This window comes from Acomys minous (genome assembly GCF_964271855.1).
Source record: "Acomys minous genome assembly, chromosome: 16".
Taxonomy (NCBI): Eukaryota; Metazoa; Chordata; class Mammalia; order Rodentia; family Muridae; genus Acomys; species Acomys minous.
The window spans coordinates 46,427,356-46,532,924 of record NC_140498.1 but is presented as its reverse complement, the minus strand read 5'-3'; the positions used below and the strand labels follow the sequence as shown (position 1 = coordinate 46,532,924).

General features: G+C 47.9%; 1 protein-coding gene across 1 annotated transcript; it reads right to left on the bottom strand.

Moving 5' to 3' along the window:
• Nucleotides 1-9,302: 9,302 nt before the first annotated feature.
• Nucleotides 9,303-92,422, bottom strand: ABAT (4-aminobutyrate aminotransferase). The gene is made up of 16 exons (XM_084764749.1): nucleotides 92,268-92,422; nucleotides 48,939-49,053; nucleotides 48,329-48,426; nucleotides 47,337-47,366; nucleotides 46,636-46,753; nucleotides 40,400-40,449; nucleotides 30,943-31,023; nucleotides 29,542-29,634; nucleotides 28,700-28,762; nucleotides 27,642-27,705; nucleotides 25,111-25,259; nucleotides 23,493-23,630; nucleotides 20,909-21,076; nucleotides 12,839-12,985; nucleotides 11,732-11,843; nucleotides 9,303-9,534 (listed from the first exon to the last, which is right to left on the bottom strand). The coding sequence occupies exons 2-16, from the start codon at nucleotides 49,006-49,008 to the stop codon at nucleotides 9,413-9,415; spliced, it is 1,503 nt and encodes a 500-aa protein (XP_084620875.1). The 5' UTR covers nucleotides 49,009-49,053; nucleotides 92,268-92,422; the 3' UTR covers nucleotides 9,303-9,412.
• Between the last annotated feature and the right edge of the window lie 13,147 nt (nucleotides 92,423-105,569).

Sequence of the window (105,569 nt, the reverse complement as noted above, 5' to 3'; positions counted from 1 at the left end):
CTTCAACCTCCACATGCTAGGTGTGGCACCTGCACACTCACACACATGGACTCACCCACTGAACTAAATATATAAAAAGGTAATGCTTTGGGGAGGCTGGGCATGCTGGGGGCGTACTCCTGAGATGGAGGTAGGGAGATCTGGTTTAAGGATAGCCTGGGCTACATGAGACCGCCGTCTCAAAGGAAAATAATAAAATATAGAAAATAGAACTTATCTCAGAGTCTGATGCAGGCTGATTTTGGAGGACGAGGGCATGTTGCTGAGGTATATGCACAGCGCCTGAGTGACAGCACAGGCCCCCCTTGTGCCTCTGACAGGACATGAAGGGCAGCCTGCTCTCCTAGGATGGCTAGCCCTATCCTTTGTTGTTGTTATTGTTGCTGTTGATGATTTTTTGAGATAGAGTTTCACATACCCAGGGTAGCCTCAAATTTATTATGTAGTCAAGAGTGACCAGACATCGGACTTCTCCTGCCGTCCAGGTATGTGGCACCACATGCCACTTCACCCTTGAGTTGAGCGCATTGTTCACCAGTTACACTAGGCCAGCTGGCCGTGGAGCCCTGAGATGGGATTACAAGTGCACGTCACCCCATCTAGCTTTTATGTAGGTCTTGGGGATCGAACTCACAGCCTCATGCTTGCTCAGCAAGGATTTTACTGACCGAATGATCTCTCCCCAGCCTCCCTCAGTCTGATTTTTTTTTTTTTTTTTTTTAGGCAGAGAAAGCTTGCCAAGTCTGTGCTCCCATTCTGGACCCATGCTGGGTGCGCATCAGAAGCACACAGTTGTTGGAAAGCATTTTGGATGGACTCCTGTTTGCTTCTCATAGCATGGCTTTCCTTTCTGTCCACTAAGAACTGGCTGGGCTGTGTGGCTCTGCATCAACTCCACTGGGGACAGAGTGGCCTGTGGCCCGTCAGGTTCTGTTCAGCTGAGATCTGCTCTGACTGAAAAGACTCCTGCTTTGAAATGAGCAGCACCTGTGCTGCACAGCCCCTGCCAAGCTGCTGTCCCTTCTGTTTTCCCAAGGCAAGCTCACCTTGTCTTTCAGATGGTGTTTATCCCCCCTCCCAGGCCATTGTCAAAACACTTCATCTAATGTAGTTCGTGGGTTTCACTGCTTTGGGAGGACAGCCTGGCTGTGACTTTCAGTTCATTGCTATCCAATGGCTTCCCGGCTCCTGAGTTCTTTACTGGAAAGCAACAAGGTCCCTCTGAGCCTCAGACAGGGTCAATGTTTATGGCCTTGTTTTGATGCCACAGCATTCAACTATAAAATCTGCCTGCTTAGACTTAATCAGGCAGGCCCGATACCATCTGGCCTTGTTTGTGCCTGCACCAGAGACAAAACATGGTTTCACTGATTAATGGTTGAAACACTCCAGCAACAGCCAGGCTTGTCCCTGCACTGGCAAATGGGCAATGTTTATTTGTGGGAATGTGGCTTTTTTGGAAATACAGTGTTTGGTGGTGTTGGACTTCTGAGACACTTGGCTTCTCACACAGAAGTAGTGTTTTGTTTCATCATTGTTCTGAGCTTTTTTGAGACAGAGTCTCCATATATAGCCATGGCTGGCCTGGAACTTGCTCTGTATGCCAAGGTGCCCTCAAACTTGAAGTGATCCTCTTGCCTCTGCCTCCCAAGTGCTAGGTTTAGGACTACAATACCAAGCCCAGCAAAGAGCAAAGCAGAGCTGAAAGATACCAGATGCCTCCCACTCAACAGGCAATTGTACATGACTTTATTTTTTAAATTTAAATGTTAAGGACTGGACAGTGATGGTGCAGGCTTTAATCCCAGCACTTGAGAGGCAGAAGCAGACAGATCTCTGTGAGTTCAAGTCCAGCCTGGTCTACAGAGTGAGTTCCAGGACAGCCAAGGCTACTCAGAGAAACATTTTCTTGGAAAAAAAAACTTTAAAAAATATTTTATTAAATTTTATTTTTAATTATGTGTATGTATATCTGGGTTTGTACATGAGTGAAGTGCTTAAGGAGGTCAAAGAGAGCATTGGATCCCCTGCATCTGGAGTTATAGGCATTTGTAAGTCATACTATCTGGGTTTTGGGACCCAAACCCAGGTCCTCTTAGCCAATGAGCCACCTCTATACTCCCTTGATTTTAGTTTTAGAGGTGAGATTTGCTATGTAGCCCAGGTTATCCTTAAACTCTCAATCCTCCTATCTCAGCCTCCTGCACTGATGAGATTTCACATGTGAGCCACCACATCCAACTTACATGAGTTTTAGAAAGCTTTAGTCAGTGTTCTAGCTTTTGTTGCTGTGACAAAAGAGTCCTGACAAAGAAGCAATTTTGGGGAAAAGGAGTTTATTTTTCCCTTGCAATCTCAGGTTATAAATTCTTGCGCTTGGAAAGCCACAGTGGCAGGAACTTGAAGCAGCTGATGACATCACATCCACAGTCAAGAGCAGAGATACACGATGTATGTGTGTTCTGTTATTGCCTCTGCCCAGCTCAGTTTCCCCCTTTATGCAGTGCAGACAGTCTGCGTAGGGAATGGTGCTGCCCACAGTGGGCTGGCTCCTCTGTATCAATTACCAGGCTCGCACAGGTGTACCTATGGGCTGATTCTGTGTGCACAGTTTGTCATAGACTCTTCCTAGGTGGTTCTTGATTGTGTCAAATTGATAACTAAAGCTAACCAGAGACTGGAGAGATGGCTTGAAGTTAAAAGCACTCATTGCTGTTTCGGAGGATCTGGGTTCAGTTCCTGGCATTCACATGACATCTCACAGCTGTCTGTAACTCCAGCCCCAGGGCATCCAACACCCTCTTCTGGCCTCTGTGATCAATGGATGGTGCACGGACATACATATATGTAAAGCCTCATACACATGAAATAAAAAAAAAAACAACAAAAAAGAACTAAGCTAAGCCTCACAGCCAGCTACAGTGCATGGTGAACACAGGGCTGTCTTCACTCCATTCCCTGGCACTACCTACCCAGAAGCGTGGCCCATTTGTACAACCCGAGCCGTGGGCTCTTTAGTTGTGAAGGTAACAACAGTATCTTCTGTTGGGGCAACTAATGGCAGCTTACAGGGACCACTCTTAGGATAGTGAGTGTTAGCAAGTGTTTACTGTCTTGTTCACAGTGAGGCCGAGAGGTCAAGTGGCTTGTGCAAGGTCACCCATCTTGAAAGCCGATGAGCTGGGTCATTCTGCTGGCAGGGTCTGTCGCACCAGTAAGGACAATGGACAGGATGTGAGGAGCAGTGAGTTTTTAGGAGCTGTGTGGGCTGGGGCTGGGGTTCAGCTGGTTGAGGGCTTGTCTAGCATGCAGAGTCTCAGGTCACACTCCAGCATGGCATACAGCCATTCCTGGTGGAGAGGCTGTCCCGGCACCTGTTTTCCCGGCACCTGATCTGTAGAGGCAGGTGGATTAAAGCTCAAGGTATCTTCAGCTATACAACAGGGTTGAGATCAGTCTGGGGCCACGAAATTCTTTTTAAAAAGGCACTGACCTTGAAATTGGGGCGTCTTCAACCCAGCTGCCTCAGGCTGCGTGCTCACCCTGATGGTGAGGAGGTCACATTGGCTTTACAAGGTTGGCTGCCAGATAGCTCATCCTCAAGCTACCCTGAATTGGCTACATGTGTGTGTTTTTCCACACTGTCTTCTGTCATACATGGTATCTATCAGGTCTAGGATCCCAGGCTGTCGGGTGCTGGGCGTGGTATGGCGAATATACTCAGAACCACAGAGTTTGAGAGTTGTAGGCAGAACCGTTATCAGGGCAAGACCAGTCTGAGACACATGACTAGACCTGGTCAGCCTGGGCTACATAATGATACTGTGCCTCAACTTCTTCATTTGTCAAAAAATAACCACACAAAGACATATACCTTATAAGGTTGTTAGGAAAATGTCAAAACACCAAGAGTCTTCTTGTCATAGTGAATATTCAAAAATGATCATTAGAATATTATAATTAATGATTATTTAAAATAATTAATATAAAGGTAAACATGGGCTAGAGAGATGGCTCAGCAGTTAGGAGCACTGGCTGCTATTCCAGAGGACCCAGGCTCAATTTCCACCACCCACATGGTGACTCTTAAAGGTCTATAACTCCAGTTCCCAGGGATGAGGCACCCTCTTCTGGCCTCCACAGACACCACATGTGTCCGGGGATGGTGGCGCACGCCTTTAATCCCAGCCCTCTTGAAGCAGAGGCAGGAGGATCTCTGTGAGTTTGAGGTCAGCTGGTCTACAAAGCAGGTTCCAGAATAGCCAGGGCTACAGAGAGAAACTGTCTCCAAAACAAAAAAGAAAGGAAGGAAGGAAGGAGGATATATATATATATATATATATATATATATATATATATATATATATAGAGAGAGAGAGAGAGAGAGAGAGAGAGAGAGAAAGAAAGATGTGTTAATATTAAGATAAAAATTGCCTTCGGGCCATACACCATTAATCCTAGAAATGGGAGGCAGAGGCAGGCAGATGTGAATTTGAGGGCTGCCTGGCCTACTTAATCAGTTACAGGCCAGCTAGGGCTGCATAGTGAGATACTGTTGCAAAAATAAATAAAAAGTAAATAAATAAACAAATTAAATCTGCCTTCTGAGCCAATCATTTCTTCCTTGTGCTGGATGTCATATGCAGGCTATAGGCCATTGTGACACTGTTGGTCACGAAGGACTCTCCAAGTACCTCTATTCTTCACGCTCTCATGGATTTTTAAAAGTTATTTGTGTTTTTAAAAATATTTTATTTAATTTTAATTTATGTGCATTGGTGTAGGGGTGTCAGATCTTGGAGTTACAGACAGTTGTGAGCTGCCATGTGGGTGCTGGGAATTGAACCTGGGTCCTTCGGAAGAGCAGGCAGTGCTCTTAACCACTGAGCCATCTCTCTAGCCCCTATTTGTGTTTTTTTTTAAATGTGCGTGTTTTGCCTGACGTGTGTATGTGTGCACTGTGTGCATGCATGGTGTCCTAGGAGGCCAGCTGAGAAGTTACAGGTGATTGTGAGCTGGGAGCTGAACCTGGATCCTCTGCAAGAGCATGAAGTGCTCCTAACCCCTGAGCCATTGCTCCAGCCCCAGGAATTCTTTGTAAAGAGTTTATTTTAAATTATGCATATACATGTTGCATCAGCATGGGTGCTGGGAACTGAACTTGGGTCCTCTGCAAGAGCAGGGAGCACGCTTAACTGCTGCGCTATTTCTCCATCCCCAACCCACTCAGGAATTTTTCCTAAATGCATCTTGGATAATTCTACTGGCCCAAACCTTCAGCCCCTCCCTTGCCCTGCCCCTCAGTGTGCCACACGGGACCCTTGAGGGTGTGAGCTGGGCTGCCTCTTTGCCGTATTTCCCCTGTCATCTCCTCTCAGTTTCCTTGTGATCTAGCAGTATTGACTTTAGAGACATCAACACTATCTTTATCCTGTCTTTACTATGCTCACTTCTTTCCTCCGCTCAGCCACTGTAGCAGCCCCTACAAAGTCTTGAAAATCAAACTCTGGGCTTGACTTCTCACCTGCCTGATCCCCCATATCATGTGGCTTTTCTGCTGGGTTGGAGTAGTCCCTTATAGAAGGGAAGCTCGGAGGCCCAGGAAACTGACACAGAAACTTAGAATGTCAGAGATTTACGATCGTGAGCCCCCTCCCCCACATTCATGGCGTTCCCAGCTGGTGGCACTATTTTGGAAAGCCATGGGAACTTTAGAAGGAAGTGAGTTCTTTGGGGTTGGCCTTGAGCTTCTCTTGCCTAGCCCCACTTCTGTCTGCTCTCTGCTTCCTGACTGAGGAAACAGTGTGACCAGCTGCCTCACGCCCTTGTGACCATGCCTTCCACACAGTGATGGACTGTGTCCTTTTTTTTTTTACACTTCCAGCTGAACTAGACCCTTTTCCCATAAGTTGCGTCTTGTCAGCTACCTGGTCACAGGAGGCAAGTAAGGAATATGGAAGCCGACAAGATTCACAGAACCCACTTGTGTAGTGGATGTAAACATGTTTTTGATTTTGTTCCCAAGTGTGGGATGGGGAACAGACTTGGGCAACTTTGGTGGAATTGCTGCGCTGCTAAAATCCTGCTGGCTACACCAGAGGAATTGCTCCCAGGAACTGAATTCAACAACATCTTCTTCTCCAGTTCCCATAAACCTCTTTTCTCTCCTATTTAGTATAGGTGGGTTGGAAGGGAGGTATAAGCATTTAAAGAACCCCAAATAAAGTCAGTTTGGGAAAGATGACGCCTACACACCTGAGAGTACACAAACCCTTGCTTAGGGAGAATACACTTCAATGACACTTGAGTGACAGACACAGCCTTTCTGATTGCCACCCATGCTTGACTGGGCTTTACGAATGCAGCTGTGTGAGTCCTCATAAGTAACATAAGTAACTGATAAGTTCACTGGTTCCCCAGGCTGGCCTCAGGTGGGCTCATTACTCAGTCTGCCATTGCCCCATCTGGGGTGACAAGGCACCTCTGAGAAGTAATGCTACCCCCAGAAAAAGCCCACATCCACTCTGATATTTCCATTATAAACATTTTCTTTTAATTTAAGAATACTGATTAACACAGGAAACAGTTTGAATTGGTGGAGTTGTGCACATGGTCACCAGTTACACTGTGACACGTTCATTTCCCTATCACTTATTGGCACTGTTGACAATTACTGTAAACAAGATCACTTGGTTTGCGTGGGTCTGCGATGCTCGCTAGCTGTGGTTTCTACAGTGAGCTGATATTTATATGTATATAGATAGATACGTATAGGTCTATTAGGACATTAATGTGCACAGTTTTCCATGGTTACTGAGCATCAGTAAAAATTATAAAAAAACCACCCATTTATAATAAAAAGGGAGGATATGCTAAGACTTGCTAGTACTGGGCCTTGTTTTCTGCAAAAGTGACAAGACTGGCTAGGGACATTTACTAAACTCTACTGCACTAATGCATGATGGGTGTTCATCCTGACCTGCACAGACACGCTTGTTTGTGGGTTCTGCCCTAGGCAGAAGCCTGCCAGCCAGGCTTCCTGGGTTTTCACCAACCTTTTCTGAGTTGCTACAATCTTGAGTTTTGTGGAAAATTCTTTTCCTTGGAATTCTTCCAGCTAACCTCCCATACCCCCAAAGATGGTGTCTCAGGAACACACTGTGCCCGCATCAAGGACTTGTGGATAAACAGCTTAAATTTCTTTTGTTTTCTTGTTTAAAATGAGAAGAGCTGTCCCCAGGCAAGGCGTGAACAATGCACTTGGAGACAACTTTCTAGAAACGATTTCATTTTTCTGTCAACATGTCCCATGGCCACTCCCTCTGCTGAAGAGAGCAATTTCTGCTTGTGTCCTGGCTTAAAACCCTTTGAACTCCAAGGACTTGCCTGGGTGTCTCATGAGATGCTATAGCTCTTAGGAGGGAGCATGCTTAAACCAATAAGATGAAGTAGGGTTTGGCCTGCACATTCCTTGTTGGTTAAATAAGACCTTGACTCTTGGCATATTCTGGGTGGGGTCTGGCTCCCCAGGGAAAGGGCAGAGACAATGAACAAATGTGCCTCTGCTTCTCCCTTTCTTCTCCTCTCCTTGCTCTTTCTGCTTGACTAACTTTTATTCTTTCTGGAGAGTTCTGCTCCAGCGGCCTTTTTCCTTGAAGGCTCCTTGCACTTACTCATGGTCAGAAACCCTTGCTGGTGCACTTGCTGCTCTGACTTCAACCTTAAGGGTCTGTGGTTCCCAAGAGAGTGGGAGTCCCCAGGAGTGGGGACTGGCTCTTCATGTTTGTGTCCCTGGTGTTTAGCACAGGGCCCGGAACAACACAAATGTTTCATGGAAGTCTGATGAGTGAATTAATGATTGATGTAGAAGTGGACACACTGGTGAATGAAACCTCACAGGGAGGGAGGGAGGCAGACCCCATCAGCTGCATGGTGGTGACAATGACCTTAAACAGAGCTCTGAAGAGGTGGTGGGATCTCAGACTGTGGGGCTGTGACGAGAACCGGTATTCTTCATGGATCTGCTGTTTCTGTTAAGTAGGCCAGCGCCTTTCATTTCAAAGGCAAATACATTGGCAGCCATGTCTAAGAAGCAAGAAAGGTAGATCTCTGGATGATGCATTATTAAGAGAGCAAAGGGCTCAATTGGGAACGCTGGTATACTCATCCTCCAAGACAATCAAACGAGGGCACCGGGATGCAAAGAGGCTTCTGGAAGAAGACAACACGGTCCCCTGCAGTCTACATGCTACACACTGCCTCTCTGAAGGGTGAGGAGTTTGTTCAGGAGCCTCTCAGGTCAAGCCAGTTCTAAGAAAATCTTACCTGTGGCCAAAGCGCTGGCTGCTGGCTGCCGGGCAAGCCCCATATTCAGGAAAGCCCAGGCTCTGAGAAACCATCACGAGCCAGCAAGCTGCTTTTCCGTGTGGTGTACTTAACACCTTGTCAGTAAACACATTTTCCTTAACAAGAAGTCTAGCAGTGGCCCTCTGGGATGGACTAGCCTTGCTCGGGAATGGAAGGAATGAATGGACGAGTGACAGCTGGACCATGACGTTCCCAGAATGAGGGCTCACAAGTTAGAGGCCCCTGGAGAGGATGAAAGGGGCTCTGCTGCCCATGTTCCTCAGTGTAGGCTCCAGAGGCAGCTTCAGGTCCCATTGCTCCCCCTGGATGCTCAGGTTGCAGTTTCCTTCCCTTGAGTCAAGATTGACACGGGGTGGAGAACGGTGACTAATCTACCACTGATACCACCAAGATCCTCCAGGTCAGTCAAGGGCAGAATTCACAGGCCAAGGCCATCACCAAGGGCACGGGGCTGAGTGGATCTTGGTGTTTAGGATACCAGAAGCCTTTCCACACTCCCAAACACAGCTCATCTCCCTACTTTGTCATCTTCCTGACAGACATCTAGATCCTTGGTAAGTGATGAGTAGGGTTTGTAGCTAGGGGTTTGGTGAGAAGAGACAGAGTTTGTTTGTAAAGGACAAGAAGACGCCAGCATCTCTGATCCCAAGACAGGGCACTTGAGATGGACGGAGACTCAAACATCCCGCCCACCCACCTCAGAGCAGGTGTAACACCCTTGAGTGGCTTCTGAGAAACTGGTTGGCCCAGGGACGGCAGAAATATGGCCTCATGGCCTTTCCTAAGACTGTGTCCAAGGCTTACACACAGAACTTCTGGGCTTTAACCAACGGGGCACCATGAATTCTCAAGAGAGGAGACTCAAACCCAGGTCCTCCCAACGTGCTCCTCCACAACCACTGACCAACGAGCCTGCCCCACAAATGACCCCTCAGTTTATGCATTCGCCTCTGAGAAACGTTTAAGTGAAATATGAATTAGGCAAACTAATCAAGTTGACACCGCGGAGACCAGGCTTTGTCTGAATGTCATGGAAACGGCTTCTTTACTTGAAGTCGGCTAAGATGCCACTGAAAATATTGAGGAACAGGTGAGCGTGGTGATCCCTGAAGACCAGTGTGGGACGGAAACGGATGGATTTGTCACCGCAGCCCCCCAATACCACACCTGGAAGAAGAGGAGGAGTAGATTAGAAGTGTGAGTTTCTAGAGGCACATTGAGGACACTTGGCAGGCACGTGGCCACTGTCACCCACTCTGGATTACACTCTCTCACGCGGGCTCCTCTGACCTCCTTTCCATCCATTAAGCCATCCTCCGTTCTACTCTTTCTCTCTCCCCTCACCCACCCTCTTCTTCTTTCCTTCCCTCCTAATTTTGATTTTTTTCTTCTTTTCTTAAAAATAACATTACTGAAGACGCGTGGACTCTGCTGACGTTCAAAGGGAGATTTCATCATGTGTCCTGGGTATACTTGCCTGGGTTGCTCACTATGTTTGGGACTGCTTTCGTACTCTAAAAAAGGAGGCTAAGCCAGGCACGGTGGCACATGTCTGTAATCCCAGCACTTGAGAGGTGGAGGCAGAAGGACTCCAAGTTCTAGGCCTAGGCTATACAATGGGGCTCCATCTCAAAACAGAATTAGTAAATAATAAATAAATAAATAATAAAATAAGTAAATTAAAGTGCAAAATCTAGGCGTGCTGGGACATGGCTATTATCCTAGCTGCTCAGGAGGCTTGTGAAGGAGACAGGCAAATCCAAGGCCAGTCTCAGTTATAAGGTGGGTTCAAGGCTGCTCTGGCCAGTTTAATGGGACTCTTGACTCCAAATTAAAAGGGGAAGGGGATCGTCTCGAGAGAAAAAAAATGACGGGGGATGAGGTGGGTCAACAGACAAAGCATTCATGCAAGCCAAATAGCCTGAATTCAATCCCTGGCACCCACATACATGTAGGAGAGAACCAGCTGCATGAAGTTGTCTTCCTACCTCTACATATTCACCATGACACAGACACACATCATACACATACAGATGTCATAGATATAATAAAAGATAGTTAAAAGAAAACTAGGGGTGGCGGGCGGGCTGCAGTGGTAGCTAAGTGAGTGGTATAATACATGTCTATTACAACACATGTAAGGTTGCAGGTCTGACCTCCAGCTCTACAATAAATGAAAACAAACAAACAAACAAAAAAACCCCAAACCCAGCTAATCGTCCCTGCCCTTTGGGGTCACTGTAGGGGACTCCATAAGAAGGCAGAAGGAGAGACTGGGGGAGGAACTCAGTGGTTGGGCTTGCCTGGTACACAGGCCTTTTGCTCAGTCCCCAATACTAAAGTAGAAAAAAAATAAAAATAAAAACAGAAACAAAAGAAGAGCCAAGAAGAAAGTCTGACTGTGTGCATGACCCAGAGTGGGTACTCACAGCTTAGCTCAGTAAGGAAACTCTCAATGGTTTCCCAGAGCTCTTTAGAAAACTCCAGAGCACTGGAGTTGTCCCACAGGCCAGTGTGAGGCAGCCTGGCATCTGTTCCCCAGCATCACCCCTTCCAACTGTCTGTCCCAATTTAATCTTCTATTTCTCTACCTTTCCTAGTGCCATCCTGCCTCAGGTCATCACACATGCCCCTCCCTCTGCCGGGTACTTTTCCTTTCCTTACCTAGCCCATCCTTGTCCTTGCTCATCCCTTACACCTTCAGGCAAATACCAACACCTCAAGGAAGCCTTCCTAGACATCTGGGGCCTCTCCCTCCCGACCCTTACCCCCTGCTCTCCACTCTCTTCCCTGGTCCCCAGGATGAGGCAATGACTGCTTGCCAAATGCTGGGTTTGCTATCTGCTTTCCTGATAAACCATGACTTCCTTACTGTGCCTGTTTTCACCATTAGTACAGCGTGGCTTCCCTGCGGCAGCCTATGGCACTCGAGGGGATGAAGAAATCTCTGGTGGGCTGTGGCTCAGTGGTAGGCTCGCCTAGCCTACATGAGGCCCTGGCTTTCTTTGATCCTCAGCACTGAATAAAATGGGCGTGGTAGTATATGCCTCTAATCCCAATGCTGGGGAAGTGGAGGCGGCAGGACCAGAAGCTTAAAGCCATCCTCAATCAGCCACCTAGCAAGTCTGTAGTGAGCCTGGGACACATGACAGCTGCCTCAAAAATACAGGAAAAAGAAATAAAGTCAGGCAAGAAGAAAGAGAGAGAATGAATCCCACAGTCACCTTTCTCCTTTGGGGAAAGAACATTGAGTGTGTTTATCTTATATTATCTTCCGTACCTCCTGTACCTAGCAAAGCTCGGCACCACACCAGGTAGAGTTTAGACACTGATGACACGATTAAGCTCAGTGTCCACCCCTTACCTTTGTTCCTGGCCATTAGAATGAGTTTATTCCGTATGGATTCATCTGGAGTGTCGAAGGAACAGAAGGTGCCTCGTCCTCTCGCTCTGCTGATGAACTGGGGGTACCGGGCCTGCAACAGGAGGAAAACTTGAGATCAAAGCTTGTTACCTGGGGGCCGGCTCGTGCTGCCAAGCCCACACAGGTTTTATGCAGATGCTGGGAATCTGAACTACCTCCCCAGCCTTCTTGTTTATGAGAGGGTCTCAGTCTACAGTCCTTGCTGGCCTACAACTTGCTACGTGGACCAGAAGGCTCTCCACCGTGCCATAACCGGCCTTTCTCCCTGTCTTTCACATACTGAGCTCCTTGGAGTGTGACACAGGCTTGGCCCATTACTTATTTTCTATGTTGATGACTTGTAGGAGTAATAGTGTTTTGCACATCAGGTAGCCTAAGTAAAACATATCATTAAAAGTAACTTTACCAGCTGGGCACTGTGGCGCACGCCTGTAATCCCAGCACTCGGGAGGCAGAGGCAGGTGAATCTCTTTGAGCTCCAGGCCAGCCTGGTCTACAAAGCGAGTCCAGGACAGCCAAGGCTACACAAAGAACCTCTGTCTCAAAAAACAGAAACAAAAACAAAAAGTCACTTTATGTATTCTGACTTGCTTTTCACCTGGCTTCTAAGATACTGAAATGATACCTGTGAGACAGGTGTGGTACCATGCATCTGTAATCCTAGGACTTGGGGGTAGAGGCTGGAGGATGGGGGGTTCAAAGTCAGCCTTGATACGTATCAAGTTCAAGGCCAGCCTGGGCTACTTGATACCTTGTTTCGATTAAAAAATAAAACAAGACAAACAAACAAACAAACAAACAAAAAAACTACACATGGCTTGCAACAGACCCCATTGGACAGTACAGAGGAGGGGATTATGGCCACAAGAGTATTACGGGGAATCATCTTAAAGGAATGTTTGAATTTGATGTCAAGAGATAATGAGGTTGAGATGGAAGAATGGGCCTACCTGTTTCTACACATGCAAAGGCCTGAGAACCTGAAAGCAACATAACTAGGTGAAAATTGCTGGGCAGCAAGCACAGTGCCCAGGCTGGCACAGGTACCTGGAGGTCCAGCAGCCCCGTGAGTAGGGTCTGGCCGGCGTGGGCCACGTTGTTGAGCAGGTCCTCTCGCTTGATGATGTTGATAACTTCAGCTAGCAGCAAGTTCTTGGATGGGTCCCCCAGCCAAGTGTTGAAGATCCGATAAGGCTGGAACGAGACGGGGATCCATCAGAGGGTTCCCGTATCAGAACGCTTGAAAGGGCACACCCTAACCCTGCCTGTCTCCTTTTGAGTCCACACGCCTCTGTGCAGGCCTCTACAGCCCAGGAGAGAAACCCAATTACATGGCAGCCTGGTTTACTCTAGAGAGATGATTCCTCTCCCGACAACGCTTCATGTGGGCAAGCCAGTCCTGCTGCTGGCACCGCCTGACAGCACCCACAGACACCAAACTCTGTCCGGAAGCTACTTCTCGGTCACCGTGCAGGGAAGGTGATGGCGTTCAGGAGTTACAGGGATTCTCCTCCACCACATCCCGCAGCTGGCATTAAAGTGCTGGGTCACACTCAGGATGGGGGGGGGGGGGGAGCTGCTCGTCTCTGGGGACCACAGGAAGCTGCTGGATGGCCAGCTAGCGTAAGCTTTGCTCTGTTGTTATTGGAGGTCTCTTCAGCTTTGGGCTTTGAGTCCCTCAGCAGCAACTGTAGGTTATCCAGGCAAAGGACCTCCGTCACGGTGTTGAGATGCTCCACCTGGAACCAGTGGGCTGTGCCTCCTCTGTGCGGTTCCCACAGCAGCTCACGGAGAAGCCTGCTCAAGTCCCTTCTATTCTTTGGTGAAGGAAGGCACCGTTCCCACCAGCATCTGCTTGCATTTGAGCCTCACGGGTAGCCCACCAGCAGCAGGATTGCCTTGCTCATTTATCAGTGAATATTTGGTCTTCCCAGCCACCCAGCCAGAGCTGCATGATGCCCAATTTGAAGTTAGTCATGATCTAGCCTGCACTGATGATGGTGCTTCTCCTTTGAGATGCGCCTAGCCTAATGGCGTGCTCGGGGGCTAGCCAGCCAGCCAAATCAGCACGCTTCAGCCTTAGGGAAAGACCCTGTCTCAGAAAAGGTGGGCAGCTCCTGAGGAACAACACTGTCCCTCAGGTGGGTTGACCCCAGGTAGATGACAGATGACCTGGCTTGAGCCACCTTAAACTGAACCCCAACCCCTCTTTTCATATATATATATATGTGTGTGTGTGTGTGTGTGTGTGTGTGTGTGTGTGTGTGTGTGTGTACATGGACATGTGTGTATTGCTGAGGGTATAGGTGCACATTTGTGCACATGTTTGTGGACGCCAGAGCTCAACTTGACTGAGGAATTGTGCTGTTCCTCAGGAGATGTCTATCTTTGTTTTTGTTTGTTTTTTTGAGACAGAGTTTTTCTGTGTAGCCTTGGCTGCAGTGGAATTCACAGAGAGCTGCCTGCTTCTTCTGTCTCCCGAGTGCTGGGATTAGAGGTGCGCGCCACCACAGCCTGGCTCTGTCCACCTTATTTTTGTGACAGGGTGTTTCCGTAGAGGTGAAGCTTATTGACTTGGCCACCTGGCTAGCCAGCACGCTGGAGGAAGCTTCCTGTTCTTGCCTTCCCAGCCATGCTGGGGATACAAGCCTGCACCACCACGCGCAGCTTTTTACCAGGGCATTGGCCTGAACGCATGCCCTCACACTTGCATGGCAGTCAGTTCCCTGACTATGCCATCTCTGTAATGTCTACACCTTCTCATCTTAAAAAAAAAAAAAAAAGGAGAAGGGTAACACCGAGTACGTTACTGAAGTCCTCCAAAGACAACCCTTCAGGTTGGCACTATTGAGAGAGACCTGGTTGTCACATAGCCTGGGAAGTCCTCCGGGCTCAGAAAACCCAAGATGATTGTTCCTGAACTGCAGCCACGCATTGCTTAACAAAGAGACGCAATGTTGAGCGATTTCACACTGTGTGGACGTCATAATGTTCTTAGACAAACTAAGATATCGTTACAATGTCTCTAGACAATATGATCTTGGGGGGGGCAGTGTGACATGTGCACCCTCTGTTGATTGAAACCTTGCTATGTGGTGCGCAACCACCCTACAATGTTCATTTTATCTAGCAGAAATCTGGGGGACAGAAAAGTTAGAAGGGCCTTGCGGTAGCAGATGTGGCTCATCGGTGGTGGCCCTGGCATTGCACTCTCTTACAGTGAGGACAAGCAATACGCTCAGGTTTAAGTCACATGACAGAAATAAAAGAACTAGGGCTACAGAGATGGCTCAGCAGTTAAAAGCATTTGTTGCTCCTAGTGGGCCAGCGTTCTTCCATAGCCAGCGCCCACACTGTGCGGCACACTAGCAGCAGAGACGCCACCTCCAGGCTTCAAGCTCTCTTCTGGCCTCTGCTGGTAGGAGCATGCACAGACACAACAAATAAATAACAAATAGAAAGAAAGAACGGTGTGGGACTTCTGTGAAGGCTGTTAAAGATAAAAGGAGACCATTTTTCTCCTCTTCCTTTTCCTTCCCACAGACTAGAATTCAGGTATGAAATCTGGAATTGCAGTAGCCATTTTGGATGATGGGGCAACCTTGAGAGTAGAAACTACACATAGGAACAATGAAAGGATTTTGGATCCTTGATGGATGTGTGTGTGTGTGTGTGTGTGTGTGTGTGTGTGTGTGTGTGTGTGTGTACATGCACAATTATATGCAATTTGTAATATATATTAACTATATATATAATATATACTAGCTATAGTATAGAATTTTGGTTTCTTTAAAAGCCTAGTTATATTATGTGAACGTTTTTGTTTTGATCTCAGGGGTGGGATATGGGGCTGCTACAGATTGTCCACAGCAGCTAACTGTAATGTGTCTCATGCTCTGGCAGAGGTGTGATTTGTGTCAGCTGCAGATAGTTTAATTCTTGGAACTCTTGAGAGGGTGTAAATGGGAGAGCCCCGAGAGGGCCTGTGGCAGCTGCTGTTGCCCCTGCTGATGTCCCCACTGTCTCTGGTCCTTGCTCTTGTATTTGCTATTGTTAGATTACTGGATTGCTGGACATTCTGGTGAAGAAAGTTGGTCTCGCCTCTAGGAGCCTAATCAGCAGGGAGTAGTCTAAAGAGGTCTAGGTCCCATTTTCACTCTAACCTACCTAGTGTTAGGGAGTTGGAAGTGTTAGAGAGAAGGGAGGTTGATATAAGAACCCAATAAAATAGCTAAAAATTACGCCCACAGGTGGCACCCTCCGTGACTAGGCATAATGGGAAATGTTGTTTCTAATGCTATGGAGGAGAAGGCAAGTTATGAGGAAATGGATACTCTGTTTCAGGATGTCAGCAAAAAGTTTACTGCAGCCGCCATGGCTGGGTTCTCTCTTGCTTTGCTCCCAGAGGGGATTTTCTATTTCTTCTTCATCTTCCTGTATTCTGTTTCAAAAAAAGGCTGGGAGAATGGCTGAGTAATGGGAAAAGTTGCAAGTGGATATGGAGGGGTCTGAGAAACAAAAAACAAAACAAAACAAAAAAGGATAAAAATGGAAAGGCAAAAGGGTCACTCTATTTTCTCATTTTTGAAAGGGTCGCAGAGTTGGCTGTGCGACTAGAGAGGTTATGGGTGGAGATGGAAGCACTTAGGAAGCAAACAGTGGCAGAAAGTGGAGAACAAAGGGTTCAGACCTGGTGACTGAAAGTGGGAGCTTCCTGAAAGATGAAAGAAGGAAGCAAACTAGGCTAGAAGATTTCAAGTCCCCGAAGCCTAGAGAGCTAGGAGGAGGAGGAGGAAGAGGAGGAAGAGGAGGAGGAGGCTGTGCAAGGAAACAGGGTTAAAGAGAAAGAGCCCATTTTGAGAGAAAGGATTAATTTTCAGCTAAATGTACCATCATAGGAGTGGCCTGCGATTATGACGTCACCATCAGTTTTCCTAGTAATTGTACAGCACATGCCTGCTGATGGTGCTGACTATAGTTATGATGAGATAGCGTGGTGTCCTATAGAAATGACAGATCTGAGGCTTTTTAGGGCCAGTGTGGTGACACACACCTTTAACTCCAGCACTCAGGAAGCAGAGGCAGGTGGATCTCTGTGAGTTTGAGACAAGCCTGGTCTACAAAGCAAGTCTAGGACAGCCAGGACTACAAGAGAAACCCTGTCTTAGAAAACCAGAAGACGAAGAAGAAGAAGAAGAAGAAGAAGAAGAAGAAGAAGAAGAAGAAGAAGAAGAAAGAAAGATAGATCTGAGGCCATTTAAAGAGTCTATTGTTTCCTATAGGGTGCATTCTCTGTTTAACAAATATCAAGTAACTGGGTTACCCAAAATAGAAGTATTCCCCAAGATTGGAAAGGACTGGTGACTGCTGCGCTACAGGCCAGTCAGCAGTTACAATTTTTAATGTGGTGGAGGGAGGAAGCTTTGAATATAGAACAACAACATAGAGTAAGGGGAATAAATATCGTTAAAGATCAATTGCTTGGTGAAGGGCATTATTCTGACCTACAAGAACAAATTTGATCATTTGATGATGCTGTTATAGAACAGTGTCACTTGGCAGCTTTAACCACTTGGGATGAGGTTGGTGAGCCTGGGAAAAGGTTCACCTCACTTACTAAGGTAATACAAGGATCTGGAGAAGCCTTCACAGACTTCTTGAAGAGATTGGCTTCAGCTGTATACAAAGGCCATATCAAACCCTGATGCCAGAGAGGTGTTGATAGAGACCTTGATGTTTGACAATTTGAATATTGAATGTAAGAGAGTAATTAGACTATTAGAAGCCTGAGCAGCACTAATGGCCAAATGGATAAGAGAAACAACTGATACTGGCTCTCACAGGCACCATGCCAGTATCATATGACAATAGCTAGGGGTCTCAGATATCAAGCACCCAGTGCTTTAGTTGTGGTGAGTTCAATCATTTATTTATAAAGAAATTGTAAGGCTAAAAGCCTCAGAGCTCAAAATGGCAGGCGTGTTGCCTCTGGGGAATACGGTACTTTGCCACAAGTGGCAACGGAATGCCTAGGCTTCCCAGGGTTTGCAGATAATGTGGTAAAAGACATCATTGGACTAATGAGTGCAGGCCCAGGAGGGACCTACAAGGTAATCTCTTGCCTTCACCATTGGGAAAAGAAATGTTGAGGCCCCACAGAAAAAAACAAACAAACAAACAAAAAACAAAACAAAAAAACTGAGCCGTTGTCCTTTGGTCAGCCAGGAGGTAAGAAGTAGGCAGAGAAACTGCAACTAAATGTTACTGATCTCATGCACGTTACTGGAGGCAATGTGGCTCTAGATATGATCACAGATAAACTTCTTATCCTTATCCCCCCAAAATTCAACATTACAAAATAACCATCAATGAAGACAAAGCAAGCAATTCAGGTGATCGCGCCTCACAGACTGGCTCAGTCATTTTCAAAACAGCTAGCTCAGATGGCTCAGCCTCACACACTATTTCAGCCTGGACTCCAGATAAGCCTTGCACTTTTCTATCCCACAGAAACTGGACAACAAGAGATGCAGCTAGCTCTCCCAGGACTTGGCCAATATCTCAGTTTTCTCATTTAAAAATGTAACGTTCTAGTTTTAGGAAAACTGCTACTGCAAATTGTTTAGGATAATTAGGAATCCAAGTTAGTATTTAGTTACCTATAAATACTCTTACTTGTGGTATTGTTATATACTAGTTTAGGTAATTACAGAAATAAGCTTTATTTAGCCCCTTGTATATGTTTTTAAAGCTAATCAGATAGTAAGCAGCTAGAAACAAGGAACATTTTCTATTCAAATGTAATATAGATGGTCTTCAAACACTTCAGAGATCTACAGAATATGACATTTAAAGATGTTTTAATGTAAAAGGATTTCTGACAGAGAGACAGGTCTGCTCCTGGCAGTATCCCTGACCTACTTCAAAGAAGGTGATGGGCACCAAAGAACCTCCATGTGGAGTTTGCTTCAATTGTGGCAAAGCTAGCCACTGTGCAAAAACCTGCTTCATCTTGACTGCTGATGGCATGCTCTCTAAACTGTGGACAAAGAAGGACACTGGAAATTGGCTGGTCCACTTTGCAGAGACAAAATTGGCCAATCTTTCAAAATTTCTGTTTCACAGATGAGTCTGTCAGATATTCTGGGCTTATCAGCTGAAGATTGAATGCCCCAGTATTACAAAGGAAACTTGGGTGACTGTCTGCAGCCATCAGTGTCTATCGTTTCTGTAATTTTGGAAGCTGGTTGCTCTGCACTTCCTGTTTACTTAGGTAATATTTAACCTTCTCAGGTCTCTGACTAGATAGTTATAATATTACAGGTTTCTTTAGGATCTAAGAAGGTTTTTTTCTAAAAAGATGTTTTTAAATTGATAAATGCAAGTTATGATAAGAAAGTAATTTAGGTACAGAACTTTGGACTCACCAAGATAGGATAGATAGTGGAATACTATCTCCAAGGTTACCAAATACAAATGGATTGGACGTTGTGAATGCAATTCTTACCTGATAATTCTTATAATTTTTCTTAATGTATATAGTTTATTAATGTTTGAGGAAAAGCCATGTTTTAGACTAAAAGGGGGAAATGGGTTAAAAAAAAAGTCCAGTTATGGGGGCTTGGAGAGATGGCTCAGAGGTTAAGAATGCTGTGTGTTCTTCCAAAGGTCCTGAGTTCAAATCCCAGTAACCACATGGTGGCTTACAACCACCTATAATGAGATTTGGTATCCTCTTCTGGCCTGCAGCATACATGTGGGCAGAATACTGTATAAATAAATAATAAATAAATAAATATTTTAAAAACCCAGTTATGTTATGTTACTATGTTTTTGTTTTAATCCCAAGTGTGGGATCTGGGGCTGCTTCAGATTGCCCACAGAAGCTAACTATAATATATCTCATGCTCTGGAAGGGGCATGGTTTGTGCCAGATGTAGATAGTTTAATTCTGAGAACTTTTTTTTTTTTGGTTTTGCAAGACAGAATTTCTCTGTTATACAGAGCTCTGGCTGCCCTGGACCCTCTTTGTTGAACAGGTTTCAGTCTATAGCCTTGGCTGTCCTGGACTCAACTTCACAGAGATCCACCTGCCTCTGCCTCCTGAGTGCTGGGATTAAAGGTGTGCGTCACCACACCCAGCTTAATTCTGAGACCTCTTAAGGGGGTATAAATTGGAGAGCCCTGAGAGGGCCTGTGGAGGTTCTGTTCCCCCTGCTGTAGCTGGTCCCTGCTGCTGTTGGTTCTTGCTGCTGCATTTGGTATTGCTGGGTTGCTGGATTGCTGGGTTGCTGGATTGCTGGATAGTCTGACAAAGAAGAATGGGCTTGCCCCTAGGAACCCAACAACCCCGATCAGGAAGAAGTAGTCTAAAGAAGTCTAGCTTCTGTTTCCCCTCTAACCTTCTTTCTCAACTACCTAGTATTGGGGTATTGGAAGGGATTGGAGTGGAAAAAGGTGTAGATATAAGAACCCAACAAAATGGCTTTAAAAATCCCCACAGCAAACAGATGGGATCTGTGAGACTCCTGATCTGTCACTAGCATGCTTGGTGACCTTGGAGAGTATTGTAGTTTAAGTATAAAAATGTCCCCCACAGACTCTAATATTTGAAAATTTAGTCCCAGATGCTGGTTGACCTTAAAGGATCCTTGCTGTAGGAAGTAGGCAGTGGGGACCCAACTCCATTTCCTATTTCTGTTCTCTAACTACAGGTGCAATGTGGCTAGTTATCTGCTGCTCCCAACACCATGTCTCCTGTCCTGGTGGATTGTATCCCTTCAAACTGTAAGCCCAACGGACTCTTCCTTAAGATGTTCTGGGTCACAGCAATGAGAAAAGTCAGCATGGCGGAGGCTTATTTAACTTGTACGCCTCGCCTGCCATTAGTAAAGCATTACAAGGATAGTACAAGGCTCCTTGGTTAGATTGTTGTGCGAATTAAGGGACTGTGAGGTATAGACAGGCACAGATCAGGTGTTCATTCTACAGTAGCTACTGCCGTTATTACTACACGTGACACCTCAGGAAACTTCTGTGTCCCCCGAGAGGCACCTTGGTTCTTCAGGTATAAAAGGGGGACAGTCACGTGCTACGAACAAAGCTGGGAACACTCACAGCGCTTGGCCGGAACTCTTCCTTGTGGAAGAAGCCCCCGGTCATCATCTTCTTGCTGAACGACATTACGTCGGCTGGGTCATCCAAGCCCCAGTGCTCGTGGGCCCAGAACTTGCCTGTACAGCCTCCGCCGGTCTGTACTTCGTCCACCAAGAAGGCACAGCCATGCTGTTCCAAGAACAGAGGAGGGAGGAACAAAAACACTTGTAAGCCTGGATCCTGGGACCCCTCCCCCTTTCCCTCCCTCCAAGCTGGAACCCAGCTGTGTGCTTCACCCTTGTGTTCTAAACTGTAAAGTCAGGCCCCATTCCTCAGCTATGCAGAGAAAACAGAACAGTTTGGATCACAGCCCTAGAACTGCCCAGAGAGAGCATTAGCAGAGACACCTAATACTCCTGCACACCATCTCAGGGCTCCACCTCCTGTGGCTGCAGTCCCGGGCGTGACTGCATCAGAAGGCAGTGTGTGCAAGCTTGAAGCCAAGCAGTCCCTCCCACTGTGTCTGCTGCCATGTTCTCTGCACTACCCAGATTCACGAGTTCCACATGTGTGTGTAAACTGGCTCATGTCTCATGTTTCTTATCTGTGAACTGACTGGTTTGATATGTCTGCTGCACACAACACACCTATTACCATAGGAATACAATCTCCTCCCCTTCTCCCATGGGCTCTCTGTTGAGCCTTTGGTCTCCTGCCACGGTGGAAACTTTGGAGGGGAGGATCTAGCTGGAGGAAGCCGGTCCCTGGGAGGTGGGTCTTTGGAGGGTCAGAATATCTCCTGGTCACTTCCTGTTTCAGTCTCTAGTCAGGTTTTGTGGGACATGATGGCTCAAGCCTATAACCCTGGCAGTCAGAGCCTGAGGCAGGAAGATTACTCCAGGTTCAAGGCTATCCTGAGTTATGAGTTATGTAGAGCGTTTAAGACCAGACTGGGTTATAGAGTGAGAACCTTAACTAAACAAACAAACAAACAAACAAACAAACCCAGCCTCCAAACTACTGAGGTTTTGGGGTTTTTTTGGTTTTCAAGTAATTTGTTTGTTTTATTTCACGTATTTGAGTGTTTTGTTTGCATGTATGTCTGTGCAGCATTTGCATGCAGACTCCAGGAGAAGGTATCAGATGCCCTGGAGTTGGAGTCACAGACAGTTGTGAGCTGCCATGTGGGTTCTGGGAGTCAAACCAGGGTTCTATAGGAGAGCAACCAATGCTCTTAATCACTGAGCCAACTCTCCAGCCCCCAAACTACTGTTTCAATCAGGTGTCTTAGTTAGGGTTTTTATTGCTGTGGCAAAACATCATGACCAAATAGCAAGCTGGGGAGGAAAGAAGTTATTTGGCGTATATTTCCATATTGCTGTTTATCATCAAAATAAGCCAGGAAAAGGACTTGCACAGAGCAGAAAATTGGAGGCAGGAGCTGATGCAAAGGCCACGGAGGAGTGCTGCTTACTAGCTTGCTCTGCATGACTTGCTCAGCCTGCTGTCTTGTAGAACCCAGGGCAACCTTCCCAGGGAAGGCACCGCCCAGTGGGCTTGGCCCTCCCCATCAATCATTAATTAAGAAAACGTCCTGCAGTCAGATCTTATGGAGGCATTTTTCTCACTTAAGGGTCCGTCCTTTCATATAACTCTAGCTTGTGTGTCAAGTCGACATAAGACCAACCAGGACCCTGGGACTTGTTCAATTAGGAGATCTCTGAAACGGCCTCAGCCTCCCTTCTTTTTCAGTCCTCTGAGGTCTGTAATCGCAGGTGTAGAACGAACATTGTCAACATCAGCTCTTTAGTCTAGAGACTGGCTGTTGCATGCATTAGCTTTTTATCACTATAACTTGACTTAAACAAAGCAAGCCTCCGAGGGAAGATTTCACTTTGCACCATTTCAGAGGGCCCCCACATGCGTGGGTGGGTCACCATGGCGGCAGAAACGTGTGACAGAGGGGAACTAGTCACTTCATAGCTGACAGGAAACAGAGCCTGAAACAGGAAGTGACCGGGAGACAATCTAATCCTCCAGGGACCCACTTCTTCCCCGCTAGATCCTCCCCACTAAAGTTTCTACAATTTCCTACTAGTGCCCTGGCAGGAGACCAAAGGCTCAACAGAGGAGCCCATGGGGGATGGGGGAGGAGTGTATATTCACACGGTAACAGCTGTGTGTACAGCAGACACACCAAACCCATCAGTTCATTTTTACTTACTTTTCTTCAGCACTGAGGCCTGAAGCCAGAACCTTGTGCGTGCTGTACAAGTGCTTTACCGGGGAAACCACAACTCCAGCCCAAGAGGCTGATTCAACAGAAAGTATTTTTAAATAAGAATCGCTCAAGCCTCCCATAATTCGAGCCTGCCCATAACCCAAATGGAGCCCAGGCTCCTGTACAAACTAGGCGAAGCTCTACCATTGAGCTCCACACCTAATACCCGTCCCAACATCTCTGCTCCCAGGAAGGCCGGTCAGTTTCTGCACATCTGCACACGTTCCATGGACCCCAGTGCAGAAGTGGAGCCAAGCTTTTGCTCTGGCGACCCAACCCGGAAATGCTCGTGGTCCTGTCCAGCCTCACGGCGGGCACTCTAACCTTCCTGGCGATGTCTCTCAGCTTGCGGAAGAAGTCATCTGACGCGTGATTGTCTCCACCCTCTGACTGGATGGGTTCCACAATGATTCCAGCCACCGTCCTCTTCTTTTTCCGATATTTCACAATCAGATCTTCCACCTAGAACCCAGACAGGAAAGAGATGCTCACAGAGGCTCCAGAACAGGAGTAGAGTCCACGGATGGGCGCTCAGGGTCGGGGTGGGCGGGGGTGGGGGGTGGGAGGGTGGTGTTCTTCGAATCCTTTGAAAACATATTGTCCGTGGTATTTCCCCTGGCAAGCGTGGGACCTGTTAGGAGTCACATTATATACAGGCATGTTTTCCTCCGTTATTGGGGCTAGCACCCATGGAACAAGTAATTCAGCCTTCTGAAGCTTCCCTTCCTTGATCTGCAAGTGCTGCACATTATAGCCCAGGCTAGCTTCATATTTGTTATGTAGTGCCTGTTCTGATGGCCAGCACTCAGGAGACAGAGTCCAAGGACTGCCTGGTCTGCAGAGGAAATTCCAGACCAGCCAGGGATACATAATGAAATCTTTTTTGTTGTTGTTGTTTCTTTCTTTCTTTCTTTTTTTCTTTCTTTCTTTCTTTCTTTTTTTTTTTTCCCAAGACAGGGTAGCCTTGGCTGTCCTGGAACTCACTTTGTAGACCAGGCTGGCTTTGAACTCACCAAGATCTGCTTGCCTCCGTCTCCCCAGTGTTGGGATTAGAGGTGTGTACCATCACTGCCTGTCTGGAAAACCAAGTGGGGACATGTATTCTAGATTATCCTGCCTCGACCTCCAAATTCTGGGATTGTAAGCACGTAAGTGGACATATTAGGATAATCAGCTGGGAAGGCGGTGGCCACTACTCTAAGCACAGCGCAACTGTTGCCCCTGCTATGTTGTTACTGTTCTTCCTGCTTGGTGTGCGGGGGCTCTTGGGCACACTGAGATAGAGGCTGGTCAGAGAAGCTGCTGCAGAGCCTATCCGCAGTGAAAGCAGCCTCACTGCGGCTGCGTGTTATGGGCCTGGTGACTGTGTGGAGGCAACACCTGGACTGACTTGAGAAGATGGCCAGGGTGATAAATATTGGCTGGAAATGGTGACAAGCTTAAGAGGAAAGCCAATAGGGTTATTTGAGCATCGATCCAATAATAATCCAAGATAGAAGATACAGTTATTGTTGTTCTAACAGTAAAACTCTTCCTACACTTTTCCATTTCCTATATGGGGCAGATTAGAAGAGGATGTTCCTGGAGACATGGAGATGTGAAGACAAAGGACTGCAGGTCCTCATTCTTTCCCCGGAAACATGAAGAAGCTCTAGAAATCAGCGAAAGATGCCAACCACAGAACTAGACAAAGGGCCTTTTTCATTACCAGACATCCGTATTATTTAAATAGACCTATTTAAGTCTATTTAATTTGCCCCCAAAGAAATGGTGGAGAAGTTGCTACCAGAAGTGGGGGTGAGTGCTAGGCAGTAAAACAATGCCTCTTGTCCCTTCCTGTGCAGCGTGAGGTCGCCGTGTCCTGCACTTGTCCTCTTCTGGGCTCAGACTCAGGATACTGAGAGAAACAGAGATGGAAGGAAGCTGTGGGGATGCAGATTACCTCTTCTAAGCAGCGGGCCTCCTCCTGCTGGTTGTCCTTCACGAACTCCTCCAGTGGGTACTTCAGCCGTGGAAATGGAGCAATGGGCCAGTCAAAGGAAGGGATGTCAATCTTGTGAATCGCTTTGGAATGTGTGGTCGCTAAGCAACCTGAGCCCAGCAAAACAGAAAAGCAGATACGTGGCTCGAGGCGGTAGCATAGAATGTCTTTAAAGAGGGTATGATGAGCTCTTCAGACCAGTGCATGTAGAGCCCTTGGATGGTGTGTGTGTGTGTGTGTGTGTGTGTGTGTGTGTGTGTGTGGTGTGTGTGTGTGTGTGTGTGTGTGTGTGTGTGTGTGTGTGTGTCAGGGCACACATGTGTGGTGGTCAGAGCACAGCTGCTACCCTGTCAGTCCAGGCATTGACCTCAGATCATCAGGCTCGGCAGCAAGGATGTGTGTGTGTGTGTGTGTGTGTGTGTGTGTGTGTGTGTGTGTGTGATGATTAATTGTAGATTAAACCCAGTTTCTGAAGAGGAGAGACAAGGGTTCAAATCCTTGCTCTTTCATTAAGTGGCCTTGGAAAGTTCCTGCCATTGCTGGCCCATAATCCATACTTGCAAACAGCACAATCATTCCCTCTCTATAGGGACCTGGATGGAATTGATTCATCCCTACAGGAGGGATGGATGGGGCATGTTTATATTCTATGCTATGGTTCTTATTTAATCAATGTGTATGTTTATGTCTGTGTGAATGTAATGCCTGAGGAGGCCAGGAGAGGGCGTGATACCTCCCGGACCTGAACTTGCAGGTGGATGCTGGGGATCAAAACTTAGGTCCCCTGAAGAACGCTGAGCACTCTCAGCCTCTGCACTGTCTTTCTAGCCCTTTATACTCTATATTGTAAGAGAACATTTGTGTTTCATATTGTAGAGAGGAGTCTACAGGCACACAATGTGCTTTCGAAACTATCTTAAAATATTTTATTTTACATGTATGAGTGTTTTGCGTGTGTGTGTGTGTGTGTGTGTGTGTGTGTATGTGTGTGCGTACGCGCGCGTGTGGACTGTGGGCTGGAGAAGGCTGTCAGATTCCCTGGACCTAGAGTCACAGATGGTTATAGGCTGCCATGTGGGGGCTGGGAACTGAATCCTCCTCTGCAAGAGCAACAAATTTTCTTAACCACTGAGCCATCTTTCCAGCAACATGTCTTTTCAAGATTAAAAAAAAAAAATTACATTTATTTATTTATTTGGCGAGTGAGTATGCCAGAGTGCATGGGAGGGTAGGGTGACAACCAATGGGAGTCCCAAGTAGGTTCTGGGGATCAAATCAGGACAAGTTTGGTGACAAGCACCATTACCCGCTGAGCCATTTCAGCTGCCCTATGGGTTCACATTGCCCATTGTGTACACTGCTAACGGTTTATTTGTTCTGAGTTAACCTTTGGCCCAGGTGGTGTCTTGGAAGGATTGTGAGGCTCAGAGGCTTGAGAAATATGAACGTTGCTGCAGAGGGAGATATAGCAATGAGGGGAAAGTTCAGGAGGTGACGCAGAGAGATACACAGACACCAGAATCTCAGAGAGGAGGTTAACTCTGATCAGAAGACAACACTGACCTTCAGAATGACTGATACCTTCGTTCTTACTCCTTGTAAAACGTGCAGGCTGGAGATGGGGTGGGGTGGGAGAGGCGGGCACACACGCACCCTTTAACCCTCTGCCTTCTCAGTCTGATGCATTATTTCCAGAAACAAGGCAGCTTAAAGATTCAACTTCTGTCTTTGCTCATTAGTGTGATAAGCTGCTTAACCTGCTTAAACTCTGTAGGCCCTCCATTGAGACCTACTCTAGTTCCCAGCACAGCTGCAGCGCCTCTGTTAACACCTGTTGTCGCCTTTAGCCTATCAGAAGCCATTTTTCCTCCAAGTCTCCATTTTGATCATAAGGTGAAATTAATTTCAAGTTCTCAGGCCCTATGTTCCTGAGACCAGGATAGTTCAACACTTGCTGCTTAGAATAAAATAACAGATGGTAAATGCATGCTCTGCTTGAGTTAAAGATAAATGTATGCTCTATTAGAGTTAAGACTGCAACGATATGCTATGTTTCCTTTTCTCCAGTCCCTAAGCCTGTATCCTAGCCAATCATCTTGAAATGTTTTGTCTAGCTACCCAGATTCAATGTCCTTGGAAATGCTTTGTTTAACTGGTAAAAATGATGTAATGCTGCCCCCTGCCCCCTCACTTCCTATACCTGGATAACTGGTTGTTACCTGGTTATGTTTATATATATACATATTTATATACATATATATAAAGCATACATAAATATATACATATTTATATATATATAAAGCCTGCCTTAGAAGCAGACCAGCATCATAGTCTGTCTCCTGAGCCCAGATTATGTCCCTGACTCATGCGTTTTTTGTTCATCGTTCAATAAACTTCCACCAGAGTCTGGTGTTGGGCTATTCCTGGAACCCAAAACAATTAGCATCTGTGGTGACAGGCAGCATTCTGGGATCATAATGGTCCATCCTTACCCATGGTCCTCCCGTGGAAAGCACCCATGAAGGAGAGGATGCTGTAGTCTGGACATCCAGGACTCTGGAATGAAAAAAGTACAGGTACCAGCCATCATTGTGAGCACTGAGGAATGTGTGCTACTCAGTAGACCAAGAAGAAGCTAGGCATCCGTCAGAACGAGGATCCTTCTTAGGGCGGGGGTGGGATGGGGGTGGGGCGGGGGCGGGGCTGTAAACTAGATCTTAGCTGTCTATACCCAGACTGCAGGTGTCTTGTTTTGTTTGCGCTTTCCCTCCACACATCCCAGAATACTCTCATCACTACTTCCTGTTTGTCTCCAGATTATAAAGGGAACAGATAAACCAAGCCGGGTTGGTGGCACAGGGTGGTAATGCCATGGGCCTCTGCTACTTTGAGGCTACAGGCTTCAGGTCAGCCTGGGCTATGTGGAAACTGTGCCATAAAACACAGCACAGCACGACACGATGCAATGGCCACAGACACGCATTATTAGGTACACTTCGATGCAGCTACTAAGGTCTAAAAATGTTGATAGACCAAGCTGTCCTCGGATATCAAGTGAGGATGGACCCCATCCTGTCGCATGAACCTCATGATCTCTCAGTTGGGAAGCCCCACACTGAACTGAGCTTTCTGCATTCTTGGTCAGACGAGGTGATGCCCAACCGTTTCTGGTTGCGATGACTACAAGCACCAGTGGGGGGAACACTAGTGCAGACGTTGGTGCCGGTGGTTTGGGCGGTTCGAGACTTGAGCAGACATTCATGGCTTCTGTACACTGTCAATTTCAGGAAGCTGTTCTGGTAACTAGTGGCCAATTAGGAAGCAAGCTACTCAGACTTTGGACCAGGAAGTAAACTCCAGGTGGCAAGACCTGGGGACTCCTCCTCATTCAGAAGTCTAAGGGTCAACCAACTAGTGTCAGCACGAGGTGGCTAGGGCAGGTCCCCAAATGGGTGAGGCAGTAGGTGTGCATGTTTCCAGGACTGAACTCAGGCTCTCAGGCTTGGAACTAGCCACCTTTACTGAGCCACCTCTCCAGCTTTGCACCTACCTGGTTGACCATGCAGGTTTCCAGCTCCTCTTTTGAGAAACCTCTCTGGCCCCGTTCTTTACTCTGCCAAAACAGAACAGAGGCATGCTGGGGTCAAAGAGGCATCCCCTCCCCCACCAAGGTGATGCGTATTCCAGACAACTAGAGTAGTTTTTAAGAGTTAATGTTCTATCACACACGACACGTCTAGGTAGACACGAGACACTAACTGAGCTTGCGATGAAATAAATGCAAGTGTTGCTATATGATCTATTAAGATTTTATCAGCAGCGACCGGGGTTTGTTGAGGGGTGACTTACAGCAAGAATGAAGAGATTTGACTGTCGGGTTGCTGAAATGATTGGCCACCCAAGAAATTGAAATCCCCCCCCTCACCCCCCGCCCTGAGTCTCACAAACTGAACTGAAGCCCAAGGGTCAATTGTCTCCTTGGGACAAAAGAGGGGGGACTTGCGTCCATGAGAAGGATTCGCAGGTTGTCAGAATCTTTCAGGAGAGACTGGAGCTAACACAATGGTGAGTCAGGACCACACCCTGACCAGGACCGCTTACTTGTGTAGGTCTCTGGACCTGGAAGACAGACTTGGGGTGTGACTAGACCTCTTTACTTGTCCCCCCTCCCAGTGGGGCCACATTGGATCAATCCCCATAGAGACTATGAATCTGTCTCGCTGGCTTCTTGAGGGCAGGTGGCTCGGTAGACTCTGTCCTGATAGCTCCAGTAATTAACTGCACCAACAGCAGAACGGGGTGCTGGGGAAGCTCCAGCCAAGTTCTCTGTGGGTTATACCCAAGCTGAACACACTGGGGTGTCGGTGTGGGTGCTCCCGCCCCACAGCTCACCCGGTACCACATGAAGACGGTCTTGAACGCGTTCTCGTTGGAGCAGGAGCCACAGGCCATGGTGATGAGCTGGGACATGCCCTTGGGTGCCACCTGCAGAGAGAGCCCACTGTGAGTAACTTGGACCCCATTTCTGTTTCTAGAGCCGAATCTTCCAGCCTGGGTGGAAGGCTGTGGGAGGGAACCAGGGACGTATCAGAAACAGCAGGTGGGAAGGGTGGCCTCCGATGTTTCCAGGGTGTCGAAGAAGCTTAGGGAGATCCTTGAGGTCAGCAGAGAGGAAAGAAGACTAGAGAATTCCAGGGGAGGCCAGCCTAGTGTGGCTGTGTACACCTGCCCACCTCAGCACTGGCTGGGACCACACAGTGAGACTGTCTCAAATTTTTAAAAACTGTGTGTGTGTGTGTGTGTGTGTGTGTGTGTGTGTGTAAATAGCAGTCCTCTCTGGGACTCCTGAGGAATCCCACTTCCAAGATGGTAAGCTGGGGTTCTCAGTGACTTTAGTGTCTTCAACAAGGAGGACTGAAGAGGAGTCCAACGAGGACCAAATCCCTCATGCCAAATTCTCATCACAGGACACATACAAATTTCCCCAGGATGCCCCTTGTCCTGCACCCAAAAACCTTTCTTTTCTTCACAAGAAAAATTAAATATCTTCCTCTTGAGGGCTGGAGATGTGGTAGAGCACTTGTCTAGCATGTACAAAGCATGGCTTCAGATTCCCAGGCCCGTACAAAATGGGTGTGGTGGCACACTCCTGTGATCCAAGTAGATCCAAGAAGATCAGAAGTTCAAGGCTATCCCCATAGTGGGCTAGCCTCGGTTATATAGGCCATTCATTTGAGGCCATTCTGGGCTACATGAGACCCTGTTTACACACACACACACACACACCCACACACCCACACACACACACACACAATTTATGAAAGAATCAAGTAAAAAGTTGAGCATCTCTCTCTCTCTCTCTCTCTCTCTCTCTCTCTCTCTCTCTCTCTCTCTCTCTCGACAGGGTTTCTCTGTCTAGCCTTGGCTGTCCTGCACTTGCTTTGTGGACCAGGCTGGCCTCGAACTCACAGAGCTCTTCCCACCTCTGCTTCCCAGAGTGTTGGGATCACAGGCATGCGCTATCGAGCGTGGCAGCAAGGCTGTCTCTTATCCCCTTATTTCAATGCATTTTCCTTACTCCCCCCATCCCCCGCCCTTTTAGATAGGGCCCACGTAGCCAGGTAGCTGCTGCTGCTGCTGCTGCTGCTGCTGCTGCCACCCGCCCGCCTGTCCTTCTTGGTTATGAATCTCATCCTTTCCTGTCCCTGCCAGGGCTGCCTCTGAGGACAGACAGACAGGCTAGAAAGCGGAGGTGGCACTACAGACATGCAAGGGGTCACCCCCCAAACTCACCGACATCAGGGACTCACGGAGCTTATCCACAAAGTTCTCCGGAGGCAGGATGCCCAGGGCAGGCCTGTTGATGAATGTGCTCTGCAAAAGAACAGCAGGCAAACGTGTCAGTCTTGGGGGCCAACCCAGGTCCTCCTCCGCCACATGGTGGTGCCTTACACAGTGAGAGGTCAAATAGACTCCTCCCTGGCACTGTGAGCTCACTGGTGTTGTTTTAGCATTTTTGTTTTTCTTTTGGGGGGAGATGAAGTCTCACATAGCACATGCTGGCCTGGAATTCACTAGTGTATTTTCATATTTTTTAATAAATTTTTTTCTTTTTTTCTTTTCTCTCTCTTTCTCTTCCTTCCTTCCTTCCTTTCTTTCTTTTTTAAAGAGGCACCTTAAGGCCATAGCAGGGGCTGGAGAGCTGGCTTGGTGGGTAAAGCTCCATGTACATGTGAGGACCTTAGTTTTGATCCCCAGAACTCACGGAAAGTCGGATGTGGTAGTGAGTGTCTGCCTATAAAACCCCTATGTCCCTATGTCAAGATGGAGGGCAGAGACAGGAGAATCCTCGGAAGCTTGGGCCAGCCAGCCTGCAGTGCTCGCTGGGGAATGAGAGTCTATGTCTCAAACAAGGCGGAAAACAAGACGGGGACTAACACTCGAGATTGCCCTCTGCCCCCCACATGCAGTGTGGCCATGCATATGCATGGGGCACTGGGGCATGTGCGCGTGCGTGCACACACACACACACACACACACGTGCACACATACACGTGCACACCCACGCATGCACATACTACAGTTGTGGAACTTCTAAATAGAATGCAGGTGTGTGGGTGAAGCTGGGTAAATAACTACAGATAAAAGCCATAGCATCTTTTCATCAGTCTATCTTCCCGCCTCCCACCACTGCCGTCACCGCCCACTCTGATAATTGTGGGTCTAGAGAATTACTTCCCTCTGCAAGAAAATCGACAGTGTGGGTCAAAGCGGTGGCTCACGCCTGTAATCCCAGTACTCAGGAAGGCAGAGGCAGGCAGATCTCTGTGAGTTCCAGGACAGCCAAGGCTACAGAGAGAAACCCTGTGTGGGAAAAAAAAAAGCCTTACTGATGTTTGCTTCTCACACCTGAGAGTGAGAGGTTCGGTGAGGACAGTCTGTCCCAAGATGAGTCCACCCCACCCTGTTGCTGCTGGGCTGGACCTCAAGTTGAGGAAAACAGCACAAACACACTTCCAAAGAAAGAGGAAATGTGCATTGACTTTCTAATTTTAATAAAGTTTTAGCTTCAAATGGCCTCTGGCTGAGGGATAGTAGTTTGAGCCCCTAAGCCAGGCAGGTGCCATTGAGGGTAAAATCCCATACTGACACACACCCTCAGGGGCTGGACTAAGGCTTAGGTGGGAGAGCGCTTGTCTAGAGTGACAGGGTTTCTCTGTGTAGCCTTGGCTGTCCTGGACTCCTTTTGTAGACCAGGCTGGCCTGGAACTAATGGAGATCTGCCTGCCTCTGTCCCCTTGAGTGCTGTATAGGAAGCTCTGGGTTCCATCCTTTATACCAAATACATCAGGTATGCTGGCACACATCTTTAAGCCCAGAACTGGGGAGGTGGAGACAGGAGGATCAGACATTCAAGGTTCAAGCTTGAAGCCTGGCTGCACAAGACCCTGTCTCAAAAATATCCAAACAAAATAAAGTTAAAGTTATTACAGGCAAATCACTTAAAATGAAGCCTCAATGACTGTCTCTTTAAAACAGAGAGAGCAAGCAGTGCCCATCTTTGCTTACTGGGGTACTAGGAAGACTCTAGGAAATGCTAACTTCCTACCTGTGGCCTTCCTCCTTGCCTCACCCCACCCGGAGGGGATGATCCTAGAGAGCCTGGGACAGTGAGACCAGGGAGGAAGCGTGGTCCTTCTGGTCACCTACTCCCTGGTGGTCACTGGACAGGCCCTTTGCACGTCCTTAGGATAACACGTAGTAGGTCAGGCAAGCAGCTAGAGTGGTGGTTCTCAACCCGTAGGTCGCCTAAGGCACAGATATTTGGAAGGCACAGATATTTACGTTACAATTAGTAACGGTAGCAAAATTATGGAAAACATTATTGATTCGTAACATTAGCAAAATTATGATGTAGCAACAAAAAATAATTTTAAGGTTGGGAGGGGGGCGGTTCACCACAACGTGAGAAACTGTATTAAGGGGTTGCAGCGTCAGGCAGGTTGAGAACCGCTGAGCTGGAGGCTGGGTGCTGGTTAGTAGCACATTGTACAAAGCCAGGAATTCAGGATAGGTCAGGTTTTCAAGAGTGATGAAAGGGGCACTCTGGCCTCTCAGAATGGGAAGTCAAGGACACAGCTGGACCTTGGCCTGGATCCCAAATCCCTTGTCTTGTGATGGAGTTGGCTCTCATGATAATGACCAGACACCTCTGCAGTGGGCTAAGAGCCCTGGGGATTCCACCCCCCCCCCCCCCCCCCCGTGACACACACCAGCCAGCGGGACTGGGGAGGTGACATAGGGAAGCTGTTCAAGGGATAAGAGACGTGAGAATGGACCTGGGTTATGAGAAGGATCACACCAAATGCAGCCTGGCACCTTGGCTTGGATTCTAGGCCACATCACAAAAGGAAAGGCCTGGGAAGATTGGCAAGTTCCAAGTGATGTCTGTGGCTCTGCCCCGAGCAGCACTCTAACTTGCACACAGCGTTTGGTAAATGGCCTTGACTTCAGGGGCAGCTGGAGAAAGGAGGCAGGAACTATCTTTGCAGTTTGTCTGAAAATCAAAAAGTATTCTCTTGCTATGAATAAGAACATTTATTATAAAAAGTAGGATTTGGGCAGGGTGTGGCATAGCTTCTCGTCCAGTCCAAGGCCAGCCTGGTGTACACAGCAAGCTGTAGTCTGTGGAGATCTCTCCCTTGGTAGAGAGCTCGCCTATGGCCTATGATGCACAAAGCCCTGGGCCCCCTTCGCAGAACTGTAGACACCTAGTACGGAGCAATTATGCCAGCAATTATGAGCACTCAGGAAGTGGAGGCAGAGAGCTCAGAAGCTCGTTTGTCCGTAGCTCTGCCTGGAGGTTGAGGCCAGTCTAGATCACAGGAGAGGCTGTCTCAGAAACAGCCAAGCAACCCAAACCAAACAAGTGGAGACTCCCTGGCATGTGGGGACTTCTCAGTCATGCCCCTCTGCTCAGATAAGGTCAATGCAAATCCGAACAGTGCCGTTGCTTCACAGTGGGAGATTCAGGACAGGGGGTCCCTGGCTCCTGATGGCTTTAGGATGTGTCTGGGACCAGAAGAAAGGGGGGACAGTTTCATACCGTTGTCACTTTCCCTGCTTTGTGAGCCCTCCTTGGTGGGCCTAGGAGACGCAGAGGGGCCAGGAAGGTTGAGAAGTACGGACTATGAACTTTGTTCATTGCTCAGGACCAGAGAGGTCAGGCAATTTGTCCCAAGACACACAGACTTGCCTCTAGGGTGGGTTTTCTGGATTCTAATAGCATTCTGGGACCGGAACTCTAAGGTACCTCTGCTCAGAAATGCTAATGCTGGGCACACATTTGCTTGACACAACCGGAGCTCTGCCCTGCTCCTGAGGCTTGTGAGAAATCAGGGACATGGTAAGATCAGCGTAGGGGCAAACTGCTGCCATGGGCTGCAGAGAAAAGGCCCCCAGAGGGAGACAGGCAGGCTGGCAGCTTGATTGCCTATCTGGGCCCAGAGAAGATGTGGGGGCGGTGTTCTTGCTCGACAAAGCGTGGCGTTAAGAACAGAAAATATCTGGGACATGTGGCCGCAGCATCAAATGAGGACAGGTTTCCAGAAGGCTTGCCGGTCTTGAAGTGCAGCAGAGGGAGAATTGGCTTTGGCTGTGCAGCCCTACAAATGAGCACTTAACATCTCTGAAGTTCAGGGTCTTTATCTGCCAGTGTGTGAACCTCTTGCCAGGTATTGAAAGAGAGCCTCGGGGAGGGAAGGCACAGGGGCAGTTCAGAACTCAGTCTTGAAGAATGGCACAACAGCCTGGAGGTCACAGACAGGTGAGTGTCTTCCTTGGCCCACTGTGTGCAGCCATCCCAGGTGCAGGGAGGCCAGACTGTAGCTGTTAACTCATGTCAATGTGACCATGCACAGGCAAGGCCCAAATACAGTGCACAGTATAGAGGAAATGTATTGAAATGGCCCTGGAGACATTAGATCTGGAACCAAGATAGGTTCAAGGGACAGTACCCATTTTTGCAGTGGCTTGAAATCACCAGGCTGGAGTGTCACAGTGGGATGAGTGTGGCCCGAGAGGGTTGACAGGAGGCCAGGTGTGGCTGGGGGGAGAGGTCTTAGTGGGCAAAGCTCCTGTTAAAGCAAGCATAAGGACCATAAGGCTTGGTGGCCCACCTGGAATTCCAGGCTTGCAAGGTGAGACAGAAAACAGGGGGGCCCTTAGCAATGGGACCATGTCTCCCAGTGGGAGGTGCAGGTGTGTGGGGAAGCAGGGAAGGTTTCCGTGAGAACAGGGAGCTGTCAGCGCAAGAATCGGACTCCACGGGTCCTTCCCGTCACGTGTTGCTGGGAAGACTGCCTCCGCAGGCAGCTGACACTGCAAATATGTGTGACATGTTTGTTGACACGTTCTTTCAGCACCAGCTGCCAAGGCATCTGGGATCTGCACAAGTTTCGAAACAAAACAGCTTTGACCGTAAACACAGCCCCCCACCCCGAGCCTCTGGCTTCACTGGCCCTCTTCTCAGGATCCCCTTCGCACCTGCTTTAGCTTAACTGGCATCAAGATTGTTCCTCCTAGGCAGGCAGTCCTTCTCCTGCCCACTGATCATGGCTCCTGCAGGAGAGTTTCACTTCTGAGTTCAAAAGGACTTAAAATACTTTTTGGGTCAGGGTCTTCTGTAGCCCAGGCTAGCTTTGAACTTGTCAGCTAGCTTAGGACGGCCTGTAACTTCTGATATCATGGCACCTACCGCTTAAGGGGCGGAATTAGAGTCATGCACAACCACAGGCAGCAAACACAGTGCTAAGGATGAAACCTAGGGCTTCGTGCCGGCTAGGTGAACACTCTACCAAGAGCCACGTCCCCAGAACAGGTAAGAGAGGAGTTCAGTTCTTGACTAGGTCTGGGCTTTTTTTTCCGGTCCCCTGCTTTCCTTTAGGGATCAAGTCTCCCATCATGAGTGGATAAAATGTTCTCCTCTGAGATATACAGAAACTCACACACACTAAGAGTCGGACAGGGCATGAAGTGATGGAGACCCTACCCCCACCCCGATGCTGGTGGGAAAGTTTGTCGGTAAGTTTGTCAACTGGCAGGATCTGAAGAAAGAGACCATGAAGGCCCGCCGTGGTCACAGTTCTGCCGCTAGCTCTGGATCCAGCGTGGAAACACACAGGCGGACCTCATGGAGGACACAGGCTCCATTGTCTACAGCCGCTGTCTTCCCGAGAGCTCCAAAGTGGAACTCTCCTCAGCACAAAGATAAGCTGGCCACAGTATATTCACACAGGCAATGCCATGAACCCACCAGAATGGATGGTCTCCTGCTCACAGGGGACGAACGGCTACATGATTTATTTATTTATTTATTTATTTTTTGAGACAGGGTCTCTCTGTGTAGCCTTGGCTGCCCTGGACTCGCTTTGTAGACCAGGCTGGCCTCGAACTCACAGCGATCCGCCTGCCTCTGCCTCCCGAGTGCTGGGATGAAAGGCGTGCGCCACCACTGCCCGGCACATGATTTTTTTTTTTGAGAAAAATAATCAAAGACAAGAAATGATTCCATTCATGGGGCAGGGAAGAGGAGAGACACAGGTGTCTTTTAGGAGAAAGGGGCAGGCTCTGTCTCGTTTGGATGGGAGAAATCATATCTGGCTGACCTGTTTTGATCCCTGTCCCTACTCACACAGTCTCAGTGCGAGGTGAAGTATTTCATATTTCATACAGCATTGCTGTGCCTGCTCAGCATATCCGCATTGCAGGAGGAACCACAAGATGCTAGGTCTCTGGATCTGTCTGCCATCTCTAGGCCCATGCCTGGTGTCACCAGGAAGATATCACGGAGGCTCCTAATGGGCTCACTTGGGGGATGGATCTGTATTTCCCTAGGGGCCCAGTGTGACCACGTGAGCAGAAGTAGAAGAGGATAAAATTTCAGGTGGTGACGTAGGCTGCAAGGAGACCAGGAAGAAAGGAATCTGCCAATAGGCTTAATGAGCCTCAGGCACTTACCCCAGAGCCTCCAGATGGGAGCTGGGGAGACCTGCCCAGGAGCAGAGAGGTGGTGCACAGAGATTGCTCTGAGTTTATTGTTGTTTTGAGACAGGGTCTCCTGTAGCCCAGGCTGGATTTAAATGTGCTATGTAACTGAGGTTGACCCTGAACTCTTGATCCTCCTGCCTCAGCCTCCAGAGGCTATGCCATTATAGGCATGTGCAGCTATGTGTAGCTCTTGGGTATTGTTTTAAATCAAATTTGTGGCCATCTGTTAGTATAGTAATTGAAATTGAATATATATATTGAATATATATTGAAAAAATATATATACATATATATGAATCAAAATTGCATGGTGGGGGGAACAAATAGGAAAGTAAAATTTCTATGATGATGATGATGATTTAATTTTTATATAAGATCTCATGTAACCCATTCTGGTCTCAAATACATTTATGCACCTGAAGGGGGCCCTGAATTCTGATCCTCCTGCTTCCATTCCTTGAGTACTGGAATTGTTGATACTTGCCATCCTGCCCCCCCACCCCACCCTTTCATTAACTGGTATGCATAGAACCGTATGGGCTTACTGCGTACTTGGGCATGTCGACACCTGAGTGACATCCCCCCACCCCAGGAAAATGACATCTAAAAAGGATCCTTAAAAGGACAAACATGGGCAACCATGGCTTCTGGGACAGACTCACTGAGCATACCAAGGAGGGGCACTGAGGGCAGACACAGTCTCCTCCCCTGTTGAAGCTTAGAGCCATGGCTTCCCACCACGCCTGGGACAGCTCTTCTATCAGGGCGCCTCTCAAGCAAGGTTACTGTACCCACCAGAGGAAACGCAGGCATTTCTAAGGCTTTTTGCCTTGACAAGAGGCCCCCAGAACATGAAATGATCTAGATCTACACACCATCTGTGCCAAGACTGAGACAACCTACTGAAGGCTGAGCTGGATTGTTTCTGGCAGCTGGACACAAAGCCACACGTATCTGGAAAGAGGGACTCTCAGTTGAGAGTATAGATCGGACTGGTACTATTGTTTTTGTTGTTGTTTTGTTTTTTAAGATTTACTTATGTATACAGTGCTCTGCCTGCATGTCCACCTGCAGGCCAGAAGAGGGCATCAGATCACATTATAGATGCTTGTGAGCCACCATGTGGTTGCTGAGAATTGAACTCAGGACCTCTGGAAGAGCAGGCGGTGCTCTTAGCCGCTGAGCCATCTCTCCAGCCTCCAGACTTTGGTAGTGTTAAGTGTCACCTGTCCCAATGTTTTGTAAACACTGTTCTCCATCACCTTCTGAATGGCCTATAGCAAAGGCAGGAGAGAAAGGCAGGACTTCCGGGAGACATAGGAACGCTGGGAAAAGAAAGAGGTGCGAGAATATTTGGAGATGTGGAAGAAGGGGAAATGAAGGAAGCCGGAGGTAGGAAGCAGAGGAGAGCTAAAGAATTACACGGCAGAACATAGAATAACATAATGTGTTAATTTACATGATAAGAGCTAGTTGGGAACAAGAGTAAGCTAAGGCCTAAAGCTATTATAAATAACTATAAGTCTCCATGTCATTACTCAGAGCCGGGGTGGACACAGAAAGTCCACCCTTTCCTGGGAAGTCTTGCCTGACCTCTGACTGCTCCGTCACAGATGAACGCAGTCCCCTGGATTTAGTCCAAGCACTGCTACTGGCCCCTGTGGCCTTGTGCAGCACGACGGTTAATACTGTCAATTTGGTAGGACCTAGAATCACCTGTGATGAGCTTGCTAGATTGCACTGTGCTGGGAAGACCCACTCTAAGTGTGTGGGCCACTGCCATGTGGGCCGGAGTTCTGAGTAAAACGGAGGAAGCGAGATGCAAACTGCTGTTCATCTCTCTCTGCTTCCTGACTTTCAGGTGCAACGTGACAAGCTGCCTCTTGCCCCTGCTACTGAGTCTCCCCAACCATGATGGCGTATTCCCCAAATTATGAGCCAAAATAGCTTCCCCCTCCCCTTACGTTGCTTATGTTACAGCGAATGAGAAAACGAATCCAGGCAGATATGTAATCTTTCTGTTCCTCGGTTTCTTCATCTATTAAACACTCCTGAGTCACAGAATGTTACAGTTGATAAATATAGACCATATAGGCAGTTATTTGGTGGGGGGGGAGAGAATATGCTCAACATACAGTATATACATGTATTAGAGTTTGACAGTAGTACATGTAAAAGGGAGGCTAACGAGATGGCTCAGGGTCAAGAGCATGTGCAGCTCTTGCAGAAGGCCTGGCTTTCGTTCCCAGCATCCACATCAGGCTGCTCACAGCAGTCTGTAACTCCTGTTCGTGGGGATCTGATGCCCTTTTCTGGCCTCTGAGGGGGCTGCATACACACAGCTCACTTTCAGACATGCAAATTAAAAAAAAAAACCTTAAAGAGCAGAACGCAGTACCTGGCCCACACTACACTGTCCATACATCTTAACCATTATCATTGTCTTTTGCCTACATGGCACTGTGTCCTTTACTCTGTAGCCTAAATGTGGTTACAATTATCAGGGTTAGGTGATTGGGGGTCCTGAGTTTTTCTCACTGTCCCAGTTACGTTGTGTCACTGTGATAAATACCATAACCAAACAGCTTGGTGGGGGGAGGAAGGCTTATTTGGCTTACAGGTTACAATCCATCACTGAGGGGGAGCCAGGGCAGGAGCTCAAGGCAGGAACCCAGAGGCAGGAACTGAGGCAGGAACTGAAGCAGAGGCCACAGAGGAACTGCTGCTCACTGGCATGCTGCCCATGGCTTGTTCAGAGCTTCCCCCCCACCAATAAAATGTATTTTATTTTATGTGGGTGCCTGAGTGTATGTATGTGTACCATAATTATTAAGCCATCTCTCCAGGTCCTCAGCTTGCTTTCTTATCTAACCCAGGAACACTGGCCAGGCGTGGCACTGCCCAGAGGGAACTGAGCCCTCCTGTACCTACCACTAATCAGGAAAATGTCCCACAGACACGTCCACAGAACAATCAGATGAAGGCATTTCCTATGCTGGGGTTTCCTGTTTCTCAGGTGACTCCAGTTTACGCCACTTGGAACAAGAGAAACCAGCACCCCACCAAGGCATCTGAGCGCCAGAATGGGGCACAAGCTCAGCGAATAATATCTGAGTACTGCGAATGAACCACACCTACAGATACCCAGCAAGTCCAGCCATGAGCAGGGTCTGGCCTTAGTCCGCACATCCGGGGGACCTACCGCGTTCTGAGGCTGTTGGACGAGTTTCGCCAGAGCCGGGTGGTTGTAACCTGCGGAGAGGATGGTACAGCAAGGTTAGAGAGTGTTACTGCATCTGCGGTTTCCTCCTGCATCAATTCCCTCCCTGCCCATTCATTCCCATCTCTGAAACTCCCTGTATGTGCTAAAGGCTCTGACCCCTGACTGGAAGTCTCTCTCTGTGCAGCTTGGAGAGCTCCAAGTTCCCTGCCGTCTCTTGGATGTTTGTTCAGGTTTGAGTCCTGTTGGACCAGAGACACTTAGGAGGGAGGTAAGTGCAAGGACAATGCCTGTATTAACAGGCCCATGTGATGGACTGCATATGGTCCTGCCTCATTTCCCAGTGTCCACAAGCTGAGGTGAAGCCCAATAAATGTTTCTTCAAGGACCAAGGGGGGGGGGTTGCCACCTGCAGAGTGACCACCATGTCACATGGCACATCCTGCCTTCATAGACACATGCGTGTCCCAGGGTCCCAGTGCATTTGCTTCCCAGAAGAGAAGTAACGCTCCTGATGTTACAGGACTAGGCTCAGGATACTGTGGGACTCAGCCACAGTTCTCCCGTGCAGCCATCCTATCCACAGGGCCTTAATGGCAACACTCAACACCTCCAGATTTGAAAGCATCTTACAGCCACCAACAGCATACAGGTAAATACACTGTGATTCAAGCCCACGATGAACTCCCTGCAGTATCACCGTGCAGCTGGAGAAAGGGCGAGAGACGTTCATTTGTACTGTTCAAATCGGTGGTGTGATTTCCTGCCACGCGGAAAGGGGGCAGATGGAAAGTAGATATGCTCAGGTGTGCACTGACCAGCTTGCTAGAAGAAGCCCGTTAGTAACAGCCACTTCTGGATCATCTCAATAGATGCAGAAAAAGCATTTGGCATAATGCAATGTGGTTTCATGATAAAAAACACTCAACAGGCTAGGTATGGAAGTTAGAGATGGGGGTCCATGCCTGGAATCTAGGAGTTCAAGGTCAGTTTTGGCTATAAGTAAGTTTGAGATGCGCCTGGGCTACGTAAGATCTGTCTCAAAACCAAGGAACAAACAAGAAACAAAGAGGGCTGGTGAGATGGTGCAGGAGGAAAAGTGCTGATGACCCAAGTTAAATCCCTAGAATCCACATAAAGGTAGAAGGCAGAGATTGACTTGTTGGCTGTCCTGTGACCTCCCTCCATGCACATACCATGGCCATGAACATGTGTGCACATTCACACAATAACAATAGAAAAAAATATCCTCAAAGCAAAATCCAAAACCGAAAGCAACCAAAAAGTTAAGAATTAAGAGGCACCTCAACTTGTTAAAGGACATTTGTGCAAAACCTCCGTGGGCTAGGGATGTAGGTGAAGTCGGCAGAGTGCTTGCAGGCAGGAGGCCCTGGGTTCAAATCCCAGCACTGGATAAACTGGGCTTGGTGGTGCACGCCTGCAATCTCAGCCGTCCAGAGGTGGAGGAAGAAGTATTAGAAGTTCAAGGTCACCTTCAACTATGTAGAGAGTTTTAGTCTAGCTACAGGAAACCCTGATTCAGAACAGGAAGGAAAGGGAGGGAGGGAGGAAGAAAGGGAAGGACAAGGGGGGGGGGAGATGAGAGGGTAGGAAGAAGAGAAGCGCATTGCTCAACAGTGAAAACGACTTGATGCTTCCCTGTAAAGTCACTGCTGCTAACTGTGTGGCCCTAGATTTCAGTCAGTGTGACCAGATAAGAAAGAAGAAATACAGCTGGGCGGTGAATCCCAGCACTCAGGAAGCAGAGGCGGGCCCATCTCTGTGTGTTCGAGGCCAGCCTGGTTTAGAGATGGAGTTCAGGGACGGTCAGGGCTACAACTTGATAGTACTTAAAATCATGTGGAAACCAGCCTTTTAGGTTTGTCTTTGTGAGATTTTCTTGAGTAGGTTAATTGGGGGTAGGAAGACTCACTCTGAAAATGGGACTACCATATTGAGTTCTCGGCCAGCCAGGGCTATACAATGAGACTCCCCCGACCCCCATCTCTGAGATAAATGGATATATGTGTGTGTGTGTATATATATATATATATCCATTTATATATAATATATATATATATGATAGATAGATAGATAGATAGATAGATGTAGAATGAGCCGAGCACCAGCATTCATCTCGTTATGCTTGACAGTGCATGCAGTGTGACTAGCCATTTTACTGTCCTGCCACTACTCCTTCCCTGACGTCACGGATTGTACCTTTAAACTGTGAGGCAGAATAGATGGAGCCTTTCACCTTTAAATTGCCTTTGTCAGGGTATTTTATGACAGCAACAGGGCAAGTAATGAACACACCTGGCAGTAACCCTGGCAGGAAGGCCAAAGGTCTGGAGACTGATCTTGAGATGCCTCTCTGCCCACCCTGCCAAGGGCTCGCTCCGATCAATACATTTTAATCGAATGACTGACTAGCACAGTAAAACAGTGATGTGGGCAAGAACTCAGAAGCTTGTAAGATCTACAAGGCAAGAACGAACAGGGGAGCTTAGAGCAGGAAGTAGGTTTTTTGACACTTAATTGCGATGTTTGCTCCCTAGGACTAATCTGCTGAGGTCTCTGCAGTGATACTATTTAGAGCTTGTTGCAGCCTCTTCCAGGCCTCTGGAAGGTGATTAGGTCTTAAGAGTGGAGCCACCGTGAAGGGTGTTAGTGCGTTTATAAAAACCCCAAGGGCGTTTTCACCTCCCATCTTGTGAGGACACCGTGGAAAGGCAGCACCAGGTTCTAGAAAGAAAATACTCTTAGACACTGAATTGGAGCCCCCTGGATCCTGTACCCCCAGCTTTGAAAGCTGGGAGACCCTTTTGTTGTCTAATAAGCTACCCAGGCTCCAGCATTCTGTCTTAGCAGCTTCCCTGGAGGAAGACTTACTTTTTAATTGAAATACATTTACTTTGAAAAGGCTACTTTGGATCGCTGAGGTTAGAGGCTGATTGCAGTGGAAACAATCTTGATGTTGTCTGCCTGAGGCCCTGAACCCTGGGCCTGTTCTCCTCCCTAAAAGACTTCAGCTCAGACAAGTATTAAACCCCCAAGCATTAACCAGGGGAGCCTTTCTCTTGGGAGCATAAAAGGCTTAAAGAGAAAGGAAATCTCCTTGGTTTCACCCTGCAGGCTGTGGAAGCTGCCGCAGAAGACCATGGGGAGAGAGTTAACATATTCTGGTTCCTCCCCTAGCCCACGCAAGGCTTGCAGGGCCCGGGACAACAGCTCATCACTCAAGGACAGAACATTCTCTGGGTTTTTCCAAACGATTTCTGGCCAGAGTTCTGGCTTATCACGCCGCCTGGGTGTTTATGACTTTTCTGCCTCAGTAGATAAGCCTGGGCCTGGTAAACCTCATTAAACTGGAGAGGCAGCTCGACTCATTGGTTTCCGAAGGAGAGAGATGAAACTGGAACTCCGATTAGGGGGGGTTTTCAACCTGGCTTTGAGTTGTGAGACTCCCCCTCTCTCACCCCACCCCCCTAGCTGGACAGGTGTCTACAAGATTGCTCTGTAGGAACATAGGAGGTGGACTCACTGGTCCGCGTCCCGGCAGGACCTCAGAGTCTGCACCACCACCAGGCAGATCTTTGACCTCTTGGAATCTGATGTAAGGTCAGTTGGAGGCACTATCAAAAGACCCTGCACTGGGCCAGTCAAGGCCATTTATTAATGTATGAAGTCCTTGGCAATGGCCAGGTGTCTGGTAAATTCTCAGTGAGTATCAGCTTAAAAAAATTATCTGTGAGCCGGCTTGGTGGTGCATGTCTATGCTAGCCCCTGGGGGTGAGCTCAGAACCAGCCTGGGGGCCATAGAGATGACTGAGCGGGCAAAGGTGCTTGCTGCCAAGTCTGACGACCTGAGTTCAATCCCTGGAACCTACATGGAGGGAGGAGAGCACTGACTCCTGCAAGCTGTCCTCTGTTCTCCACACCCGCATGAAAGCATGCACACACACACACACACACACACACACACACACACACACACACACACAAATAAATAAATAATAAATTAAATAAAAAAACCAACCAACGACCAATGAAAACCAAGGGGAGAAGGGGTTTGTGCGCCTTGAAATCCTTGGTGCCTCTAGAGGCTGAGGCATGCCTGAAGGATGAGTCGTCCTTGCTGGCTGGTCATTTCTCAGCAGGACACTAGTAGGTCTGAGGACAAGTGCTAGGGAGGTAGAGGAGGAACAGGCACCCAAGGCTGGAGGGCTAGGGGAGAAGATCCCAGGGTCCCAGGAGGTGGGAGAGGGAGCTGTTAACACAGAGAGCACCACAACCAGCTCCCCCATGCCTGTCTCCTCTGCAGCAGACAAGCAGTATCATCTGCAAAGGGACAGGCACAGCCCACAGGCCACTGAGCACAGCTGGGCATCCATCAACCAAAGGGACATTAGCCACCCAAGCTGCAAATAACAGCTACCTCATTTCCAAATTAACCCTGTCTGTCCCATTGTCTGTGTCGTGCTCTGTGTGGCTGGCAGGTGAGCCCAGGGGAGGCAGGTGATGCTAGTGTCCATGGAGGTCATGTTTTCTGGGCAGAAATAGGATGTATTCCAGCTGCTGCCTGTGTTGGCTGGTAATGGCTCCAGCTGCCTCCTCCTCTGAAAACTGCCTTCCATGCATGGAGGCTGCTTTGCTGGGCCTCCCCCTGGCAGTGAGTAGGCAATAAATGGCCAGCTCAGGGGTGCAAAAAAGGCCAGCGATCTGTTTCAGTCTAGCATGCAGAGTCTCCTGTGAGAGCAGGCTGTGGCTTTAGTAGAAACCTCAGTGTGTGTGTGTGTGTGTGTGTGTGTGTGTGTGTGTGTGTGTAGCCTTGGCTGAGCTGGACTCACTTTGTAGACCAGCCTGGCCTCGAACTCACAGAGATCCACATGCCTCTGCCTCCCGAGTGCTGGGATTACAGGCGTGCGCCACCACATCCACACCCGGCTGACCTCATCCTTTTGATCTTCTCTTGTTGGGTGCTATTTCCCTGCCTTCCCTTCCAATTGAGGGCGTTCCCTCAATAGATTACCAGAGGAATCCTCGCCTCAGGCTCGGCTCGGAAACCCAACCTAGGCAAGCACCATTGAGCTATGGCTGCTCTGCAAGCTAACCTCTTCACGCTGTTTCTTCACCTGGCTGTAAAATAGGGAAAGGGCTGCATACCCACCTGATGGCATCTGGAGGAAGACAGGGGAGAAGAAGGCCCCAGTATGTGTTAGATCACAGGGGTACACCTGTTGGGTACCATAGCAACCAGCATCTAACAGCCAAAGTTGGCAGGGAAAGAGGACCGGCTTCCTAAATCAGAGGCCATTCCCCGCTTAAGCTCAGCGACTCCTAGCCTAAAGTCTATCGATGTAAGGGTTTCCTTCACTCTGTGAGCTACTGTTGGATCTCCTCTTCCAGTGCCCCTCACTTCGAGCAACGGAGCTAAAGGAGCTGATCACCTGAAACTGACTGCAATCACAATCTGTCTACCAAACCGGGAAAGAATCTTTATTACTTCATACAATGTCTAAGCCGGGCGCCGTGGCACAAGCCTGTAATCCCAGCACTCCGGGAGGCAGAGGCAGGTAGATCTTTGTGAGTTCGAGGCCAGCCTGTTCTACAAAGCAAGTCCAGGACAGGCAAGGCTACACAGAGAGACCCTGTCTCAAGAACAAAGGCCTGCAGCTGTGTCTCAGTCATTACAAGCACTTCCTGGTCTTACAGAAGATCCAAGTTCAGTTTCCAGCACCCAGATTAGACAGTTCATAATCATCTGAGACTCCTTCTCCAGGGATTCCGTGGGCACATGCATTCACATACACGTATGTACATATAAACATCTATACAATTAAAAATAGCACAAACAATGTCTAGGGACTGGAAAGAAGGCTCAGCAGTTAAGAACACTAGTGACTCTAGAGGCTGGTTTAATTTCCCAGCGCCCACATGGAGGCTCACAACCATCTGTAACTCAGGTTCCAGGGGACGCAATGCCCTCTTCAGGCCTCTGTAGGTACTGCACACAGGTCATACACATACACACACGCAAGCAAAACACCCACCTACTTAAAATTAAGAAAAACTCCTTGTCTAATCGTACTCCCTCGACCATTACTTATTTGTTCACTTGCCCTTGGGAGAGAGGCTGGTAAAACACTGAGGACAAACCTCTAAATTCCTGATGGCCATGACAAAGAGAAGCGAGGGGGTGACTGTCTGACTCTTACCTATGGGTACGGAGGAGATCTGAGAATACAGGTCCAACATGCGGTTGCCATCCACATCCACTAGGTAATTGCCTCGGCTCTCTTCATAGTTGCAGAAAAAGTGCACAGCCTCTGCATTCTTGGGAAAGAGGAAACTGGTTCAGGCTGGCTACTAGTCCCCAGATTCCTAGTCTCTTAGGGATAAGCTTGAACTGTGGAAACAGTCGGCATCCGGTTTGTTCTACAGCACATGGGAATCTGTGGGTGCTGGCAAGCTTCTACATCTTTCTCGGGGAAAAATGACACAAGTGGCTTGCTTTAAATCGGTTCAAGGAGCTACGGTCTTGTATTTTGTGAAAATTTATGTCTGGTTTGTTTATCACAAGAAATAAGGCTGAGAAGTAACTCAGAAGCATGTTTTTGACAAGCTAAAGAATCTGTGGTAAGCCTCAGAGAAGCCACCAAGAAATAAAAATGAGGAAATAAAAACATGGGCTGGAGAGATGGGTCAGTGGGTAAGAGCTTGTATTGCTCATGCAAAGGACCGCATTTGGTTCGGAGCAGCCATGTGAGATAACTCATATCTGCCTGCAACTCCAGCTCCAGGAGGGATCTGACCCCCCCTTCTGGCCTCCATGGGCAACTACACATATACAATACACATACAGACATGCACACATAAGTAAAATCATTTCAGAAGGAATCGCCTTGCACTCACTCACCTGGATTGTGTTCAGCTGCTTCATTAGCTCCTGCAGGCAAGAACAAAAGCATCAGCCACAGGTGACATGCTCCTGTCAGAGCTCAAAAGCCCCAGTTCTTGAGGCTTTGCTTTCCACTCTGATGCCAAGTACTTCATAGACTGTTAGTCAATATCATAAATAAATATTTTTAAAAAATACTTAATATAAATAATTGATAGAAATGTACTCCGCAACACAGTAGGTGGCAATCATAATAAGCATATTAGAGACCCAGGATCTTGTCCATGCTGGCCAAGTGCCCTACATTACTAGCCCTTGTTTCATTTTACATTTAAAATTTTTAATTTTATTTGTTTGTGGGTGGGTATATATCCATGACACTGCACATGTGAAGGGGAAGGGACAATTTACAGGAGTTAGTTCTTTCCTCCCACCATATGGGTTACTGAGAATTAATCCCAGGTCACCGGGCTTAGTGGCTGGTGCTTGTATCAGCCAAATGTGCTAGCCCATGTCCTGCCCTCACGCCTGTGGCTCCTTCCCCCCATCCCCAGGTTAGTCACCTGTTCTGCACCATTATCACTTTGTACATGTTGCCTTCTTTATGTTAGATTTATCTTAGTCTTTTGAGATCAGAGTCAGTCAGAGATCTTTGATGCCCATGCCGTACACTGTGACTTCCAGTATTGTTTGTAAGTTCAAGGCAAGCCACTGTAGTCATGAGCTGTATGTACCAGCCGATAGCCAGCCACCCCTCAGGCCTGCAGATGGCTCCAGCAAGGCCATCTACCTACCCCACTGCTGGTTAGCCCTAAATGCATGAGCAATCTCAATGTCACATGTCCCAGACTGTGACTGGCTGTGAGGCAACATCCTTGTGACAGCAGACATGAGACACTCTTGAAGCCTTCACAACGGCCCGGTTTGTTTCACGCATATCTCACACATATGTCTCTAAGCTGCCTGTGCACCCACGTCCTGGGTCTTTGTCTCAGGTGTGGTTGGCTCACCTGAGATCTGGGCCCTGGGACTTCTGTCTTCATCAGTGGGCCATCATAATCGAATTCAACGTCAACTTTGGCAGCAGCTTGACTGATGTATCTGGATCCTGTAATACAAAGGATAAATGAGACCCCTGGTGACAAGATACAAGGAGGTTTAGGCCTAACAGATGCCCTCAGTCCTTAGTGGGTGGTCTCCAAGTGATCCCAGGACCTCAGCTTTGCTCTGACAAAGCTGCCCCAAAACACTGCATCTGAACAAATCTAGACACTGTGAGAATGATGATTCCAGAACAGAAAAGCCGGGACCAATGTAGAAAAGCAGGCATGCTCCCATCAAAAGCAGCAAAGGAGCTGACCCAGCTTCCGTTCCATATAGCACAGACATTTCTCCCTCCCTCCCTCCCTGCCCCCCCCCTCTTTCAATTTTTTGAGACAGGGTTTCTCTGTGTAGCTTTGGCTATCCTGGACTCACTTTGTAGACCAGGCTGGCCTCAAACTCACAGTGATCCACCTGCCTCTGCCTCCTGAGTGCTGGGATTAAAGGTGTGCACTACCATCGCCCGGCTGCACTGTGTCTCTTGAGGAGCAGGTCATGCCAAGGCCTTGGGGGACTTACCAGGTGCAAAGAGGCAGAGGCTTTTCTGGGAGCTGCAGGTCAGCCTTCGGGTGACCAACAAGAAGGCCATGACCTCCTCCTGCAGGAAGAGGAACCCCCTTCACTTGCTGCTGTCCTGAAAGACACCAAAAACACAGACTTAGACCCATAGGGAACACACCGCTGCAGTCTGACCGGCCCCCTCCCCCTGACTGCCCACTTTGTGGAAAAGACTCTTAGGATACATAAAGTCATTTGTTGTATGCAGAATACTCTGTTAAATCAAGTTCATTTTGTGCTGAATACTTTATTTTACATACTTTTTCCTTCTGTCTTCCACACTCCAGAAAGGATGAGCATACCCACTTTCTAGATGGAGAAACAGAGGCCCAGAGAAATTGGTAAAGTGCTTGCTAAGTAACACGAGGACCTGAGGTTTAGCCTGAAAACCATGAAGAAAGTTGGATGTAGTGGCAAAATCTACACCCCTTCTCCTGTAAATGAAGAGAGCCAGTGGTGTTGCATTCATGGATGTCCCCTTGTGCAAAAGGAAACATAAGCAATAACAGGAAGGAGTTCCTACCAGAACAATACTCTTGTAAAGAAGTGTGGAAGTTTCCTGACCACTTTTGTTTTACTTGCCAGCCCTATGGCTGGAGTAGTTTCTGATGTTTGTGGGCAGAGTTCTTGATGGACACTGGACAGTATTGACTCTATGCAATCTTATCTTTTGTCCTTGGGAGGATCCATCCCAGAGCTAGCTGTGCTCTGTTCTAGAGACTTAACACTTGGAAAGACAGTCATGTGAGTGTAGGTTGAAATGCTCCAACGAGTACATTGTCTGGGGCCAGATGTCTGTTCAGTTGTCCAGCAAATAATGTTCCCCCCCTTTCAGATCTGAGGGGCACTCTCAGGAGTGACTGCATTCGTTGTGGGACTGTGACAAATTACTTGTAAGAGACTAATTAATTTGGTTAGCCTAGCCACAGTAGATACCGAACTTGAAGAATAAAAAAGCCATTGTTGTTTAAGGCTGAGCATTGTAGCTCATGACTTTAACCCCAGGCCTTAGGAGGAAGAGGCAGGCAGACATCTGTGAGCTGGAGCCTCCTCTCCGTAGTGAATTCCAGGCAGGCAGAGGCCACACAATGAGATCCTGTCTCAGAAAGGAAGTAATTCAGAGACTCTGTTTTATTTCTTCTCATAAGACAAAAGGTAGGGGAAAAAACAGTAAGCTTTAAAACTATGTGTGATCATAAATTAACTTGGAAACAATACTCTCTTCTTGATGACGTAATGGATTTTTAAAATGTTGATTGTAATATATCCAACTCAAGGGCAGCCTGGTCATTCAGCAGCGGGGTAACCATGTAGAAAAGGCCGTCCTCCCCGCTCACTTAAGGCCGCTTTTCTCAGTGCATGGAGACTTCACATAGCTCAAGTGGCCTCCATTAGGTATGTTCCTGAAGGGCTGGAGAGATGGCTCAGCAAGATCCTCTGGCAGAGGACCCGAGTTCAATTCCCAGCACCCGCATCGTGGTTCACGACCATTGGTACCTCCAGTTCCAGGGGGGTCCACTGCCATCTTCTGACCTCCTCAGGCACCAAGCACATATGTGCTGGGCATACGTATATATATGCAGGCAACACGCTCACAGATAATATAAAAATGAATAAATTTAAATATAAACAAACAAACAAATTAATTAATTAATTAATGTGCTTTTGAGAACGCAAGAGTGCTGAAGGACTTGAGCACCAGTGTTTGAATAGCCCATAAAAGTCACACCCATGCACTCTCAATGACAAGCCACTTTGGAAAAACATGTCCTAGTGACTGTGGTGTGACATTTTGGTGCCCTGCAGCCGAAGCTCACCTTATGTCAAAACAATCTCCGTCAGCCGCTCACTCTCCACAGTATATTTCAAATAATCAGAAGAGTCCCTGCTCTTCATTCACTTTCTTGCCCATTAATTCAACCAACGAGAGTTAATTTAGCAGCTGCTATAGGCAAACACTAAATCACTTAGGCAGAGGAGGGAGAAAAAATGGGTAACACATGGTTCTAATTCTTTGGCAGAGGGCCATGATCCGAGAAAGGATGGGAGAAGTCAATGTACTAGTCTGCTTTATTCATCCTGTCATTAATTTCTTAAAATATGCCGGCAAGGTACACATATAAAAAGTCTCCAGTTCCCACATCCCCTGGATGGGGAGGACTTGTGAGACTCAGAGGAAGGACAGCAGGCTACCAAGAAGAGACTTGATACCCTATGAGCATATACAGGGGGAGGAGGTCCCCCTCAGTCACAGTCATAGGGGAGGGGAGTAAGGGGAAAGTTGGAGGGAGTGAGGAATGGGAGGATACAAGGGATGGGATAACAATTGAGATGTAATATGAATAAATAAAATATATTATTAAAAAAAGTCTCCAGTTCACTGTCAACTTCACATAATACAAAAGCTGAAGGCCAGGAATGGCAGTGTGCCTGCAACCTCAGCTTCTGGGAGGCTGATTAAGGAGGACCCCGAGTTCAAGGCCAGTCTAGGCTACATAGCAAGGTCAAAGTCCACCAGTGATACATTGTAAAGCCCACAAAACCCAGCAAGGCAAACAGCTCCACAACAGAATCAGGATTGACTGCTATGTGCAACGTGCTATGGGAAGGTGGGGTGCTTCCTTCTAGCTTCGGCCAGGGGATTGTCACCGGAACTGCAAAGTTAAGCAGATTCCAAAAGCCAAAGAAGAAAAGGGAGCTGAGACAGAGTGGTGCTCAGTGGTGTCTGATGTGCGGGGGCGGTAGAGGGAGCATCCAGATAGAAGGCCGGAGCTGGATGGGGTGGGAGGGCTAGGCTTTGCTGGAGTCGACCCCAAGCACAGCGCCTGTTCTGGTTTCTGCAGAGACAAATCTCCAGGATACGAGGCCACCCAGCCGCTGTCAGAGGACTTGGGTTCAGGCTAGGGTCACCATGAGCACATAATAGGCTTGTTGTGGGACACTCATGTGGGAGAGAGGACAGAGCAGGCCAGGGAATAACACCACAATCCTGAGTCTTGATGTTGGTGTGGATGCTTGGATATTCGGGTTCTGCCCTTATATGACACACACATCTGGACAGAGAGTAGAGGAGGATGTTCCCCCATAGGTTCATGCATTTGAATATTCACTTGCGGGTTGGCGGCGCTGTTTTGGGGAGGTTTAGGAGGTTAAACACCCTCACCATTTCCAGTTGCCCTCTGTTTCATCCTTGTGCCTCAAGCTACGAGCTTGCTTGTCTCAGCCACCATGTCTGCCTGCTGCCATGCCTCCACAACTGGACGGTGACAGACTCTAACCCTCTGGGCTTGGGGCTTCAAACAAACCCTGCCTTCCATAAACTGCCACAGTCATGGTGCTTTATCATTGCAACGGGAAGGTAACTAAGACACCGTGCAGGAGGTGGGGGCCAGCAAGGGCTGCTGTATAGCAGGACCCTATTTCAATAAACAAATGAATCAAAGAAGTTATGGCTCCTTTTAAAAAAGTTACAACACTCCCCCCCCCACCCCCACCCCCGGTGCCCCTGTGTGGCATGCACATGTAGAAAGGTCGAGGTCAGAGCACAGACTCTCAAAGTCAATTCTCTCCTTCTACCACGTGGATCTCAGCAACCGAGTTTAGACTCCAGGTTTGGTTGCAAGTGCCTTTGCTGGCTAAGCCAGTCCCAGAATTATAGTTCCTGTGAGAGCCAAGGTTATGTTTTATGTTTTAATCACTGTGCCTAAGAGATGCACAAAGCAAGAATGTCTCTAACCTGTAAGCCACTTGCCGAGGACAGACGCTCCGAGAACGCTGGAGGTTGTCTGTGTTGAAGATAATAAGCCACATGCTTTTCCGCTCCCCTAAACGAGTTTGTTTGACCCAATTACACAAGATATGCTTGGTCACGTGTAGGCCAGAGGTCTATAGGCAGGAAATATGTCGGATTGGATGCTTGCCCCTGATTGGAGGTAGGTGGGAGGTCTGCAGCAGAGAGTACGTCAGGATGCATGCTTGCACCTGATTTGGCCCGATCTTTATAAGCTTCTGTAAAAAGTGACCTGTCATCATTTTTGGGGGGAACCCCAGAATGGACCTGGCCAGAGTCCATCATCCTGGCCACTATTCATTTAAAGTTTGCTTCGGCTTTGGCTCTAAAGTCGCGGTCTTATTCTCGGCTCGTGAGATTAACAGTTCCTAAACCGGCTGTGGCGGTTCACTCCTCCTGTCATCCCAGCACTAAGGGAGACCAAGTCCAGCTTGGGCTACATAGAGAGACTCTAACTAAAAACAACAAAAGCCTGTGAGTTCTTCAAGACATTAAACAGAATTGCCAAGTAACCGACTCCACTCAGACACTGTGTAATAAGAAGACTGAAAACGGGACCTAAATAAGACCACACCACGTGCTCACTGCACCACTGTTCACCATAGGCAAGAGGCTGGCGCAAGCCAAGGGTTCATCAGTGGATGAAGAGACAAACATAGAAACGGGCTATGTCACAGATGAAGCTGCTTGTTAGATGTTCCACTGATGTGGAACTTGACGAATGGGAAAATCCAAGGCTGTCCAGGTAGTTGGGTTGGTAGAGTGCTTGCCTAGTATTCAGGAAGCTGTGGGTTCTATTCCTGGTACTGCATAAACTAGGCTTGCGAGTGCTGGGTGGAACTAAGGTGGAAGCAGGAAGAAGTTCTAGGCCATTCTTAGATATGTATTGAGTTCTAGGTTGGCCTGCTCTACGCCAGACCTTGTCACAAAACAACATGCATCCTCCCCTGCCTTTCCCAACCAACCAACCAACCAACCAACCAACCAAATGATAGACTGGAAAACTAGCCGAGAGCAGACAGGTGAACACCCGGTAAGGCCTTTTCCTATGGTGTGATCAGAAATGAGAGAGAAATTTGAAATCAATTAAACAGCATGGTGATTATCAGAGAGCCTGGCGAACCAAAAGAACTTTTGCTCCGGCTGTGCGGTAGCTCCGGAGTACCAGCTGAAACCTCTGCTCTACCTCCACCAAGCCACGCTGAAAACGCTGGTCTACCCAGATAGCTAAGGCCTGAGGCCAGCCCACTTCTCCATTCCCTTTCCTTTAATTAAAATGCTAATTGGTCCCTGAGCCTCCTCTTCCCACTGCCCTGTGCAGTGGGAGGGTGGGCTGGAGTAGGACTGGCACGGAGCCCTAGCCCAGTGCTCTGATCCACAAAGTGAGAAGAACTCAGGTAAAATGGCAAGGAAGAAAACCAGAACCACCTCTTCCAATCAAAACCCTTCTAATCTGCTCTGGGGGAGGTCACTTGGCCTTGCTTGTGCTTGTCCTTGTGCCTGAGTCACCCAAAACCAAACAATACCCAAGCCCCAAATAACAAAGCCCTCCCAGGGCATTCCCTCTGCAGGGACGGTGACAGGAGCAGAAAGCCTCCACTCACAGCTATTACCTACCCATGACATTCAAATCTTGCCTTTTTCTCTTTTTAAGACAGGGTGCTCGGTGGCCAAGGATGACCTTGAACTTCTGATCCTCCTGAAGCCATCTCCTGAGTGCTGGGATTACAGGCATGCACCACCAGACTGCTTTGCTGGAGCTCCGACCCAAGGCCTGCTAGGCAAATACTTGGTGCACTAGGTGATATCCCCAGCCTCTGATGTACTTTATAGCTAACTTGATTTGTCAGCAGGATCTGTCTGCCTTGGCTGACAGGCTTGTGTAAGTTCCTAGAGATGACAGGCCAGAGACTGGTGGCCTTGGTTGTACCAGACTGTGTCAAGGCCCCACTCAAACCAATAAGCCTGCACCTCACTTGTACCACCAGGACAGCGGAGGAGCTCTGGACACAAGTGCATCACTTCTCCTAACCACCGTAGGGTAGACATGACCACAGATCCTGGGCACACGGATTCTGACCCCGAAGATCATGACACGAGAGAACGAATCATGTGGTGGCCACTGCAAAGGAGGTATGTGGTGTTTACAAGAAAATCAGATTCTTTTTCATTAATTCCAACCACATCTCCCAATTCTTTGCGCCCTTCAAAAAAAAGAATGACACCTCAGGGGCTGGAGAGATGGTTCAGTTCATAAAGGGCTTGCATCATAAGCTGGAGGACCCTGACGCTAAGCCACAGCACACATACTAAAAGTCACACACTTTGGAGCAAGTCAGTAATTCCAGCATTGGGAGGCAGAGATGGAAGCATCCCCAGGACTCACTGGGCATCTGGTCCAATTGGAGAACTACAGATTCTGTGAGAGAGAAGGTCTCAAAAGCTAGGTTGAGCCACGCTGGCGAGCATGCCTTCAATCCTAGTACTAGGAGGCAGAGGCACGTGGCTCTTTCTGAGTTTGAGGCCAGCTCAGTCTACACAGCCTGGACTACACAATGAGATCATGTCTCAAAACAAACAAATGAACAAACAAACATAGGGTGAGGAGGGACAAATGTAAACTCTGGCATGTGCACATTCTGGCAAGCACACACACACACACACACACACACACACACACACACACACACACACCTCTCCTCGTCTCTGATTCTATTTCTTTAATTTTCCTGTGCTGTGACTTCAGGCATGTTAAGTAACCGCTCTATGCCTCAGTTTCTTCCTCTGTAAAATGGGGGTCATATCAAATATACCTCCTTTGTGGACAGGGCAGAGTGTAAACTGAGGCCTGGGACACCGGTCCCTGCTATCTGCATTGAATAAATACTAACTGCTTGACAAAGCCCTTGAAGATGGTGTCTGACATGTCTTCGGTGCGCAGACCCTTTACACAGGAAATCTTTGCATGAACTGTTGATTAGCAAACAACACACCTCCTCCCCTGCAGCCTCTTGGGGGGCTCCAGAATGTTCTTTTTCATTCCCCTATCTCACTCAGCCTAAAACAAAGTCCTGGCAGGATCTTGGGACATTCCTTTCTCGCACTGCAGCTGGCAGCTTTCCTGCAGACTCAATGGGACACAATGGCACACAATGGCCAAGTGTCTCTCTAGGCCAGGGGGTCGCCACGGCAACCAATAAAGCCAGAGCCCTGGGTCCTCGCAGATGGTTAGCAGGGCCTCATTCACAAAGAAATGATGGGTGGCCTGCAACGCAGGTTTCAGTTCAAATCGCTTTCCTTCTTCCAGAAGTCGCCTGGAAACATTACCCTTGGTTTTGCTAAAGCAGGGGCACCCCCTCCCTCTATAAATGAGAGCGAGTTCCCTCAGCCTGCCTCATGGTGTTTTATAATCTCACGGTGACTTGTGTAAAGACAGAGGAATGGTGTTCTAGAAATGAGCAAGGGTGGGCACCTAAGAGAACCAGAGGGGAGAGAGAGAGAGAGAGAGAGAGAGAGAGAGAGAGAGAGAGAGAGAGAGAGAGAGAGAGAGAGGGATGCCTCAGGGGTCAAGAGCACTGTCTGCTATCCCAGGCATCCTGAGTTCCATCCCCAGCGACTGCATGGTGACTCAGGGCCATCTATACTGGGATCGGATGCTCTCTTCTGGCAAAATCAAGGCTGCTCTGTCTATGTGAGTGTGTGAGTATGTGTGGTGTGTGCATATGCATTCCAGCCTTGTGTTTGTTTCTATTTCTGAGGAAACACCTTTCAACTCTTGCTAGGGATTGCACTTTCTCTGCAGACCACTTCAGGTAGTGAGGCTGTTTTAACACTATTGTTTTTATCTAATTCACGAGCGTCGACTCTTTCCAGTTGTGTGTCCTTTTCAGTTTCTTTCATCAGTGTTTTATAGTGTGCATTAGGGATCATCTGACTTTTGATTCAACTTATTCATAGGCATTTTGTCTTTGTAGCTATCAGGAAAAGGGCTGCTTCCTTGATTTGTTGTTTTTTTCAGATAATTTGGTATTGGGTTATGAAGCATTAATGCAGGAAGGAATACAGTGAAAATTGCTATATTAACAAAGAGGATCAATGCAATCCCATATCTTTTCCAATGACGTTCTAGCAGACCTAGAAAAAACAATCCTAAAATTTACACAAAAGCAAAAAGGCCCCAGACAGCAAAGCAATCCTGAGAACAAAGAAAAACGCTGGAGGCATTAAAATACTATATTTCAGTTGCTATAGACTTGGCAGTAACAAACAGGGTTCCTGGCAGAAAACCAGAAACCCGGGGCACTGGAGTAGAGCACGGGACGTAGAACTGAGTCCAATCCTAGGCCTGAACCCGCACAGTTGTCTGATTGTTCAAAAATGCCAGAAGAATCCACTGGAGAAAAGACAGCCTCTTCCACACGCAGTGCTGGGTGTAGCGAACATCCGCACAGAGGAGAGCAGAGCCAGATCTCTCCCTCTCACCCCGGGTGAAATTGAATTCAAAACAGACGGACCTCTATTCTATTAAACACCCGGGAACTCTGAGGTTGGGAAAGGAAAGCACAGAGAAAATTCCAGATGCAGGCTCCCAAAAAAGGACTTTTCCAAAAAGGTCTCTCAGAGTGCACAAAACAAAACCAAGAACTGACAAACGAGAGTGCAGGAAATGGAAAAGCTTCTCCACATCACTGGAGACGATCAGCACAGCGAAGAGAGCTCGCACACGGGAGAAACCGCGAGGTGCGCATCTGACGGAGGACTAAAACCTGAAGAAGAACTTGAGGACTAATGAGGAATAACACCCTTGGCACCGGAAACGCAAACTTCATCTCACTCTTAATCAGACCGGCTACCACTGAGAAAACAAAGAGCAGCAGACACCGCAAGGTTTCAGGGAGGGGAACCCACGTACCCACGTACCCTGCTGGCGGGAATAGAAAACTGATCAGTTGCTATGGGAGTCAGTACGGAAGTTCCTCAGAGAACTAGTACTAGAACTATCTTTAGACCCAGCACACCATTCCTGAGTGTTTACCTGAGGGGGGGGGTCTACGTCAACATACCGCGGAACACTTAGACATCCGTACTGACTGCAGCACCATTCACAACAGCCACGCTGGAGCCGGCCAGTGGAGGAGTGGGTAAAGGAAACAAAGCACACATGCGCAACGGAGCTTTATTCCGCTCCAAAGAATGAAACGATATCATTCGCAAGAAAATTGAAGGAACTAGAGATCACCATGTTAAACAACATACGATTTTTTTCAGAGAGGAGAGAGAGAGAGAGAGAGAGAGAGAGAGAGAGAGAGAGAGAGAGAGAGAGAGAGAGTTAAACATTTGTTTTAAGAATCTTCTACTTTAATCCCAGCACTCGGGAGGCAGAGGCAGGCGGATCGCTGTGAGTTCAAGGCCAGTCTGGTCTACAAAGTGAGTCCAGGATGGCCAAGGCTACACAGAGAAACCCTGTCTCGAGAAAACAAAACAAAACAAAACAAAAAAAACAAAAAAGAATCTTCCACTATAGGGTACCACACAGCTAGAATCACAACTGTCCGGGTTCCTTTTGGATTCTCCCTCCTGGCACTCAGTGTCAAGGCTGAGCGTCACATCTCACTGCGGCAGAGCAGAACGCAGTGGACACTCCAGTTGCTGTGAGGTTACAGCTTGTACATGTGAGCGGTTTGCTCTGAGATAGCACAGTCCAGAAGAGAAGACATCCTGAGTTCATTACTTCTTTGCTCTTCCACTTGAAGAGTTTATATATATTTTTTGAACTATTTGTGGACATAAGTAAAACCAGGGTATTTTATGAGAGAGAGAGAGGGAAGGAGAGAGACAGTTTATGACTTTTTCTTTATCGAGACAGGCTTTCTCTGTGTGGCCTTGGCTGTCCTGGAACTTGCTCTGTAGACCAGGCTGGCCTTGAACTCACAGAGATCTGCCCATCTCTGCCCCCAGAATGCTGGGATTAAAGATGTGCACCGCCCCCTCTAAGCTGAGTTTATGACATTTAACAACAACAACAAAAAAGCAGAAACAATTACTACTTTATAAAAGTGAAAACAAAAATATCTTAACTTTAAAAACAAAAACAAAAACAAAGCACCTGGGCTGGACAGCTGCCTAGGTGGTTAGGAACATTTGCTGCTCTTAGAGAACCAGAGTTCAGTTCCCAGCACCCACATCAGGCACCTCACAACCGCTTGTAACTCCAGCTCCAGGAGGTCTGATGGCCTCGTTTGGCCTCCTCTCGTACCTTCACTAATACATGCGCACATGTGTGCACTAAAATTTAAGAAGTCATTAAGTTCGAAGAGAGACTAGTCACATTTTAAAAGAACATGACGGAAGGCATCTATAGCAGACTAGATCAAACAGGAACCTCAGCGCTCCCCATGATAGACTACTCGAGAATACACAACTTGATAGGGGAAGAGCAGACATGAATAAAGAAGGCTTTGAGGGCTTTGGGACAGCATTGAAAGTGCACGTATCCAAGTTGTTGGGGTCCAAAGGGGACTGGGAATGCCAAAAAGGTATCTTTATAAAGAGATAATAGCAAAACAACTCCCCAGGTTTAGAGAGATTATAGATACCTAGGTAGGACCATCGCGTGGCACACACATGAACTCACCCACGCCTACTGCTCTGGTGGTAAAACACTACGACCAAAAGCAAATTAGGTAGGGAAAGGTTTACTGGTCTCCTGTTTCCGCCTGACAGCGGAACTCAAGTACTGAGGCAGAAACTGGAGGAATGCGGCCAGCTCACTCCCTGGGTTCGATTAGCTTTCCATACAGCCCTGGAGAACTGAGGCTTGGTGGTGCTTTACACGGGCAGTCGTACCGCCAGACCTCCCCGGAAGCTATGTTTGTTTTGTTGTTGGTTTTGAGACAGGGTCTCTCATTACACAGCCAGCCTGGCTATTCGCCCTGGCCTCATTTGTTTCAGTCCCGACATTCTAGGCGTGCTGCATATCCATCTGCAGTTCCTGCGGGGACTTTAGCCTAGACAGTAAGCGCTTGAGCCCAGGACTGATGGGAGTCTGTAGTTGCTGTGATGTTATTGTTTCAGTGTTAAGAGGCTCCGTGTCCAAGTGGACCCCAAATCTTAGCTGAGGTGCTATTACAGGCAGATACTTTCTAAAGAGATTCTTCTAACTTCACACATCCATCTGAGGCCAGGATGGGCTCCATGGCTTAGCCACCATCATCAGCCAGGGCTCAGACACTGAGCACCACAGAGGAATGGGCTCACTTGATGTCCACTTCCCTTTTCTCTTCCCAGGTGGATACTGGTGCTGTCTGTGTTGTGTTGGAGTTAGATGAGGAGAGATGGGTGAGGAATCCCATGGCCAGCAGTCCCACAATGCTTCACTGTACCCAGAGTCCACTGAAGGGATGAAGGTCCAGGGTTGCTGTAGCCTGCCTGCTGCAGCGGGCTGAAGGTAACGCTCATTGAAATTGCAGTCCACCTCCGCAGGTGAATCTAGAGGCTCTGTCAACAGGCATAGGCCTGGCTCATTAGGTTCTGCTCAGTGTTGGGTTTTAGGGCAATCGTAGGTTCTGGGATAAAGCCCTATGCTTACTTCCCTGCCTCACACCAGGGGAGTCTAGTCTGTGTTGCTGGAGGCTGGGGAAGAGACAGAACCCACGGTCCCTTAGCTGAGCGGCCGACACGGCTCAGCCTGTGGTACCAGCCTGGCAGATAGGACTGTGGGGTTCTAGTCATAACTGAGGTTCACCACCAGCAGCCTTGTAGTCATCTGAAATCTGAGACCTACATGTAGTTCCTTCCCTCCAAAGCAAGAGTGTGTACCTCATGGTGTGTGCCTCGAAGCCGGAGGAGTGATGGAACCAGCCCTTTCCTTTTGTTTTCGGTGTGTGCACATACAGAGACATGTGTGTGCGTGTGTGGGTTAAGGGGTGCATGCCAGAGGTCTGTGTTAGGTCACTCTGCACCTTATTTTTTTTGAAGTAGTTTCTCCTGGTGCCTGGAGCCCACTAGTTCATCTAGACTAGCTGGCCAGCAGACTCCAGAAAAATCTTCCAAGTGTACAAGGCACAATGCCCATCCCCCCATGCTGAGTTTTGGGGAGTGAAGCCTGAGTCCCCATGCTTGCATGGCATTTTACGAATTTTTCCCAGGCTTAGATTTTTTTTTTTTACAATGATTTCTTTAGCTCTTGAGAAGGTAGTGCCATGTGTGGAAAAACTGTTCAGATGTTCCCTAGTCTTTTTCAATTTTTTATTTTTGGATAAGGTCTCATTTATCCCAGGCTAGCTCACTATGAATTCACTATGTGTCCAAGGATGATCTTTAACTTCTGATCTTTCTGTCTTCTCTTCCCTAGTCTGATACAGATGTGGCCCATCACTCCTGGCTTTATGTGATCCGGGCATCAGGCCTAGGGCAAGCTCTCTACCCACCGGGCTACATTCCGGCCACAGCAGGAGGGTCTGATTCTGGAGCTGTGCAGTGTGCTTGCTTTTGGTGTGGCCATAACAGCTATCTGGTACCCACCAAACACCCGGGCCACCTGGATGGTACCTGGGTCTCTCTTTAGAAAATCCTCCAGCCTGGACCTACCTCCCTGTGGCTATCTACATGAGATATAAAATTCAATCCACCCACTCAGAGGTTGCTTGGAGCCTTCACATAGGCTTAGCAGAAAGCAGTTAGCGGGAGCCATTCAGGGGTATAACTGGGCCCCCCACAATGTCTTTTGAGTTGTTTAGGTTTGCTTAGTGAAGAGAACGGGAATTGATGAAGTGCGGGGGGGGGGGGGGTGGTGGTGGGGACACGGGGACTGAGAGCTGAGCCATGAAGCTGCCTCCGGGGGAGGCTGGGTCACAGGTGGCTCCTGGTTATCAGTGCTCAAGGCCGGCCACTGTTACTTTGTCTCTCTTAAAAAGAATCAGCTTTTCTCCACAGGGAGCTAAGAATCTAGACAAGCAAAACTGGGACTGGGACCGAATTTATGCTATGTAGCATTCTTTCCAGGATGGGGGAGGCTGTCAATGTGCCCACAGCTACAGCTACTCCCGAGGTGCCTAGCTCCCAACTTTCTTTGGAGAGAAGTGCCCCTTCCTTATTTCTGATTGACACTTGCCAGTTGAAGCAAAGCAGACCTTGTTGTTGTTTGGTTTTGTTGGTTTTTTGTTTTTCTTGAGACAGGGCTTCTCTGTGTAGCCCTGGCTGCCCTGGAGCTCTCTTTGTAAACCAGCCTGGCCTCGAACTCACAGAGATCTGCCTGCCTCGGCCTCCCAAGTGCTGTGATTACAGGGGTGCACCACCATGCCCTGCTCCAGACCTGTAAACCAATCATAGGGAAATGTTTGAAATCCCTAGCGGTCCACCAGGTGGAGGGAGAAAGGCTACACGGGCTAGCTTCAGGCTTTTCATTAAACCTTTTTACTTTCATGTGTAGCAAAACTAACGTAGCTGTTCTCTTGCTTGGATATGACCTACCCCAAGGATAAAGCTACAGTCTTGGGGGATACAATGTACTCCTCACCTCCCTTAGCTGGGTGTCTCACCTGAGCTGGGCAGACACTGCCTTTCTGTCACTCAACCAGTTGTTAGCGGTGATGCCTTTTCTATCCACGTCCCTTGCTGGATAGAAGGCACAGAGCCCCAGGCATCTTTTGTCTCTTCTCTTTGCATACAGCTCTGTGTGTGTGTGTGTGTGTGTGTGTGTGTGCCATGTGCATTTGGATGCACCTGCATGTGGAGCTAGAAGGTAATGGTGACAGTTTTCCTCCATCACTTTCCACCTTACTGTTTTGAGATGGTTGGCTGCTCGCAGAACCTGGAGCTCACTGATCAGGTAGCCAGTGAGCTTCGGATCCTTCTGTCTCTGTACCCCAAACCTTGGGGTTCCAGGCATGGCAGGTTTTTCTTGAGCGCCAGGTGTCTGAACTCAGATCTTCATGTTATGAGGCAGGAGCTTAACCAACATAACCACCTTCCGGTATGCATCTTCTGTGGTGTACTCAGCTTGCCTCCTCTAGGAAGCTTTTCTTTTTTACCTTCAGTATCAGGTTAGATGCCACTCATCTGCATTTTCTGTCTTCCTCCCTCCCTCCCTTCCTTTCTCCCTCCCTCTCTGTTTTTTTTGTGTTTGCTGTTGTTTGTTTTTGTAATGTTTTGTTTTGTTTTGAGACAGTCTCTCACTCTGTATTCTGTGAATTAAAATTCACTCTGTAGCCCAGGCTACATGGTGATCTTCCTGCCTCAGCCTTCAAGTGTTATAACTATAGGTATGGGCCAGGGTGCCTGGCTTTGTTACGAAAGCTTTCAATTACAAGGCAGGCCTGACTAGCCTTGCCTGTGGTCACCCTCCGCCCACCAGTTTTAACAGTTGCTAATATCTACCATGCTCAGGTCACCTACAAACTTAAATGACACGGCCTTTATTTTTTGAGACACTGTCTGATGTAGCTAACTTGGCCTTGAGGTTGTTCTGTCACTGGGTATGACCTTGAACCTTTGATCCTCTTGTCTCTACGTCCTGAGTGCTGGGATTACAGATGTACATAACTATGTGCAGCTTAGGTGGTGCTGATAACCAAAGCCAAGGCTTTGTGCATGTTAGGCAAGCACTTTGCCACTGAGCTACAGTTTCACGCCGGCAGAGCATGGACTATTTCACTGTTTACTTAAAATATTTTTATATTGATCTTTCCCTTTAGTCTGTTGATTCACTCATCCATCCATCCACCTACCCACGCACCCATGCACCCATTCATTCATCCATCCATGCATCCATCCATCCACACATCCATCCATCCATCCATATACACATCCATCCATCCATCTACCTGTCCATCTGTCCATCCATTCGCCCATCCATCCATCCATCCATCCATCCATCCATCCATCCATTGTTAGATACTGGTATTTCCTGACTACCTACTACCATGAGATACAATACTCAGCTTTAAGGACCTGAGTGGGGGTGGTAGAAGCAGGCAGGAAAACCTCTGCATTCCATTCCATGGCAGACCATAAGCCAAGGAAACACATCTGACTTCACAGAGTGACATTCTTTGCGCTCCAGATCTTGGAGGATCTCAGATGACTGACAGGAGTCTACCCACGCCTGCTCCAAATGGCTGCTCCTCCTCCTCCTCCTTCATCTCTCCTTGGAAGAGCCCGAAGATCCAGGAGCACAATTACAAATACTCCAGTTTCTGGTCCCTCTAAGGAGCGATCATATTCAGGTAGGGAAGTAACACAAAACAAAAACAATTCAGGGCCTCATTTCCAGAGCTTCAGGGCCCAACTTCAGAGGCTTTGGTGTGCCTGTCTGTAAAGCTCCTACTGAACAGCTGTGTATACCTGGAGTTCTTTATAGAACTCCAGAGTCAGTCTTAGGCCTGCAACCCAGAGGCTGAGAGCATCTGTTTGGCAGGTAAGCCTGAGAAACTCATCAGGGTATGTGGAAGACTTGTAACACTCTGTGCTATAAACGAGACACTAAAGGCCACCACTGGGACTCACCCTCTGTGATATATATATAATCTCGATGTCAAACTTGACTCGATGTCAACCTTGACTGTATTTAGGTCATCATTCATCTCTTCCCCACCTCACGACTGTACATGAAATGTGACAGGCAAGCCAGAGTCCATGACATATGAGACCCAGTGCCAAAGACAGTCATCAAATTTTCAGGTAAAAAAAGCCCCCCAAGACTCATTGTTTTAAGCTACTGACATCAGAACCATACAGCAACTATTTGTGTTGAAAGTGGGCACGGTGTCACACAGCCACAGTGGTCACAAAAACCGCCAAGCAGTTGGGAGGCTGAGGCTAGCCTGGGCTACAGAATGATTTAAGGACCAGTCATTGTGAGTAACTTAATGAGATCTTGTCTCAAAATAAACATTAAGAAATATAAAGGCTGGGTGTGTCGCTCACTGGAGGAATTACTCCTTAGCAGCATGCGCAAAACCCTGGGTCCCACTTCCAGTACGCCTAGAAGACAGTAACCGAACCAAACAAAAACAAAACAGAACTAGTCACTACTCACTACAGAACCCTCAACTGTTAGATGAACACTTTTCTACACACTCTGTTTATTTCTTCTTTCATGTCTGGTGTATGCACACAGAGGCCAGGGAAGGATGCTGGGTGGCCTGCTCTCTCAGGGTCTCTCTCTGGTCCTGGACCTAGACTGGAATCCAGCAAGCCCCAGAGATCCTCCATTTTCCATCCTCCACAGCTCTGGGGTTACAGGTATGTGGGTACAATGCTTGGCTTCTTACATGGGTTCTGGGATCTGGACTCAGGTTCTTTAATTTTAATTTTAATTTTTTGGTTTTTTTTTGTTTTTTGAGACAGGGTTTCCCTGTGTAGCCTTGGCTGTCCTGGACTCACTTTATGGACTAGGCTGGTCTTGAACTCACAGTGATTCGCCTTCCTCTGCCTCCTGGGTGCTGGGATTAAAAGTGTGCGCCATGGCTTTGCACGGCTCTGAACTCAGGTTCTTATATTTTATGTTTTACAGAAAGCTCTAAAATATACTGAACCCCTATCCCATCTCTCTGTTAAATCTGCCTTCTAAGCTGAGTCGCCGCCATTGCAATATTTCATCCCTTTATCCCCAGCCTGTACCTTCTAAGAACCAGACTTCTTCCTGTGGAACTTCGGGGTAAATGACTCCCGGGCGGAGAAAATGAACTGTACCATTGAGAAATACTATTATTGAATATGCAGTCTGTGCTCAGACTTCCCCATTTCTCTCCAAGAGGTCTCTGTGGCTAATCTTAGGATCCCCCGATCCAGCTCCACCCCAGGTTACACGCTGCATTTCAATTTGTTGCTTTTTATCTCATTTAACCTGAAGCACACCCCCCACCCCTTTAGCCATTTTGCCTTTGAAGACACGGGCATTTTAAGAGCTGAAGGCGCATAGTCTTTCTTAGTTGATCAGTAGTTTTCTCCAGTTCTCTGCAAAATAGACTGGAGTTCTTGGGCAAATGTAAGGACAGAGGTCAGGATGGATGATGTGAGGGGCCCATAGGTTTGGGGCTTGTGTGTGGAGGACAGAGGCTTCCCTGAAGTGCTGTGGGGTAGTGACCGCCTGTAATCATAATTTGGGGAATGGGTGTGGGAGGAGCAAGGGCTGACGGCCAGGGGTGGGGCTCCTGGAAAATCATGATTAAAAGGGAGCCATGCTGGGCGTGGTGGCGCATGTCTTTAATCCCAGCATTCAGGAGGCAGGCGGACCGCTGTGAGTTCGAGGCCAGCCTGGTCTACAAAGCCAGTCTAGGACAGCCAAGGCTACACAGAGAAACCCGGTCTCGAGAAACCAAATAATAATAATAATAATAATAATAATAATAATAATAATAATAATAACAACAATAATAAAATAAAAAGGAGAGCCATTTTCTTCAGTGCTGTAGCCACTAGTAAGCTGCTCGTATTCCTCTACATAACACCTCGTCCATTTGTGCAGGTCACACTAAGGTAACGCAGTGGGTCACAGGCACTCCAAAAGATGAAGGGAGAGAAAGGGGTTCAATGAAGCGGCAGGGAAACAAGAGGGGACAACGAGGATACATATACGTACAAAACATCTTTTAACGTCATCGGCAATTAACAAATGATATCGCTGGCAAAATAAAATCCTCCTTTAAATTGGGAGAAAAGAATTCCAGGCTAGACGCAGCAGCTCAGGGATAGCCTGGGTTACACAAAGCCTGTCACAAACAGTTTCCTGCAAAGCAACGGACAGGGAAGTTTACAGATGGCTCTATCTCCACAGGATGAGAGGTGGCCTTGACAGAGAGACTCCACTAAGAAGCAGATCAGAGCAAAGGAAGAGGGAAGGCGGGGCTGGAGAGAGGAGGAGCTCTGAGGCGGGGGATGGGGGGTGGGGGGGTAGGGGTGGGGGTTAGGGGGTGAGGGGTGGGGGTAGGGGGGTGGGGGTGGGGGGTAGGGGGTGAGGGGTGGCTTAAGGTGGGTCTGGAGCCATCTGATCTGCTCTGGTTTGAAGTAGAAGCTTGCAGAGGTTGAAGTCCGGCTATCCCCTCTCTCTCAGGGTCCCTGGGACACTTTGCATGTCACAGTCAGCATTCACGAAGCCTGCTGTCTGCCCGTTGCCTGCCAAGTCTCCCAGGTACTCAGGGCCAGGCTGAGCACAAAGGATTCCCTGCCACGGTGACTTGCTGCCAGTTTGCAGACACTGGCTGCGGGATCTTAGCAGGCAAGCTGCCAGGGTTCCCACATCTCGCCCTGCAAATGAAATTTCATTTTCTGAAATCACTTCCCCCGGCTGCCTCTTGGGGCCTGGGCTGTTTCGGAGAAAAATGAAAAATGAACTTCTAATTGAGCACAAAGCGTGCGAGGAGCTGGCCTCCAAAGCTGCCCCACGCCTGCTCTTGGCAACAGCTTTCCGGGTTGTACCCGTGATTCTCAGCACAAATTTTCTGTCTTGTGGAAGCAAGTAACGTGCTGTAGGTTGTACCCCTGGGTCCCCTGTTCGGTGGCTTCAGAAACAAAGAGATACAGGTACAATGTCAATCCTGAATAGGTGAGGGAAGGGTTTATTTTGTGGCTCCAATAAGATGCCTTTTCAAGGTGACCCTTACCTCACTTGCAAAGAACAAATGCCCACAGCATTTCTCCATCTTCTCCAGGAGAGGACACTCCTTAGCTATTGGTTTTACAATTGTCTTGATTTTGATCCCACTTTAAAGGGGCCCAACCTGCTGTGTTCTCCCCATAAAGCACCCTCCAAAATTTTTTTATGTACATTGCTTTCTCTGCACAAAAAGCCACACAAAAGGCCACATGCAATACAGTATAGGGTTGCATGCGCACAATTACATATTGTGACATCACATTGAGACACACCTGCATATATACCAGGAGAAAGGTATAAATGGGAGACAGGCATGTACACACGCGAACTTGCACTCATGTGCTTGGTGAGCAGCGTTCTGAAACCAGCCCATCTCTCCTGTTTTAAAACATTCCCTCTGTGTCATTCTGTAGGAGCCAGAGAAGCCAGCTGGGCTCGTCCTCAGAACATGAGGGCCTCTGGATGTCCAGGGAGTGCCCCCAAAGCCAACTGAGGGCAAAAGGGGTTCTCTGGAAGGAAAGCAGTCCTGGGGAAAGGATGTACCAAGTTCGTAGCCAGGCCGTGCATGAGGGAAAGGGATGGAAAGAAGGCGAAATAATCAGAAAGAAACAAAGAAAAAAAAAAAAAGAAAGAAACAAAGAAAAATGGGCAGAGAAAAGGGTATGCAGAGAGGGGAAACAGAACGCTGCTGTTTAAAAAAGATCCGTTAAGGCCAGTTTGGTTCAAGCCAGAAAGAGGAAACACAGCACCTGGGACCTCCTGAAATGGGCTCCTTCTCCTCTTCCTCACTCCAGGGGCTTCAAGGCTGAGGCATCCCTGAGGAGTGTGCTGACAGGCAAAGCCTCAGGTCTCTAAATGACTCCCCTGCACTCAGGTGTCTGGCTGATGCTAAGCAGATGCCGCCCCTGCCACTCAGGAGTGATGTCGTCACACCAGGCTCTCCAGGGGTCAGGGGCTTCTCTGGCTCTGTGGTCCACTTGCCCCCACCCTCCTGCTCAGGGTGGGAGGTGACCTTGGAAATCAAGTACTTCCTCCCATAGCCCATGCCAGGATCATTGCCTCTGGGGTCCAGAAGAGGAAGAGGGAGCAGTGAGGGGTGTGATACAGAGCATTTGGTCATGTGCTGCTCATCAGTTGCCATGACGACAACAGCAAGAGAGTGGGGGGCACCCAGACGGGAGGCTGAGATTCGTTGCTTCTAAATCACGGTGACAGCACTTCAGTTGAGCTATTACGCTGTTGCCAGGACAACCAATGGGATCAAATCGCAGAGGAAATCTATAATTATTACAAGCCAGATACTGGTGTGTTCAGCAGAGTAATCAGCACGTCAGGGTGATTCAACCTGAACCCCAGGAAGGAGAAACGCCAAACTCTGGCCCCCCCAAATCTGGGAAGAATAGGCCAAAGGAGGCCCCCTGTGAAGTAGAAATGGTGATTTTGCGGATGGCAAACTCAGAGGGATCATTTAGCTGAGGGACAAATGAATATTAGGTCAAGCTACACAAAATTGCCCATTTAACTGTCACTGAAATGTTTCCTATAAATTTACCTTGGGAATTTTTAAATGCACAGCAAAGTTGAGACAAATTCTAAAATGAATATGTGTGTGTGTGTGTTCACCTCGCAATTGCAGGCATTAACCATGTCACCACGACAGCTTCACCTGAATGGTTTTTTGTTGTTGTTGTTGTTTTTTGTTTTTGTTTTTTCGAGACAGGGTTCCTCTGTGTAGCCTTGGCTGTCCTGAACTTACTTTGTAGACCAGGCTGGCCTTGAACTCACAGTGATCCGCCTGCCTCTGCCTCCCAAGTGCTGGGATTAAAGGCATGCGCCATCACACCTGGCTCTGACTGGTTTTTTAAATGAATTTTAAACTAAACTGCAGATATGTGCCTTTCCCTAAAGTACGTCAGCCCATATAAAATGAAGTATTTGATCATCTTAAAAGAACAACACCAATTACTTGTGGTTCAGCACAAACAGAAAAAGCCTCTAACAGAGGCTAACAGGTTTCTCTGTTCACTCATCCATCTTCTCTCTTGTGTCCTATTTCCCAGCCATCCTATTTATCTGTCCATCCTAGCAGCTCCTACATCTTTGAGATTACAAAGTGTATGCTTTTCCCTTTGTGGAATCACCTCTATTTTTGTTTGTCTGCTTGCTTTTTTTTTTTTTCCAGACAACGTTTCTCTGTGTAGCTTTTGGCTGCCCTGGACTCGTTTTGTAGACCAGGCTGGCCTCGAACTCACAGAGATCTGCCCACCTCTGCCTCCCGAGTGCTGGAATTACAGTGTGCAATGGGTTGGGAGTGCTTCCGTAGCATGCACGGAGTCCTAGGGTTCATCCCCGGCACCACATAAACCATGTGTAGTGGTGTGCATCTGTAATCCCACCACAGAGCCAGGAGGATCAGAAGTGCAAAGTCACCCTTGGTCACATAGAGAATTTAAGGCCAGCCTGGGCTACCTAAGACCTCAAAAATCAACCAGACAATAAACAAAACAAAACAAAACAAAAGTAGATGGTGAACTCTGAACTTCTTAACTGAGAGGTATTAAAAAGTAAACCCAGTAGTTAGGTTCCCCCCACTAGTGTGCCATCTGTCTCAGTGGGCTGTGAACTAGACAGAAGGTCAAGTTTTCACTTCTTTAGAGTGGATCCCATCCCGGGAAGGCTGGGGCCCCAGCTCTCCCCTACTCAGGCCAAGTCCAGCCCACATTTTAACAATAATATCCACATGCTGACTATGTGGTTGTGGAAATGGGTTTATGTTTGGGGTCTGGCATGATCTTGTACCAATACATGACCTGGCAGCCACTATCCCTGGGCTGGTATATTCAGGGTGAAGCCCAACGAGGTTTTTTTTGTTGTTGTTGTTGTTGTTTTTGTTGTTGTTGTTCTAGAGTGTGGCTGCTGCATTGGAAATGTGGGCAATTCTCTTGTTTCTTGAAACCATGGCTTAGCTTTGATGTTGCCAACTGGACTAGACTGACCTGGTCATGAATTTGAAGGAAAAAAAAACAAGGAGGGGAGAAGAGACTTTAATTTCACTCTAGAATGTCTCAAGTTCACTTTCTTCATCTCCTTCCTCTGGATGACCACTCACAAGGACAAACGTAGAGACAGCCATCGTCCTGCATCTCAGCTTAGTTGTCATTCTTTGGCTCCGCATTAGCATCCAGGCTTTTGGAGACCCACTGAGCTGTCTCATTGGCCTCTGTTGAGTAACGATTCCAGTTCAGAGGTGAAAGAGACAAGGGCTCAGAAGAAATGTAGCTTCTGCAAATGGCAGAACTGCCCTGAATGCCTACTGTGTACAAGGTCCAATTTTGAGAGCATAGATGCTCTACTGAGAATTATGAGAAAATGGCTAGTACTTAAACTTTGGCCATGGTATCATTAGCTGCTAGGACTGGGAACTCTGTCCTCTTAATTGCTTAAAACAAACAACAACAACAACAAAAACCCCTGAGGGTGTATGTTCACCATGTAGAATCAGTTAAGAAATCATCCAGGCAGGGCTGGAGAGATGGCTCAATGGTTAAGAGCGCCGCCTGCTCTTCCAGAGGTCCTGAGTTCAATTCCCAGCAACCACATGGTGGCTCACAACCATCTATAATGTGATCTGATGCCCTCTTCTGCAGATAAAGCACTCATATACAATAAATAAATAAATAAATAAATTAAAAAAAAAAAAAAAAGAAACCATCCAGGCATTGATGCTACCTGCACAGCCCATGTCAGAGTTGGAACATTCCTAGGACTGCCTGAGTCCAACACATTTGGAAAACAATAGCTAAAGAGAGGTGCTTTGTTCGTTTGTTTTTCCAAGACAGGGTTTCTTTGCATGGCCTTAGCTGTCCTGGAATTCACTCTGTAAACCAGGCTGGTATCAAACGCACACAGATCCTCCTGCCTCTCCCTCCCAAATGCTGGGATTGAAGGCTTGTGCCACCACTGCCTGGCTTTTTTTTTTCTTTTCTTTTTTTCTTTTAATTCTGAATGCACACGAGTGTAAGTGCATGCAGAGGCTGGAAGACATTGGGTGTCCTTTATCAATTTCTACCCTTATCCCCTTAGACTCGATTTCTCTGTGAACAGGAGACTTGATATTTTTCAATTAGCCTGCCTGGCCAGTGAGCGCCGCCGGGGACTCTGTTGCTCACCTATTTTCGTTGTTTGTAGAAGGAATCTCCTGTGACTGTATGGGAGCATCAGCTGTCAATAAAAAGCTAATAGCCTATTAGCTGAGGCAGGAAATAAGAGGGTGGGAGTTCAGCAGAGAGAGATGAGCTCTGGGACAAATAGAGGTGGTGGAGTCACCTTGGACTCTGAGAAAGATGGACACACAAAGCTGAGGAGAGGTAACCAGCCACAAGACACACATAGAATAGAATAAACAGGCGAAATAAGTTATGAGCTAGTCGGGGAGCAAGCCAAAACATATAGCCTAGGCATTTATTCATAAGTAAATAAAGTCTCGGGGTTGTGATTTTGGGAACTGGCGCTCTGGGAACATCCCACAGTTACGTTTGTTTTTCTGTGGGTGCTGGGACCAGAACTCAGGTCCTCAGGCGTGCAAAGCAAGCATTCTTAGCTACTGAGCCATTTCTCCAGTCCAAGATCTTAAATATCCGACCCTAAATAATCTCAACTCCAGGGATTTAGCTAACTGCGGTGGTCAGCAGTGGAAGAAGAGCTCTGCAGCACAGCATGATTTGAAAGAGGATGGAAGCTGCCCACACTGGTTTGCTCAGAGAAGGCAGCCATGTGAGGGCTTGACACTCCTGACAGTTGCCAGGAATGAGGCAAAAAGCCAGAATATGACATCTGAAGCCATGTCATGAGAGAGAGAAAAGAAACCTGTAGAACCATTATTTTTATTATTATTTTTTTTTGAGACAGGGTCTCTCTGCAAAGCCCTAGCTGGTTTGGAACTTGCTCTGCAGACCAGGCTGGCTTCAAACTCAGAAATCCACCTGCCTCTGCCTCCTGAGCATGGAGACTAAAGGGGTGTGGCTCCACAGCTGGCCTAGAAACCCATCAAATTTTACATACAGTCAGAGTGTAATTTGTAGAGACGTAAGTCAAACCCACAGCAAAGAGGAGAGCTTGTTTCACACTGTGTGGTTTGGGATTCTGGAGTAGAAGCTACTTTCTCTACCCTTTCTCCTTCCTCCCTCCCTCCCTCCTCCTCCTCCTCTTCCTCCTCTTCATCCTCATCTTCCTCATGTTTGCTCAGTTTTATTTATTTTTATTTTTATTTTGGCAGATTGACATAGGGCTTTATTTAAGCTGTCTATATGAAGAAAGTAATCTGTGCCCCTAATAGATGCGTGTGAGATACTAAGTGTACAAAACCAGATTTTTTTGTAGTTATGTCATACAGTTTTATTTTTGATACAGAGACATCTGTACCCCAGACTGAACCTGAACTATGTAGCTGAAGGTGACTTTGAACTTCTCATCTTCCTGCTTCTACCTCTTAGGAGACTGCAGGCGTGTGCCACACTATAACTGGCTTCCATTGTGCTGGGATTGAACCGAACACCTTGGGCAAGGCAGGCAGGTGCCTTAGCCACATCCCAGGTGCATATTCTGGTCGCTTGTTAGTGGACTGTACAGTTAATCTTACCGAATGGGTAAAAGAGCACACCTGGTTTCCTCAACAAACTGGGCAACTGTCAAGGGTTAGAGAGAAACCGGAACAGATAGCATCCAAATGTTTCTAGGCGTTTAATTATGGACGAACGCTATTGAGTTACATGACATGGTATGAGCAGAGAGCCCAAAGGCGCTTGGACATTGATCTGGACTCAGTTTGGTTCTGAGAAGTGTGAAAAGAGATGAGCTTCCAAATGGATGGAAGTGGACATCAGCGTTCTGGCATCGAACCAGGTCAAAATGGCTCCCAACCCCCAGGGAAAGTACTTAAAAGCTGAAAGTAGGTCAGCACAATCAGGGAGTTTAGCACATTCACAGCATAAAGTGAAACTTTATCATCTCACATCAGTGGAGGAAGCTTGGAGGAAATACCCAGAATTCCTAGAGAGCCAGGCTACTCTGGCCCATTCAGTTCTGGACTAGGCGCCTACAAGCCATGGCCACGGCCTTTGAAAATAGACCTTACTGCAACACAGCTATACCCTCTGCCAGTGGTTTGCACTATAGAGCAGAGTTTAGTAGCTGGGGAAAATGGCTCCTGGCCTAGGAATTCCAAGCTTAGCTGTGTAGCCAAAACCAGCCAGTCTGCTCCCTGGAAGAAATGGTGATGCTCTGCCCTAGGTTACCAGGAGTTCAAGTATAGAGAATGAACCCAGATTGTGGCTCCCTCTGCTATCAGAAATCATCTCCTGTTTTCCCTAAGGTGTCAGGAAGACACAAAGTACATCTCTCCCCAGGTCCACATTAGCATATCTAGCATTGTTTACAACATTTCTTCTTGGACTGGGAATGTAGGTCAGAGGGAAAGGAGGGGATTGAGAGAGAAGGGGAGGGGGGGAGGGGGGGAGGGGGGGAGGAGCTAATGAAAACAGAAGGCTGGAGAGACTGCTCAGTGTGTACGGGTGCCTACTGCCAAGACTGAGGACCTGAGTTCAATCCCTGCAACCCACATGGTGGAAGGAGAAAACTGACTCCAATATGTTGCCCTCTTTCACATGCTCACTGAGGCACAACCCCCCCCCACACACACCACAGACACACAAGATAAAACATGTACATCTGGATTACAAGGAGATGGAACAGAAGATGCTTTCTTGAAATCATCCTAAGTTTTTTCCCCCCACAGAATAGATAACTTTTCAAATTTTTATTTTTATTTTTTTTATTTTATGTATGTTGAACTCAGGCCTCCAGAAGAGCAGCCAGTGCTCTTAGCCACTGAACCATCACTCTAGTCCTGCACCCTAACTTTTAACAGCAATAAGTTTATGTGGACAGTTATATCTTTGTTGACTCTAGGAAACCTATACAGTTTCATATAAATAAACAGCTCCTGTAAAAAAGACTGTTTTCAACTTCCCTTGAACACTGGTGCCTGGGATTAGGTGCACTTTCAGAGCAGCTCCTCAATTGCCTTGCTCTCGCCATCTGTTTCCATCTTCTCTATCACCTCCAGGTCTGAGCTGAGGCCCCCGCGCATGCGCGCGCGCGCGCACACACACACACACACACACACACACACACACACACACACACACACGGGCTTGCTCAGTTTTCCATGGCCTTGAACCTGTGGTTCTCCCTCGGCTTCTGCAGTAGCTGAGGTAACAGGCCTGCATTGTCACATTGGGCTTCTGGTCCCTGCTAGTTGTCACTTTTGACTAGACTAGCTGACCGCCAACTCCTGGGATCTGTCTGTCTGTCTGCTATCTCTCCTTGGCACCAGTGTTATAGGTGCAGGGTGCCTACTATGGCTTTTTATGTGGGTGCTACAGCTCTTTACCTTGGTCTTTATGCTGTCACAGCAAGTGCTCTAACCACTGAGCCCTCCCTCCAGCCCAATGACAGTCCTAGGCATGTGACATAGGATGGTGCTATTTTGTAAGGGGGGGGGGAGACTAAATCTCAGAGAGCCTGCCTCTGTTCTTTGCAGGTGATTTTTCTGCAGAGTCACAAGCCAGAGCGTAGGGGTGCTCTGCAGAGGCTAGGGATGGTAATCTTCGTGATCACTAGGCTCCTGTGGGAAACTAAAACCACAGCAAGTGCCAGCCTCTTATCACAAGCCCTGGGAGCCATCTGCTTCTCTCTCCGTCTTTAAACAGAAGAAGCCTCTGAGGAGCTCTCCTCTCTGCCACAGCGCCAGCTCCTCAACTGGGGCGATGTCCTGTCAAGTCAGCAACTTTCCCCCAAAGCTATGTTGTGTCAGCAGGACACTCTTATTCCCAGAGGACATCCCAAGACAAGGCTGGGACTTGCCATCTCAGACTCGAGGAGACCCAGCAAAGATGGCACTTACACAGATGTCGGCACTGGTCAGACAAGGACAGGCAGGCTCCATGGCTCGATGCACCAGGACCCTGGGGGCTCCCATACTGAAATGGAGTTAATGGGATGCGGCAGCCTATTGGGTTTCCCTTCTTTCCTTTTTGCATTTCTTTCCTTTTCCAGGGTCTCCTGGTCCAACTTCATCCAGGACACAAACTGCACCGAGTGCAAGCCCTTCACACACACACACACACACACACACACACACACACACACACATACAGAGAGAGAGAGAGAGGGAGAGAGAGAGAGAGAGCGTGTGTATGTGTGTACGTGTACTATATAATGTAATTTGAAAACCTCAATGAGATCATGTCTAAGTATTCTATTTCCAAGGCCCAAAGAAGACAACGCGATGCTTCAGGATGCATGTTCCAGGAAGAAGGGAAATTTCTAGAAGGTCTAGTATGTGCTGCACCAACCCAAATCTGATACATTCTGCAAGGCAGACCACATTTTCCACATGAAGAAACTGAGGCTCAGAGTCACGTGACCTGACCAACACATGCTAGAAAACATTCACCAGGGTCCCAGAGTCTTGAAATGCATTTTCCAATTTCCAGTGACAATAATAGATGACATTTATCTTTGTTGTTGTTGCTGTTGTTTTTGAGATGGTTTCTCTGTGTGGTCCTGGCTGTCCTGGAACTCGCTCTGTAGACCAGGCTGGACTCAAACTCAAGAGATCTGCCTGTCTCTTCTCACATGCCTCCCGCCCTACTCACCTCCTGAGTGCTGAAATTAAAGGGCTGTACCATCACCACCTGGCTCAATGACCTCTTAATGGTAACATTTTTTATTTAATGTGCATTAAGAATAAAAAGGGGGTGGATGCTGGGCAGTTCGTAAAGTGCTTGCTATGCAAACATGAGGATTTGAGTTTGGATCTCTAGTATCCACTTAAAAAACCCAGGCCAGTGGCATGCACCTGTAAGCTCAGGGTTGGGAAGGCAGAGACAGCGATCAGATAATCTCGCTCAATCAATGAGCTTCAGCTTCAGTGAGAGACCCTGCCTCAAAACACAGGGTGGAGACTGACTGAGGAAGACATCCTACATAAACTTCCGACTTCCCCATGAAGACACACACACAGACAGAGACACACAGAGATGGAAGGAGCCAAGCATGGTGGAGGCACATGCTTGGGAGGTAGAGGCAGGAGGATCAAGACTTCAAGGATAGCTGGGCAGTGGTGGCACACCCCTTCAATCCCAGCACTCGGGAGGCAGAGGCAGGCAGATCTCTGTGAGTTCGAGGCCAGCCTGGTCTACAAAGCGAATCCAGGAAAGTCAAGGCTACACAGAGAAACCTTGTCTCAAAAAAAAAAAAAAAAAAAGACTTCAAGGATTAGCCCAGGCCACACAAGACCTTGTCTCAAAGAAAGAAAAGGAAGCAAGCAAATAAATAAACAGAGAAGACTCGTGACCACACACCTAAATCTGAAGGTCATAATTAAGGAGACCAATTTAATTAAAAGAAATAATGGGTAATAAAAACAGTCGTCTTATTCTCTGAGCATTGCCCAGACTCAGGCCTGCTCCTGTTCCCGAGGCCTTCCTGTAAATCCCCCTTTTGCCCCCAAAACACTCCTGCATCCGCATGACTGTTGCCCCATTTTGCTAAGGAGGCATGCAGAGGCTCACTAACTTGCCCAAGCTTTCGCTGCAGGGAAGCAACTAAGCTGGGATTCGAACCCGTAGACTGGATTTAGGTGGTGCTCAGCAAAGACAAAACCCCTGGGTGAGCAGCAAAGATGACAGAGCTGCAGAAACAAAACCGCGCGGTGCTCCATGCTGCCCTTTCCTGTCCCAAGGAGGCAGATTTTAGGGTGTCTCGTGGCGCATGCTTACTCCTTGCCTCATAATAGCTCAGCCTCACTCTCCACAGCCTCCCCCTGCAGACTCAAACTCTGGGTGGTCCTGAGATGGTGCTGCCATCCATGTCGGGTGGGGGCTGAGAGAGTGGTAGGTCCTGTCCAGTGTCTTGAGTTTGATTCCAGTACCACTCAAAAAAAAAAAATCCAAAGAATAAATATAAAACCAAAAAACCTAAATGTGCCCAGTGACTGTGTGGGAAGCAGAGGAAATCTAAGTGAAGGGAAGCTGTATCAGCATCACTTTCCTAGTTGAACTGTTGTGTTATCCTTGGGTTACACGTGGGGAGCATTTGGTGGAGGGTGCACAGGGTCTCTGTGCATCTTTTACACTTCGATAGCCATCTCAATGTAAAAAAGTTTATTTATAAGAAAGGCAAAAAAGGGGCTGGAGAGGTGGCTCAGAGGTTAAGGGCACTGACTGCTCCTCCAGAGGTCCTGAGTTCAATTCCCAGCAACAGCTCACAACCATCTATAGTGAGATCTGATGCCCTCTTCTGGCGTGCAAGTGAACATGCAGGCAGAATACTGTATACATAATAACAAATAAATAAATATTTTAAAAAAAGAAATGAAAAAAAACCCAAAAAATTAAAAAATTAAAAAGAAAGGCAAGATCCCGAATGTAGCGCCCATGCCTTGTAACCCCATCTGTCGCTTGGGAAGCCGAGACAACAAGACCCAGGAATCCAGAGCCAGCTTGTGTGAGGCCACTGTGCACTACATGACACCCTGGCTCAAAACAACAAGAAAAGAAGGGAAGAGGAGAAAAGGATGGGCAAGGCAAAAGAAAACAAGCCCTTCTGAGCAAATCAGGACAGCAAACACTCCACAAGCGTTGCCTCACACTCATTTAGCTAACGGTGATACGTTTATTTTGATGCTGATCCTAGAATGACGCTAGAGACATAGAAAAGATCTTTTTTTTGTTTTGTTTTTTTGGTTTGTTTGTTTCTTGAAACATGTTTTCTCTGTGTAGCCTTGGCTGTCCTGGACTCACTTTGTAGACCAGGCTGGCCTCGAACTCGCAGCGATCCGCCAGCCTCTGCCTGAGTACTGGGATTACGGGTATGCGCCACCAATGCCTGGCTGACATGTTGAGTTTTAACGGAAGAGATCTGTGGCTTAGTGCGAGGGACAGAGAAATGAATGAAGGATTCCAATCGAGTGGTAAACTCACGGGAAAGGGGGCCTGGGAAAATTACTTCCCCGAAGAGTAACCCAACCCTTGCAACTGGATGGCTTTTTCTATGAATGACAGAGACCCGCCCTGCACCAGTGGTGGCTGCCTCTCTGGACTGACTTCCTGTTAACAATGCATGCTTGGTCTCTCCTTGAATCCCTTGTGCTGAAGGATCAGTCAACCCAGAGCCTCTCACATGCCAGCTAAGGCCTCTACTACTGAGCTACAGGCCCCGCCCCGCCTTGGGTACAACTCTAATCAAATAGTTTGGAAGTTCAGGCTCATTTTCTTCTTTTCTACGTGCCTCACTTTCCTTGCTGGTAAAGTGCTGATGAGAGCTGTGAGGATTGCTTCAGGGTTCAATGATTAATAGGTACAAGGCCTCAAGTGCCCTTTTGCTCCCTATTAAAAGCACGTCCCGGCGCTACCTACACATCCTGGGTGTAGCTCCCGAAGTCAGCCCATGGCTGCGATAAGTTCCCATGTGAGGGGCCTCCTGACTCCTCCTGTCAGTCCAGTGGAAAGGGCTGGGCCCCCATTGTATGCTTCCCCAAGTTAAAGATTAGCAGTCTTGGTGAACCCCAGATGTAACCCACTATCACTTACGATAAAGTATCTTTGGCCTGGGGCGAAATAGCCTTTGGCTCCTGAGCGATTCTCTTCCCATTCACTGGGGGAAGTGCTCATTCACAGAGCAGGTAGCAAACACCAACTAGAAAAATTGTAATACAAAAGGCCAGAAGTGTGCTTGCCTGGCCCCAGAGGACACACATGCAGGGAGCTGACCCCTTGAGCCATGACTAGCAGGTTCTAAGCCTGTTTTATTTCAAGAAGGAATGTTTCAACATGGCGGCTGCAAGAGTTTCCAGTTTCCCTAGGAAAGATGTTCCTCTCAGCCACCAACCAATCCGCCAGTAGTGGAAAGGTTCTGGAAGGCAGCATGCAGGAGCCAACCTCCCCCAGCCCACTGCTTCCTGCCAAGTGTTTGTTTGTGTGAGCATGTGTTTTGTTTGAGATACGGTCTCACTATATAGGCCTGGCAGACCTGAAATTCACTCTTTAGATCAGGTTGGCCTCGAACTCACAGAGATCTGCCTGTCTCTGCCACCTGAGTGCTGAGATTAAATATGTGTGCCACCAAGCCTGGCTGTTCACTTGTTTTAGGTAGTGTCTTGGTCTGTAGCCCTTACTGGTCTGGGACTAAAAGTGATTCTCCTGCCTTAGTCCCTCGAATGCTGGGATTATAGATGTGAGCAACCGTGCATGACACTTACCCGTGTCTCTCTGGATAGGGTCTCACCCCTCTTAAGTTAACCTCAAACTCGCTACGTAGCTGTGGATGATCTTGAATTTCTTATCCCCCTGCCTTTACTCCTCAGTGCTAGGATTACAGGTGTGCGCCACCATATCTGGTTCGTGTGGTGCTAATGATGGAACACAGAGGTGTGTGTGTGTGTGTGTGTGTGTGTGCTAGGCACACCCTCTACCAATGGAGCCACACCCTCAGCACTCCCTCTTTCTCTCCCTGTCTTGTTATACAGCCCAGGCTGGCTAGGACCGTATTCCGTGCTGACTTCAAACTCCTAATTCTCCTGCCTCAGCTCCTGGAACACTTGGGATCACAGCCATTCATCATCACATGCAGCAGTATTTTCAATTACACTTTAAAATCATTCTGTTTATTTGGGGATGCACAGGACATGAGGGCACATGTGTGGAAGTCAGAGCATAACTTGCAGGAGTTGGTCCTCTGCTCCACCATGTAGGTCCTGGGGATCCGGTTCAGAACTTTGATTTGCTGAACCGTCTCCCCAGACCCATTTTTTTATGTTTTGGCTCTATCTTTCTATTGTTGTGGTGGCTGGCCCCCCCTCACCCCAATTCTTAGTGACTAGAGACATTGTTGTTCACACTGACAGAAGAGTCCACTGAACCCAGGGAGCTACAAGATTACCCAGCGGCATCCGCGTGGCTAGTATGAGCAGCCCTCTGTGGGGGTCTCCTTTCCGTGCCTGTTTCCCATGTTTGCAATCTGCTCACTCCTGCCTTTTGTGGGATGCCTAGGTTCAGGCGAGCTCTTGGAATGTCTGTTCCTCCATTGTTCAAGAGTGACTGTCATGATACTGAACTCTGGTCCGGGTCCTTTGAAGGGTTTCTCTTGCTCTTCTTAACGTGACTCTACAAGCTCGGCTTGGAAGCCTTCCTCGAGCATGTCCCTAGGTCACAAGGTCCGTGCTCTTGTGTGTGCCTGTTCTTTGAGCCTAGCTTGCAGCCCCTCGGAGGGTGGTGCACGCAGGGCTGGGGCGCGCTGCCAGGTGTACACAGTACATTCAGGCGGTAATTTGCACAAACACTTCTCAGTATGCTCATTTCCAGCCCGTCCGCACAAAGCGCTTAGACTGCAAAGCCAGTGGAGAGCTATTTGCAGCTGTGGACAAGGAGAGGGGAGGCAGCCTTTGTTCCTGCTTGGGAACAGGCCTGCCTGTTCGGTGGTGCCTTGCTCTTTCGACTGGCACCTTGCCAACCTTGTCCCCAAGGCGTTTTAAGGTCTTAGCAGCTCTTGCTACAAGGCCAGCCAGCAACCCGCCTGGAGGATTGGCTGCTTCCCGGGTGGAACCTGGGCTCAGTGGTGGAAGAAGATGAGTTGCCACTCGCTGCCCACTGTCTTCAAGTGCCAACGAAATCACATCACCCGACCTTGCTCAGGACCCCAACTGTGGTCCCCAGTGGATCTCTGGGTCCAGTCCAAACTCATAAAGGGTCGCCTGGCTGGTGGTGATGCACCCCTTCCTGAACTCGCCTGCCTCCATCCCACCAAGGGCCTCCCCATTCTGAAAACCTTGGTTTTATAGGGAGAAATTGTTCACCAGTGGGAAACTGTACCCTGTCTACATAAACGCCAGCCCTTCGGTTATCTGATTCCGGCCTTGTTGACTGCATTTGAGCCAGCCCTTTTTTTTTCTATTTAAACTCCTTGTAAGTTGCAGGAAACCGGTAGGTAGGTTCTGCCTCATCAGACCATTTCCGCCTCGCTCGTGATTCACGCCACCATTTCTCTCCGCATACACGGCCGCGCTATGCTGTATTTGGCTTTTCCTTTGATCTTGTAACGTCTGCTTAAGAAGCCCCGACACAAGCATTCGCTTTTCCACCTCATGAAAGCCATGACTCTTCACCCTTCCCCTGCTACTTGTTTTTCTGTTGTGCGCACACACACACATGTGAGAATGTGTGTGTAACATATGTGTGTAGGGGGCAAAGGTCAACTTGAAGTGGCGTCACTTAGGAGGTGTCTGCCTTGTTTTTTGAGATGCATTCTCTTACGGGAACTTAAGCTTGCTGGTCAAGCTAGGCTGGTGGCCAGTGAGCACCAGGGATCCTTCTGGCTCCGCCTCCCAGTGCAGGGGTGACCACTGCACCACCATGCCTGGCTCTATGAAGGTGCTGGGGATCAAATTTAGGTCCTCATGGCTTTGTGGCAAACACTATGTCCTGTGCGGCCTCTCCAGTTCTTAAAGACGTTCCTCTCCCTCCCGCACTATTTCACCTCTCACTGTTTCTTTTTCTTTCTGCACTGAAGAAAATGCTGGGTCTACCCAGGCCCCCCTCATGTGAATGCCAGTGCTAGTGTGGGGGTCAGAGGACAGCCTCAAGTGCCAGTCCTTGCCTTCCAATTTCTTTCGAGTCCCTTTGTTGTTGTTTTACATGCTCACCAGGCTAGCTGGCTGGTGGGCTTCTGGGATTATCCTGACTCTGCTTCTCATCCTCTCAAAGAAGCACCAGGATTACAAACGCTTGTGTCGTGCATCTGACTTTTACATTGATTACAGGCATTTGAACTCAGGTGCTCGTCTTCTATGACAAGCTCTTTTATGCACTGATCCATCCCCTCAGCCCAATAACAAGGCTAGAAAGCACATTGGGTTTCCAGATTTGAAGGGCTTAGTGAAGCCAAAGGACAGTTGTCTAGGATGCTGCTACTCTACACTGTCAGCCTTTAAAGAAGATGCTGGCGGATGTCCTCTCCTCTGACCCACTTTCTTGGTAAGTAAGGTTTTTCATGGGACGTATCCCTTGGACTAGTGTTTTGATATAAGTGAGTATATACCGTTTGTCTCTTTTTGCTTCTGGGTGAACTCACTCATTATGATAATTTCTAGGTCAATCCATTTGTCCACAAATTTCGGGAATTCCTCGTTTTTAATAGCTGAGTAATACTCCATAGTGTAAATGTACCATAGTTTCTTAGTCCATTCTTCTACTGAGGGACATTTAGGCTGTTTCCATGTTCTGGCTATTGTGTATAAAGCAGCTATGAACATGGTTGAGCATATGTCCCTGTTGTGTGTTAGGGCATTTTCTGGGTATATTCCAAGGAGTGGGATAGCTGGGTCTTGAGGAAGCCCTATTCCCATTTTTCTGAGAAAACGCCAGATAGCTTTCCAAAGTGGTTGTACTAGTTTGCATTCCCACCAGCAGTGAAGGAGTGTTCCTCTCTCTCCACATCCTCGCCAACATGTGGTGTCATTTGAGTTTTTGATCTTAGCCATTCTGATGGGTGTAAGATGGAATCTCAGTGTCGTTTTGATTTGCATTTCTCTGATGCCTAACGAGGCGAGAGTAGCATGGAAGAATGGGGAAATAATAGGACCCACAGGGTCCTGGAAATCTACAAGAAGAACTTTATGACAGGCAGATCTGGGTCCTGGGGTCCTCCTCAAACTAAGGCACCAGCCAAGGAAAAATAGGCAGTAAACTTCGAACCCCTACCAAGACCTAGCCGACGAACACGATATTCTCCACTGTTGAGTGGAGAGTGAGATCTGATTCTCACGTGAACTCTGGTGCCCCTTTTTTGACCATGTCCCCTGGATGGGGAGGCCTGGTGGCACTCAGAAGAAGGATAGCAAGTTACCAAGAAGAGACTCGATAATCTTAGAGCATACATAGGGGGAAGAAGTCTCCCTCAATCACAGACATAGGGGAGGGGAGAAGGGGGGAAGTGGGAGGGAGGGAGGAATGGGAGGAAACAGGGGAAGGGCTAACAATCAAGATGTAATATGAATAAATTAATAAAAAAAATAAAATAAAAAAAAAAAAAAAGAAGATGCTGGCGGAAGGCATCGCGACTGTGGGGGTGGACAGACTGATAAGGTAGGGACTGGACAGGATTTGCAGAGGGCAAGGAAGCTGGTTTGAGAGTGGACTCTCAGCTGGTGAGTCTATCAACGCTCTGATGGGTGAGCTTGTCAGTCTAATTTTACAAAGCCTTTGAGGGCGTGCCAGTGTTAAGGGTGTGAGGACTCTCATGGTCAGGGGTGGAAGTAGCGTATTTTATTAGGAAGAGTGGAGCCCCGGTACAGCCTCGAGAACATGTCCAAATCCTGCAAAGTGCAGCCATTCGTTCACTCATTCTTCATTTATCACACATCCATCCATCATCAATCTGTGCAACCAAAAAAGTGGCTGAATCTATCCATCCACCTACTCATCCACTGATCCATGGAAGCGTATATTCATTTAGCCATACATCTGTTCCCACACCTATCCAACAAATATGCCTCAAGAACAGAAATTATGGCCACCTCTGTTTGTTCAGCCTCTTGTGCAGTTAGTTGCCCTCGCAGAGCAAAGAAGAGAGACTTGCATGACCCAGGAAAGCAAGGAAACTTACAAACCTGTGAAAGTTACGAGGTTCATAGGGACTCTCCCCAAGATTACAAAAGCAACGAGCAATTGCTGAGGAGAGAAGACTTTCTGTGAACCTGCCTGCAGTTGGCCAGGGAGCTCCTGGGGGCCATGTCTGCAAGCTGTCACCCACTCTGGGGTAGACTTTTCAGTCATACAGCTGCTTTTGAGCTGTTCACCCCCATGTAGGTAACCCCGGTAGACTTATTAGTCCACGGAGATCGACTTGAGTGGGATGCTTCCTTTGGTCTGTTGCTGGGTGTTCCATCGTGTGTCTGCCATTTCCTCGTGCCCCTGAGGGACAGGCACACAACACCTCTAAACCTGAGATTCTCAACCAGGAGAAGCTTTGTTCCCCCACAGAACATTAAGCGATGGAGAGGTTTTTGGCTGTCACAGCTACTGTGGAGAAATGCTACTGACGTCTCAAGGAGAAGACTAGTGATGCTGTTATGCTAAGCAGAAAGCTGCCCCCTCCTATGAAGCTTTAGACATCAAGTTCCTTGTGGGCAGGAACTGCACTGGGGTTGCCTGTACTCCAAGGTCACAGACAGTTCCTGACCAATACGGGAACTGAGCAATAGTTTTAACGGACCAGGAAATAGTGACACTGGTCACAACTTCATGTGAGCAAAATGGCTTAGTAGGTAAAGTTGCTTGATGCCAAGCTTGACAGCCTGAGTTCAATCCCCAGAACACACATGGAGGAAAGAACCAACTCCCAAAAGTTGTCCTCTGACCCCCACATAAGCCTGTTTCTCTCCCCCTCCCCCCCCTCTCTCTCACACACACACACACACACACACACACACACACACACACCAACCAAATTCAATATAAATAAAATAATCCCAACTTCAATTAACAAACAAACAAACAAGCCCTGGTCAAAAGCAGGCAAAGAGGATGAGAGGCATTGAGATGACTCAGTAGAAACAGCACTTGCCACCAGGACCGATGACCTGAGTTAGATCCCCAGAGCCCACACGGAGGAAGTTGTCCTCTGACCCTCCACAACCACACCACAGCACAGGGTGACTCCCTAATAAATGAATGTAATAAAATTTGTTTTTGTTTGTTTGTTTGTTTTGTTGAGACTTTGGCTTAATGAGACTACTCACAAAGTAGCCCAGGCTGGCTTAGAGCTCTCTATTAGACCAGGCTGGCCTTGGACTCAGATCCACCTGCCTCTCTGCCTCCTAAGTGCTGGGGCTAAAGGTGTGCTCCACCATGCCAACTCTGTCATTTGTTTAAGTGGAAAAAGTGCTTGAAGAGACACAGATTCTCAGCATCACACTGTGAGTGCTGCCGAAATATAGGTCAAAACAACAACATAGCAACATCACACTCCCCATAAAGGCTTCTACAACAATGCTGGGGACAGTAACTGACTGAGGTTGTGAGGACACTGGAGCCCTCCACACTGCAGGTGGGAATGTCAACAGTGTTGCAGAAGTTCCTCAGGTTAAAGGTCTGGCCCTGTCTGGTGTGTGTGTGTGTGTGTGTGTGTGTGTGTGTGTGTGTGTGTGTGTGTGTGTTTGGCATGTATGGACCTGAAGTGGCTGGATAGGTGCCTTTTTGCCAGCCAGTTTTTCCCACCGCTCTCTCTGTCCTCAGTGGCCACCAGGGCACCCTGGTTTTTACACAGGTTCCGGAGACTCAAGTTCCCTTTCCTCATGAAGCTGTCTCCCCAGCAAACGCTCCCCCTTAAAGACAAGAGTCTGCGTAACCTAGGTGGGCTTCAAACTCATTTATGGCTGAAGATGACATTAAAGCCAGAGCTTCATGCATGCTAGGCAGGCCCTGTAAAAATGAGCTACATCCACAGCTCCTTAAACCATCACCTGCACTCGTATGTTCACAGTTGGCAAGATAGAAATAACTCCCAAGCAGTGGCTGATAAATGGAGGAGCAAATCCCGATAACCTGTACAACAGATGATTGCTCCCTCCTGAACACAACAGGCCACAAAGTGTAAGAGGTCCATTAATAGGAAGTATTCGGGATAGGCAAATCCACAGAGTCCAGGAGCCAAGGCTTAAGGAGTGACCACTTAAAATCTTCCTTACAGAGTGACAAAGATAGCTTAGAACTAGGTAGTGTTGACAGAAGTACAGCCCTGTGAATGAACTTTCTTCTTTAAAGTGGTTTAAATATTCAATTTTATGCCATGTCTGTTTTCTCACAGTGAGAATGCAGAGTCAGACCAGAGTCTAGCCCTAGAGAGATGGCTCAGCGGGTAAGAGAACTTGCTGCTCTGGACCTAGGTTTGGTACTCAGCACCCACAGGACTACACACAACTGTCCATCCAGAGCATCTGGTGGGTTCTTTTGCCCTGCTTGGGCATCAGGCACACATATATTGTATCCATATACACATGCAGGCAAAAAGTCAGACACATAAAATACAAATAATCTTTCCAAATGCAGAGATTCAATTCAATACATTCTGGCTGCTAGAAACTGGGCAGTGCATTTGGGACATGGCCACCAAGAAGACTGTTGCAAGCCCTACTTGTTAGGGAATTAATGGAGAGAAAACCAAGCAACAGTGAAGGAACAGAGGGAAACTGGGATGTGGATGGAAGGAGAAACGGTTTTCTGGCTCAGCGTACAGGAGGGTTAAAGGAAACATTTCCATAAGAATTCCCAGAGTCTATAACTGAGCACCCAGAGGCCGAGGCTGGAAGACTGTCATTGAGTCTGAGATCAGCCTGAGCTACATATCAAACGCAAGGCCAGCCTGGGCTACATATCAAACGCAAGGCCAGCCTGGGCTACATAGAGAGGACCAGGCTAGTTTGGGCTAAAAGTAAGGTCCTGTCTCAAAATATTAAGAAGAGGAGCTGCTGCCATGGAGGAAGGAAGTGAGGAGAAGAGAAGGGAGGGGGAGAGGAGGGCAAAGGGGAAGGGAGGAGCGAAAAGAAAGAGAAAATAAGACGGATCTTGAAACAGCTTTCGAAGGACAATCTGCCTTGTGGAACTACTGAGGGGATGTGTAATTAGAGGCCCCTCTTTAAGTGTTCAGCCTGCAGTGTTAGAGGAAGAGAAGACACTCAGGCACAGGAAGGGGAACTGGGGGCTCCCCTCAGAGTCCTCCCCTGACTTCCGGCTGGGAACCCCAGTCAAGCATGGTGGTGCAAAGGGGCTACCGATCCAGTCTGCTGAGCATTCTTGCAGGCCCCAGGCTCCCCAGCTGTCATTTATGAGGTTTTTGTGGCCTGCCTCCTGCCAGGGGACAGGCAAGCAGACCGGAAAAGAGGTGAGGGAGACAGTGGCCACATCAATTAAGTTCCGACTATTGAGCAACGGTTAGAACACAAGGTCCCAGTTGAATCCTTACACTGACCCAGTCAGGTCACTTCAACTGCTGTCTGTTTGCCTTTTTACTAACACACCACACAAGGACGGGGTAGCTGAGAGATCAGTGTGGCTGCGAAGAGAAGCCCACTTCCAGGCTTCGAGACACATCTCCACACCCTCGGCCAGAACAGACGATGTCTCTCATTCCTGTTTCTTGGCTCCAGAATGCTCTGGAAGCTCAGCAGGCCCGAGCTTCTGCCATTGGCAACGTTAGGTATGCACCAGGCTCAACCCTTGGAATTTGTTTTGCTCAAACAAGAGAAGCTGGGTTGGGTTCCTCCCCTGCCCTCTTGAACACAGCCAAGCAGCGTGTTCCCCTTTCAGGACTCACTTCCCTAACTGTCGCTTTTTTCTTTCTATCAGACTGATGAGCTGTCTGATGTGCTAAGACAGTGACTCACTTTCTTAAACATTTTAAATACATTTATCTGTGTGTATCTGTCATCGTCTTCTTGTGGAAGGCAGAGGGCCACTTTTTAGGAGGCATTTCTCTCATTCAACAGTAGGTCCTGGGGATGGAACTGAGGTCATTGTGAGGGGCCCCTCCACCCACTGAGTCAGCTCACTGGCCCCCAACTACCCATTTTCTTGTGTATTTATATTATGTTTAAACATAAGACCGTCTTCTCTACACTGATCCAGCGATTTTATTTCATTGAATTATATGCCTGAGACCATTCCAGGCTTGGGGCCTGAATCGTCCTCATTTTTCTAAAGAGGGTCTTCTTTTCTCCATTGGAGCCCACCAGGATGCTGACCTTTCTCACACTGGGGTAACAAGTGGGTGCTCCTATGTTATCAGTGCCCATGTGCGGATGTTGCTGGAGCAGATTCCCTGGTGTTAGCTGCTGGGTCTCCATGGGGTTTCAATTGTATGAGAGAGTGCCTCACGCCCTTCTGAGAAAGTCTGTAGAACAAGATGGTCTCTAAAACTGCTGCGTCCTGGGCTCAGCAAGCAGCCAAAGGCACTTGCTGCTAAGCCTAAAGAACTGAGTTCCGGGGCCTGGAGAGACGGCTCAGTGGTTAAGAGCACTGCAAGCTCTTCCAAAGGTCCGGAGCTCAATTCCCAGAAACCACATGGTGGTTCACAACGATCTGTAATGTGATCTGATGCCCTCTTCTGGCCTACAGGTGTACATGCAGGCAGAACACTGTATACATAATAACAAATAAATATATCTTTTTTAAAAAAAGCTATACATTAAAAAAAAAACTGAGTTCTATCCTGGGGACCCACCAATTAGGAAAGAACAACCCCTAAAATAGTTGTCCTCTGACCTCAACAGGTACATTTTGGCATGTACGAATCTCTTCGCACATGAGGAAATAAGCGTAATAAATTTCAAGCGCCTTCTCCTTGAGCAAGCCTTTGGCCTCTGCGGGGGAAGAGGTGATGCTCCGGACTAGACTTTTCATCTCTACAGTCTGTAAAGTGGCAATCCTAATGGAGCTCTGAAAATGGCAAAGTTCCTCTGAAAGGAGAGAGACTAAAATGACAGCGACGGCAGGAGGCTTAAGAGGTGAGCACTCTTGCCCTTCCATCAGGAAGAAACTGAAGCAAGGAGCAGTGCAACGGGAGGTGGCTTAGCTCAAACACCAGCCATGTTTGAAGCCACAGTAGGCCAGGTATTCGCAATGACAGAATGAGGCGGGAGGAGAGGAGTTTTTCCTTTACCAGATATTTAGTCATCTGAAGTGTGTGTGTGTGTGTGTGTGTGTGTGTGTGTGTGTGTGTGTGTTGATGATGCTCATCCACACATGCATGTGTGGCGGTCAGAGGCCATCATTAGGTGTCTTACTGCTTGCTACTTGCTTTATGTTTCTTGATGGGGTCCCACACTGATCCCGAGGCTCATCCTTTCAGCAAGGCTGGCTGGCTAGGGATCTACCCGCCTCCTCCATTCCCCAGCCGTCTGCTCTGGCTTTTAGGGAGGTTCTGGGGATCCAAAGCCATGCTTCCATACCAGACCTTATCCCCACTAATACTCTCTCTATCCTACAGGAGATATTTTCTTCTCTATCAGTTGAGGTAGTGTTGCTGGCTTCTACTGTGTAAAGAGCAACAAATATGATAAAACTCACAGCTGAGAATCACCCAACTCAAAATGCCAGTGGTGCTTAGAATGTGACCCCTTGATGCAGGCTACCCCTTACCTGATGCCCCACCCACCCACCCACCAGGCTAAAGATAAGGAACCAAGGCTCAGCGAAGTCAGCGATTGCTCATGTCTCTCCAGGCAGAAGTAGCCAATAGGTGCTCACCCTAGATTCCAACTGGCTTTACGGTCTCTGGTCCATTCCATGCACTGCTCTAGGTTGCTAGGCTTGTCCTAGGATTACTGCCACTGCCACATTCTACCAGTTTGAGTTGACTTTTTTTTTTTTTAGGCAGGGTTTCCAGGCAGGGTTTCTCCGTGTAGCCCTGGCTATCCTGGAACTTACTCTATATAGACCAGGCTGGCCTCAAACTCATAGAGATCCACCTGCCTCTGCCTCCCAAGTGCTGGGAGTATAGGCACGTACCCCCATTGGCTTGAATTGACTTTGTAGTTGAAGTTGTGACCACTATTTCTGCTTATTAGCTGTGCTATATACCTTGAGGATCAACTTGTTTCACCCTGAGGATAAGTAACAGAGAGAGGACTTTCCCAAAGGTTGGGGATGTAGCTCAGTAGGTAGAGTGATTGGCTGGCATGTACCAAGCCCTCCCCTCTCGCCTCAGCACCACATAGAAACTGGCTATGATGATGTGGTTGACTCCTATAGCAATCCCAGCATTCAGGGGGTGAAGGCAGAAGAACAGGAAGTTCAAGGTCATCTTCCACTATGCAGTGAGGTTGAGGCTAGTCTGTCATACATGAGACTGTCTTTAAAAAAAAAAATCTCCCCAAGATCACACACCAAGAAGCAGATGGAAACCAACACTCTCATCTTCACATTTTCACCTTGAACTCAGCTCTTGGCTCTCCCTTGAAGTATGACAGCTCCCCTCCAGCTGAGAGCTGGACAGAGGAAGGAACAAGGAGAGATGGTACCCCAGATTCCCCTATCCAGAGGGGGTCTAGTCATTACTGCTTATTAATCTAAAAGGTCCTACACAATCACCCAACATGTCAGGAAAGGCTGCAGGACTGTAAGCAGGGACAGGCTATTACTGCAGAGAACGGGAGCCAGAGGCAGAGAGGAAAGGGGTACACTTCCTCAGGCACCCCTTTCTGGAGTACACCCAGCCATGCAGCTGAGGTCCCCCACAGTAGCCTTGGCTCTAGCGTATTGTAACGGATAGCATCCATTCTTATGTGTTGGTCTGGATTTGGGGAAGCTTTGCTGGCAGCAGGCGCATGACAGAGACCCACAAGACCCCAGGGATGGGCTCTGCCAGGGCCTGTGGAGTGTCGACAGGAGTTCTAAAAGCTCTGTTCCTTCTGAGCTGGCTTTTTCTCAGTGTTGCCACGTCCTATGATGAGTGAGGACATGGTGCCCGGTAGGGCCCACTGTATATGTGAAAACTGGAGCTAGTGTTAGGGAGCCCCAGGGGCCCTATGGGAGCTACGCTGGTGTTGTCAGAGACTGGCTGGGTGACCTTGAGTGAGTCCCTCTCTCTCTTTGTGCCTCAGTTTGTTCAACTCCCAAGCAAATGGTCAGTCTTAATGTAGATGCTGTTTTATACTTTAGAATTGCAGACAGGGTCATCTGTCTCTCCTGGAGCCGTTCTCTGGCCTCCGGGAAACCTATCTCTCCCGATCTCTTATCGCGGTGCTCACATCCAGAGAACAAGCCAAGATTTACTGCTTTCCCATCTCCTGATCTGCCCCCACCACACCTCCTCAGGCTGTTGTGAGGGAGTCACGTAGCTAAGCCAACGCTGTCCCCAGACCTGTGGACAGGCCATCCCTAGCATCCTTCTCTTGGCCTAATGCCCAGGGAATTCCATCAGGCAATAGCCACAGGAGTTGATGGGGGGCAGACCCAAGAAACAAACAGGGGACCCTTGGAAGTGGGCCAACAACCCTTCTCTATACTGATAACCCTTTGTCCAGAATTAGGGAGACCCGCTCTGGAGGGTAACACTGAATAATGGCCCTTTATAATTGTGTTGGTGGAGGGGGCTGAAGGGGGTTCCTGCTGGTCCTGCAGTGCAAGGCGATCTGTGTTCTTAAAGTTTGAAGGCTGACTGAAAGGAGCTCTAGGCCTGGGGAAGAGAGGCCCCTAAAAGCCTTGGGGGTGGGGTGGGGGACACGACACATGTGGCCTCTCCTATGGGTGGGGAAGGGTCTTCATAGGGATAGAAGAGAATTCATCTGTCCCCAGAATCTAGAACCTAGTTTCTGAGATGTCCTTGCTGAGAGAGGGTCTTATTCTCCAGGACTTTCACAGTCAGGGACGGATAGGACCCTTTTATATGAGCTGTGACCTCAACATCCCAAGGAGACAGGGACGAGAGAGAAGCAAGAGACCCTAACTTAGTTTATTAGGAATGGAGGGAGATGGCAGAGGGTCCAGATATCTGGGGAGGCAGGACTCCACTGGGTGGGGGTGCATTCTATTCCAAGGGTTAAAAAAGGGAGGGATTTTCCCCTCCAGCCAGTGGCCGGGACGGACGGCCCCGTTTCTGAAGGTTACACAAAGCTGTTTTGCTTTCTGGGGCCTGGGAAGTGGGAGACCCTTTCCTTTCGGGGCAGGAGCCCGAGTCCTGGTTGGATGGAGGGCCCGGACTCTAGAGGAAGATGCCAGGCTCTGGCTTCCCTGGTGCAGGGCTTTCCTCGGAAGGGGCGGCCAAGCGCGTCCGGACGTGTCGCACTTACCTCCAGGCCCCGACCGCTATCTCCAGGCTCCGATCCGCGGGTCCGACTTGAGCGAGCACCTTCCGATGCTCCGGGCTGCGCCAGGCGTCTGCTCCGCTTTCCCCAGCGACTCGCCAGGCTTCCAAGCTTCGCAGAGCAGCCCCAGCCAATCAGCATCACCGCCTCTGGTCTTTGCTTGTGCCTCAGCCAATAGGAGATCCCGCCATGGGCCACCGCCCCCGGGGGGGAGGGGGAAGGCGGGGCGGGGGCAGAGTCCGACCTCCGCGGGTAGGATGCACCCGGGGGTCTCGGAGGAGGGCCGCGAGGGCCGGAGGAAGGGGCTGGGGGATAGAGGCAGCCGGAGGGGGACCCCAGCAAGTCAGATTGGGACTCAGAGTCGCTTCCTTACAGGCGGGGGAGGCTTTACAGTCTAATTTAACAGGAATCTTCATTGTACCACCACCCCACATCACTGTTTAAAGATCCTGGGGACTGCCGACCCCCTCCCCCGCCCCGCCTCCTGCGTGCTTCGGATCTGGTCTCTAGAACCTGAGCATCCGGGACCCTGAACAGAAAGAGGGCTGAAGCACCCTGTCGGAGGTGCCCTCAGCCCTCCATGCCACCTTCTGGTTCATCAGTGGTGCACAACAGGGCAATGAGAAGAGCGCTAAACTGGGAGTCAGACCACGACCCAGGGCGGGTCTCTTCCTCTCCTCTTCCTGGTTTTCCTTAAAGATTAAGAGAGGCAATAGTGGTTGTATCTCTTTTATGTAATAAAGATGCGTTCAGAACACTGAAAAAAAAATGTGAAAACTAGTTAAACGACAATGAGTGACTGAGTCCCACACCTTTTCTTTAATTAAAAATAGATTTATTTTATCTTACTCCCTCTCCCTCTCCCCCCCCCCTCTCTCTCTCTCTCTGTGTGTGTGTGTGTGTGTGTGTGTGTGTGTGTGTGTGTGTGTATACCTGAGGAGGCCCACTGGAGGTGATGGGCTTTCCTGGAGCTGTAGTTACAGGTGGTTGCTAGCTGACAGAATTGGGTACTGGTTGCTGGGTGCTGGTTGCTGGGTGCTGGGTGCTGGGTGCTGGGCATGGCACTCAGGGTTCTTGAGAACAGCTGTGCTCTTAGATGCTGAGCCATCTCCTCCCTTTTCCCCTATTCTCTTTCTTGTTTCATTTATTTATTTGTTTATTTAGTAGACAAGGTCTCTCTCTAGCCTCTCTATCCTGGAACCCATTATGAAGACCAGTCTGGCTTCCAACTCACAGAGCTTGCATCTACTTCCAGAGTGCTGGGATTAAAGGTGCACCACCGTGCCTGGCCCCCCACCCCCTTTTTCTTTTTCTTTTTCTTTTTCTTTTTTAAGGGAAGGAAGATTTATTTTGGTTTGATGGAATGAAGCATGTTGGGGGGACAGTTGCTTTGTTGCTTGCTCACTTCTTTTTGTTTGTTTTGTTTTGTTTGTTTGTTTGTTTGCTTCCCCCCCCCCCAGGCTTTTTTTCTCTGTGTAGTCTTGGCTGTTCTTAGACTCATTTTGTAGACCAGGCTGGCCTCGAACTCACAGTGATCTGCCTGCCTCTGCCTCCCGAGTGCTGGGATTAAAGGCGCGTGGCACCATGCCCGGCTTGCTTGCTCATTTCTTATGGTCCTACAACTTTCTAAAGTTATTTGAACAGAAGGTGTAATCAGTCATTAGTAAAATCAGAGATACAGATGTCTAACCATCTCTAAGCTTATCCTGGGCAACTGTGTCATGGCCTAATCAACTCTTATAGAGTCTAGAGGTCCCTCTTGAGTTCAGAAACCCAAGCAGCCTCCTATGTAGTTAGCCATAGAGTGTAAATCTAGAAGTCAAGGAATCAAAATAGACCTGACGTAAACAAATAAATCTAATACCTCCAAATAAGCAATTGACTGCGACCACTAAGTGAATCTGGAAGAAAACAATGACTAGAGTAAGTTCAAAGGAGCAAATGGAAGACGGTCCAGAGGCTCCATCCCTTGGGAATCCAGAAGGCACTGCCTGGCGCTGTTTTGCCTGAGCAATTTTCTGAGGCTCTGTTGTAAATCTAGCAAGTTCTCCCTAATACCTAAGCCTGCTGAGAATTTGTTTATGGCTTAAGACCTGCTCGGAAAAAATGCAAATGGCCAAAGAGAGGCAAGTTAAAGCAAAAGGCTGAAAAAAGCATTTTTTTTTTCTCTACTTGCCACGATGGCTCGGCCTGTATCACTATCTGTGAGCTTTCAAGGAATTACACAAGTTCACATACTGCTGACTCAGCCTCACCTCAGCCATCCTTGAGAGAAATTGGACATTTCTAGTTAAAAAAAAAAAAGCTTGCAGGTGTCACACTTTTAATCTCAGTACTGGCTGAGGCAGAGGCAGGCAGATCTCTGTAAGTTGGAGGCAAGAATAGGGAGTTCCAGGTCAACCTGGGCTACATAGTGAGAGCTCGTCTATAAGCAAACAACCAACCAAACAAAAACTTATGGCATGGGCCTATTATCTCAACAGCCAGAAGCAGAAGGATCAGAAATTCAAGGTTATCCTTGGCTTAAATAGAATTTGAAGCCTGCCTGACACACATGAGATGTCCACTCCATAAAATGAGTTTTTACACTCCCAGCATTCAGAAACCTGAGGCAGGAGGATTGCCATGAGTCTGATGCCAGCTTGGGCTGTTTATCAAATTCTAGGTCAGCATGGTCTACAATGTGAGGACTTGAGACCCTGTCTCAACCATCACCCCCTGCTGCCTGCTGAAAAGAGACAAACAACACAAAAACGAGTAACTATCATATTAGAGAGAAATGATTCAAGCAGCTGGCTAGAGAGGATGAAAGGGCAGAAAATACTCATTAGCCAAAACAGATGTCTCTGCATACTGAAATTATGAATTACTCTAATTTTATTTTGTTTTTTTCAAGTTGCTATTTTATTGTTGTTAGCTAGTTAACCCAACCTGGTCTCACATTTCTAGCAATCTTTTTATTGTTATTTTGAGGCAGGGTCTCTGTAGGTAGCCCTGGCTGTCCTGGAACTCACTCTGTAGACCAGGTTGGTCTTGAACTTGGAGATTTGCTTTTACATCTGCCTCCCGAGCCCTGGGATTAAAGATGTGAACCACCATACCTGGCTCGATCTTGCTGACTCAACTTCTCGAGTGCTGTGATTATGAGCATGTGCGCCCTTTACTAACCTCTAATTATTTTTACTATTCCGTAATGTTACACACACATCTTCCTCTGCTAAGAAAAAAATAGTTACAATTAAAAAATTAAAAAACAGGGGCTGGAGAGATGGCTCAGAGATTAAGAGCACTGGCTACTTTTCCATAGGACCTGAGTTCAATTCCCAGCAACCACAGGGTGGCTCACAACCATCTATAATGAGATCTGGTGCCCTCTCCTGGTAGGCAGACAAACATGCAGGCAGAGCATTGTATACATAATAAATAATAAAAATAAATCTTAAAAAAAAAAAAAACCAGCAAAGCAAACATCTAAGCATAGATTGGCAAACTAGCTCATGGGCCAAATGCGTTCCAAAATACTTATTTTTTGACAGGGTCTCACTGCGTTGTCCAAGTTGGCCCTGAATTCCTGATTTCTCTTGCTTCAAACTGCTTAGTGCTGAAATAAAAGGCCCGGCACTCACCTATTTTTGTATGAAATTGAACTAAACCTAGGCTTTATATTTTTAAATGGCTGGAGAAAAAAAAAAATATCTGAGAAAAGCCCCGTAATAGCAATAAGAAATACAAACTCCAGTGAACACGAGTGAAGTTTTCCTGGGACATGGTTACCTAGAGTCATTTCAGCATGGTTGGTGGTGCTGTCGCCGCAGAGGTGAGCAGCTGCACCGTGCTCTTGGCGGAAAACGGTTGCTTCCTCCGGAGCCAAGGCGTTTGCGGGGGGGGGGGGGGGGGGGGACGGACCCCACGGCTCATCTCATTCATCTGTTCAGCCTTCACTCAGCTATGTCTGGAAGGCAGTGTGGGGCCTCAGGGCTCCCAAGGGAGCGAAGCTGTCGCTTTCTCTCTGGCTAAGCGGGAGCAGAAGGGGCTGTTTAGGGCCAGGTGCTTTGCAAGCTGATTCTCAAGTGGCCTCACGCTGCCTCCTGTGAGGAAAGCTGTCCGCCAAAACCCTGGAGGCAGTCCTTCGCACATTGACTTCCGCAGTCCTGCAGGTTTGAGACTCGGTTGTCTTGGGGGTGCCAAGAGGGTGTTCCAGATGTGGGGATAGGGGGTGTGGGGGTTAGGGTGGGGCCTGGGGACTGTGAAGCCTAAAGGGTGGCTGGGTTCCCATCAGAGACAGCTGCAACTCACGCGCCTCCTCCAAAGAAGAAACAACTGAGGCCCAGAGAGAGATCCGGAAGAGCTAGTGTCAAATTACGAGACACATCTGTCTTTTTGCCTGGCTTTGCACAGCACGCACTCAAAAAGCTAAGGCGTCGGAGAGATGGGCTTGGTCAGTACAGTGCTTGCCTCAGAAACATAAGGGCCTGAGCTCAACCCTAAACCCCAGATTTAAATAATAAAAATTATAATAACAATAATTAATAATAATAATAATAATAATAATAATAATAATAATAATAATAATAATAAAATCCATGTATTGCCAGTGTGTGTGTGTGATGGCACATGCCTTTAGTCCCTGCACTTGGATGCAAAGGTGGGCAGATCTGTGTGTGTAGGAAGCCAGCCCTCTCTTACAATGGTGAGTTCAGGCCAGTGAGGGCATGACTTCAAAAAACAAAACAACCAAGGACAACACAAGTCCAGGCGTGGTAGTGCATGCTTGTGATTCCAGCGCTGGGAAGGCAGAGGCCTAAAGATTTAAAACTATAAAACTGTTAGGAAACCAACCAACCAAGCAAAAACAATAGGGCTAAATCTTCATGGCTGAAATGTCAATTTGCAAATGGTTTGTCCTCCTTTTCACTCGGTCCCCCTTTTCCTCCTTCTCAAATCAAACTAACGTCGGTTGGCGCTGCACTGCGAGTGCTAGGCAGGTACCCTAGCCCTAAGCCTCTGCCTGTGTCCCAGCTGGTAGTTAGGTCTCTATCGCTGTGATAAACACCATGGTCAAAACATAGGGAGGAAAAGGTTTCTGTCAGTTGACAGCATCGCCCATCATGAAGGGAAGTCAGCGGGAGCACGGCTGGAACCTGGAGGCAGGACCTAAAGCGGAGGCCAGCTGTGGAGCGTCCCTGCTTACAGACTGGTTCCCCCTGGCTTGCTCAGCCTGCTTTCTTGTAGCACTCAGGGCTACTGAGTGTGCATATACGGCTCTGCCCATAAGGAGCTGGGCCCTCCCACAGCCTTCAGTAATAGTGGAAATGCCCCATATACTTGCAGACAGGCCAGGCTGCTGGAGGGATTTTCTCAGTTCAAACTCCTCTTCCCAGCAAACTCAAGCTTTTGTCAAGCAAAACAATAGCAGCAGCAGCAGCAGCAACAAAATAAAAATCTTCAACTTCAAATTCTGCAGCCTCTGCCTCCCAAGTGCTGGGGCTATAGGCAGGCAGCACGTCACTGTTTTAATGTGGTGCTGGGGGTAGAACACAGGGTATCATGCATGTGAAGCAAGCCCTCTATTGACTAAGCTACATCCATGGCCCAATTAAAAAAAATTGTGCATGGTTGTTTTTTGCCTGCACGTATGTCTGTGTGCTATGTGTGCTCTTGGTGTCCACGGAAGCCAGAAGAGAAGAGAGCGTTGAATTCCCTGATATCGGAGTTATAGGTGGTTGTGAGCCACCATGTGAGTGCTGGGAATTGAGCCCAGGTCCTCTGGAAGAGCAGCCATGCTCTGAATTACTGAACTATCTTTCCAGGCCTTCCATCCTCATCTTTTTTTTTTTTTTTTTAAACAGAGGCTTTGTATGTAGCTCAGGTTGATATGGAACTCAAAATCTTGCCTCTGCCTCCCAAGTACTGAGACTACAGGTGTGTACCACTGTACAGTGCTCCCTCCCTCCCTCCCTCCTTCTTTCCCTCTGTCTCCCCCTCTCTCTCCCTGTCTTCTCACATCCCCCCCCCCCCCCCCGCGTGTGTATGTGTGTGTGTGTGTGTGTGTGTGTGTGTGCGCGCGCGCGCGCGCGCGGGCGTGTGTGTTTTCAGGGAGTGGGTGGGTGTGGTGAGAAACAGTATACAACATTGTGGCTATGCTTACAGAGCTCCACTGCTCCACTGTATACTTGAAAATGATTAAAACGGTTGATGTTGTTGCTTGTTTAGTAGCAATAAAAAGTATCCAATCTAGTGGCTCATTGGTATAAAAGAGAGACTTTTTTTTTTCCCCTAGGCCCCTACTGGGCACAGACACATTGTAACTTTTTTGGAGACAGGGTCTCTTTATCTAGTCCTAGCCGCCTAGAGGCTACTATGTAGCCCAGGCTGGCCTTCAGCTGTGGCAGTCCCGCCTCTGTCTCCTGAATGTTGGGATTACAAGGGGAGGCGGCCCAGTGCGCAGCTTTTGTTTACACAGTTGCCTCCTTGATTGGGAAGGACAACTAGAGTTCATTAACTCACTGGCTGTTTTACTTTTCTATTGCTGTGATAAGACATCATGACCAAGGCAACCTATAAAGGAAAGTTTATTTAGGGCTTACTGTTCCAGGTAGGTAGTTAGAGTTCATGACCAGCACGGCAAAGAGTATGGCCTCAGGTGGGCAGACATGGCCCTGCAGCAGTAGCTGAGAGCTCACATCTTGAGACAGAACCATAAGGCAGAGAGAGAGAGAGAGAGAAAGAGAGAGAGAGAGAGAGAGAGAGAGAGAGAGAGACAGACAGACAGACAGACAGACAGACAGACAGACAGACACAGACAGACAGAGACAGAGACAGAGAGAGGGAGGGCCTAGCTAACTGGAATGGCATGGAACTTTAAAACCTCGAAGCCCATCCACACACCTCCCCCAACAAGGCCACACCTCCTAATCCTTTCCAAACAGTTCCCCCAACTGGGGCGATCAGGTATTCAAGCATATGAGTCAATGAGGCCATTCTCATTCAAACCAGCGAATTCACTTATTGTAATTATTTTTTTTTTAAAGTTTTTTTTAAGACAGGGTTTCTCTGTGTAGCCTTGTCTGTCCTGGACTCAAGTTGTAGACTAGGCTGGCCTCAAACTCACAGTGATCTGCCTGCCTCTGCCTCCTGAGTGCTGGGATTAAAGGCATGCACCACCATTATAATTATTTTTATTTATTTTCATATGTAAATGTCTCTCTGTGGGTGCCATGTATGTGTGGCCCCAGAGGAAAGAAGAGGGTCTTTGATTCCCTGCAGCTGGAATCACAGGCAGTTGGAAGCCACTTAATATCGGTGCTGGGGACCAAGAGTCCTCCGCTGAGCAGCAAGCGCTTGGAACCGGAACTACTCTCCAGCACCTCGGCTATTATTTTTTCACCCACTCATTAACCCATCCACACATTTAATACATTTCATAACTATTCTGTTGTAGGTGCTTACCTTGGTATTTGAGACCCTGACCCCCCAGAAGCTTCCATCAGGAAGTATCCACATCAGGATACAGTATGTAAAAAGGTAGAATTTTGTAACTGAGGGAATTAGTTTCTTAATAAGTGCTCAGAAGGAGAGCTGGCTGTGGTGGTATACTCTTGCATTCCTAGTGCTCAAGAGACAGGAGGATTGCCTCAAGTTTAAACTATGGAGTAAGTTCTAGGCCAGTCTGTGCTATAGAGTAGGACTGTCTTGAAGAGAAAACTAGCCCCTCCCCCATTTTTTGTTTTGTTTTTTTCAAGACATGGTTTCTCTATATAGTAAGTAGTATTGGCTGTCCTGGACTCACTTTAGAGACCAGGCTGGCCTTGAGCTCACAGAGACTCTCCTGCCTCTGCCTTCCAAGTGCTGGGATTAAAGGTGTGCACCCCCACACCTGGCTCCAATTTTTTATATTTTATTTTTATTTTTTCAACTCCAAATTTTTTTTTAATTAAAGCACTTGCTCTTGAAACGGGATCTTTATTTTTTTAATGATTTATTTATTTATTATGTATACAGTATTCTGCCGGCATGTACACCTAACACCAGAAGGGGGCACCAGATCTCACCATAGATGGCTGTGAGCCACAATGTAGTTGCTGGGAATTGAACTCAGGACCTTTGGAAGAGTAAACAGGGCTCTTACCCTATGAGCCATCTCTCCAGCCCTTCGGCTCCAATTTAAAAAAAAAAAAAGTGCTCAGAAGGAAGAAACAATAAGAGAAGGTACTCAGGTTTGGGCAGTGCTTCTGCCATGGCGCTCAGGGCTTGCCTGGAGCCGTGGGAGCATTTTAGTTGAAATCTGAGCATGGAGCGAGAGCCTTGCATGGGATTTCCTTTTATTCCCATGCATCTTGCCTCTGTGCTGGGGTCCTAGGATACCTGGGCTGCCCCTCCCTTCCTATATCTCAGAGACCCAGTAAGACTCAATAGCATTTATAGTTGGGCTGTACCTGTAGAAACTGCTGGGCATCTGGTATGGCACCCATCCGTCATAGCTTTATTCTGGTGTTGCTGTGATAACTGGGACTTTTCAGTGCTTTCAGCTTGAGAGAGAGAGAGAGAGAGAGAGAGAGAGAGAGAGAGAGAGAGAGAGAGAGCGCAGGGCTGGAGGAGATACAGTCGGCAGAGCTCGTACCCAGCTTGTGTGAAGCCCTGGTTTTGATTTGTAGCCCTCCATGAGCCAGGTGCGCATGCTTGTAATCCAGCACTCAGGAAGCGGGGACTGGCGGTACGTGGGTCACCATCCAGTTTGAGGCCAGCCTGAGCTACATGACACCTCGCTCAATTCTACCCTCTCCACTCCCAGACCCCCCCACCCCAAACCTCTCTAAATTTGAGTGTGGTGGCACACGCAGTAATACCAGAACTTAAGAGGCTGAAGCAGGAGGATTGCCATCGGTCCAAGGTCAGCCTAGGGCTATTGAGAGCTTCTGCCTTGAAAAGGAAGAGGCAGGGAGGAGAGAACGGGACAGGGAAGGACTGTGCTGTCCCCACCCCAGCACAGAACACACTGGAATAATTGCAGTTGGGCCACAGCTCCTGCTTCCTGTGGGCAGACAAGGCACAGAGCAGCCATGGCTGTCTTGAAGTGTCAGTGAGCAGGTGAGGAGCGCTTATCAATGTGGATGGACTCCAAGAACACATCCTACCTAGGTCCTTTCGGCTTGTGCCTAGAGATGTCCTCCCCACACTACCAGATTCCTGGCGATCAGTCTTCAAGTTACCACAGTTGTTTGTAGTTTTTCTACTTTATGATGGGGTCAAAGCAATGCACACCCACTAGAAATTGTACCTTGGTTTTTAAATGTTGATATATTTTTTTCAGGTTAGCAGGGCGTAATGGTCTCGAGACACAGGGCAGCAGCAAACTGCAACACCCAGTCAGAAATTGATGGCCCCATAGCCCTGGCATCCTTGAATCTCAGCCCATATTTTAGTTCCGTGTCTTTGACATTCTGCAGGCTAGGTTCACTCTCAGCTGTGTGTGCTGATGGCAAGCCCAACACAGCTATGCTGCTCACATTCAGATGAGGTGAGGCGGTCAGCTCTTGCTTATGAAGCAGGCTTTGTGTTAGCTGACTACATAAATGCGGTCTGATGTTAAGTCTTCTGAGCATGTTAAAGGCAGGCCAGGTTCAGCTCTCACACTGGCTGGGATTGGGGTGTGGTTTTTTTTGGTCTTACATTTTCAATTTAAGATGAGTTTATTATAAGGTAATCCTGTACGTAATAAGTCAGTGGAAGAAAACAAAACACTCAGTTTACCCTCAAAACATCATAAGCAGCCAGGCATGGTGGCACACGCCCTTAATCCCAGCACTCATGGAGGACCGAGGCAGGTGGATCTCTGTGAGTTCGAGGCCAGCCTGGTCTATAAAAGCGAGTCTAAGACGTCCAAGGCTACTGAAAAACCTTCTCAAAAAGCAAAAGACAAAAAACAAAACAACAACAACAAAAAACATCAAGAGCAAATTTTCATTAGTGTGAGAAGTTGGGATCCCCAAACTCTGTGGCTCAGTATTTGGGGTACTGGAAAACGTTCTACTCAGAGTCTGAGAATAGGTTTTTGGAGTTGACACCAGGGAGGGGCTGGCTTTGATAGGCCCAGAAACTGCTTTTTTTTTTTTTTTTTTTTGATAAACCATTTTTTCCAAACTTCACGGTGGGAGGTAAGTCAGATGGTCTGTTTTTGCAATCTCCATGCTCCAGGGCGTGTAATGAAGATTGGCTGCTTTCCAGATTTCCACGAACAGCAGTTTTCTTGAAACTCTGGGTCTGTTTTGTGGCCGTGCTGGTGGGGGTTAGGAGAAGGAGCTGTCCTGTAAAGCCCATCCTACATCTAGCACCATCTTTCCACACCCGGGGAGTCTGGGGTCGGATGGGCTGGGGTCCCAGGACTCCTCATCGTTGCCGGAGGACTGAGCATGCAGCTGAGTTGGGCAACATTTGTCTGAACATTTGAAGGTCTTCCTTCAATCATCACTGCTGGAGACAAAAGCCAACCTGATGTGTCCTGTGAGCTCCTGGAGGGCCTGATTTCTGACGCCATTTGTCACATAGGGAATGATTTATTTATGCTTACTAGTTAGTCACCCTCTTCCCTGGGAGTGGCCCAGGGCACTGAGGAGCTTTCCGGAGCCTCATTGCTGAAATTTCACAGTAGCCTTAGGGGTTTTTGTTTGTTTGTTTGTTTGTTAGCATTTATTTATTTATTATGTATACAATGTTATTCCTGCATGTGTGCCTGCAGGCCAGAAGAGGGCACCAGATCTCATTATAGATGACTGTGAGCCACCATGTGGTTGCTGGGATTTGAACTCAGGACCTTTGGAAGAGCAGCCAGTGCTCTTTAACCTCTGAGCCATCTCTCCAGCCCCTGTAGCTTTAGGTTTTAACTGAAGCCAAGTTGGAGCTTTTATCACACTGGATCAGCAACTCCTAATAGTCTGTCTTCTCCCCAACCCCATCCAACCCCATCTCTCCTTTGTCCAGGTAAGGAGAGACAAAACACAAACAACCGCCAGCCCCAGCAAACAGTGTGACACAAAGGATTTGCCCTGGAACTGTGAGTTATACAAATCTGAGCTCATAATTCTAGCTGTGTATGACTTGTATAAGGGGCTGGAGAGATGGCTCAGTGCTCAAGCAAATGCACCACCCTTAGAACTCCCCAGTTCTCAACACCTACATCTGGCAGCTCACTATTGCCTGCAACTCCAGCTACAGGAGATCCAATGCTCTTTTCTGGTCCTTGCAGTTACCCACACCCGCATGTGTACATCCGTACACAGACAAGTATGCAAACTGAAAAACAAATCTTTTTAAAAACACTGTGTGAGCTTGCACTGACCCCCTAGGGTCTCCGAGTGGTTAGAATGCACATGAGGGGGCAATGCAGTGCATGTTATGTGGGGGAGATGTCTTAGAATTTGTGGTGTGGAAAGGAGTGGCTGACAGGCAGGAAGCTCTGAATGAGGTTAGCCAATATTGTGGGGCCAGCGCAGAACACTTCCTCCAGCCAGCATGTCCAGGAGGGAGGGAGCTGGAGGACTTCAGCTACCCACTGCTAATCAAGAGATGCTCAGTGGCGGGCCACTCCTCAGCATTCTGCCTGCTCCTTCAGACTGAGCAGGTTCAAGGGCCAAAGAGAGCCCTCAGGCGGAGTCTCAGAGTGGCGGGACTGGTGGCAATGCCACGACAAAGAATGCTGAGGCTTGGCGGCTTTCATTCTCTCTTGGTTTTTGTTTGTTGTCGTGTGTGGTGTGGTGTGGTGGTGGTGGTGATGGTGGTGTGTTTGTATGTTTGTGTGTGTGTGTGTGTGTGTGTGTGTTACTTTCTGTTGTAGCAATAAAATATTGTGACCAAAGCGGCCTATAGAAGAAAGAGTTTATTTGAACTTAGGTTTCAGATGGATAGAAATCTACCATGCTGAGAAAGCATGACAGCAAGTGCGAGGCATGAGACTGAGAGTGCACATCCTCAACTGTGAGCAAGAAGCAGAGGATGGCTGGAAGGAAGCTGGAACTTTGATTTTTTTTTTCTTATTGAGTTAAGAATTTCTCTGGCATTTTTGATTCTTAAAGTCCTAGTGACATAATTCCCCCATCAAAGCCACGCCTTTTAAGCTTCCCCAAACCATGTCACAATTGAGCTGCAAGTGTTTAGATATCTGGGCCTATAGGGGTCTCTTTCATACTACAGTATGGATATGTGTGGTACATGTACATGTTCATGTGTGTGTGTATGTGTACACGTTTGTGAGGATATACGTGAAGACATACATGTGTGACGATATGCATGTATGTGAGGATACAGACATGTGAGGACATACATTTGTGTGAAGATATACATTTGTATCACTGACATGAGGTTAAGCCATAAAGGCTTTGCTTGATGAAGTTCCAGAAACCTCCAAGTGTCCAGCATGATCACTAGACATCCAGAGCAGCTGTTGAGGCTTTGCTCGACAAAGTTCCAAAGATCTCTGGCTGATCACCACTGCCCTTAAATATTATGTATGGTCCAGGTGTAATGTTGTTTAGAAGTCTGATATTTCTCCTAAAACTGTTTTTTTTCCCCTCTTTATTTCTCAGCCCTAAGGAAAAATCATACACAGAAAACTTTTTCCCACAGAGAATGTTGAAAGAGGGCATCTGGCCAAAGGCTTGAGACAATGATAGAGTTTTTTGCTTTGACTGTGAGCACCCAAGCAGAAACTGCATGAAAGAAAGTTAAGACCTTGACATAGCCAGTATGATACTGTTACCTGTAGAAAAGTTTCCTTAGAATCTGTGTTGAGAGCAATAGAAGGTGGCCTTGAAAAGTCGTGCTTTATAAATATTTTCCAATAGAGGACCCCTTGGCAGTTAGCCTAGGCTTGGATAGCACACCTGTTGGTCTGGGACTGGAAGTGGGTCAAGTTTTTTCTTGTTTAAAAGATAATGGTCAGGCCATGTTGACCATTGCTTGCAAATTGATTGATATTTGTTGTATGTTTTGTTGTAGGTTACAGAACTTTTTGTATTTCCTTGTTACTCTGTTGATTTTTGATTGCCCTAGTGATTGTAAAAGATGAAAAAAACATGATGAAAATTATTGAACTTCATTTCAATGAATACTGGGTTTGGCCCAAGGAGAACGGGGCAAGCAAGTAACAGACATGAGAGAGTAAGTTAGAGAGAGATGAGGAACAGCAAGAGAGATGGATGGATAGGGAACAGCAAGAGAGACAGAGAGATGGGGAACAGCAAGAGAGATACATAGATGGGGAAGAGCAAGAGAAGTAGGAAGATGGGCAACAGC

What these genes read in the sequence shown, in the direction of transcription:
- ABAT (XM_084764749.1), bottom strand. Translation starts at nt 49,008, where the DNA reads ATGGCCTTCTTGTTGGTCACCCGAAGGCTGACCTGCAGCTCCCAGAAA. An exon ending in GATCTCCTCCGTACCCATAG is followed by an intron (nt 40,450 to 46,635) that starts GTAAGAGTCAGA and finishes TCCTCTCCGCAG; the next exon opens with GTTACAACCACCCGGCTCTG. An exon ending in TCTAATGGCCAGGAACAAAG is followed by an intron (nt 9,535 to 11,731) that starts GTAAGGGGTGGA and finishes CTCTTCTTCCAG; the next exon opens with GTGTGGTATTGGGGGGCTGC.